This window comes from Oncorhynchus kisutch, unplaced genomic scaffold (genome assembly GCF_002021735.2).
Source record: "Oncorhynchus kisutch isolate 150728-3 unplaced genomic scaffold, Okis_V2 scaffold851, whole genome shotgun sequence".
Classification (NCBI taxonomy): domain Eukaryota; kingdom Metazoa; phylum Chordata; class Actinopteri; order Salmoniformes; family Salmonidae; genus Oncorhynchus; species Oncorhynchus kisutch.
Window position 1 is genome coordinate 1 of NW_022262796.1, and position 137,499 is coordinate 137,499.

At 49.1% G+C, this 137,499-nt stretch overlaps 2 protein-coding genes across 6 annotated transcripts; both read left to right on the plus strand.

Annotated features, from left to right (window-relative positions):
- The first annotated feature begins 5,318 nt into the window (after positions 1 to 5,318).
- On the plus strand, positions 5,319 to 24,266 carry LOC109884145 (nucleoporin SEH1). 3 transcript variants are annotated; one of them, XR_004207756.1, is made up of 10 exons: positions 5,320 to 5,543; positions 5,887 to 5,937; positions 6,103 to 6,249; positions 6,431 to 6,642; positions 8,594 to 8,692; positions 12,273 to 12,413; positions 12,649 to 12,803; positions 14,747 to 14,900; positions 16,759 to 16,914; positions 22,624 to 24,266. XR_004207756.1 is itself a non-coding variant. In XM_031816674.1 (9 exons), the coding sequence occupies exons 1-9, from the start codon at positions 5,433 to 5,435 to the stop codon at positions 22,844 to 22,846; spliced, it is 1,293 nt and encodes a 430-aa protein (XP_031672534.1). In that variant the 5' UTR covers positions 5,319 to 5,432; the 3' UTR covers positions 22,847 to 24,266. The 3 variants fall into 3 exon arrangements, 2 of the variants coding, with proteins under 2 accessions (XP_031672534.1, XP_031672535.1); XM_031816674.1 differs by lacking the exon at positions 16,759 to 16,914 and having other exon boundaries at positions 5,319 to 5,543; XM_031816675.1 differs by lacking the exons at positions 16,759 to 16,914; positions 22,624 to 24,266 and adding an exon at positions 16,701 to 16,746 and having other exon boundaries at positions 5,321 to 5,543.
- A 2,097-nt stretch (positions 24,267 to 26,363) lies between these two features.
- LOC109884147 (centrosomal protein of 192 kDa) lies at positions 26,364 to 109,602 on the plus strand. 3 transcript variants are annotated; one of them, XM_031816672.1, is made up of 47 exons: positions 26,383 to 26,404; positions 26,519 to 26,660; positions 27,110 to 27,329; positions 27,972 to 28,082; positions 28,928 to 29,082; positions 31,800 to 31,861; positions 35,402 to 35,543; positions 36,795 to 36,910; positions 39,624 to 39,713; positions 42,390 to 42,542; positions 42,789 to 42,930; positions 44,045 to 44,340; positions 44,625 to 44,774; positions 46,073 to 46,322; positions 47,504 to 47,647; positions 51,563 to 51,852; positions 52,121 to 52,262; positions 55,320 to 55,703; positions 55,839 to 56,879; positions 60,090 to 60,216; positions 60,331 to 60,505; positions 65,513 to 66,422; positions 66,591 to 66,739; positions 66,917 to 67,147; positions 67,608 to 67,733; positions 69,704 to 69,844; positions 69,944 to 70,007; positions 70,554 to 70,693; positions 70,874 to 70,966; positions 73,708 to 73,826; positions 75,713 to 75,913; positions 76,259 to 76,349; positions 77,719 to 77,898; positions 80,289 to 80,549; positions 80,683 to 80,804; positions 81,106 to 81,215; positions 83,213 to 83,378; positions 84,982 to 85,163; positions 85,327 to 85,453; positions 86,676 to 86,781; positions 86,963 to 87,182; positions 87,887 to 88,059; positions 100,802 to 100,921; positions 101,795 to 101,910; positions 104,080 to 104,206; positions 104,315 to 104,373; positions 106,799 to 109,602. In XM_031816672.1, exons 3-47 carry the CDS (start codon positions 27,163 to 27,165, stop codon positions 106,929 to 106,931), a joined length of 8,604 nt encoding a protein of 2,867 aa, XP_031672532.1. In that variant the 5' UTR covers positions 26,383 to 26,404; positions 26,519 to 26,660; positions 27,110 to 27,162; the 3' UTR covers positions 106,932 to 109,602. The 3 variants fall into 3 exon arrangements, with proteins under 3 accessions (XP_031672531.1, XP_031672533.1, XP_031672532.1); XM_031816671.1 differs by having other exon boundaries at positions 26,364 to 26,660; XM_031816673.1 differs by having other exon boundaries at positions 26,376 to 26,660; positions 42,399 to 42,542.
- Positions 109,603 to 137,499: the final 27,897 nt, after the last annotated feature.

The window sequence follows — 137,499 nt, forward strand, 5'->3', positions numbered from 1 at the left end:
GAAAACGGGACTGTGTGTTCCTTGTGGCCGAGTAGGTAGTTATATAGGTTGTTGTTAACTTGAGCTCCAGACATCCACTTCGCTGTAAATGTGCCCAGATTCCTAGATATGGCAACACATGCGCACATATTATTTCAGGAAGTGTTTGCGACTTCTCAGAAACAGGCGAGCCAGCTAATGTTGATGCACGTTTTCCGGAAGTCTGACTCTTCTCCTGTGAAGCTTAGTTTATCTTTCAGGATGAATACCAGTTTAACTAGTATTATCCATTCAATATACCGTTAAAATTACATAGTTTGGTGCTAGCTAGTATGATGGATAATGTGCATAATTGCTAGCTAGTAACCGGGCAGATAGCTAGCCAATTTAGTTAGCAACATAACTAACGTTAGCTAGGTTAGCAACCGAAAATGGATAAAAATAACACATTGAATGCCCAACTTACATTATAAAGGTTTTGCCACTGCCCAGACGAATCTATTTCCTCAAACTGTTGATCCATTTTGGTATTGATATTTCTGTCTTGTGAATATAGTCTGAATGTTATCGTTGTCAACGGTGAGTTAGCTGCTGGCTAGCCCCAACTGACAGCCATCTACCGCGGAGAGTCAGCCGACTGTGTGGGGGATCTACGTCATCTCCACCAGACCTCTTTGCATGACGGATGGTTCACCTCGTCTGGGGATTGCCCAAACTCTGGACCTGGGTGCACGTTTTGGTTGTTGCTCTCTAACGCTACATAGCTGATTCAAATCATCAAAGCGTAATTATGAGTTGGTTATTTTAATCAGCCCAAAACGTACACACAGGACAGAGTTTGGGAAACCACCAGATCCCTGAAGAGGAGAACTATCCGTCATGTTGGCATCGGTTCTGTGACACCATTGGAAGGGCGGCCCCTTGGGAGGACTGTGGGAGATTATTAAAATGGGGAGTGGGATTATCCAGTGTTGACGAGTGGAAGGATGTGGCATAGCAGCTGAGGAGAGAAGCAGAGATGATGGCCAAAGTGTTCTTCGTCAGGTGCATAGCTCTGTACATTTGTCAGAGAGGCGGAGTATCGTTGGAGTGCTGGATAGGAGGGAGGATGTAGATGATGTGTTGAATGCGCCATGACAGGGTGAAAAGGGCAATAGGTAAGGCTGGGTAACTTCACCTGAGAAAAGATGAGGTGTGCTATATTATGTTGGCCCATGTTAGTGATGAGGCTCTGGATAACGGTATTGGTGTTGTACACAGAGTGTAGGGGGGGGACTACAGGCAGTTGGAAAGAGGCAGTAGTGGTACCAATTTGGAAGCCAGGGAAGGACCCAACGAGGCCAACAAGCTATCAGCCAATAGCCTTTAACATCACATGTATGTAAGATTATGGAGCGTATGATAACGGAGAGGCTAACTTACTTCCTGGAGAGCAGTGGGCTAGTATCGGCTACATCAGAGTGGATTCAGGAAGGGGAGGGGAACAATGGACCCAGTGCTCTGCTTAGAAGCAGAGGTCAGGAAGGCTCAGGTGAACAAGAAGACTGTTGTAGCTGTATTTTTTTTGATGTGGAGAAGGCGTATGATGTGGAAGCAGGGTTTGTAATTTAGCTTGATATTACGGGGGTGTAGGAGGAAGAACATACATCTGGATAAAGGATTTCCTGTTTGGAAGGTCTATCCATGTGAGGCTGGGGAAGTCTCTCCGGCAGCTACCTGGTGGATAATGGTACACCACAGGGCAGCGTGATTAGTCCTCTGTTGTTCTCAGTCACGATCAACAGGATGTTCTGGGTCAGCGTTTGTAGAGCAGGAATATGGGGTGAAAGTCAGGAAACGTAGTACAGATCTGGCTGTATGTACGGAGGAGATGATGGCCATACTGTTGGCCTTGCAGTGGGTGGAGGATGGTATGCCAGAAAGAGTAGTTATTTGCTCTGATTCATGTGTGTTAAGGAGTTTCCAGTCGTTTATATCACGTATCAGACAAGACCTGCTTTATGAGTTGCTACAAACCCATGGCAGGAGTAAACAAATGGGTATACAGATCATATTTACATGGGTCCCAGCTCATGTAGGAGTGGAGGGGAACGAGGCAGTTGATGTACTGGCTAAACAAGCACTGAGTAGTGGGGATGTTGATGTACTGGCTAAACAAGCACTTAGTAGTGGGGATGTTGATGTACTGGCTAAACAAGCACTACGTAGTGGGGATGTTGATGTACTGGCTAAACAAGCACTACGTAGTGGGGAGGTTGATGTACTGGCTAAACAAGCACTACGTAGTGGGGAGGTTGATGTACTGGCTAAACAAGCACTACGTAGTGGGGATGTTGATGTACTGGCTAAACAAGCACTACGTAGTGGGGATGTTGATGTACTGGCTAAACAAGCACTACGTAGTGGGGGAGGTTGATGTACTGGCTAAACAAGCACTAAGTAGTGGGGGTGTTGATGTGGTAGTTTCAATGAGCAAAGTAGAGGCAAAACGCCCGATATGGACAGTGATGGTGCAGAGATGGCAGGAGCAGTGGAATAGAGATACTAAGGGCAGGAATTTATTTCAAGTACAGAGGAAAGTTGTGGAGGGGAGAAAGGCAGGTAGGGATAGAAGAGAGGAGGCTATATTTACAAGATTAAGGGTGGGACACAGCCAGTTGAATACGACCTTATATGTGAAATGAAAACATCCAACAGGAAAATGTGAGTATTGCCAGGAAACAGAGACAGTGGAATATGTATTGATACAGTGTGGACATTATTGGAGGGAAAGAGAGAGGATGAGATCAAGTATGAGGGGGGGGGGGGGGGTACAGGAAATTAGTTTAAAGAGTATATTGAGTTGAACATCATTAGATATAGTCTCAAATAGTTGTTTATTTGTTTTTAAGAGCAACGGGGCTGGCAGGTAGGATTTAGTTTCTCCCCGTCTCTGTCATACACTCCAGTACAATAGGTGGCGGTAATGCACCATAACATTGGATGCCAACAGCCGATAAACCCCACTGAAGAAGTTTGCTAAACCCTGAAATATGCATGCGCTCTCGCTCAGCCTGTGCACAAGAGAAAACTAAGTAAACTCAGCAAAAAAGGAACGTCCCTTTTTCAGGACTCTTTAAAATCCAAATAACTTCACAGATCTTCATTGTAAAGGGTTTAAACACTGTTTCCCATGCTAAACAATTAATGAACATGCACCTGTGGAACGGTCGTTAAGACACTAACAGCTTACAGACGGTAGGCAATTAAGGTCACAGTTATGAAAACTTAGGACACTAAAGACCACTAAAGACTCTCCTGACCCCTCCTGTCTCAGCCTCCAGTATTTATGCTGCAGTAGTTTATGTGTCGGGGGGCTGGGGTCAGTTTGTTATATCTGGAGTACTTCTCCTGTCCTATTCGGTGTCCTGTGTGAATCTAAGTGTGCGTTCTCTAATTCTCTCCTTCTCTCTTTCTTTCTCTCTCTCGGAGGACCTGAGCCCTAGGACCATGCCCCAGGACTACCTGACATGATGACTCCTTGCTGTCCCCAGTCCACCTGGCCATGCTGCTGTTCCAGTTTCAACTGACCTGAGCCCTAGGACCATGCCCCAGGACTACCTGACATGATGACTCCTTGCTGTCCCCAGTCCACCTGGCCATGCTGCTGCTCCAGTTTCAACTTCCACCTGACTGTGCTGCTGCTCCAGTTTCAACTGTTCTGCCTTATTATTATTCGACCATGCTGGTCATTTATGAACATTTGAACATCTTGGCCATGTTCTGTTATAATCTCCACCCGGCACAGCCAGAAGAGGACTGGCCACCCCACATAGCCTGGTTCCTCTCTAGGTTTCTTCCTAGGTATTGGCCTTTCTAGGGAGTTTTTCCTAGCCACCGTGCTTCTACACCTGCATTGCTTGCTGTTTGGGGTTTTAGGCTGGGTTTCTGTACAGCACTTTGAGATATCAGCTGATGTACGAAGGGCTATATAAATAAATTTGATTTGATTTAAAGAGACCTTTCTACTGACTCTGAAAAACACAAAAAGAAAGATGCCCAGGGTTCCTGCTCATCTGTGTGAACGTGCCTTGGGCATGCTGGAAGGAGGCATGAGGACTGCAGATGTGGCCAGGGCAATAAATTGCAATGTCTGTACTGTGAGACGCCTAAGACAGCGCTACAGGGAGACAGGACGGACAGCTCATCGTCCTCGCAATGGCAAACCATGTGTAACAACACCTGCACAGGATCCATACATCCGAACATCACACCTGCGGGACAGGTACAGGATGGAAACAACAACTGCCTGAGTTACATCAGGAACACATAATCCCTCCATCAGTGCTCAGACTGTCCGCAATAGGCTGAGAGAGGCTGGACTGTGGGCTTGTAGGCCTGTTGTAAGGCAGGTCCTCACCAGACATCACCGGCAACAACGTCACCTATGGGCACAAACCCACCGTCGCTGGACCAGACAGTACTGGCAAAAGTGCTCTTCATTGACGAGTCGCGGTATTGTCTCACCAGGGGTGATGGTCGGATTCACGTTTATCGTTGAAGGAATGTGCGTTACACCGAGGCCTGTACTCTGGAGCGGGATAGATTTGCAGGTGGAGGGTCCGTCATGGTCTGGGGCGGTGTGTCACAGCATCATCGGACTGAGCTTGTTGTCATTGCAGGCAATCTCAACGCTGTGCATGTGGTACCCTTCCTGCAGGCTTATCCTGACATGACCCTCCAGCATGACAATGCCACCAGCCGTACTGCTCGTTCTTTGCTTAGATTTCCTGCAATGTCAGTGTTCTGCCATGGACAGGGAAGAGCCCGGATCTCAATCCCAACACATCTGGGACCTGTTGGATCGGAGGGTGAGGGCTAGGGCCATTCCCCCCAGAATTGTCTGGGAACTTGCAGGTGCCTTGGTGGAAGAGTGGGGTAACATCTCACAACAAGCACGAGAAAATCTGGTGCAGTCCATGAGGAGGAGATGCACTGCAATACTTAATGCAGCTGGTGGCCACACCAGATACTGACTGTTACTTTTGATTTTGACCCCCCCCCCCCCCCTTTGTTCAGGGACACCTCATTCCATTTCTGTTAGTCACATGTCTGTGGAACTTGTTCAGTTTATGTCTCAGTTGTTGAATCTTGCTATGTTCATACAAATATTTACACATGTTAAGTTTGCTGAAAATAAACGTATTTTTTTGCTGAGTTTAGTTGTATTGATTAAGGTTTTAAATTAGTACTAAAGACTGGCACCCATAACCAGTAAAGTTTCTTTAAAGATTGTACATTAGCTTAGCGTAGTTACACTCTCTTGATTGAATCTAGCAAATACAAGGGTTTTTACGCCTCTTTGTGGTCACCATGTGAAGTGTGAACACTGGGAGCCGAGGCCACATGACAGCAGCATCCGTTCTGAGAAGGAGAGGCTCAGTGGGGGAAATAACTTAACTACTAAAATAAACATGTTTGTGGCTCGTAGCATTGCAGCAGATCACAAAGATCTAATCCACGATGTTTCCTACGATTTTCACGGCCGGAGAATGGCAACGTGTTCAAGTGACCAAAGTGTCAAGGTAAAAAAAAAAACGAGTGAGCTAAGCTAACTAGCTAGTAGCAGGCTAGCTTGCTTGCTAACTTTTTACCTTATTAATATTGAACTTAACAGCTAATTCAGTAACCAAATTAACTGCAGCTAACTAGTTTACTTGATTAATATTACCCACTTTTAGAGAAAAGTAATTCACTGATAATATTTGCAGTTTTAAAACAGTTAGCTAGCTAACGTTAACTAAGCTAACCAGCTAGTTTGCAAGCCATGCAGCTAGCTTGCTATGCTAGCTAGGATGTAAACAAAATGCCCAGACTGTAACCAGAGCTTGCTTTAGTGAACCATTGTCAATGTTCTGCATCCTTCAGGTTTGGGACAAGAGTGAAAGTGGGGATTGGCACTGCACTGCCAGCTGGAAGGCAAGTCGGTTTTATTTCTTACACGCCAAGATTTAAAAGTGTGTTTTTAAAGTATTCGCTTTGAATTGTAGCTAGCTCCTCTCCCTTTTTGAAAGGACTTTCTTTGCTTATTCAATCCTGAAATGGTGTGTAGAATGAAGGTTTGTTATTGACTGGTCTTTGCAGACACACAGCGGGTCAGTATGGAGGGTGACATGGGCCCACCCTGAGTTTGGACAGGTGCTGGCCTCATGCTCCTTTGACCGAACAGCCGCTGTGTGGGAGGAGATAGTTGGGGAGTCTAATGACAAACAGAGGGGGCAGAGCCACTGGGTAAGACTCCTGGACATTCCGCTACGAGCCTGGTCTCACATATATTTGTATTGTCCTGCCGATCTTGTACCAGGCTATTATCCAGCCACTGCTGTGAGGTGATTCTTTGACCCAAGTTATTGGGTGAAAGAGACATGTGCCTTGGTGTGCAGTATCGGCAAATTATTCTCATTCTGCCTAGATAAAGAGGACGACCCTGGTGGACAGCAGGACGTCGGTGACGGACGTGAAGTTTGCTCCTAAACACATGGGTCTGATGCTGACCACGTGCTCAGCAGACGGGGTGGTGAGGGTCTACGAGGCTCCAGACGTGATGAACCTCAGCCAGTGGTCCCTGCAGCATGAGATCTCCTGTAAACTCAGCTGCTCCTGTATCTCCTGGAACCCCTCCAGGTCAGCATCACTGAGTCCATACATTTAGGCCCAATTCACTCCAGGTGAAACCAGGTCAGCATCACTGAGTCCATACATTTAGGCCCAATCCACTCCAGGTGAAACCAGGGCAGCATCACTGAGTCCATACATTTAGGCCCAATCCACTCCAGGTGAAACCAGGTCAGCATCACTGAGTCCATACATTTAGGCCCAATTCACTCCAGGTGAAACCAGTCAGTCATTTTTAAGATGAAATCACTTTTATTTGTCAATTATTCACAATGTCCAATGAACTACAGTGTTGCTGATTGGACACAGTGTCCAATGAACTACAGTGTTAATTGGTGTTGCTGATTGGACACAGTGTCCAATGAACTACAGTGTTCATTGGTGTTGCTGATTGGACACAGTGTCCAATGAACTACAGTGTTCATTGGTGTTGCTGATTGGACACAGTGTCCAATGAACTAAAGTGTTGCTGATTGGACACAGTGTCCAATGAACTAAAGTGTTCATTAGTGTTGCTGATTGTACACAGTGTCCAATGAACTAAAGTGTTGCTGATTGGACACAGCACACACTGTAACACCCCTGTGTTACATTCTCTATAGCATTGGGTATTCAACTCTGACCCTACGAGGTCCAGAGCCTGCTGGTTTTCTGTTCTACCTGATAATGAATTGCATGTAGCTGGTGTCCCCGGTCTAAATTAGAACAATGATAAAATGCAGTGACGCTGGCTTCGAGGTCCAGAGTTGAGTTTGAGGGCTGTAGAGTTTCTCAAGATGTTACTGTTCCACTGCTGTGAAAATGCATTTGGATCTTTCCTTCAGCAGCAGATACTGGTGGGCTATTGTATTGATGCCTATTAACATGTTACCTAGTTGTCTAACTGTCTATTTATCAGCAGATACTGGTGGGCTATTGTATTGATGCCTATTAACATGTTACCTAGTTGTCTAACTGTCTATTTATCAGCAGCTGTAGATACTGATGGGCTATTGTATTGATGCCTATTAACATGTTACCTAGTTGTCTAACTGTCTATTTATCAGCAGCTGTAGATACTGATGGGCTATTGTATTGATGCCTATTAACATGTTACCTAGTTGTCTAACTGTCTATTTATCAGCAGATACTGGTGGGCTATTGTATTGATGCCTATTAACATGTTACCTAGTTGTCTAACTGTCTATTTATCAGCAGCTGTAGATACTGATGGGCTATTGTATTGATGCCTAGTTGTCTAACTGTCTATTTATCAGCAGCTGTAGATACTGATGGGCTATTGTATTGATGCCTATTAACATGTTACCTAGTTGTCTAACTGTCTATTTATCAGCAGCTGTAGATACTGGTGGGCTATTGTATTGATGCCTATTAACATGTTACCTAGTTGTCTAACTGTCTATTTATCAGCAGCTGTAGATACTGATGGGCTATTGTATTGATGCCTATTAACATGTTACCTTGTTGTCTAACTGTCTATTTATCAGCAGCTGTAGATACTGGTGGGCTATTGTATTGATGCCTATTAACATGTTACCTAGTTGTCTAACTGTCTATTTATCAGCAGCTGTAGATACTGATGGGCTATTGTATTGATACCTATTAACATGTTACCTAGTTGTCTAACTGTCTATTTATCAGCAGCTGTAGATACTGATGGGCTATTGTATTGATGCCTATTAACATGTTACCTAGTTGTCTAACTGTCTATTTATCAGCAGCTGTAGATACTGGTGGGCTATTGTATTGATGCCTATTAACATGTTACCTAGTTGTCTAACTGTCTATTTATCAGCAGCTGTAGATACTGATGGGCTATTGTATTGATGCCTATTAACATGTTACCTAGTTGTCTAACTGTCTATTTATCAGCAGCTGCAGATACTGATGGGCTATTGTATTGATGCCTATTAACATGTTACCTAGTTGTCTAACTGTCTATGTATCCTTGTCTCCTTAGTTCTCGCGCCCACCCTCCCATGATAGCAGTGGGAAGTGATGACAGCAACGTGATGTACGGTGGGAAGGTTCAGATCTACGAGTACAATGACAACACTAGGTCAGTCCTATTACATTATTAGTATAATGACAACACTAGGTCAGTCCTATTACATTATTAGTATAATGACAACACTAGGTCAGTCCTATTACATTATTAGTATAATGACAACACTAGGTCAGTCCTATTACATTATTAGTATAATGACAACACTAGGTCAGTCCTATTACATTATTAGTATAATGACAACACTAGGTCAGTCCTATTACATTATTAGTATAATGAAAACACTAGGTCAGTCCTATTACATTATTAGTATAATGACAACACTAGGTCAGTCCTATTACATTATTAGTATAATGAAAACACTAGGTCAGTCCTATTACATTATTAGTATAATGAAAACACTAGGTCAGTCCTATTACATTATTAGTATAATGAAAACACTAGGTCAGTCCTATTACATTATTAGTATAATGAAAACACTAGGTCAGTCCTATTACATTATTAGTATAATGAAAACACTAGGTCAGTCCTATTACATTAGTAGTATAATGAAAACACTAGGTCAGTCCTATTACATTATTAGTATAATGACAACACTAGGTCAGTCCTATTACATTATTAGTATAATGAAAACACTAGGTCAGTCCTATTACATTATTAGTATAATGACAACACTAGGTCAGTCCTATTACATTATTAGTATAATGAAAACACTAGGTCAGTCCTATTACATTATTAGTATAATGAAAACACTAGGTCAGTCCTATTACATTATTAGTATAATGACAACACTAGGTCAGTCCTATTACATTATTAGTATAATGACAACACTAGGTCAGTCCTATTACATTATTAGTATAATGACAACACTAGGTCAGTCCTATTACATTATTAGTATAATGACAACACTAGGTCAGTCCTATTACATTATTAGTATAATGACAACACTAGGTCAGTCCTATTACATTATTAGTATAATGACAACACTAGGTCAGTCCTATTACATTATTAGTATAATGAAAACACTAGGTCAGTCCTATTACATTATTAGTATAATGACAACACTAGGTCAGTCCTATTACATTATTAGTATAATGACAACACTAGGTCAGTCCTATTACATTATTAGTATAATGACAACACTAGGTCAGTCCTATTACATTATTAGTATAATGACAACACTAGGTCAGTCTTATTACCTGGCTATTACATTATTAGTATAATGACAACACTAGGTCAGTCCTATTACATTATTAGTATAATGACAAAACTAGGTCAGTCTTATTACCTGGCTATTACATTATTAGTATAATGACAACACTAGGTCAGTCTTATTACCTGGCTATTACATTATTAGTATAATGACAACACTAGGTCAGTCCTATTACATTATTAGTACAATGAAAACACTAGGTCAGTCTTATTACCTGGCTATTACATTATTAGTACAATGAAAACACTAGGTCAGTCTTATTACCTGGCTATTACATTATTAGTATAATGACAACACTAGGTCAGTCCTATTACATTATTAGTACAATGAAAACACTAGGTCAGTCTTATTACCTGGCTATTACATTATTAGTACAATGAAAACACTAGGTCAGTCCTATTACATTATTAGTATAATGAAAACACTAGGTCAGTCCTATTACATTATTAGTATAATGACAACACTAGGTCAGTCCTATTACATTATTAGTATAATGAAAACACTAGGTCAGTCCTATTACATTATTAGTATAATGACAACACTAGGTCAGTCCTATTACATTATTAGTATAATGAAAACACTAGGTCAGTCCTATTACATTATTAGTATAATGAAAACACTAGGTCAGTCCTATTACATTATTAGTATAATGAAAACACTAGGTCAGTCCTATTACATTATTAGTATAATGAAAACACTAGGTCAGTCCTATTACATTATTAGTATAATGAAAACACTAGGTCAGTCCTATTACATTAGTAGTATAATGAAAACACTAGGTCAGTCCTATTACATTATTAGTATAATGACAACACTAGGTCAGTCCTATTACATTATTAGTATAATGACAACACTAGGTCAGTCCTATTACATTATTAGTATAATGACAACACTAGGTCAGTCCTATTACATTATTAGTATAATGACAACACTAGGTCAGTCCTATTACATTATTAGTATAATGACAACACTAGGTCAGTCCTATTACATTATTAGTATAATGACAACACTAGGTCAGTCCTATTACATTATTAGTATAATGACAACACTAGGTCAGTCCTATTACATTATTAGTATAATGACAACACTAGGTCAGTCCTATTACATTATTAGTATAATGACAACACTAGGTCAGTCCTATTACATTATTAGTATAATGACAACACTAGGTCAGTCCTATTACATTATTAGTATAATGACAACACTAGGTCAGTCTTATTACCTGGCTATTACATTATTAGTATAATGACAACACTAGGTCAGTCTTATTACCTGGCTATTACATTATTAGTATAATGACAACACTAGGTCAGTCCTATTACATTATTAGTACAATGAAAACACTAGGTCAGTCCTATTACATTATTAGTACAATGAAAACACTAGGTCAGTCTTATTACCTGGCTATTACATTATTAGTATAATGACAACACTAGGTCAGTCCTATTACATTATTAGTACAATGAAAACACTAGGTCAGTCTTATTACCTGGCTATTACATTATTAGTACAATGAAAACACTAGGTCAGTCTTATTACCTGGCTATTACATTATTAGTATAATGACAACACTAGGTCAGTCCTATTACATTATTAGTACAATGAAAACACTAGGTCAGTCTTATTACCTGGCTATTACATTATTAGTACAATGAAAACACTAGGTCAGTCTTATTACCTGGCTATTACATTATTAGTATAATGACAACACTAGGTCAGTCCTATTACATTATTAGTACAATGAAAACACTAGGTCAGTCCTATTACATTATTAGTACAATGAAAACACTAGGTCAGTCCTATTACATTATTAGTACAATGAAAACACTAGGTCAGTCCTATTACATTATTAGTACAATGACAACACTAGGTCAGTCTTATTACCTGGCTATTACATTATTAGTACAATGACAACACTAGGTCAGTCTTATTACCTGGCTATTACATTATTAGTATAATGACAACACTAGGTCAGTCCTATTACATTATTAGTACAATGACAACACTAGGTCAGTCCTATTACATTATTAGTATAATGACAACACTAGGTCAGTCCTATTACATTATTAGTACAATGATTGACTCCTCTACTTTAAGAGGGATTATTCAAACCTGGTCTTTTAGTTCACGTTATCATGTTGTTAGAGACTCCTCTACTTTAAGAGGGGTTATTATTACCTTATTACCTTACATTATGACATACAGGTGGAGCAGATGGTTACATGAACCTGGTCTTTTAGTTCACGTTATCATGTTGTTAGAGACTCCTCTACTTTAAGAGGGGTTATTATTACCTTATTACCTTACATTATGACATACAGGTGGAGCAGATGGTTACATGAACCTGGTCTTTTAGTTCACGTTATCATGTTGTTAGAGACTCCTCTACTTTAAGAGGGGAATTCTCTTGTCTTTGATCAGGAAATATGCGAAAGCCGAGACATTGATGACGGTGACTGATGCGGTGCATGACATAGCCTTCTCCCCTAACCTGGGGCGGTCCTTCCACGTGCTCGCCATAGCAACCAAAGATGTTCGGATCTTTAAGTTGGTACCTTTGCGGTGAGTGTATGAATTGCGATTTAAATATTAAAAAATTTATATATATTTTTTTGTACACTTTTTACTAACGTTTTCTGACTTCTAGGAGTACATATTGAGTTTTCTAATAGATATTAGCTGGATATATATATTTCGACTTACTGTATTGTCTAAGTAGCAGATCACAGCCGTTCAGAGCCTGTACCGTGTCCATATATTATACTGACCTGTTCTGCATCTCTCTCTCGTCTGACAGTAAGGAGAGCAGCTCAACAGGCCCTACTAAATTTGAGGTTCAGATCGTGGCCCAGTTCGACAACCACAACTCCCAGGTGTGGAGAGTCTCCTGGAACATCACTAGCACCTTGCTGGCCTCCTCAGGAGACGACGGCTGTGTCCGACTCTGGAAAGGTGATCTATCTAGTATAGACTTGAGAAGGTGATCTGTCTAGTATAGACTGAAAAGGTGATCTGTCTAGTATAGACTGAAAAGGTGATCTGTCTAGTATAGACTGAAAAGGTGATCTGTCTAGTATAGACTGAAAAGGTGATCTGTCTAGTATAGACTGAAAAGGTGATCTGTCTAGTATAGACTGAAAAGGTGATCTTTCTAGTATAGACTGAAACACAGAGATCGTATTAACGATGCACTCTGGGATCTTAAAGATGTACTATGGAGAAATCGCTCCATTTCCTGGTTGCTGAAAAATTCTAATAGTTTGATTACTTTCTGTTTGTGACAAAAGCAACTATAATGTAATACTGGTACCATCTAAATCACTGTGAAATATTGTCCATAACCATATTGTATTTGTAGCTGTTTGAAGCTGGTGTACAAAAGTAAAAGACACAAAAAACACATTCAAGACCGAGTAGCATAGAACATAACAGATCTATAACTTATATTTCTATGTGTATTTGGTCAGGTCTCCCCCAAAAAGTTACATATCGCAGCTTAAAGCACAACAACATCGCACAGAATGGATGATGTGGTGCACAAAATGGATGACGTAGTGCACAAAATGGATGACGTATTGCACAAAAAAACAGAATGGATGACGTAGTGCACAAAACAACAGAATGGATGACGTAGTGTACCAAAAAACAGAATGGATGACTTGGTGCACAAAAAACAATGGATGACTTAGTGCACAAAACAACAGAATGGATGATGTAGTGCGCAAAAAACAGAATGGATGACGTAGTGCACAAAAAAACAGAATGGATGACGTAGTGCACAAAAAAACAGAATGGATGACGTAGTGTACCAAAATACAGAATGGATGACGTAGTGTACCAAAAAACAGAATGGATGACGTAGTGTACCAAAATACAGAATGGATGACGTAGTGTACCAAAAAACAGAATGGATGACGTAGTGTACCAAAAAACAGAATGGATGACGTAGTGTACCAAAATACAGAATGGATGACGTAGTGTACCAAAAAACAGAATGGATGACGTAGTGTACCAAAAAACAGAATGGATGACGTAGTGTACCAAAAAACAGAATGGATGACGTAGTGTACCAAAAAACAGAATGGATGACGTAGTGTACCAAAAAACAGAATGGATGACGTAGTGTACCAAAAAACAGAATGGATGACGTAGTGTACCAAAAACAGAATGGATGACGATGTGTACCAAAATACAGAATGGATGACGTAGTGTACCAAAATACAGAATGGATGACGTAGTGTACCAAAAAACAGAACGGATGACGTAGTGTACCAAAAAACAGAATGGATGACGTAGTGTACCAAAAAACAGAATGGATGACGTAGTGTACCAAAAAACAGAATGGATGACGTAGTGTACCAAAAAACAGAATGGATGACGTAGTGTACCAAAAAACAGAATGGATGACGTAGTGTACCAAAAAACAGAATGGATGACGATGTGTACCAAAATACAGAATGGATGACGTAGTGTACCAAAAACAGAACGGATGACGTAGTGTACCAAAAAACAGAATGGATGACGTAGTGTACCAAAAAACAGAATGGATGACGTAGTGTACCAAAATACAGAATGGATGACGTAGTGTACCAAAATACAGAATGGATGACGTAGTGCACAAAACAGGGATCTGTTTCAGCCTTTTAATGTTAAATGTTTGAGAGCATCTTTTAACTGACTGAACTAGTTTATTATGTCATACGCTGCAGCTTGACAATGACCACTAGTTGGCCAGGCAGCACCAACAGGTTTGGGACCGGGCTAAAAGTCTATCCAGTCATTTTAAAGCCAATGGTTTAGCTGAAGGGAAATAGAAGTGGCCGTCTACTCGTGAACTGTGTAAAGTTCCCCACACATTTACACTGTTTCATTGGTTCCCATCTTCTGGTCCCCAGCCAACTATATGGACAACTGGAAGTGTACAGGCATCCTGAAGGGAGACGGAAGTCCAGTCAACGGGTCGTCAGGACAACCCGGTGCCATGAATACCATGGTGGGGTCCACTGTCCAGACCTCCCAGAATGCACTGAACGGCTCTGCTGCAGGAAGGTAGGAGGCCGCGCCCTCTGTCGGCCAGCCAGAGCTGGCGACTGACTGCCTCACTGCTTTACTCTCTCTGGGCCTGACTGACACTGCAGCGCTGACCCCCCCCCCTCCCTGGGTCAACTGACACTGTGTGTTGCGCTCATGCAAAGAGCTTGGCTTGTGGCAAGGCCCAGCAGGCCAGACCCAGCACGTAGGCCTGCTCCCCGTGGCAGGTCTGTCTGCTCGTCATAAAAGGAGTGTTTGGGAGGGCTATTTGCTACAGTTTTTTAATGTTCGTACAACAGCAGACTGATGTTTTGGATTGTACAATAATTTTCGGTAATTGTTTATTGACACTTATGTTGATTGGAACATGAATGTTATTTTGAAGAATATACATTTTTAAAACATTTTAGATGAGTTATTAAAGATGTCTGTCGTCCTCACATAATGCCCTGGAAATGGGCATTATTCCAATACATACCAGGGCCAAACATACAAGCTCGCTAAATTGAATAATTGACTCTTTTGATGTAATCTTATAATAGCATGTGTAGAATGTTTAAAGGGCATATTGATAAATAATAAACGTTTATATTTTCAATATATCAAATAATTACCAAAAGGTGTCCATAATCTTTGCATGTTGTAGGAGCATCTGGAATATAATCTGATAATAATCACTATTAACCTGCTGGTAATCTGCAATTAATCTGAATGAAATAATGACTGACGAACATGCTAGTGCTTTAATAACACACACATGGCTGAGTTTATATTCATTATTCCACCCTAGTACTGTACATCAACATTCAGTTTATATTCATTATTCCACCCTAGTACTGTACATCAACATTCAGTTTATATTCATTATTCCACCCTAGTACTGTACATCAACATTCAGTTTATATTCATTATTCCACCCTAGTACTGTACATCAACATTCAGTTTATATTCAATATTCCACCCTAGTACTGTACATCAACATTCAGTTTATATTCATTATTCCACCCTAGTACTGTACATCAACATTCAGTTTATATTCAATATTCCACCCTAGTACTGTACATCAACATTCAGTTTATATTCATTATTCCACCCTAGTACTGTACATCAACATTCAGTTTATATTCAATATTCCACCCTAGTACTGTACATCAACATTCAGTTTATATTCATTATTCCACCCTAGTACTGTACATCAACATTCAGTTTATATTCAATATTCCACCCTAGTACTGTACATCAACATTCAGTTTATATTCATTATTCCACCCTAGTACTGTACATCAACATTCAGTTTATATTCATTATTCCACCCTAGTACTGTACATCAACATTCAGTTTCCAGACATTATACTCCTAGTACTGTACATCAACATTCAGTTTCCAGACATTATACTCTCTCTCCTAGTACTGTACATCAACATTCAGTTTCCAGACATTATACTCCTAGTACTGTACATCAACATTCAGTTTCCAGACATTATACTCCTAGTACTGTACATCAACATTCAGTTTCCAGACATTATACTCCTAGTACTGTACATCAACATTCAGTTTCCAGACATTATACTCCTAGTACTGTACATCAACATTCAGTTTCCAGACATTATACTCCTAGTACTGTACATCAACATTCAGTTTCCAGACATTATACTCCTAGTACTGTACATCAACATTCAGTTTCCAGACATTATACTCCTAGTACTATCTATCGTATGGTGATTTGTTGACGACTGTGTGTTTTGTACAATTTCATTCAATCTAATTAAAAAAAAATGAAATAGTTAGCTTGCGTATTATTGTCCCGTTTTCAATAAGGACTCATCCCTGTGTGGTCTATTGGACGTGATGGATGCTGCTTGTTGCATGCACACAGGAACGGCCAGAGGATCCCCTTTAGCCCTCGCCTGCGGAGCCTGACTGCCCTGAAGACACTCCACCAGCCTGCGTACTGTTAACCTAAAGCCCGCTGACCAGCGAGCACCCTGGTGACCATGCATGGACCAGGATGCTTCGGCAATACTTCTAATAGGTGTTGCTTTATTTTACATCAGATTGTATTTGTCACATGTGCCCGAATACTGCAGGTAAATGCTGATTTAAAAGCCCTGAACCAACAAAGCAGTTTTAAGAAAATATATTTTATTTTTTAAGTATGCGGTAAGAAAAACAAAGAGCAGCAGTATATAACAATACAGGTCTGTAGTTCTGCTGAATACCTTACCACACAGTCTCCTGTTAGTTCTGCTGAATACCTTACCACATAGTCTCCTGTTAGTTCTGCTGAATACCTTACCACATAGTCTCCTGTTAGTTCTGCTGAATACCTTACCACATAGTCTCCTGTTAGTTCTGCTGAATACCTTACCACATAGTCTCCTGTTAGTTCTGCTGAATACCTTACCACATAGTCTCCTGTTAGTTCTGCTGAATACAGTGTCTCCTGTTAGTTCTGCTGAATACAGTGTCTTCTGTTAGTTCTGCTGAATACCTTACCACATAGTCTCCTGTTAGTTCTGCTGAATACCTTACCACACAGTCTCCTGTTAGTTCTGCTGAATACAGTGTCTTCTGTTAGTTCTGCTGAATACCTTACCACATAGTCTCCTGTTAGTTCTGCTGAATACCTTACCACATAGTCTCCTGTTAGTTCTGCTGAATACCTTACCACATAGTCTCCTGTTAGTTCTGCTGAATACCTTACCACACACTCTCCTGTTAGTTCTGCTGAATACCTTACCACATAGTCTCCTGTTAGTTCTGCTGAATACCTTACCACATAGTCTCCTGTTAGTTCTGCTGAATACAGTGTCTCCTGTTAGTTCTGCTGAATACAGTGTCTTCTGTTAGTTCTGCTGAATACCTTACCACATAGTCTCCTGTTAGTTCTGCTGAATACCTTACCACACAGTCTCCTGTTAGTTCTGCTGAATACAGTGTCTTCTGTTAGTTCTGCTGAATACCTTACCACATAGTCTCCTGTTAGTTCTGCTGAATACCTTACCACATAGTCTCCTGTTAGTTCTGCTGAATACCTTACCACATAGTCTCCTGTTAGTTCTGCTGAATACCTTACCACATAGTCTCCTGTTAGTTCTGCTGAATACCTTACCACATAGTCTCCTGTTAGTTCTGCTGAATACAGTGTCTCCTGTTAGTTCTGCTGAATACAGTGTCTTCTGTTAGTTCTGCTGAATACCTTACCACATAGTCTCCTGTTAGTTCTGCTGAATACCTTACCACATAGTCTCCTGTTAGTTCTGCTGAATACCTTACCACATAGTCTCCTGTTAGTTCTGCTGAATACCTTACCACATAGTCTCCTGTTAGTTCTGCTGAATACCTTACCACATAGTCTCCTGTTAGTTCTGCTGAATACAGTGTCTCCTGTTAGTTCTGCTGAATACAGTGTCTTCTGTTAGTTCTGCTGAATACCTTACCACATAGTCTCCTGTTAGTTCTGCTGAATACCTTACCACACAGTCTCCTGTTAGTTCTGCTGAATACAGTGTCTTCTGTTAGTTCTGCTGAATACCTTACCACATAGTCTCCTGTTAGTTCTGCTGAATACCTTACCACATAGTCTCCTGTTAGTTCTGCTGAATACCTTACCACATAGTCTCCTGTTAGTTCTGCTGAATACCTTACCACACACTCTCCTGTTAGTTCTGCTGAATACCTTACCACATAGTCTCCTGTTAGTTCTGCTGAATACAGTGTCTTCTGTTAGTTCTGCTGAATACCTTACCACATAGTCTCCTGTTAGTTCTGCTGAATACCTTACCACATAGTCTCCTGTTAGTTCTGCTGAATACAGTGTCTTCTGTTAGTTCTGCTGAATACCTTACCACATAGTCTCCTGTTAGTTCTGCTGAATACCTTACCACATAGTCTCCTGTTAGTTCTGCTGAATACCTTACCACATAGTCTCCTGTTAGTTCTGCTGAATACCTTACCACACAGTCTCCTGTTAGTTCTGCTGAATACCTTACCACATAGTCTCCTGTTAGTTCTGCTGAATACCTTACCACATAGTCTCCTGTTAGTTCTGCTGAATACCTTACCACATAGTCTCCTGTTAGTTCTGCTGAATACAGTGTCTTCTGTTAGTTCTGCTGAATACCTTACCACACAGTCTCCTGTTAGTTCTGCTGAATACCTTACCACATAGTCTCCTGTTAGTTCTGCTGAATACCTTACCACATAGTCTCCTGTTTGTTCTGCTGAATACCTTACCACATAGTCTCCTGTTAGTTCTGCTGAATACCTTACCACATAGTCTCCTGTTAGTTCTGCTGAATACCTTACCACATAGTCTCCTGTTTGTTCTGCTGAATACCTTACCACACACTCTCCTGTTAGTTCTGCTGAATACCTTACCACACAGTCTCCTGTTAGTTCTGCTGAATACCTTACCACACCGTCTCCTGTTAGTTCTGCTGAATACAGTGTCTTCTGTTAGTTCTGCTGAATACCTTACCACATAGTCTCCTGTTAGTTCTGCTGAATACCTTACCACACAGTCTCCTGTTAGTTCTGCTGAATACAGTGTCTTCTGTTAGTTCTGCTGAATACCTTACCACATAGTCTCCTGTTAGTTCTGCTGAATACCTTACCACATAGTCTCCTGTTAGTTCTGCTGAATACCTTACCACATAGTTCTGCTGAATACCTTACCACACAGTCTCCTGTTAGTTCTGCTGAATACCTTACCACACAGTCTCCTGTTAGTTCTGCTGAATACCTTACCACATAGTCTCCTGTTAGTTCTGCTGAATACAGTGTCTTCTGTTAGTTCTGCTGAATACCTTACCACATAGTCTCCTGTTAGTTCTGCTGAATACAGTGTCTTCTGTTAGTTCTGCTGAATACCTTACCACATAGTCTCCTGTTAGTTCTGCTGAATACCTTACCACATAGTCTCCTGTTAGTTCTGCTGAATACCTTACCACATAGTCTCCTGTTAGTTCTGCTGAATACCTTACCACATAGTTCTGCTGAATACCTTACCACACAGTCTCCTGTTAGTTCTGCTGAATACCTTACCGCACAGTCTCCTGTTAGTTCTGCTGAATACCTTACCACATAGTCTCCTGTTAGTTCTGCTGAATACCTTACCACATAGTCTCCTGTTAGTTCTGCTGAATACAGTGTCTTCTGTTAGTTCTGCTGAATACAGTGTCTTCTGTTCTGTAGAACTGCTGAATAGCTTACCACATAGTTCTGCTGAATACCTTACCACATAGTTCTGCTGAATACCTTACCACACAGTCTCCTGTTAGTTCTGCTGAATACCTTACCACATAGTTCTGCTGAATACCTTACCACATAGTTCTGCTGAATACCTTACCACACAGTCTCCTGTTAGTTCTGCTGAATACCTTACCACACAGTCTCCTGTTAGTTCTGCTGAATACCTTACCACACAGTCTCCTGTTAGTTCTGCTGAATACCTTACCACACAGTCTCCTGTTAGTTCTGCTGAATACCTTACCACACAGTCTCCTGTTAGTTCTGCTGAATACCTTACCACACAGTCTCCTGTTAGTTCTGCTGAATACCTTACCACATAGTCTCCTGTTAGTTCTGCTGAATACCTTACCACACAGTCTCCTGTTAGTTCTGCTGAATACCTTACCACATAGTCTCCTGTTAGTTCTGCTGAATACCTTACCACACAGTCTCCTGTTAGTTCTGCTGAATACCTTACCACACACTCTCCTGTTAGTTCTGCTGAATACCTTACCACACAGTCTCCTGTTAGTTCTGCTGAATACCTTACCACATAGTCTCCTGTTAGTTCTGCTGAATACCTTACCACACAGTCTCCTGTTAGTTCTGCTGAATACCTTACCACATAGTCTCCTGTTAGTTCTGCTGAATACCTTACCACATAGTCTCCTGTTAGTTCTGCTGAATACCTTACCACACAGTATCCTGTTAGTTCTGCTGAATACCTTACCACATAGTCTCCTGTTAGTTCTGCTGAATACCTTACCACACACTCTCCTGTTAGTTCTGCTGAATACCTTACCACACACTCTCCTGTTAGTTCTGCTGAATACCTTACCACACAGTCTCCTGTTAGTTCTGCTGAATACCTTACCACACAGTCTCCTGTTAGTTCTGCTGAATACCTTACCACACAGTCTCCTGTTAGTTCTGCTGAATACCTTACCACATAGTCTCCTGTTAGTTCTGCTGAATACCTTACCACATAGTCTCCTGTTAGTTCTGCTGAATACCTTACCACACAGTCTCCTGTTAGTTCTGCTGAATACCTTACCACACAGTCTCCTGTTAGTTCTGCTGAATACCTTACCACACAGTCTCCTGTTAGTTCTGCTGAATACCTTACCACACAGTCTCCTGTTAGTTCTGCTGAATACCTTACCACACAGTCTCCTGTTAGTTCTGCTGAATACCTTACCACATAGTCTCCTGTTAGTTCTGCTGAATACCTTACCACACAGTCTCCTGTTAGTTCTGCTGAATACCTTACCACATAGTCTCCTGTTAGTTCTGCTGAATACCTTACCACATAGTCTCCTGTTAGTTCTGCTGAATACCTTACCACACACTCTCCTGTTAGTTCTGCTGAATACCTTACCACACAGTCTCCTGTTAGTTCTGCTGAATACCTTACCGCACAGTCTCCTGTTAGTTCTGCTGAATACCTTACCACATAGTCTCCTGTTAGTTCTGCTGAATACCTTACCACATAGTCTCCTGTTAGTTCTGCTGAATACCTTACCACATAGTCTTCTTCTGTGTTAATGTGTCTGTGTTCTGCTGAATACAATGTCTTCTGTTAGTTCTGCTGAATACAGTGTCTCCTGTTGTGTTAATGTGTCTGTGTTCTGCTGAATACAGTGTCTTCTGCACCTCCTCTTACCCTCCCCTTTATTCTGTTCTGTACAGCTGCCGTAGCCTGTTCACGTCTCCCCTTTATTCTGTTCTGTACAGCTGCCGTAGCCTGTTCACGTCCCCCTTTATTCTGTTCTGTACAGCTGCCGTAGCCTGTTCACGTCTCCCCTTTATTCTGTTCTGTACAGCTGCCGTAGCCTGTTCACGTCCCCCTTTATTCTGTTCTGTACAGCTGCCGTAGCCTGTTCACATCCCCCTTTATTCTGTTCTGTATAGCCTGTTCACGTCCCCCCTTTATTCTGTTCTGTACAGCTGCCGTAGCCTGTTCACGTCTCCCCTTTATTCTGTTCTGTACAGCTGCCGTAGCCTGTTCACGTCCCCCTTTATTCTGTTCTGTACAGCTGCCGTAGCCTGTTCACATCCCCCCTTTATTCTGTTCTGTATAGCCTGTTCACGTCCCCCTTTATTCTGTTCTGTACAGCTGCCGTAGCCTGTTCACGTCTCCCCTTTATTCTGTTCTGTACAGCTGCCGTAGCCTGTTCACGTCCCCCTTTATTCTGTTCTGTACAGCTGCCGTAGCCTGTTCACGTCTCCCCTTTATTCTGTTCTGTACAGCTGCCGTAGCCTGTTCACATCCCCCCTTTATTCTGTTCTGTACAGCTGCCGTAGCCTGTTCACGTCTCCCCTTTATTCTGTTCTGTACAGCTGCCGTAGCCTGTTCACGTCCCCCTTTATTCTGTTCTGTACAGCTGCCGTAGCCTGTTCACGTCCCCCCTTTTCCGATTTTAATTCACCTCTCATTTCTCTGTTTTTGTTTATTTCTTTGTATCCCATTGTTGTCTTGTTTCCTGTCTGTTCCTGTCTGTTGTTTCAGGTATTTCTTCCCCCCTCTGGATGCCCCCAGGGCAGGGTCCAGGTACGGCCACCTGCTGCCCCCCCCTTCTCTGATAGAGCACTCTGATGCCCAGTTCAGCCCCCACAGCCAGCTCCCCCAGTCCCCCATGGCCATCCATGGCCAGCCCCCCCAATCCCCTCTGTCCCTGCACAGACTGTACTCACACTCTAGAGCCCTCAACACCCTGCCTGAACACGACTGACCCTTTAGAGCCCTCAACACCCTGTCTGAACATGGCTGACCCTCTAGAGCCCTCAACACCCTGCCTGAACACGGCTGACCCTCTAGAGCCCTCAACACCCTGCCTGAACACGGCTGACCCTCTAGAGCCCTCAACACCCTGCCTGAACACGGCTGACCCTCTAGAGCCCTCAACACCCTGCCTGAACACAGCTGACTGGGAGGATACTCTTCTTCTTAGTGACTAATCAGAAGAAGACCTTCCCCTCTCCCAGAACAGTTTGGTTGGTGCATAAAACCAGTGAATCTTCATGAGCAAAAATGTAATGATTTCTTAGCCATTTTGTTTACGATAGTCCCTCCATATTTAAACAGCCCTAGTGCTGACTGACAGTCTGACAGTCTGCCTCCCTGGCAGTCGGCCCAGATGTAGTCTCCCAGAGTTGTGAGTGATGATTCTCTAGATATATTTGATCTTGTTTTTTATTTAATTAAAAACCAACATGCTGGTTTACTACGGTGCCTGCGGTTCAAACTCACATCACTGTGTTGGAATGTGTCTTTACAAGACCGTGGCTTTGTGGGTGTGGGTGTTATTTATGTGGGCGTAATTCATGCGGGTGCAATTCATGCGGGTGCAATTCATGCGGGTGTAATTCATGCGGGTGTAATTCATGCGGTTGTAATTCATGTGGGTGTAATTCCTGCGGGTGTAATTCATGTGGGGGTTATTCATGTGGGGGTTATTAATGTGGGCGTAATTCATGCGGGTGTAATTAATGTGGGCGTTATTAATGTGGGCGTTATTCCTGCGTGTGTTTAATTTCAAGCCTAATGTTGTTGCATTAATGAAATGGGGGCTAGTCGATGCATATGAGAGATTTTAAAGAATAAATGCGGGTGTAATTCATGCGGGTGTTATTCATGCGGGTGTTATTCATGTGAGTGTTATTCATGTGGGTGTTATTCATGTGGGTGTTATTCATGTGGGCGTTATTCATGTGGGCGTTATTCATGTGGGTGTTATTCATGTGGGCGTTATTCATGTGGGTGTTATTCATGTGGGTGTTATTCATGTGGGTGTTATTCATGTGGGTGTTATTCATGTGGGCGGTATTAATGTGGGTGTTATTCATGTGGGCGTTATTCATGTGGGTGTAATTATTGCGGGCGTAATTCACGTGGGCGTAATTCACGTGGGTGTAATTCATGCGGGTGTTATTAATGTGGGCGTAATTCCTGTGTGGGTGTAATTAATGTGGGTGTAATTCTTGCGTGTGTTATTCCTGCGTGTGTTTAATTTCAAGCCTAATGTTGTTGCATTAATGAAATGGGGGCTAGTCAATGCATATGAGAGATTTTAAAGAATAAATGCTCATTTAAATGTCAAAACTGACTATACCATCACCACAGTAACAATAAAACCCAACGCTGTTATACAATGTAGCTGTGTATCCCATGCACGTGTGCACTCACAATGTGTCATCCATGACTGACTACCATGGGAATCATCCTTTACACTCACAATGTGTCATCCATGACTGACTACCATGGGAATCATCCTTTACACTCACAATGTGCCATCCATGACTAACTACCATGGGAATCATCCTTTACACTCACAATGTGTCATCCATGACTGACTACCATGGGAATCATCCTTTACACTCACAATGTGCCATCCATGACTAACTACCATGGGAATCATCCTTTACACTCACAATGTGTCATCCATGACTGACTACCATGGGAATCATCCTTTACACTCACAATGTGTCATCCATGACTGACTACCATGGGAATCATCCTTTACACTCACAATGTGAATCATCCTTTACACTCACAATGTGTCATCCATGACTGACTACCATGTGAATCATCATCCTTTACACTCACAATGTGTCATCCATGACTGACTACCATGGGAATCATCCTTTACACTCACAATGTGCCATCCATGACTGACTACCATGTGAATCATCATCCTTTACACTCACAATGTGTCATCCATGACTGACTACCATGGGAATCATCCTTTACACTCACAATGTGCCATCCATGACTGACTACCATGGGAATCATCCTTTACACTCACAATGTGCCATCCATGACTGACTACCATGGGAATCATCCTTTACACTCACAATGTGCCATCCATGACTGACTACCATGGGAATCATCCTTTACACTCACAATGTGTCATCCATGACTAACTACCATGTGAATCATCCTTTACACTCACAATGTGAATCATCCTTTACACTCACAATGTGCCATCCATGACTGACTACCATGTGAATCATCATCCTTTACACTCACAATGTGTCATCCATGACTAACTATCATGTGAATCATCATCCTTTACACTCACAATGTGTCATCCATGACTGACTACCATGTGAATCATCATCCTTTACACTCACAATGTGTCATCCATGACTGACTACCATGTGAATCATCCTTTACACTCACAATGTGTCATCCATGACTGACTACCATGTGAATCATCATCCTTTACACTCACAATGTGTCATCCATGACTAACTATCATGTGAATCATCATCCTTTACACTCACAATGTGTCATCCATGACTGACTACCATGTGAATCATCATCCTTTACACTCACAATGTGTCATCCATGACTGACTACCATGTGAATCATCCTTTACACTCACAATGTGTCATCCATGACTGACTACCATGTGAATCAGCCTTTACAATAATACATAGTGATCCAGAGGCATCACATGGTCTGAGCCTGGATTCTGATCTGAAAGCCCTGGGCACTTTACATTCTAACACTGGGTTTCTCTCATGAAACTATCAGTCTGAGGGCCCTGGGCACTTTACATTCTAACACTGGGTTTCTCTCATGAAACTGTCAGTCTGAGGGCCCTGGGCACTTTACATTCTAACACTGGGTTTCTCTCATGAAACTGTCTTGTCCTTCTCATACTGTACACAAATCACAGCAAGTATCTCTGAAGTCTGTAGAAAGATGGGAGTCGGTCAGCATTAGTATGGTGTGTTGTATTGACTGTGCAGCTGTCAACTAGCCAAGTGATGGCTGCAGCTGCTGTGGGGAACATATGATACTCCTGCAAGTTCCTGACCACTCCTTAGACTTAGGATGGATGATATGGTATGGATCCTATTGAATCTGCAACAAGTGCTACACATTTTGAATATATATCATGTACATTTCATGAGCAAAAATAATATACAATTTAACTAGAAATGACAACAATTAGTTGATGAGAAGCACTTAAATCCAGTTATACTTTAAGAATATATATATATATATATATATATATATATATATATATATATATATATATATATATATATATATATATATATATATATATATGTGAATAGGCCTCTACAATTGAACTAATTATAGTTAAATGACAAGATAACAATCCAATGGTGATACATCCTTTCACACGGTCAAAGAGGTTAGTCCAATCAAAACGTCTCTTTCCTGTCTCCGTCCCGCCCATAGTGATGGTCGCTTAGCGCGGGCTTCCTGTGATTGGTCCAACCGAATACAGTGTTTCTCCGAGGCTCCTGCTACGGTTTGTTACCGACAAAATACGTTACACTTACAACTGGCTATGAAAATAGATAATTCTCTTAACTTTTTGTTAATTGTGTAGCGAAATAATCACCTAAACTTGTTGTTACTTTAGAAACAGTAAGGTTACGGTGTCTTGCGGCTCCGTCTCGTCGGTTTTCACTCCGGGAGAGAAGAAGCTTCTTCATTTGTTGTGAACATTGTAACGCTGTTTACTTTCGGTATTTTGGGGTTAAGTACTGGCCTTAAACTATTCAGTAAGTTAAAAGGTTTATTTGTGTCTACATCCACATTGTTTAAAGTGTTTGTAGTTAACTATAACTTGCCTTGACAAACTTTCCTCTGTGTCAACACAAGATATGTTTTGTCAGGCCACAACGACAAAAATGACTTGCTACATTGACTACATCTATCTACATTTGACTACAATGACTACATTTATCTGTCCATCTAATATTCATCTAGATGGGACAATGTGACAGTATCTTGTTTTACTTTGTGTTGTTGGTTAACTTGTTGCTTGAGTTTGGACCGGAGTGAATTGACTGGGTATTTCCGAGTCTTTGAACATCACGAGGAGGAATCTGCATGTCAGTGTTTGTTTTAATCACGACACACTTTCCACTATGAACTGCGGTGTTGCTCGTCTGACTGACATGTTTATCAGCAATTGTGATTAATATTTTTTTTCTTTCTCTCCACTCAGTTGATGGTCTGTAGTAGAACCTGAGGTAGCGGGCCTAACCGTAGCCCAACATAATGACCGAGAGTTTCAGCAACATCGAGGATGAGGCTTTCCCCAGTTTCCTGTCTAGCTCTGTGGGCAGCAGCCGTGCCACCCTGGGGAACATCACCCTGGCCTCCACCCTGGGGCTGCCCGTAGCTGCCTCCACCGTGGCTAAAATTAGAGCTGGGGCCGACAACAGGTGGGTCAGCAGCACCGCTTAACATCAACAGCAATGTTACTGGAACACAAGGCCCTGCAGAACTATAGGGGTTCTGGCTCAGTACCTGTCACTGGAACACAAGGCCCTGCAGAACTATAGGGGTTCTGGCTCAGGACCTGTCACTGGAACACAAGGCCCTGCAGAACTATAGGGGCTCTGGCTCAGGACCTGTCACTGGAACACAAGGCCCTGCAGAACTATAGGGGTTCTGGCTCAGGACCTGTCACTGGAACACAAGGCCCTGCGGAGCTATAGGGGTTCTGGCTCAGGACTTGTCACTGGAACACAAGGCCCTGCAGAACTATAGGGGTTCTGGCTCAGGACCTGTCACTGGAACACAAGGCCCTGCAGAACTATAGGGGTTCTGGCTCAGGACCTGTCACTGGAACACAAGGCCCTGCAGAACTATAGGGGTTCTGGCTCAGTACCTGTCACTGGAACACAAGGCCCTGCAGAACTATAGGGGTTCTGGCTCAGGACCTGTCACTGGAACACAAGGCCCTGCAGAACTATAGGGGTTCTGGCTCAGGACCTTCTAAAGCAGTGTTACCGTTATGTAGCTCTGATCAGTGTTCATAACGATCTGACTACTAAAAATGAATCTCACTCCTTTCTCTCCAGAGTAAATGCTGTCCAGGCGTCATATCTGGAGGACGGACGGCTCTCTCTGGCTAACTCTCAGTCCAACAACAAGGAACAGGGACAATTCGCCCTCAGCTTCAAAGATGAGCTGTGAGTATCAGGAGTTTTGTTTTAGCAGCTGTGGAAGTCATGTCATGCAGGGCTCTATGCTGACTTCCTTTCCAAGGAGCACATTGTTGTACTGCTTTACCTCACGGCGTACTGCCTTTCCCCAGTGCTTTACCACACGGTGTACTGCCGTCCCCCAGTGCTTTACCACACGGTGTACTGCCGTCCCCCAGTGCTTTACCACACGGTGTACTGCCGTCCCCCAGTGCTTTACCTCACGGTGTACTGCCGTCCCCCAGTGCTTTACCTCACGGTGTACTGCCGTCCCCCAGTGCTTTACCACACGGTGTACTGCCGTCCCCCAGTGCTTTACCACACGGCATACTGCTTTACCTCACGGCGTCCTGCATTACCTCACGGCGTCCTGCATTACCTCACGGCGTCCTGCATTACCTCACGGCGTCCTGCATTACCTCACGGCGTCCTACATTACCTCACGGCGTCCTACATTACCTCACGGCGTCCTGCATTACCACACGGTGTACTGCCGTCCCCCAGTGCTTTACCTCACGGCGTACTGCCGTCCCCCAGTGCTTTACCTCACGGCGTACTGCCGTCCACAGTGCTTTACCTCACGGCGTACTGCCGTCCCCCAGTGCTTTACCACACGGCGTACTGCCGTCCCCCAGTGCTTTACCACACGGCGTACTGCCGTCCCCCAGTGCTTTACCACACGGCGTACTGCCGTTCCCCAGTGCTTTACCTCACGGCGTACTGCCGTCCCCCAGTGCTTTAGCATGCGGTTTGGGATGTGAATATCCCCCATGTTTGCTTCAGTGAAAATATTGCTCACATGGATCCCCTCTCTGTCTCTCTCCACCTCTCAGAGATGATGCAGATGACTTCATAGCAGCCCACCGGTTCTCAGACATGCTGGTGAAGGTGAATCTGGACGAGACAGAGCCCAGGACTAGAGCCTCCTCCCTCGGCCCCAACACCCAGACTGGACCTCTCCCTGGAAGACACTCTGACCATGGAGACGGTAACACTGTGTGGCTCGGTTGGTAGAGCGTGGTGCATGCAATGCCAGGGTTGTGGGTTCGATTCCAGCGGCCACCCATAAATCAAATGGTATCCACACGTCACTAAGTGGTTTTGGATAAAAGAGTCTGATAAATAGCATTTATTAGTAGTAGTATTATTAGTGGTAGTGGTAGTATTAGTAGTAGTGGTGGTATTATTATTATTTATTATTATTATTATTAGTGGTAGTATTAGTAGTGGTAGTATTATTATTATTTGTGGTAGTATTAGTAGTGGTAGTATTATTAGTGGTAGTATTAGTAGTGGTAGTATTATTATTATTTGTGGTAGTATTAGTAGTGGTAGTATTATTATTATTTGTGGTAGTATTAGTAGTGGTAGTATTATTATTATTTGTGGTAGTATTAGTAGTGGTGGTTAGTAGTAGTAGTGGTGGTTAGTAGTAGTATTATTATTATTAGTGATATTATTATTATTTGTGGTAGTAGTAGTGATGGTTAGTATTAGTAGTGGTGGTTAGTAGTAGTAGTGGTGGTTAGTAGTAGTAGTAAGTATTATTATTAGTAGTGATATTAGTATTAGTAGTGGTATTATTATTATTATTATTAGTAGTAGTGGTAGTATTAGTAGTGGTAGTATTAGTAGTGGTAGTATTAGTAGTGGTAGTATTATTATTATTTGTGGTAGTATTAGTAGTGGTAGTATTATTATTATTTGTGGTAGTATTAGTAGTGGTGGTTAGTAGTAGTAGTAAGTATTATTATTAGTAGTGATATTAGTATTAGTTGTGGTAGTATTAGTAGTGGTAGTATTATTATTATTTGTGGTAGTATTAGTAGTGGTGGTTAGTATTAGTAGTGGTGGTTAGTATTAGTAGTGGTGGTTAGTAGTAGTAAGTATTATTATTAGTAGTGATATTAGTATTAGTAGTGGTATTATTATTATTATTAGTAGTAGTAGTGGTAGTATTAGTAGCGGTAGTATTAGTAGTGGTAGTATTATTATTATTTGTGGTAGTATTAGTAGTGGTGGTTAGTAGTAGTAGTAAGTATTATTATTAGTAGTGATATTAGTATTAGTAGTGGTATTATTATTATTATTAGTAGTAGTAGTGGTAGTATTATTATTTGTGGTAGTATTAGTAGTGGTAGTATTAGTAGCGGTAGTATTAGTAGTGGTAGTATTATTATTATTTGTGGTAGTATTAGTAGTGGTGGTTAGTAGTAGTAGCAAGTATTATTATTAGTATTAGTTGTGGTAGTATTATTCGCAGTGATGGTAGTGGTAGTATTATTACTAGTATTATTACTGGTAGTGGTATTTATTTATTTTTATTTTTTATTTAACCTTTATTTTACTAGGCAAGTCAGTTAAGAACAAATTCTTATTTTCAATGACGGCCTAGGAACAGTGGGTTAACTGCCTGTTCAGGGGCAGAACGACAGATTTGTACCTTGTCAGCTCGGGGGTTTGAACTTGCAACCTTCCCAATGCTCTAACCACTAGGCTTCCCTGCCACCCCATAGTGGTGGTGGTGGTAGTAGTATTATTAGTAGTGGTGGTGGTAGTAGTATTATTAGTAGTGGTGGTAGTAGTATTATAGTAGTGGTGGTAGTAGTATTATTAGTAGTGGTGGTAGTAGTATTATTAGTGGTGGTAGTAGTATTATTAGTAGTGGTAGTAGTAGTGGTGGTAGTAGTATTATTAGTAGTGGTGGTAGTATTATTATTAGTGGTGGTGGTAGTAGTAGTATTATTGGTGGTGGTGGTGGTAGTAGTATTATTAGTAGTAGTGGTGGTAGTATTATTATTAGTAGTGGTGGTAGTATTATTAGTAGTAGTGGTGGTAGTATTATTAGTAGTAGTGGTGGTAGTAGTATTAGTAGTAGTAGTAGTATTAGTAGTAGTAGTGGTGGTAGTAGTATTAGTAGTAGTAGTGGTGGTAGTAGTATTATTAGTAGTGGTGGTAGTAGTATTATTAGTGGTGGTGGTAGTAGTATTATTGGTGGTGGTAGTAGTATTATTAGTAGTAGTGGTGGTAGTATTATTATTAGTAGTGGTGGTAGTAGTATTAGTAGTAGTAGTGGTGGTAGTAGTATTAGTAGTAGTAGTGGTGGTAGTAGTATTATTAGTAGTAGTGGTGGTAGTAGTATTATTAGTAGTAGTGGTGGTAGTAGTATTATTATTATTAGTAGTGGTGGTAGTAGTATTATTAGTAGTGGTGGTAGTAGTATTATTAGTAGTGGTGGTAGTAGTATTAGTAGTAGTAGTGGTGGTAGTAGTATTATTAGTAGTAGTGGTGGTAGTAGTATTATTAGTAGTGGTGGTGGTAGTAGTATTATTGGTGGTGGTGGTAGTAGTATTATTAGTAGTATTATTAGTAGTTGTATTATTGAGAGGTAAATCTGATGTACCACGTGGTCTTGATTAACTCTGTCCTTCACTAGTTGATAGATCAGTGATGTCCATCAGGCTGGTCTCTGTCCTTCACTAGTTGGTAGAACAGTGATGTCCATCAGGCTGGTCTCTGTCCTTCACTAGTTGATAGATCAGTGATGTCCATCAGGCTGGTCTCTGTCCTTTACTAGTTGATAGATCATTATGTCCATCAGGCTGGTCTCTGTCCTTCACTAGTTGATATATCATTATGTCCATCAGGCTGGTGTGCTATGTTAGCTAACAAACCAACTAACTGAATTTCTCATCTCCCTATCAGATCTCTCTACGGGGCGGCTGGCCTTCACCAACCTGGTTAATAGGGACTTTATGGATCTAAAGGTATCACACTCTCTATGTTGTCTCATGTGCTTTTAGTGTGGTCTCCTTCCCCCTGCCCAGGCCTTTAGGGTCCAGTATGGGTGGTAGCCTCCCCCTGACCACCCCTTTAGGGTCCAGTATGGGTGGTAGCCTCCCCCTGACCATACCTTTAGGGTCCAGTATGGGTGTTAACCTCCCCTTTAGGGTCCAGTATGGGTGGTAGCCTCCCCCTGACCACACCTTTAGGGTCCAGTATGGGTGGTAGCCTCCCCTTTAGGGTCCAGTATGGGTGGTAGCCTCTCCCTGTCCAGACCTTTAGGGTCCAGTATGGGTGGTAGCCACCCCTTTAGGGTCCAGTATGGGTGGTAGCCATCCCTTTAGGGTCCAGTATGGGTGGTAGCCATCCCTTTAGGGTCCAGTATGGGTGGGAGCCACCCCATTAGGGTCCAGTATGGGTGGGTGCCTCCCCCTGTCCAGGCCTTTAGGGTCCAGTATGGGTGGTAGCCTCCCCCTGACCACACCTTTAGGGTCCAGTATGGGTGGTAGCCACCCCTTTAGGGTCCAGTATGGGTGGTAGCCTCTCCCTGTCCAGACCTTTAGGGTCCAGTATGGGTGGTAACCTCTCCCTGTCCAGACCTTTAGGGTCCAGTATGGGTGGTAGCCACCCCTTTGGGGTCCAGTATGGGTGGTAGCCTCCCCTTTAGGGTCCAGTATGGGTGGTAGCCTCTCCCTGTCCAGACCTTTAGGGTCCAGTATGGGTGGTAGCCTCCCCCTGTCCAGGCCTTTAGGGTCCCCTTTAGGGTCCAGTATGGGTGGTAGCCACCCCTTTAGGGTCCAGTATGGGTGGTAGCCACCCCTCTAGGGTCCAGTATGGGTTGTAGCCACCCCTCTAGGGTCCAGTATGGGTTGTAGCCACCCCTTTAGGGTCCAGTATGGGTGGTAGCCACCCCTTTAGGGTCCAGTATGGGTGGTAGCCACCCCTTTAGGGTCCAGTATGGGTGGTAGCCACCCCTTTAGGGTCCAGTATGGGTGGTAGCCACCCCTTTAGGGTCCAGTATGGGTGGTAGCCACCCCTTTAGGGTCCAGTATGGGTGGTAGCCACCCCTTTAGGGTCCAGTATGGGTGGTAGCCACCCCTTTAGGGTCCAGTATGGGTGGGAGCCTCCCCTTTAGGGTCCAGTATGGGTGGGAGCCTCCCCCTGTCCAGGCCTTTAGGGTCCAGTATGGGTGGGAGCCTCCCCCTGTCCAGGCCTTTAGGGTCCAGTATGGGTGGTAGCCACCCCTTAGGGTCCAGTATGGGTGGTAGCCACCCCTTTAGGGTCCAGTATGGGTGGTAGCCACCCCTTTAGGGTCCAGTATGGGTGGTAGCCACCCCTTTAGGGTCCAGTATGGGTGGTAGCCACCCCTTTAGGGTCCAGTATGGGTGGTAGCCACCCCTTTAGGGTCCAGTATGGGTGGGAGCCACCCCTTTAGGGTCCAGTATGGGTGGGAGCCTCCCCCTGTCCAGGCCTTTAGGGTCCAGTATGGGTGGTAGCCTCCTCTCCTTCCCCCTGTCCAGACCTTTAGGGTCCAGTATGGGTGGTAGCCACCCCTTTAGGGTCCAGTATGGGTGGTAGCCACCCCTTTAGGGTCCAGTATGGGTGGTAGCCACCCCTTTAGGGTCCAGTATGGGTGGGAGCCACCCTTTAGGGTCCAGTATGGGTGGGAGCCACCCCTTTAGGGTCCAGTATGGGTGGGAGCCACCCCTTTAGGGTCCAGTATGGGTGGGAGCCACCCCTTTAGGGTCCAGTATGGGTGGGAGCCACCCCTTTAGGGTCCAGTATGGGTGGGAGCCACCCCTTTAGGGTCCAGTATGGGTGGGAGCCACCCCTTTAGGGTCCAGAATGGGTGGGAGCCTCCCCCTGTCCAGGCCTTTAGGGTCCAGTATGGGTGGTAGCCTCCCCCTGTCCAGGCCTTTAGGGTCCAGTATGGGTGGTAGCCACCCCTTTAGGGTCCAGTATGGGTGGTAGCCTCCTCTCCTTCCCCCTGCCCAGACCTTTAGGGTCCAGTATGGGTGCTAGCCTCCCCTTTAGGGTCCAGTATGGGTGGTAGCCTCCCCTTTAGGGTCCAGTATGGGTGGTAGCCTCCCCTTTAGGGTCCAGTATGGGTGGTAGCCACCCCTTTAGGGTCCAGTATGGGTGGTAGCCACCCCTTTAGGGTCCAGTATGGGTGGTAGCCACCCCTTTAGGGTCCAGTATGGGTGGTAGCCACCCCTTTAGGGTCCAGTATGGGTGGGAGCCACCCCTTTAGGGTCCAGTATGGGTGGGAGCCACCCCTTTAGGGTCAAGTATGGGTGGGAGCCTCCCCTTTAGGGTCCAGTACGGGTGGGAGCCTCCCCCTGTCCAGGCCTTTAGGGTCCAGTATGGGTGGGAGCCTCCCCCTGTCCAGGCCTTTAGGGTCCAGTATGGGTGGTAGCCACCCCCTTAGGGTCCAGTATGGGTGGTAGCCACCCCTTTAGGGTCCAGTATGGGTGGTAGCCACCCCTTTAGGGTCCAGTATGGGTGGTAGCCACCCCTTTAGGGTCCAGTATGGGTGGTGGCCACCCCTTTAGGGTCCAGTATGGGTGGTGGCCACCCCTTTAGGGTCCAGTATGGGTGGGAGCCTCCCCCTGTCCAGGCCTTTAGGGTCCAGTATGGGTGGTAGCCTCCTCTCCTTCCCCCTGTCCAGACCTTTAGGGTCCAGTATGGGTGGTAGCCACCCCTTTAGGGTCCAGTATGGGTGGGAGCCACCCCTTTAGGGTCCAGTATGGGTGGGAGCCACCCCTTTAGGGTCCAGTATGGGTGGGAGCCACCCCTTTAGGGTCCAGTATGGGTGGGAGCCACCCCTTTAGGGTCCAGTATGGGTGGGAGCCACCCCTTTAGGGTCCAGTATGGGTGGGAGCCACCCCTTTAGGGTCCAGTATGGGTGGGAGCCACCCCTTTAGGGTCCAGTATGGGTGGGAGCCACCCCTTTAGGGTCCAGAATGGGTGGGAGCCTCCCCCTGTCCAGGCCTTTAGGGTCCAGTATGGGTGGTAGCCTCCAGCTGTCCAGGCCTTTAGGGTCCAGTATGGGTGCTAGCCTCCCCTTTAGGGTCCAGTATGGGTGGTAGCCTCCCCTTTAGGGTCCAGTATGGGTGGTAGCCTCCCCTTTAGGGTCCAGTATGGGTGGTAGCCACCCCTTTATGGTCCAGTATGGGTGGTAGCCTCCTCTCCTTCCACCTGTCCAGACCTTTAGGGTCCAGTATGGGTGCTAGCCTCCCCTTTAGGGTCCAGTATGGGTGCTAGCCTCCCCTTTAGGGTCCAGTATGGGTGCTAGCCTCCCCTTTAGGGTCCAGTATGGGTGCTAGCCTCCCCTTTAGGGTCCAGTATGGGTGCTAGCCACCCCTTTAGGGTCCAGTATGGTCGGTAGCCACCCCTTTAGGGTCCAGTATGGTCGGTAGCCACCCCTTTAGGGTCCAGTATCGGTGTCCCCTCCCATTGTCCAGACCTTTAGAGTCCAGTACATGATACCAGAATGTAGTTGTAATTCTGTCTCTGTGATCCAGGTCCGATCCCTCCCAGGCACCGTGGACGACCAGAGTCTGGCCAGTGATGGAGCCGACAGCGACCGCTTCAGTGGGAGTGTCTCCAGCTTCCTGGCCAATGAGAAGCTCATGTCTGTGGACAGCATGAACAGTGATGTCACAGGTGAGGCCCCACCCCTTTCATAGCACAGCATGAGGCTTATTCAGGAAGATGCAACGTTACTGACCATTCACATAGAACTGGATAGTGTAGAACAGACATTGGGGGGGCTTTGTTGTCAAAAGGAATAGGAAATTGGGCCAGCTCTATGCATTTCATTTCTATCTACAACGTGTCTGAACTCCTCTCTGGTGGGGGTTATAGCTGTGTGTTGTGTCTGAACACCTCTCTAGTGGGGGTTATAGCTGTGTGTTGTGTCTGAACTCCTCTCCTCTCTGGTGGGGGTTATAGCTGTGTGGTGTCTGAACTCCTCTCTGGTGGGGGTTATAGCTGTGTGTTGTGTCTGAACACCTCTCTAGTGGGGGTTATAGCTGTGTGTTGTGTCTGAACTCCTCTCCTCTCTGGTGGGGGATATAGCTGTGTGTTGTGTCTGAACTCCTCTCTGGTGGGGGTTATAGCTGTGTATTGTGTCTGAACTCCTCTCCTCTCTGGTGGGGGTTATAGCTGTGTGTTGTGTCTGAATTCCTCTCCTCTCTGGTGGGGGTTATAGCTGTGTGTTGTGTCTGAACTCCTCTCTGGTGGGGGTTATAGCTGTGTGTTGTGTCTGAATTCCTCTCCTCTCTGGTGGGGGTTATAGCTGTGTGTTGTGTCTGAACTCCTCTCTGGTGGGGGTTATAGCTGTGTGTTGTGTCTGAACACCTCTCTAGTGGGGGTTATAGCTGTGTGTTGTGTCTGAACACCTCTCCTCTATGGTGGGGGTTATAGCTGTGTGTTGTGTCTGAACACCTCTCCTCTCTGGTGGGGGTTATAGCTGTGTGTTGTGTCTGAACAGCTCTCTGGTGGGGGTTATAGCTGTGTATTGTCTGAACTCCTCTCCTCTCTGGTGGGGGTTATAGCTGTGTGTTGTGTCTGAACTCTTCTCCTCTCTGGTGGGGGTTATAGCTGTGTGTTGTGTCTGAACTCTTCTCCTCTCTGGTGGGGGTTATAGCTGTGTGTTGTGTCTGAACTCTTCTCCTCTCTGGTGGGGGTTATAGCTGTGTATTGTGTCTGAACAGCTCTCTGGTGGGGGTTATAGCTGTGTGTTGTGTCTGAACACCTCTCTGGTGGGGGTTATAGCTGTGTGTTGTGTCTGAACACCTCTCTGGTGGGGGTTATAGCTGTGTGTTGTGTCTGAACTCCTCTCCTCTCTGGTGGGGGTTATAGCTGTGTGTTGTGTTTGTTCTATTGATTATTGATCTTCTGTTTGATCCCCAGATGACGATGTCGATGTGAACGACCTGCAGGATGAAGATCTGGACCTGTACTTAAACCAGCTGGTGAACCCTGCCATGCAGAGAGGACGGGTGGAGGGACAGGAGATACCTGATGCTGTAAGGCAACCTCTCTCTCTTCCTGCTTTCTAATCCTCTCTCTCTTCCTGCTTTCTAATCCTCTCTCTCTTCCTGCTTTCTAATCCTCTCTCTCTTCCTGCTTTCTAATCCTCTCTCTCTTCCTGCTTTCTAATCCTCTCTCTCTTCTGCTTTCTAATCCTCTCTCTCTTCCTGCTTTCTAATCCTCTCTCTCTTCCTGCTTTCTAATCCTCTCTCTCTTCCTGCTTTCTAATCCTCTCTCTCTTCCTGCTTTCTAATCCTCTCTCTCTTCCTGCTTTCTAAACCTCTCTCTCTTCCTGCTTTCTAAACCTCTCTCTCTTCCTGCTTTCTAATCCTCTCTCTCTTCCTGCTTTCTAATCCTCTCTCTCTCTTCCTGCTTTCTAATCCGCTCTCTCTCTTCCTGCTTTCTAATCCTCTCCTCTCTCTCTTCCTGCTTTCTAATCCTCTCCTCTCTCTCTTCCTGCTTTCTAATCCTCTCCTCTCTCCTGCTTTCTAATCCTCTCCTCTCTCTCTTCCTGCTTTCTAATCCTCTCCTCTCTCTCTTCCTGCTTTCTAATCCTCTCCTCTCTCTCTTCCTGCTTTCTAATCCTCTCCTCTCTCTCTTCCTGCTTTCTAATCCTCTCCTCTCTCTCTTCCTGCTTTCTAATCCTCTCCTCTCTCTCTTCCTGCTTTCTAATCCTCTCCTCTCTCTCTTCCTGCTTTCTAATCCTCTCCTCTCTCTCTCTCTTCCTGCTTTCTAATCCTCTCCTCTCTCTCTCTCTTCCTGCTTTCTAATCCTCTCCTCTCTCTCTCTTCCTGCTTTCTAATCCTCTCCTCTCTCTCTCTCTTCCTGCTTTCTAATCCTCTCCTCTCTCTCTCTCTTCCTGCTTTCTAATCCTCTCCTCTCTCTCTCTCTTCCTGCTTTCTAATCCTCTCCTCTCTCTCTCTCTTCCTGCTTTCTAATCCTCTCCTCTCTCTCTCTCTTCCTGCTTTCTAATCCTCTCCTCTCTCTCTCTCTTCCTGCTTTCTAATCCTCTCCTCTCTCTCTCTCTTCCTGCTTTCTAATCCTCTCCTCTCTCTCTCTCTTCCTGCTTTCTAATCCTCTCCTCTCTCTCTCTCTTCCTGCTTTCTAATCCTCTCCTCTCTCTCTCTCTTCCTGCTTTCTAATCCTCTCCTCTCTCTCTCTCTTCCTGCTTTCTAATCCTCTCCTCTCTCTCTCTCTTCCTGCTTTCTAATCCTCTCCTCTCTCTCTCTCTTCCTGCTTTCTAATCCTCTCCTCTCTCTCTCTCTTCCTGCTTTCTAATCCTCTCCTCTCTCTCTCTCTTCCTGCTTTCTAATCCTCTCCTCTCTCTCTCTCTTCCTGCTTTCTAATCCTCTCCTCTCTCTCTCTCTTCCTGCTTTCTAATCCTCTCCTCTCTCTCTCTCTTCCTGCTTTCTAATCCTCTCCTCTCTCTCTCTCTTCCTGCTTTCTAATCCTCTCCTCTCTCTCTCTCTTCCTGCTTTCTAATCCTCTCCTCTCTCTCTCTCTTCCTGCTTTCTAATCCTCTCCTCTCTCTCTCTCTTCCTGCTTTCTAATCCTCTCCTCTCTCTCTCTCTTCCTGCTTTCTAATCCTCTCCTCTCTCTCTCTCTTCCTGCTTTCTAATCCTCTCCTCTCTCTCTCTCTTCCTGCTTTCTAATCCTCTCCTCTCTCTCTCTCTTCCTGCTTTCTAATCCTCTCCTCTCTCTCTCTCTTCCTGCTTTCTAATCCTCTCCTCTCTCTCTCTCTTCCTGCTTTCTAATCCTCTCCTCTCTCTCTCTCTTCCTGCTTTCTAATCCTCTCCTCTCTCTCTCTCTTCCTGCTTTCTAATCCTCTCCTCTCTCTCTCTCTTCCTGCTTTCTAATCCTCTCCTCTCTCTCTCTCTTCCTGCTTTCTAATCCTCTCCTCTCTCTCTCTCTTCCTGCTTTCTAATCCTCTCCTCTCTCTCTCTCTTCCTGCTTTCTAATCCTCTCCTCTCTCTCTCTCTTCCTGCTTTCTAATCCTCTCCTCTCTCTCTCTCTCCCTGCTTTCTAATCCTCTCCTCTTCTCTCTCTCCCTGCTTTCTAATCCTCTCCTCTCTCTCTCTCTCCCTGCTTTCTAATCCTCTCCTCTCTCTCTCTCTCCCTGCTTTCTAATCCTCTCCTCTCTCTCTCTCTTCCTGCTTTCTAATCCTCTCCTCTCTCTCTCTCTTCCTGCTTTCTAATCCTCTCCTCTCTCTCTCTCTTCCTGCTTTCTAATCCTCTCCTCTCTCTCTCTCTTCCTGCTTTCTAATCCTCTCCTCTCTCTCTCTCTTCCTGCTTTCTAATCCTCTCCTCTCTCTCTCTCTTCCTGCTTTCTAATCCTCTCCTCTCTCTCTCTCTTCCTGCTTTCTAATCCTCTCCCCTCTCTCTCTCTTCCTGCTTTCTAATCCTCTCCCCTCTCTCTCTCTTCCTGCTTTCTAATCCTCTCCTCTCCTCTCTCTTCCTGCTTTCTAATCCTCTCTCCTCTCCTCTCTCTTCCTGCTTTCTAATCCTCTCTCCTCTCCTCTCTCTTCCTGCTTTCTAATCCTCTCTCCTCTCCTCTCTCTTCCTGCTTTCTAATCCTCTCTCCTCTCCTCTCTCTTCCTGCTTTCTAATCCTCTCTCCTCTCCTCTCTCTTCCTGCTTTCTAATCGTCTCGTCACATCTATTATTTATATTTTATATCTGTTTCTTCATTAATAATAGTATTGATTTTCAGAACCAGCCAGCCAACCAAGACTATTCATCTCAGCCCGGTTCTACAGAACCACAGAAGAACAGATACCAGTTCCTGGATGACTATGATCAGGTGGATACAACTCCTCCATGACACTATTATTACTTTACAGTCGGGCAGGCAGGCAGGCCTCCATGACACTATTACTTTACAGACGGACAGGCAGGCAGTCGGGCAGGCCTCCATGACACTATTACTTTACAGACGGACGGGCAGGCCTCCATGACACTATTACTTTACAGTCGGGCAGGCGGACAGGCAGGCAGGCAGTCGGGCAGGCGGACAGGCAGGCAGTCGGGCAGGCCTCCATGACACTATTACTTTACAGACGGACGGGCAGGCGGACGGGCGGGCGGGCGGGCCTCCATGACACTATTACTTTACAGACGGACGGGCAGGCGGACAGGCAGGCGGGCAGGCCTCCATGACACTATTACTTTACAGACGGACGGGCAGGCGGACAGGCAGGCGGGCGGACAGGCAGGCAGTCGGGCAGGCCTCCATGACACTATTACTTTACAGACGGACGGGCGGGCGGGCGGGCAGTCGGACAGGCGGGCGGGCGGGCGTGCAGACTGTGTCTCCCATTTAACATCGACTAATCAGCCGGTTACAGACTTATTTTCAGCCGGTAACGGTTTCCACCTCATATTAACTGAGATCCTTTTTATAAAAGTTTCAATTCGCTTGTCCGTCAAGCCCTCTCCCGTTAGAATGAACAATTAGAATCTTCTAGAGATCTGTCGATAGGACAGGCGCCTGACGCATTGTGTCCCTCGTCCAGTTTGTGTGCGCCGTTGTCGGTTGCGGTCTCATTTCTTTCCACGTCATTTCCACATCTCATGTAATGTGGTAACGATGAGTTGGGACCTCTTAGCGTCATTATAGGTTTTATTGGCACATTTATTTTATTTTCACGAGTTTCTCACAGCCAGCCACGCGGAGTCACTCACTTTATCCTCACTGTCAGTCAGTCTAGTTTCCCGAATCGCATCGCTGACAGAGCCGTTCATTTGGCTTCTCTAAAGTAAAACAGGGTGGTGTACCACAGGGCAGCTCTCTAGGCCCTCTACTCTTGTAGCCTTATTCTGGTCCCTATAGGGAGAGCCTTATTCTGGTCCCTATAGGGAGAGCCTTATTCTGGTCCCTATAGGGAGAGCCTTATTCTGGTCCCTATAGGGAGAGCCTTATTCTCATGGCCATGCACTCATGGCTCTGTATAATACTGTATGTTTCCTTGAATTTGTTCTGGACCTGGGGGGACTGTGAAAAGACCCCTGGTGGCATGTCTGCTGGGGGGACTGTGAAAAGACACCTGGTGGCATGTCTGCTGGGGGGACTGTGACAAGACCCCTGGTGGCATGTCTGCTGGGGGGACTGTGAAAAGACCCCTGGTGGCATGTCTGCTGGGGGGTATGTGTGTTTGTCAGATCTGTGTGTAAGTTGACTATGCTAACAATTTGGAACAAGAAGTGAACCTCACTTTCCTCAACTCTTAGCCAAGAATACCAGTTTATTACTGGCCACCCATTCCAAAACAGATTGTAAGGGTTTTGTTTTGTTAAGGGTTTCAGTGACTTCATTAGCTGCATTTATCATCAGCATGCTATGTTTAATGCCAGTGGCAGGTCATTGGTAAAAATAGACAAGAGTAGAGGGCCTAGAGAGCAGCCCTGTGGTACACCACCCTGTTTTACTTTAGAGAAGCTTCCATTAAAGAATGCCATATTGTGGATTCAGAGCTGGGGTTGAACAGCGAAAACACGTTTCCCCCACCAACAGGTTAAGGTCAATATCAAAGAAGATCGATTAAATGTTAGTTTTAATGTTCTTAATCCTGATCATATTTTCAAAACAACTAACAATACACTGAATTCATGTTCAGTCATTTAAATTGTAAAGTCATGTCTTTCTGCACAATAGCATAAATGCTTCCAATCTGGGAGGTGAACTCGATGAAGTATTGAATAATTTAGTGTTTTGGAAAGAATCAAGGCAGTAGGATTTCTCAGATTCCACAAATTTCGACCACCTCTGGCTTGGGCGGGGGCCTGGTTGTGCCACATCTCTGGCTGGGCGGGGCCTGGTTGGCTCTGGCTGGGCGGGGCCTGGTTGGCTCTGGCTCGGGCAGGGGCCTGGTTGGCTCTGGCTCGGGCGGGGGCCTGGTTGGCTCCGTCTCTGGCTCGGGCGGGGGCCTGGTTGGCTCCGTCTCTGGCTGGGCGGGGCCTGGTTGTGCCACATCTCTGGCTGGGCGGGGCCTGGTTGGCTCGGGCGGGGGCCTGGTTGGCTCCGTCTCTGGCTCGGGCGGGGGCCTGGTTGGCTCCGTCTCTGGCTTGGGCGGGGCCTGGTTGGCTCCGTCTCTGGCTCGGGCGGGGCCTGGTTGGCTCCGTCTCTGGCTCGGGCGGGGCCTGGTTGGCTCTGGCTCGGGGGGGGGGGCCTGGTTGGCTCTGGCTCGGGCGGGGCCTGGTTGGCTCCGTCTCTGGCTTGGGTGGGGCCTGGTTGGCTCAGTCTCTGGCTCGGGCGGGGCCTGGTTGGCGACGTCTTCTATTTGGTTGGCCATTCCTATGTAGTGGAAAACACTGGTATATTGAAACCTTTTTTATGAAGACGAAGAGCAGCTCTGTCATACACTTGGATCTTGTTCACAACTAGTATTCTTTATTCATCTTCCTGTACAAACTAAACAGTATATTAGTATTGTATTTCAGCCTGGTTTCACTAAGATTGGATTGTTTGTCCTGTCCTGAGGGTTTCCAGATGCCTGACGTACGGCTGGCTGCTACAGGGATGGACTCGTGTCCCGGCAGTGATGAGGAGGACACTGAGGATGAACTGGAGGCAGCTAGGAGACACACTTCTACCAGACACAGACTCCTGCTGTCCAGCACCTCCCGACAGCTGGTATGATAATGTCCCTGTCTGTTTCTCTATCTCACTGCTTCTGGTTGACCTTGGTGGTTTTCAGCAGAAAACACAAAGCTGAACAAAGTTAACAAACAGAATGTACTAATGATTTTCAACCAAACCAGTATTTTGATAAGTTGATGTAGCATTTGGTTTTCAAAATGTTTTCCCCCAAATAGTCCTACTGAACACAGCCCTGTTTTAGCCTGTCAGACCAGAGGTCATTATGTTTGTCTGGGTTAGGTGGGGGAGAGCTACCGTCCCAGCTTCAGACCTGGGCTGGAGGGAGGCAGCTCTGACGAAGAAGTTTACTCTGGTCGTAACCCTCTACCTGGGTTAGAACACAGATACTCTGCAGAGGGCCAAGTCATCAACACTGTAACAGGTAACATAACACTGAACCAAAATATAAACGCAACAGGTAAAGTGTTGGTCCCGTGTTTCATGAGCTGAAATAAAAGATCCCAGAAATGTTCCATACACACAATAAGCTGATTTCTCTCTAATTCTGTGCACACATTTGTTGACATCCCTGTTAGTGAGCATCTCTCCTTTACCAAGATAATCCATCCACCCGACAGGTGTGGCATATCAACAAGCTGATTAAACAGCATGATCATTACGCAGGTGCACCTTGTGCTGGGGACAATAAAAGGCCACTCTAAAATGTGCAGTTTTCTCACCAAACACAATGCCACAGATCTCTCAAATTTTGAGGAAGGTTACAATTGGCATGCTGACTGCAGAAATCTACACGAGCTGTTGCCGGAAAATTGTAAGTTAATTTCTCTCTCATAAGCGGCATCTAATGCCATTTTAGAGAATTTGACTGTACGTCCAACTTGGCTCATAACCTCAAGACAGCGTGTATGGCGTTGTGTGGGTGAGCGGTTTGCTGATGTCAACGTTGTGAACAGTGCCCCATGGTGGGGTTATGGTATGGGCAGGCATAAGCTACGGACAACGAACACCAATTGCGTTTTAGCGATCCTGAGGTCCGTTGTCGTGCCATTCATCCTCCTCCATCACCTCCTGTTTCAGCATAATGTCACAAGGATCTGTACATAGTTCCTGGAAGCTGAAAATGTCCCAGTTATTCCATGGTGTGGATACTCACCAGACATGTCACCCATTGTTGTTTGTTTGGGATGCTCTGTATCGACGTGTACGACAGCGTGTTCCAGTTCCCGCCAAAATATCCACCGACTTCGCACAGCCGTTGAAGATGAATGGGACAATGTTCCACAGGCCACAATCAGCAGCCTGATCAGTCAGCAGCCTGATCAACTCTATGTGAAGGAGATGTCTCGCTGCATGAGGTGGTCCCGCCAGATACTGACTGGTTTCCTGGTCCACGCCCCTGCCTTTTTTATTTTTAAGGTGTCTGAACAACAGATTAGATTAGCGCCTAATTTATTTATTTAAATGGTCTGATTTCCTTATATGAACGTGCTGACCTCTGAGTGGATGTTGGTAACCAGTCATCTGTCTTTCGCCAGGAGGAGGAGGAGGAGATGGGAGCAGTGGGAGTGAGGAGGGAGGGAACGATGGCGTGTCCACTCTACCCTCCTCCTCCTCGGCCCAGACCACCTACGATGTGCTGCGGGGGCTGGGGATCCTGGGGGCCAGCGTGCCGGGAGAGAATGCCCAGGACCCTCACTCTCTACTGGGGCTGAGCCGGGGCAGCCTGATGGGGGACCGTGTGGGGCCGGTGGGGACTGGAGAGACCAGCGCTGGGCCCCAGAGGATGTCCCCTGTCAACTGGAGTATGGCCTTAGACAGACAGGAGGCGCTGGTGAGTCTTCTGTTGGCCCTTTTCCATTACAACACCAGTGTGGACTGAGACTGTGTACGTGGCAGGAGTTGTACCTAAGAGGCCAGGAGTTCCTCCAGGTCAGGTCAAGCTGTCAGGAAAAACTCCTGGCCGCCCACTACCCCGTGTTCTGTGCTATTTACCGGCAGTGATACGGTCACCGGCAGTGATGCGGTCACCGGCAGTGATATTGTTACATACAACAGACACTTGGATAATCTTGTCCCCTCCATTAATGTGTGTGTGGGGGGGGTTTGGTTCTGCAGGATGCCATGGACAGTACAGAGTCTACGGTGGCAGGGGAGGGTCAAGGTGTCTTGGATTCTATATACCTGAGGACTGGTGCTGGACACTGGAGACCCCAGGACATGACCTCTCACCTCCAGACCACACAGAGCAGCTTCCACCTCTCTCAGGTACACTGACAAACCAATATATCTAGGACATGCTGCCCCTCGGGGTTAACCAATACATTTAGGACATGCTGCCCCTCTGGGTTAACCAATACATTTAGGACATGCTACCCCTTGGGGTTAAAGGACATGCTGCCCCTCGGGGTTAACCAATACATTTAGGACATGCTGCCCCTCTGGGTTAACCAATACATTTAGGACATGCTACCCCTCGGGGTTAAAGGACATGCTGCCCCTCTGGGTTAGCCAATACATTTAGGACATGCTGCCCCTCTGGGTTAGCCAATACATTTAGGACATGCTGCCCCTCTGGGTTAACCAATACATTTAGGACATGCTGCCCCTCGGGGTTAAAGGACATGCTGCCCCTCGGGGTTAACCAATACATTTAGGACATGCTGCCCCTCGGGGTTAAAGGACATGCTGCCCCTCGGGGTTAAAGGACATGCTGCCCCTCGGGGTTAAAGGACATGCTGCCCCTCGGGGTTAAAGGACATGCTGCCCCTCGGGGTTAAAGGACATGCTGCCCCTCGGGGTTAAAGGACATGCTGCCCCTCGGGGTTAAAGGACATGCTGCCCCTCGGGGTTGAAGGTCATGCTGCCCCTCGAGGTTAAAGGACATGCTGCCCCTCGGGGTTAAAGGACATGCTGCCCCTCTGGGTTAACCAATACATTTAGGACATGCTGCCCCTCGGGGTTAACCAATACATTTAGGACATGCTGCCCCTCGGGGTTAACCAATACATTTAGGACATGCTGCCCCTCGGGGTTAAAGGACATGCTGCCCCTCGGGGTTAAAGGACATGCTGCCCCTCGGGGTTAACCAATACATTTAGGACATGCTGCCCCTCGGGGTTAACCAATACATTTAGGACATGCTGCCCCTCGGTTAAAGGACATGCTGCCCCTCGGGGTTAAAGGACATGCTGCCCCTCGGGGTTAAAGGACATGCTGCCCCTCTGGGTTAACCAATACATTTAGGACATGCTGCCCCTCGGGGTTAACCAATACATTTAGGACATGCTGCCCCTCTGGGTTAACCAATACATTTAGGACATGCTGCCCCTCGGGGTTAAAGGACATGCTGCCCCTCGGGGTTAAAGGACATGCTGCCCCTCGGGGTTAACCAATACATTTAGGACATGCTGCCCCTCGGGGGTAAAGGACATGCTGCCCCTCGGGGGTAAAGGACATGCTGCCCCTCGGGGTTAAACATTTCAAGAATCCCAACATCTCCTAGTTAAATTAAGGTAAAGGTACACAATTGTACGGTGTTAGTGAGTTTTCTCCTTCTGTACCAGGTGCTTCCTTCGCTTAGTGATGAGGAGGGGAGGGAGAGGCCTGCTGCCCTGGGGCCAAGAGGAGGTCCATGTGGGGACTCATCTGCACCTCCTGGTCCTCCTGGCCTGTCAGACACGAGTCAGGGTGAGAAGGATCTCCTCTACATCTCTCTGGAAGCGAAGTACCTCTCTCAGAGCTTCCAACAGGAGGACTCCTCTCACTCTGACAGCGACTGGAACCACTGTCCTGATAACCTGGACTTCCAACCGGGTAAGTCCCAAACGGCTCCCCATGTAGTGTCCCCGGTACTAACGGCTCCCCGTGTGGTGTCCCCGGTACTAACGGCTCCCCGTGTGGTGTCCCCGGTACTAACGGCTCCCCGTGTGGTGTCCCCGGTACTAACGGCTCCCCGTGTGGTGTCCCCGGTACTAACGGCTCCCCGTGTGGTGTCCCGGTGCTAACGGCTCCCCGTGTGGTGTCCCCCGGTGCTAACGGCTCCCCGTGTGGTGTCCCCCGGTGCTAACGGCTCCCCGCGTGGTGTCCCCCGGTGCTAACGGCTCCCCGCGTGGTGTCCCCCGGCGCTAACGGCTCCCCGCGTGGTGTCCCCCGGCGCTAACGGCTCCCCGCGTGGTGTCCCCCGGCGCTAACGGCTCCCCGCGTGGTGTCCCCCTGCGCTAACGGCTCCCCGCGCGGTGTCCCCCTGCGCTAACGGCTCCCCGCGCGGTGTCCCCCGGCGCTGACGGCTCCCCGCGCGGTGTCCCCCGGCGCTGACGGCTCCCCGCGCGGTGTCCCCCGGCGCTGACGGCTCCCCGCGCGGTGTCCCCCGGCGCTGACGGCTCCCCGCGCGGTGTCCCCCGGCGCTAACGGCTCCCCGCGCGGTGTCCCCCGGCGCTAACGGCTCCCCGCGCGGGGATTGCAAAATCAAGTGCTTCCAACCGAAAGACTCACCTTACATTGATACTTATAAACCTACATCTATACTGTCATTAACGTGGTTCTTCAATGATTATGCATCATTCTAGATCAGGATCCTTTCAGGGGTCATGATTAATATATAATGTAACAACTAGACCCAGGATCCTTACAGGGGTCATGTTTAATATCTAATTTAACTGATTAATGCTTAATATATGATGTAACAACTTACACTGCTATAAATTCATGGACAGAAAAGTAATGTTTTATGTGACTTGATTTTGGACCGATCTGTCAAGACACCAACCACGATACCGGGTGAAACAGGTTTTAAATCAACGGGTGAATTTGATTGAATATCGCTATGATCCAACCTCATCTTAATGACTTGAAAACAATTGTCTGATTTTATTGTTAATGACTGAACAGCCAAGTTGTCCAGCTGTAGTAAATCCTCACTGCTACCCTGGGTTATAGAACAGGGTCTCCATCAGGTCTGTGTGGTTCATTGTCCTCCCTGTGTTTCTGTGTTCCAGCCTCTCACAGTGTGGTCTACCAGAACGAGGAGGGGAAGTGGGTGACTGATCTGGCTTACTACTCGTCCTTTGAGAAGGAGGTGGATGGACACCAGCTGCCGGAGGTAGCAGACCAGTTCCAGGCTGAGGACTTCGTTCCAGGCAGTAAGTAGAGGGGCTATTGTCAAACTGTTCGTCTAGCTGTACAATAGGGATTTGTGTATTATTATTTTGGTTCTAACTAGGGGTTGGTGTTCGGCACCGTAACGTTGGTACCAAAGATCCATTATTACAACTGCTTGTTTGGATCCTGAATGCTGATTGAACGAACAGCGTTCCAAACCGTGCTCTATTGGCCGTTAAGTTCCATCTGAAAATGATCACCGTGCCTCGTCAGAATATCATGTTGCTGTGCCTCGTCAGAATATCATGTTGCTGTCCCGAATGATCACTGGGCCTCGTCAGAATATCATGTTGCTGTTTCCCGAATGATCACTGGGCCTCGTCAGAATATCATGTTGCTGTTTCCCGAATGATCACTGGGCCTCGTCAGAATATCATGTTGCTGTTTCCCGAATGATCACTGGGCCTCGTCAGAATATCATGTTGCTGTTTCCCGAATGATCACTGGGCCTCGTCAGAATATCATGTTGCTGTCCCGAATGATCACTGGGCCTCGTCAGAATATCATGTTGCTGTCTTGAATGATCACTGGGCCTCATCAGAATATCATGTTGCTGTCTTGAATGATCACTGTGCCTCGTCAGAATATCATGTTGCTGTGCCTCGTCAGAATATCATGTTGCTGTGCCTCGTCAGAATATCATGTTGCTGTGCCTCGTCAGAATATCATGTTGCTGTGCCTCGTCAGAATATCATGTTATCCCGAATGATCACTGTGCCTAATCAGAATATCATGCTGCTGTCCCAAATGATCACTGGGCCTCATCAGAATATCATGTTGCTGTCCCGAATGATCACTGTGCCTCATCAGAATATCATGTTGCTGTCCCGAATGATCACTGTGCCTCATCAGAATATAATGTTGCTGTCCCGAAAGATCACTGTGCCTCGTCAGAATATCATGTTGCTGTGCCTCGTCAGAATATCATGTTGCTGTTCCAAATGATCACTGTGCCTCATCAGAATATCATGTTGCTCTCCCAAAATCATCTCAACTTTCACATTATTTCCTGTCTTTCAGCCTAGCGTTTAGTTTGCTACAGCCGGGGTTTAATATCAGCCTAGTGTTTAGTTTGGTACAGCTGGGGGGTTAGTATCAGCCTAGTGTTTAGTTTGGTACAGCTGGGGGTTAGTATCAGCCTAGTGTTTAGTTTGGTACAGCTGGGGGTTAGTATCAGCCTAGCGTTTAGTTTGGTACAGCCGGGGGGTTAGTATCAGCCTAGCGTTTAGTTTGGTACAGCCGGGGGGTTAGTATCAGCCTAGCGTTTAGTTTGGGACAGTCGGGGGGTTAGTATCAGCCTAGTGCTTAGTTTGGGACAGCCGGGGGGTTAGTATCAGCCTAGCGCTTAGTTTGGGACAGCCGGGGGGTTAGTATCAGCCTAGCGTTTAGTTTGGGACAGCCGGGGGTTTAGTATCAGCCTAGCGTTTAGTTTGGGACAGCCGGGGGTTTAGTATCAGCCTAGCGTTTTAGTTTGGGACAGCCGGGGGTTAGTATCAGCCTAGCGCTTAGTTTGGGACAGCCGGGGGGTTAGTATCAGCCTAGCGCTTAGTTTGGGACAGCCGGGGGGTTAGTATCAGCCTAGCGTTTAGTTTGGTACAGCCGGGGGGTTAGTATCAGCCTAGCGCTTAGTTTGGTACAGCCGGGGGGTTAGTATCAGCCTAGCGTTTAATTTGGTACAGCTGGTGGGTCAGTATCAGCCTAGCGTTTGGTTTGGTACAGCCGGGGGGTTAGTATCAGCCTAGCGTTTGGTTTGGTACAGCCGGGGGGTTAGTATCAGCCTAGTGTTTGGTTTGGTACAGCCGGGGGGTTAGTATCAGCCAAGCTGTCTGCCTTTCTGACCTCGGAAACAATGTTTCGCTTTGGGATTTAGCTCTCTTTAGTACCAGACATGAACGGTGCTTAGAATAACTTTTTTTCCGAGTCAGGCGAAATCACGCGTCAATGTCATCATCACGGACTTATCCAAGTAAATGCCAATAGAAAACCAGCTCAAACGAATGCAGCTACTGTCCTGTCATTCCAGGTTCAATGTTTGACGTGACTGAGTCAGCTGAAAAATGTCTGGCTAGCAAGCGACCAGAACGTCATCCAGCCTGCGTAGAACGAATGAACAGTCCTTTTTCAGAGAAACTATGCTGAAATAATTAACGACTGAGTCGGGTCTGTAGCAACGTGACCCAAAACACTAACAACCAGATTTTCTCTTCCTGTGAAATAATCAAAATAACATTTCAATGTAAAGATGTAATCGTTGTGTAATATGTCGGTAACAGTCTTTATAAAGAGCGATGAGTCACCCGGGGCAGTGCTGTATGGTAAATACAGTCCCAGGTAAATGGGTTGACTGGCCGTACCCCAGGTAAATGGGTTGACTGGCCGAACCCCAGGTAAATGGGTTGACTGGCCGAACCCCAGGTAAATGGGTTGACTGGCCGAACCCCAGGTAAATGGGTTGACTGGCCCTGCGCTGTTGTGACGGGCCGAACCCCAGGTAAATGGGTTGACTGGCCCTGCGCTGTTGTGACGGGCCGAACCCCAGGTAAATGGGTTGACTGGCCCTGCGCTGTTGTGACGGGCCGAACCCCAGGTAAATGGGTTGACTGGCCCTGCGCTGTTGTGACTGGCCGAACCCCAGGTAAATGGGTTGACTGGCCCTGCGCTCTTGTGACGGGCCGAACCCCAGGTAAATGGGTTGACTGGCCCTGCGCTGTTGTGACGGGCCGAACCCCAGGTAAATGGGTTGACTGGCCCTGCGCTGTTGTGACGGGCCGAACCCCAGGTAAATGGGTTGACTGGCCCTGCGCTGTTGTGACGGGCCGAACCCCAGGTAAATGGGTTGACTGGCCCTGCGCTGTTGTGACGGGCCGAACCCCAGGTAAATGGGTTGACTGGCCCTGCGCTGTTGTGACGGGCCGAACCCCAGGTAAATGGGTTGACTGGCCCTGCGCTGTTGTGACGGGCCGAACCCCAGGTAAATGGGTTGACTGGCCCTGCGCTGTTGTGACGGGCCGAACCCCAGGTAAATGGGTTGACTGGCCCTGCGCTGTTGTGACGGGCCGAACCCCAGGTAAATGGGTTGACTGGCCCTGCGCTGTTGTGACGGGCCGAACCCCAGGTAAATGGGTTGACTGGCCCTGCGCTGTTGTGACGGGCCGAACCCCAGGTAAATGGGTTGACTGGCCCTGCGCTGTTGTGACGGGCCGAACCCCAGGTAAATGGGTTGACTGGCCCTGCGCTGTTGTGACGGGCCGAACCCCAGGTAAATGGGTTGACTGGCCCTGCGCTGTTGTGACGGGCCGAACCCCAGGTAAATGGGTTGACTGGCCCTGCGCTGTTGTGACGGGTCGAACCCCAGGTAAATGGGTTGACTGGCCCTGCGCTGTTGTGACGGGTCGAACCCCAGGTAAATGGGTTGACTGGCCCTACGCTCTTGTGACGGGCCGAACCCCATTTACCAGGGACTGTATTCACCGTACAGCACTGCCTCGCGTGCCTCATGGCTTCATTCAGTGTTGGGAAGAGTCCAGATCAGCAGTGTGCTGGAGTTGTCCTGTTTTGTGTTCCAGGTAACACCATAGACAGATCAGCAGTGTGCTGCAGTTGTCCTGTTTTGTGTTCCAGGTAACACCATAGACAGATCAGCAGTGTGCTGGAGTTGTCCTGTTTTGTGTTCCAGGTAACACCATAGACAGATCAGCAGTGTGCTGGAGTTGTCCTGTTTTGTGTTCCAGGTAACACCATAGACAGATCAGCAGTGTGCTGGAGTTGTCCTGTTTTGTGTTCCAGGTAACACCATAGACAGATCAGCAGTGTGCTGCAGTTGTCCTGTTTTGTGTTCCAGGTAACACCATAGACAGATCAGCAGTGTGCTGCAGTTGTCCTGTTTTGTGTTCCAGGTAACGCCATAGAGAAGATCATAGAAGACCAGAAGGAGTTTGAGAAGGAGAACCAGTTCATGCAAGAGGAGGTGATGGAGCCTGCCTCCACCAGTCCAGGTCTCCTATCTGACACGTCCTGGAGACTCCCAGCCAGCAGCCACATCCTGATGAGGGCCAGCCAGGTGTCCCAGGAGCTGGACAGAGGGAACCAGAGCTACCTCCGTCTGTCTCTAGGGACCTTCTTCCAGCAGCGCTCTGAGGCCCTGGGCTGTCTAGGGGACGACCGGGAGGACGATACAGTCAAACGGGTATGTTCAGTGTCCTATTGACGCCGCTCTGCAGGCCGCCGCTCTGCAGGCCACTGCTCTACTCTTTCACTATTCACGTAGTCTCTTAGGGTTGGTGTCCTTTTAGTTCAGGAATACGAGGCTTCGTCTCGGTCCGGGATAACCTACCTGCGGTGCATCGGGGACAGAAGGGAAGCCATGTTTGAGACTACCACTGAGGGTTTAAGCCTGTGATTTTTTTTTCCCAACACCCTTCTGACTTGACCAGTTTGTTGTATCTTCTCTCCAGCCGTCGTTTGGTTACGTCATCACCTCTCCAGAGAAGAGGGAACCGTTTCCTCTGATTCAACCATCAGACTTCCTCTCTCAGGACAGCTCGGTCCACAACGACACCCTCACACACACTGACCACGACCGCACCATGAACACGGGTACGTACCGTCTGGACGTCCAAGACACTTATTCCTGATTCCTTACTGTGAGGCCGGCCAGGCAGTAAGACACTTATTCCTGATTCCCACTGTGAGGCTGGCCAGGCGGTAAGACACTTATTCCTGATTCCCACTGCGAGGCCGGCCAGGCAGTAAGACACTTATTCCTGATTCCCACTGCGAGGCCGGCCAGGCAGTAAGACACTTATTCCTGATTCCCACTGCGAGAACGGCCAGGCAGTAAGACACTTATTCCTGATTCCCACTGCGAGGCCGGCCAGGCAGTAAGACACTTATTCCTGATTCCCACTGCGAGGCCGGCCAGGCAGTAAGACACTTATTCCTGATTCCCACTGTGAGGCCGGCCAGGCTGTAAGACACTTATTCCTGATTCCCACTGTGAGGCCGGCCAGGCAGTAAGACACTTATTCCTGATTCCCACTGTGAGGCCAGGCAGTAAGACACTTATTCCTGATTCCCACTGCGAGGCCGGCCAGGCAGTAAGACACTTATTCCTGATTCCCACTGCGAGGCCGGCCAGGCAGTAAGACACTTATTCCTGATTCCCACTGCGAGGCCGGCCAGGCAGTAAGACACTTATTCCTGATTCCCACTGCGAGGCCGGCCAGGCAGTAAGACACTTATTCCTGATTCCCACTGCGAGGCCGGCCAGGCAGTAAGACACTTATTCCTGATTCCCACTGCGAGGCCGGCCAGGCAGTAAGACACTTATTCCTGATTCCCACTGCGAGGCCGGCCAGGCAGTAAGACACTTATTCCTGATTCCCACTGCGAGGCCGGCCAGGCAGTAAGACACTTATTCCTGATTCCCACTGTGAGGCCAGGCAGTAAGACACGTATTCCTGATTCCCACTGCGAGGCCGGCCAGGCAGTAAGACACTTATTCCTGATTCCCACTGCGAGGCCGGCCAGGCAGTAAGACACTTATTCCTGATTCCCACTGCGAGGCCGGCCAGGCAGTAAGACACTTATTCCTGATTCCCACTGTGAGGCCGGCCATGCAGTAAGACACTTATTCCTGATTCCCACTGCGAGGCCGGCCAGGCAGTAAGACACTTATTCCTGATTCCCACTGCGAGGCCGGCCAGGCAGTAAGACACTTATTCCTGATTCCCACTGTGAGGCCAGGCAGTAAGACACTTATTCCTGATTCCCACTGTGAGGCCAGGCAGTAAGACACTTATTCCTGATTCCCACTGTGAGGCCAGGCAGTAAGACACTTATTCCTGATTCCCACTGCGAGGCCGGCCAGGCAGTAAGACACTTATTCCTGATTCCCACTGCGAGGCCGGCCAGGCAGTAAGACACTTATTCCTGATTCCCACTGTGAGGCCAGGCAGTAAGACACGTATTCCTGATTCCCACTGTGAGGCCGGCCAGGCAGTAAGACACTTATTCCTGATTCCCACTGTGAGGCCGGCCAGGCAGTAAGACACTTATTCCTGATTCCCACTGTGAGGCCAGGCAGTAAGACACTTATTCCTGATTCCCACTGTGAGGCCAGGCAGTAAGACACTTATTCCTGATTCCCACTGTGAGGCCAGGCAGTAAGACACTTATTCCTGATTCCCACTGTGAGGCCAGGCAGTAAGACACTTATTCCTGATTCCCACTGTGAGGCCGGCCAGGCAGTAAGACACTTATTCCTGATTCCCACTGTGAGGCTGGCCAGTGAGACACTTATTCCTGATTCCCACTGTGAAGCCAGGCAGTAAGACACTTATTCCTGATTCTCACTGTGAGGCCGGCCAGGCCAGGCAGTAAGACACTTATTCCTGATTCCCACTGTGAGGCCGGCCAGGCCAGGCAGTAAGACACTTATTCCTGATTCTCACTGAGGCAGGCCAGGCAGTAAGACACTTATTCCTGATTCTCACTGAGGCAGGCCAGGCAGTAATACACTTATTCCTGATTCTCACTGAGGCAGGCCAGGCAGTAAGACACTTATTCCTGATTCTCACTGAGGCAGGCCAGGCAGTAAGACACTTATTCCTGATTCTCACTGAGGCAGGCCAGGCAGTAAGACACTTATTCCTGATTCTCAATATGAGGCCGGCCAGGCCAGCCGGTAAGACACTTATTCCTGATTCCCACTGTGAGGCCGGCCAGGCCAACCGGTAAGACACTTATTCCTGGTTCCCACTGTTAGGCCGGCCAGGCCAACCGGTAAGACACTTATTCCTGATTCCCACAGTGACCCCGGCCTGGCCAGCCGATAAGACACTTATTCCTGATTCACACAGTGAGCCCGGCCAGGCCAGCCGGTAAGACACTTATTCCTGATTCCCACTGTGAGGCCGGCCAGGCCAACCGGTAAGACACTTATTCCTGGTTCCCACTGTGATGCCGGCCAGGCCAACCGGTAAGACACTTATTCCTGGTTCCCACTGTTAGGCCGGCCAGGCCAACCGGTAAGACACTTATTCCTGATTCCCACTGTGATGCCGGCCAGGCCAGGCGGTAAGACACTTATTCCTGATTCTCACTGAGGCAGGCCAGGCAGTAAGACACTTATTTCCGATTCCCACAGTGAGGCCGGCCAGGCCAGGCAGTATGACACTTATTCCTGATTCCCACTGTGAGGCCGGCCAGGCCAGGCAGTAAGACACTTATTCCTGGTTCCCACTGTGATGCCGGCCAGCCGGTAAGACACTTATTCCTGATTCCCACTGTGAGGCCGGCCAGGCCAGCCGGTAAGACACTTATTCCTGATTCCCACTGTTAGGCCGGCCAGGCCAGCCGGTAAGACACTTATTCCTGATTCCCACTGTGAGGCCAGCCAGTAAGACACTTATTCCTGATTCCCACTGCGAGGCCAGCCAGTAAGACACTTATTCCTGATTCCCACTGCGAGGCCAGGCAGTAAGACACTTATTCCTGATTCTCACTGTGAGGCCAGGCCAGTACATTCTGACTTGGTTTGGCATCATTTTTCTTACTTGATCACAGTCATCTTTATTCCTCATTTTAAAGTCATCAGTCATAATCAGAGTATCACGTATGGTGACTGATACTTCCAATGTGTTGTTTTTGTAGAGGACTTGGACAAGACTGTGGAGGCAGATTCAGACAGGGTGTCACCTACAGGAGATGACGAGCCAGAGCCTTGTGAATCAGCCTCTTCCCCCCTCCCTGAGGCCCTGCTCTCCCCCAGCCAGACCCTTCCCTCAGCCTCCCCCCTCCCTGAGGCCCTGCTCTCCCCCAGCCAGACCCTTCCCTCAGCCTCCCCCGGCAGCCTGGGCCCCAGCCCCGGCACAGACCAATCTAACCTCATGTTGTCTATCAGCACCATTGCCTCGGCCATCGCAGATGCCTCCATCTCCTCCGAGCCCTCCCAGCTGGCTGCCATGATCATGGAGCTGTCCAAGAGGAGTAGGGTACAGAGGCAACACCAGAAAGGTGTGCCGAGTCCACCGCCAGGTACCCCATGTTCATACTACATCTGATATGTTACTCTTTACTTGTGTGTGTCTGTTGTGTTTGTTGGAAGGTGATGTCAGCACCACTTCACCAGGTCATGAATAATGTAAAGGAGATTTTGATTCTGTTTCCCAGCCTCTGTCCTGGAAGAGCAAACACCCAGCCCTAACCAGGTTCAACTGGACCAGAGAATCCTGCTGGAGACTCTACAGAGGAGCCAGTGTGCCGGGGACCTACTGGAGACTCTACAGAGGAGCCAGTGTGCCGGGGACCTGAGTGCCTTCGACATTGAAAAGTACCTGAAGCAGACCGAGGTATCCACCAGCAGCGACAGCGACCAGTCAGGCTCCTCCCACTACACCTTTGACTTCCTCAGCTGGGCCGACAGCCTCAACTCCGCTCACTGGAAGTCCCAGGCTGCATCATTTGTTGTTACTGTGGAGAACGAGAGCTCGGGTTATCAACACCAGGCTACCGAATACCAGGCTAGCACCAAGGGAGATATCTCCTCTGGCGTAGAGGCTAAGGCAGGTTTGACACAAGGTTACCCTGCTGCTATGACCCGTCCAGTCTCTGCTGGGCTACATCCAGGTTCTGGTCAGAGTGGAGTAGGCCCAGCTAACAAGATGGAGGCGAGGAGGAGTTCCATCCCCCGTCCCAGGGCCAGTTCCATCCCTACAGCCTCTGCTAAACCAGGGAGGAGGTCTGTGGGCTCTGGTCAGTTCTCTTCAACCACCACCTCCACAGCCAAACCAGCTGCTAACAGGAAGGCTGTAGGGAATAACAGTGAGCCCCAGCCAGCTGGTGTACTGAGCAGGAACAACACAGAGAGTGATGGGCCTGAACTAGGAGCAGTCCGTCCAACACCCAACAACACCCCAGCCCAGAAGGTAGAGGACCCCTCCGCATCTCCTGCCCCAGGCCCTAAGACCTCCCCTGGTCTGAGGAAGGATCTGTCAGGGCCACTGTCCCTCAGAGACATCACATCCCCCTCCCAGATAACCAGGAGGAGCACAGTGAAGACCCACACTACAGGGAGCAGTACAACCCAGCAGGAGAAACCCAGTGGCCTGGAGAAGAGTGTTGGAGAAGCTCCTCCCAACGCTGTGGCCAAACATGTTGGTTTTACTTCCTCGTGTCACAGCCCCCAGCCTGCTGCTGCACACAGGACGTACGGTCAGTCTCTGGTCTAATCAACAACCTTATTCAGCTCTTCAACTCATTTAAGAGAGGAATAAACATGTTGGTTAAGCTTAGCTTAGTTTCGATCCCATTCTTTTCCTGGTCCTTCCGGCCGGATTGGGACATCTGGTTTTTCAATGTTGATTATAGTTTATTTGAGGTGATTTCCTGGTCTGGGGTTCTGCAGACAATGATAAAGGAGGATTTAGTTCATTGGCTAAGGAGTGTATTAATGTCCTGGTCAGGTGATGATCTCTGGTTAGATTGTATTAATGTCCTGGTCAGGTGGTGATAGTAATGTGTTGTATTAATGTCCTGGTCAGGTGTTGTTCTCTGGTTAGATTGTATTAGTGTCCTGGTCAGGTGATGTTCTCTGGTTAGATTGTATTAATGTCCTGGTCAGGTGATGTTCTTTGGTTAGATTGTATTAGTGTCCTGGTCAGGTGATGATAGTGATGTGTTGTATTAGTGTCCTGGTCAGGTGGTGATCTCTGGTTAGATTGTATTAATGTCCTGGTCAGGTGGTGATAGTAATGTGTTGTTCTCTGGTTAGATTGTATTAATGTCCTGGTCAGGTGATGTTCTCTGGTTAGATTGTATTAGTGTCCTGGTCAGGTGATGATAGTAATGTGTTGTATTAATGTCCTGGTCAGGTGTTGTTCTCTGGTTAGATTGTATTAATGTCCTGGTCAGGTGATGATAGTAATGTGTTGTATTAATGTCCTGGTCAGGTGGTGATAGTAATGTGTTGTTCTCTGGTTAGAGTGTATTAATGTCCTGGTCAGGTGATGATAGTAATGTGTTGTTCTCTGGTTAGATTGTATTAATGTCCTGGTCAGGTGATGATAGTAATGTGTTGTATTAGTGTCCTGGTCAGGTGATGATAGTAATGTGTTGTATTAGTGTCCTGGTCAGGTGATGTTGTCTGGTTAGATTGTATTAGTGTCCCGGTCAGGTGATGTTCTCTGGTTAGATTGTATTAGTGTCCTGGTCAGGTGATGATAGTAATGTGTTGTATTAGTGTCCTGGTCAGGTGATGTTGTCTGGTTAGATTGTATTAGTGTCCTGGTCAGGTGATGTTCTCTGGTTAGATTGTATTAGTGTCCTGGTCAGGTGGTGATCTCTGGTTAGATTGTATTAGTGTCCTGGTCAGGTGATGTTGTCTGGTTAGATTGTATTAGTGTCCTGGTCAGGTGATGTTGTCTGGTTAGATTGTATTAGTGTCCTGGTCAGGTGATGTTCTCTGGTTAGATTGTATTAATGTCCTGGTCAGGTGATGATAGTAATGTGTTGTATTAATGTCCTGGTCAGGTGTTGTTCTCTGGTTAGATTGTATTAATGTCCTGGTCAGGTGGTGATAGTAATGTGTTGTATTAGTGTCCTGGTCAGGTGATGTTCTCTGGTTAGATTGTATTAGTGTCCTGGTCAGGTGATGTTCTCTGGTTAGATTGTATTAGTGTCCTGGTCAGGTGATGTTGTCTGGTTAGATTGTATTAGTGTCCTGGTCAGGTGATGTTCTCTGGTTAGATTGTATTAGTGTCCTGGTCAGGTGGTGATAGTAATGTGTTGTATTAGTGTCCTGGTCAGGTGGTGATAGTAATGTGTTGTATTAGTGTCCTGGTCAGGTGGTGATAGTAATGTGTTGTATTAGTGTCCTGGTCAGGTGACGATAGTAATGTGTTGTTCTCTGGTTAGATTGTATTAATGTCCTGGTCAGGTGATGATAGTAATGTGTTGTATTAATGTCCTGGTCAGGTGTTCTCTGGTTAGATTGTATTAGTGTCCTGGTCAGGTGATGTTCTCTGGTTAGATTGTATTAGTGTCCTGGTCAGGTGGTGATAGTAATGTGTTGTATTAGTGTCCTGGTCAGGTGATGATAGTAATGTGTTGTATTAGTGTCCTGGTCAGGTGATGTTGTCTGGTTAGATTGTATTAGTGTCCTGGTCAGGTGATGTTCTCTGGTTAGATTGTATTAATATCCTGGTCAGGTGGTGATAGTAATATGTTGTATTAGTGTCCTGGTCAGGTGATGTTGTCTGGTTAGATTGTATTAGTGTCCTGGTCAGGTGATGTTCTCTGGTTAGATTGTATTAATGTCCTGGTCAGGTGATGTTGTCTGGTTAGATTGTATTAGTGTCCTGGTCAGGTGATGTTGTCTGGTTAGATTGTATTAGTGTCCTGGTCAGGTGATGTTCTCTGGTCAGATTGTATTAATGTCCTGGTCAGGTGTTGTTCTCTGGTTAGATTGTATTAATGTCCTGGTCAGGTGGTGATAGTAATGTGTTGTTCTCTGGTCAGATTGTATTAATGTCCTGGTCAGGTGATGATAGTAATGTGTTGTTCTCTGGTTAGATTGTATTAATGTCCTGGTCAGGTGATGATAGTAATGCGTTGTATTAATGTCCTGGTCAGGTGTTGTTCTCTGGTTAGATTGTATTAATGTCCTGGTCAGGTGATGATAGTAATGTGTTGTATTAATGTCCTGGTCAGGTGATGTTCTCTGGTTAGATTGTATTAGTGTCCTGGTCAGGTGATGTTCTCTGGTTAGATTGTATTAATGTCCTGGTCAGGTGATGTTCTCTGGTTAGATTGTATTAGTGTCCTGGTCAGGTGGTGATCTCTGGTTAGATTGTATTAATGTCCTGGTCAGGTGATGATAGTAATGTGTTGTATTAATGTCCTGGTCAGGTGATGATCTCTGGTTAGATTGTATTAATGTCCTGGTCAGGTGATGATAGTAATGTGTTGTATTAATGTCCTGGTCAGGTGTTGTTCTCTGGTTAGATTGTATTAATGTCCTGGTCAGGTGTTGTTCTCTGGTTAGATTGTATTAATGTCCTGGTCAGGTGTTGTTCTCTGGTTAGATTGTATTAATGTCCTGGTCAGGTGTTGTTCTCTGGTTAGATTGTATTAATGTCCTGGTCAGGTGATGTTCTCTGGTTAGATTGTATTAATGTCCTGGTCAGGTGATGATAGTAATGTGTTGTATTAATGTCCTGGTCAGGTGATGATAGTAATGTGTTGTTCTCTGGTTAGATTGTATTAATGTCCTGGTCAGGTGGTGATAGTAATGTGTTGTATTAGTGTCCTGGTCAGGTGATGATAGTAATGTGTTGTATTAATGTCCTGGTCAGGTGTTGTTCTCTGGTTAGATTGTATTAATGTCCTGGTCAGGTGATGATAGTAATGTGTTGTTCTCTGTAGATGTGTCTCCAGGTACTCCTGTGCATCATGCCGGAGGACCAGAGCAGAGCCAGTGCACTTTCAGACCCTCCACCTCTCCTCTCACCCACTCCTCCCCCTCACAGACCTCCTTCCCCAGCCAAGAAGGGTACACGGCTGCTTCAAATCAATAAATTATTAAATCAATCCGATGTGTCAGGTTGTTGCCCTCTACTGCGTAACTACTTCCTAAATCTTCTATTTCTCTCTGGTGCCCCAACAGGACTGTGTCGCCCCCCTCCCCCAGTGTAGGGGACAGGAGACGTCCCAGTGATCTCACTCCTCCCCAGTCTGAGTGGAGCTGTTCCAGTCCCAGCCTCAGCAGACTGACATACATCTCTCTGAATGACAGCACGGCTCTCAACACAACCGGCGTCCCAACTCCTGACAGACACAAGGTATAGTAGGCAGGGACTGGACCTCGTACGGGCTTCTCTTTCAAATACTCCTTTCCATGTCTCGGTGAGACTCCATCGGGCAGTTTACAAATGACCAAGAGATCAATCACACGTCGTCTGACCGAGGGCCGGAAGTGATCAGGACGGCTCCTGAAGCTCACCTCAGTATGACTTTAATTCCTGTCTTCCTGCTTAACAGTTCAGTTAAAACCGTGAGGTCAATGGAGTCCATAGTGTTCGGTACTTAGCGAAAGGAAAATGTGTTTTCTACTTCTGTCTCTGGTGGTAGCTAACGTGACACGGCTAGCCATCCCGACTTGGTTAACCCATGCCGTGAGGCTTAAGCTAACTTGGCTAGCCAGCTGGAACGCTACATCTGCCAACGCGCAGATCCCTTTGGCTAGCCAGCTGGAACGCTTCATCTGCCAACGCGCAGATCCCTTTGGCTAGCCTGCTGGACCGCTACATCTGCCAACGCGCAGATCCCTTTGGCTAGCCTGCTGGACCGCTACATCTGCCAACGTGCTGTTCCCTTTGGCTAGCCAGCTGGACCGCTACATCTGCCAACGCGCAGTTCCCTTTGGCTAGCCAGCTGGACCGCTACATCTGCCAACGCACAGTTCCCTTTGGCTAGCCAGCTGGACCGCTACATCTGCCAACGCGCAGATCCCTTTGGCTAGCCAGCTGGACCGCTACATCTGCCAACGTGCTGTTCCCTTTGGCTAGCCTGCTGGACCACTTCATCTGCCAACGTGCTGTTCCCTTTGGCTAGCCAGCTGGACCGCTACATCTGCCAACGCGCAGATCCCTTTGGCTAGCCAGCTGGACCGCTACATCTGCCAACGTGCAGTTCCCTTTGGCTAGCCTGCTGGACCGCTACATCTGCCAACGCGCAGATCCCTTTGGCTAGCCTGCTGGACCACTTCATCTGCCAACGTGCTGTTCCCTTTGGCTAGCCAGCTGGACCGCTACATCTGCCAACGCGCAGTTCCCTTTGGCTAGCCAGCTGGACCGCTACATCTGCCAACGCACAGTTCCCTTTGGCTAGCCAGCTGGACCGCTACATCTGCCAACGTGCAGTTCCCTTTGGCTAGCCAGCTGGACCGCTACATCTGCCAACGCGCAGTTCCCTTTGGCTAGCCAGCTGGACCGCTACATCTGCCAACGCGCAGTTCCCCTTTGGCTAGCCAGCTGGACCGCTACATCTGCCAACGCGCAGTTCCCCTTTGGCTAGCCAGCTGGACCGCTACATCTGCCAACGCGCAGTTCCCCTTTGGCTAGCCAGCTGGACCGCTACATCTGCCAACGCGCAGTTCCCCTTTGGCTAGCCAGCTGGACCGCTACATCTGCCAACGCGCAGTTCCCCTTTGGCTAGCCAGCTGGACCGCTACATCTGCCAACGCGCAGTTCCCCTTTGGCTAGCTTTCCATACCTGGAGAGGCAGAATCGCTACAGTTTCTTTTGTTGAATGACAGGGGAAAGCACACACTTTCTCTGAATAGCTTTGTGCTAGACAACTAGACGATTAGCCCACGATTAGACTAACGCTAGCTAGCTTATGGCTACAACTGGGGATAGTAATGTGGGGAGGCAGGGTAGCCTAGTGGTTAGAGTGTTGGACTAGTAACCGGAAGGCTGCAAGTTCAAACCCCCGAGCTGACAAGGTACAAATCTGTCGTACTGCCCCTGAACAGGCAGTTAACCTACTGTTCCTAGGCTGTCATTGAAAATAAGAATTTGTTCTAAACTTGTCTAGGCAAGTCCACGTTGCGAAGCTAGCCAGCTGGAAAGCAAGCTAGCCACTCCAACCACAGACTGTTATCCCTGCAAAGGGAACATCGAGAGGCACCTCTGTGCTCCTAAAACCCTGCCTGTCGTGCAGCGGCTCAATTCCATGCGCACCCTCACAGGTAAAATGGGAGTTCACTCAACCCCGAAGTGCCCTCCGTACCACAGCTCATCCCCCGACTCTCGTTCAAGTAGCCGAGGCAGGAGGACACATTTCCAGTCGCCACCAAGCACTGTCCCCAAACCACCGTGTGTTAACACTGCCCAACAACAAGTATCTGTTGCATCCAAGTGTCTTTGATCCCAGAAGGCGCTCTGGCTCCGCTAACAGACCAGTGTCTTGGAGGACTCAGTGAAAATACAACATGTCACATGTGAGGGAACAGGACTCATCCCTCATCCTCTACCCTGATACTCTCCTCTCTAGCCACAGTGAGGGAACAGGACTCATCCTCTACCCTGATACTCTCCTCTCTAGCCTCAGTGAGGGAACAGGACTCATCCCGCATCCTCTACCCTGATACTCTCCTCTCTAGCCACAGTGAGGGAATAGGACTCATCCTCTACCCTGATACTCTCCTGTCTAGCCACAGTGAGGGAACAGGACTCATCTTCTACCCTGATACTCTCCTCTCTAGCCTCAGTGAGGGAACAGGAGTCATCCCTCATCCTCTACACTGATACTCTCCTCTCTAGCCACAGTGAGGGAACAGGACTCATCCTCTACCCTGATACTCTCCTCTATCCACAGTGAGGGAACAGGACTCATCCCTCATCCTCTACCCTGATACTCTCCTCTCTAGCCACAGTGAGGGAACAGGACTCATCCCTCATCCTCTACCCTGATACTCTCCTCTCTAGCCTCAGTGAGGGAACCGTACTCATCCCTCATCCTCTACCCTCATCCTCTCCTCTCTAGCCACAGTGAGGGAGCAGGGCTCATTCATCTTCCTGATAGGCCCTGATTGGCCAATGCAAGCTGTGCTTCACGACCAGCCCTGGTAGATTCCGTCACACAAGGATCTTCTGAACCAAGTGAACGGGGAGATTCTTCACCATCACCCAGAAACCCTTGGTGTGGTCCGTGAGAGGTTGAATCTTAATGCGACTGGCCTGCCACTTGTCGTCATTGATACTATCCAGAGTGCCTGGGCCCTTTCTACACGCTCACTGTATGACAACAAGTGGTGTGTTTTTGGGTCACACCACTTCTCAAAAACAGAAATCTTACCCATGCTCTGTTGTCCGTGGCTCTATGCTTCCTCCACTGTTAACCTCTCTGGGATATGTGTGACGCTAGCGTCCCGCCTGGCCAAAAGCCGGTAAAAATGCAGAGCGCCAAATTCAAATAAATTACTATAAAAATCTAACCTTCATTAAATCACACATGTAAGAAACCAAATTAAAGCTACACTCGTTGTGAATCCAGCCAACATGTCAGATTTCAAAAAGGCTTTTCGGCGAAAGCAAACAATGCTATTATCTGAGGATAGCACCTCCGTAAACAAAGAGAAAAGCATATTTCACATCACAAATGGTCCTTTAGTTTGATTTAATTCCGTCGAAATATATTCCCAAAATGTCCGTTTATTTGGCGCGTTTGATGCAGAAAAACACCGGTTCCAACTTGCTCAACGTGACTTCAAAATATCTTAATTTACCTTTAAACTTTGCCAAAACATTTCAAACTACTTTGTAATACAACTTTAGGTATATATTTTTTTTACGTATATAATCGATAAAATTGAAGGCGGGAAAATCTGTGTTCAATACAGGAGGAAAACAAACTGTAGCTAGCTTTCTGGTCACGTGCCTCTAACAGTACACTACAAGTGACCCTCGTTCTTAACAGGGTTACGTCTTCATTACACAAAGGAAAAACCTCAACCAATTTCTAAAGACTTGACCGCCAGTGGAAGCGAAGCAGTCAGTCAAGCAGTGCATTTCAAACACAGATTCAACCACAAAGACAAGGGAGGTTTTTCAATGCCTTGTAAAGAAGGGTACCTGTTGGTAGATGGGTCACTATAAAAAAATCTGACATTGAATAACCCTTTGAGCATGGTGAAGTTATTAATTACACTTTGGATGGTGTATCAATACACCCAGTCACTAAAATGATACAGGCGTCCTTCCTAACTCAGTTGCCGGAGAGGAAGGAAACCCCTCAGTGATTTCAATGGTGACTTCAAAACAGTTAGTTTAATTGCTGTGATAGGAGAACTGAGGATGGATCAACATTGTAGTTAGTCCACAATACTAACCTAATTCACATAGTGAAAAGGTCTGTATAGAATACAAACATTCCAAAACATGCATCCTGTTTGCAACAAGGCACTAAAGTAAAACTGCAAAACACATGTGGCAAAGCAATTCACTTTTTGTCCTGAATACAAAGTGTTATGTTTGGTTCAAACACAACACAACACTGAGCACCACTCTTCATAATTATTAAGCATTGTGGTGACTGCGTCATGTTATGGGTATGCTTGTCATCGTTGGAGTTTTTTTTAGGATAAAAAAAAACTGAATGGAGCTAATCACAGGCAAAATCCTAGAGGAAACCCTGGCTCAGTCTGCTTTCCACCAGACACTGGGATTCACCTTTTAGCAGGACGATAACCTAAAACACAAGGCCAAATCTACCCTGGAGTTGCTTACCAAGAAGACCAGTGAATGTTTCTGAGTGGCCAAGTTTACACTTTTGACCTAATTCTGCTTAAAAATCTATGGCAAGACCTGAAAATGGTTGTCTGGCAATGATCAGCAACCCATTTGACAGAACATGAAGAAGAATGGGCCAATGTTGCACAATCCAGGTGTGGAACGCTCTTAGATTTACCCAGAAAGACTCACAGCAGTAATCACTGTCAACATGTATTGACTCAGGGGGTTCAATACTTGTCTAGGCAACATATATTAGTGATTAATTTTTACAGAAATGTTTTACAAATGTTCACATTTTTCTTCCGCTGACATTTCACAAAGTATTTTGTGGGAAAAGTCAAAGGGATGTGAGTATTTTCTGACGGCGCTGAATCTCTCATCAGAGAACCGAGGTGAAGTAACCTTGAGTTTTGGGTGCTTGTCTTGCTTGTTGTTGCACAATGTTAAGTTGAATGACGGTCATCTGCCTGGAAATACTCAGCTATGTCATGTCGTGGAGTTACCACATGAAGGAATAACCAACTGACTGTGATATCTCTCTCCCTTCCCCAGAGTCATGGCACCATGTCTCTGAGCACCACTATCATCAGGGCCAGTCCTACCCCGCCAGTAGAAGGGGCTGATACCCAGAGTCCTACAGGTCAGGAGCTACCTCCTCACCGCTCTACAGACGGCCTCTGTCCTCCTAGACAGTCCAAGAGCCCAGAGTCTCCTCACCACTCGAACGGTCCTCGTAGTGGCTCGGTAGACCTGCGGAGTGGTTCAGGTCTGGGCTTTACACGCAGCCAGAGTGAGTGTAACTATCACTGTGGGAACAATAGAGACTACAACCAGCAGAAACGCCACTCCGAACCCAACTCACACCTTCTCACCAAGTTGGATTCTGGCTACTCCAGCAACCTGAACATCCAGCAGCCCAGCGGTATGGGGGGCCAGGGGAACCAGCAGTGGTCTGGAGTCTCAGCCCAGGGGAGTGAGGTCTATCCTGGGGCCAGGACGGTCTTCGGCCTGCCTTCCTCCGAGGACCTGTGCTACATGCCCATCTCCAGCTTCAAGCCCCAGGGCTCTATGGTGGACCTGCCTCCAGGGGTCCCTAGCCTCCTGACGGGGCGCTCCCTCTTCAGTTCCCAGCTGGCACAGCAGAACCTGGGCTCGGATGGAGCTCTTCACCCTGGTCTCCCTCTGCCTGCTCCCTACCACCACATGACAGCGGCAGGGAACGGCCTGTATGGTCACGCTATGTCCTCACGGTTAGGACCCAACGTTGACCCCTCAGTCAGACACCTCCACAGCTCTGGGGGTCTGGGTGTCTCTGGGCCAGGTGGACCAGGAGGTCCCGGGGGTCTGTACCACTGCTCTAACCCCCACCTCAAACCCTTGGACCCAGGACTGATGGAGGGGAACCCCTACAACCAGCAGTGTGTAGCCTCGTGGTCTGACGGCAGCCTTCCTGAACCCACAGGTAAGTCTTCAATCTGTTCTGGAATGTTCTCTTGAATCACTCGAGATAAGAGGGTGTGTTGGAAGAGTTCAAAACGGTTCATCTCACTCTTGAGTGATTTTTAAATACATGTAATTTTGTAAGCTTTAAGATAATCCTGGACCCTTCTCTCCCTCTCCAATCCTCCAGCCCAGGTCGTGATCCCTGAGGAGCTGAGGTTCCCCCATGCCTGCTGTGTGGGCATCTCCTCTCAGACCTCACTGGGCATCTTCAATCCCTCCGAGCGCTGGCAGCAGGTCTCCATCACCGTCACCAGTCTGGCCATCAACGGAGAGAAGGTGTCATTTTGTTACATTTGTAAAGAGGACAATGATTTAGAGAGAATTGTATGGTCTGAAATAGTGTCAGCAAATGTGTAAATGTAAAAAATAAAAAAAATGCTAGAGAATATGTAACCACTCCGAAGAACTTGGAACTGCTGTCGAACCATAATGACCATTTCCTGTCCCACCCAGGTTGATTCATTCCCGTACCAGTGGCTGATAGTGAAGAACAAGACCATCATTGGCCCTAAGAGCACGGAGGAGCAGAAGGTGTTGTTCATCCCACCTCAGGCCGGGGTGTACCAAGCTGTCCTCAGTGTCTCCTCCTGGCCTGCCTCCGCTGAGGCCCAGGCTGTCGCCCGTGCCGAGGTGTTCGCCAAGAGGGTGGTCCTCGTCGCCATGGCAGAGAACCCTGCTCTGGAGGTAAGGGGTGTGTGGCTGATCAGTTGTTGGCTTGAGTCCCAAGATCGATCGTTAGTTAGCTTTGAGTCCATGTCAGGACGTGGGCATACTTCCTGTTTGGTTTGTTTTACTTCTTATATTTCAGTGTTTTGAACTAACAGTTGTGAAAAACCTCAAGGTTTCTGTTCTAGTTGGTTGATATCAGTTATTTTGTTTCTCCACTGTGTTCTGGGTGGTTTCTCCACTGTAACACACTGTGTTCTGGGTGGTTTCTCCACTGTAACACACTGTGTTCTGGGTGGTTTCTCCACTGTAACACACTGTGTTCTGGGTGGTTTCTCCACTGTAACACACTGCGTTCTGGGTGGTTTCTCCACTGTAACACACTGCGTTCTGGGTGGTTTCTCCACTGTAACACACTGCGTTCTGGGTGGTTTCTCCACTGTAACACACTGCGTTCTGGGTGGTTTCTCCTCTCCAGGTGGATGTGGGGAAGTGTGGCAGTCTGGACTTCGGAGACCTGGCAGGTGGCAGTGCCAAAGCTCTCCCTCTGAAGCTGCTGAACAGGACTCAGGCCACCGTACCCATTAGACTGGTTATCAGTGCTGTAAGACAATACAATGCACTACATTACCATACAATGCTATGCAGTACATTACGATGCAATACACTACAGTGCAGTACGATGCAATACACTACAGTGCAGTACGATGCAATACACTACAGTGCAGTACGATGCAATACACTACAGTGCAGTACGATGCAATACACTACAGTGCAGTACGATGCAATATACTACAGTGCAGTACGATGCAATACACTACAGTGCAGTACGATGCAATACACTACAGTGCAGTACGATGCAATACACTACAGTGCAGTACGATGCAATACACTACAGTGCAGTACGATGCAATACACTACGGTGCAGTACGATGCAATACACTACGGTGCAGTACGATGCAATACACTACGGTGCAGTACGATGCAATACACTACGGTGCAGTACGATGCAATACACTACGGTGCAGTACGATGCAATACACTACGGTGCAGTACGATGCTGTGCGGTGCAGTGCGGTGCAGTACGATGCTGTGCGATGCTGTGCGGTACGATGAGGTGCGGTACGATGCTGTGCGGTACGATGCTGTGCGGTACGATGCTGTGCGGTGCGATGCTGTGCGGTACGATGCTGTGCGGTGCGGTGCGGTACGATGCTGTGCGGTGCATTACGATGCTGTGCAGTGCAGTACGATGCGGTGCAGTACGATGCAGTGCGATGCTATGCAGTACAATAGAATGCAGTACAGCTTCGGGACAATAACTAATGTTGTGTGGGTCAGTACTCTTCTGTCTGGGTTGTGCAGAACTTTGTCCTGCTGCCCTCAATTTCAACAGCCATGGCCCTCGATGTCCCGTTGTGTGGCCAGCCGTAATGCTACCTAAAAAATTTACATTCCTTGCAGCCAAAGTGTCCGTTGTGCCCTTTGGATTAGTATAATAATTATAATTCCCTTCTCCCCGCTGCCAATCGCCGTGCTCCGAAGCACCCCACTCGCATGGCTCTGTCAGTTATCTCAATTCTTATTAGTCAATGTTCGTCATGTGATCAGGTCCTGCACTGCGCCCATCCCCGCCACAGGAGTCGCTAGTGTGCGATGGGACAACGACATCCCTGCTGGCCAAACCCCTTCCCTAACCCGGACGACGCTGTGCTGAGTGTTTGCCGCCCCAGCCGGCTGCGACTGCGATGCAGTGCCTTAGACCACTTGGCCACTCAGGAGGTCCTGATCAGGTCCTTCTGACAGTCATCTCAGCATCGCCATAGGCTACAAGTGAAGACTGACTCATCGAAGTAGGCTACAAGTGAAGACTGACTCATCGAAGTAGGCTACAAGTGAAGGCGGACTCATCGAAGTAGGCTACAAGTGAAGACTGACTCATCGAAGTAGGCTACAAGTGAAGACTGACTCATCGAAGTAGGCTACAAGTGAAGACTGACTCATCGAAGTAGGCTACAAGTGAAGGCGGACTCATCGAAGTAGGCTACAAGTGAAGACGGACTCATCGAAGTAGGCTACAAGTGAAGGCGGACTCATCGAAGTAGGCTACAAGTGAAGACGGACTCATCGGGGATGCAACTGCGCCCGTCCTTATGGAATCCAGAGGCACACATCAACTATTCATCAGCCAACTCCTGGCAGGAGGACGACAGGCCCCGGCCTTTCTCTCCTGGCAAAAGGACCAGTGCCTCCAGTATGACAGATTCAAGCCTTTAGCTATTAATAATGATCCTATTGGTCAAGCATTACTGTCATCTAGCCTGCTACATTGTCTGGCGCCTCCCTCCTGGCAGCATCGGTCAGGACATGAGACTGGAGGCTCAGTATGCCAGGCTGTCGCCTGAGGCTCAGTATGCCAGGCTGTCGCCTGAGGCTCAGTATGCCAGGCTGTCGGGCACCACTTAAATGCCAAATGGCCTTGCTCCTAAAATCCTGACATTCCAGGCCTGATCTTTCTGTTACTCAAAAACACTTCTTTGATAGATATCGTCTTTTGTGATGTCGTATTTCTAGAACGCCACGGCCTGGCGCTGCTTCACCTTCTCCAAGAGTCCCGTTGCCATGACAGCTGAGGGCTTGTTGCAGGCGGGAACTCCGACATCACTGGCCGCTCCGTCCGTCATGAACCACGTGATGCACGCCAGCTACGGAGAGGTGAGTAACCCTGGAGTGACCTAGTCTCAGTGACTTGTGACTTCAATAGCTGAGTAGTTTGAGGGATGTTTTGGAATGTTGTCTTGTGTTGTATTTCAGAATCCAGAAAGCTTCATGGTTTGGGTCCACTTCCACGCTCCACAGAAGTACCAGTCCTGTTCAGGTATGACCCCTGTCCTGGCTCCATGAATATTAATACACGAAGATGCCATTCAGCCACCAATCACAGCTGATGTTTGTCATGTCTAATGTCATACAGGTGGTCTAGGTCCAGCTGATGAGTACAGTGATGTCATTGTGTCATACAGGTGGTCTCGGTCCAGCTGATAAGTGCAGTGATGTCATACATGTGGTCTAGGTCCAGCTGAGGAGTTCAGTGATGTCATTGTGTCATACAGGTGGTCTCGGTCCAGCTGATAAGTGCAGTGATGTCATACAGGTGGTCTAGGTCCAGCTGAGGAGTTCAGTGATGTCATTGTGTCATACAGGTGGTCTCGGTCCAGCTGATAAGTGCAGTGATGTCATACAGGTGGTCTAGGTCCAGCTGAGGAGTTCAGTGATGTCATTGTGTCATACAGGTGGTCTCGGTCCAGCTGATAAGTGCAGTGATGTCATACAGGTGGTCTAGGTCCAGCTGAGGAGTTCAGTGATGTCATTGTGTCATACAGGTGATCTAGGTCCAGCTGATGAGTACAGTGATGTTATACAGGTGATCTAGGTCCAGCGGATGAGTACAGTGCGCGGGTGGACATCGAGGTGGACTGTCCAGGCCCCAGTCATGTGATCAGGAGCGTCCCTCTCAGAGCCAGGTCTGGAACAGCCAGAGTACACGCCCCTAAAGACCTGCAGGTAGGAACTGACCCGCAGCACTGCTGACATGAGACTAGTCTTTATATTCAGGGTTTAACTGGGAAACCAGTGTGTTGTATTGCCTTAATAACACATTCCGTATTAGAGTTAGGGTGGACCTTTTGTGTGATGTTGATATTTCTGTCATTCTTTCCTCATATCATTTTTTTGGGGGGGTAGAATGTTAACCTCTCGGCAGCGTTGGGTCAGTCCAGCACGCAGACTCTGCCTCTGAAGAACGCAGGCAACATTGATGTTCAGCTGAAACTTAAGGTATTCTGTCCCTTTTACTTCCCTGTTTGATCTGTGGTTTGGATAAGCCTGGGGGGTGTGGTTTGGATAAGCCTGGGGGGGTGTGGTTTGGATAAGCCTGGGGGGGTGTGGTTTGGATAAGCCTGGGGGGGTGTGTGGTTTGGATAAGCCTGGGGGGGTGTGGTTTGGATAAGCCTGGGGGGGGGTGTGGTTTGGATAAGCCTGGGGGGGGGTGTGGTTTGGATAAGCCTGGGGGGGTGTGGTTTGGATAAGCCTGGGGGGGTGTGGTTTGGATAAGCCTGGGGGGGGGGGTGTGGTTTGGATAAGCCTGGGGGGGGGTGTGGTTTGGATAAGCCTGGGGGGGGGTGTGGTTTGGATAAGCCTGGGGGGGGGGGTGTGGTTTGGATAAGCCTGGGGGGGGGGTGTGGTTTGGATAAGCCTGGGGGGGGTGTGTGGTTTGGATAAGCCTGGGGGGGGGGGGTGGTTTGGATAAGCCTGGGGGGGGTGTGGTTTGGATAAGCCTTGGGGGGGGTGTGGTTTGGATAAGCCTTGGGGGGGTGTGGTTTGGATAAGCCTGGGGGGGTGTGGTTTGGATAAGCCTGGGGGGTGTGGTTTGGATAAGCCTGGGGGGGGTGGTTTGGATAAGCCTGGGGGGGGGTGGTTTGGATAAGCCTGGGGGGGGTGGTTTGGATAAGCCTGGGGGGGGGGTGGTTTGGATAAGCCTGGGGGGGGGTGGTGTGGTTTGGATAAGCCTGGGGGGTTGTGGTGTGGTTTGGATAAGCCTGGGGGGGTGTGGTTTGGATAAGCCTGGGGGGGTGTGGTTTGGATAAGCCTGGGGGGTTGTGGTGTGGTTTGGATAAGCCTGGGGGGTGTGGTGTGGTTTGGATAAGCCTGGGGGGTGTGGTGTGGTTTGGATAAGCCTGGGGGGTGTGGTGTGGTTGGATAAGCCTGGGGGGGGTGTGGTTAGGATAAGCCTGGGGGGGTGTGGTTAGGATAAGCCTGGGGGGTGTGTGGTTAGGATAAGCCTGGGGGGTGTGTGTTAGGATAGCCTGGGGGGGGTGTGAGGGAGGGATAAGCCTGGGGGGGTGTGGTTAGGATAACAGCCTGGGGGGGTGTGTTAGGATAAGCCGGGGGGGGTGTGGTTTGGATAAGCCTGGGGGGGGGGTGGTGTTGGATAAGCCTGGGGGGGGGGGGGGGGGTTTGGATAAGCCTGGGGGGGGGTGTGGTTTGGATAAGCCTGGGGGGGTGTGGTTTGGATAAGCCTGGGGGGGTGTGGTTTGGATAAGCCTGGGGGGGGGGTGTTGGTTTGGATAAGCCTGGGGGGCGTGTGGTTTGGATAAGCCTGGGGGGGGGGTGTGGTTTGGATAAGCCTGGGGGGGGGGGTGTGGTTTGGATAAGCCTGGGGGTGGTGTTGTGGTTTGGATAAGGCCTGGGGGGGGTGTGTGGTTTGTGATAAGCCTGGGGGGGTGGGGTGGTTTGGATAGCCTGGGGGGGGTGTGTTTGGGATAAGCCTTGGGGGGGTGTGGTTTGGATAAGCCTTGGGGGGGGTGGTTTTGGATAAGCCTGGGGGGGTGTGGTTTGGATAAGCCTGGGGGGTGTGGTTTGGATAAGCCTGGGGGGGGTGGTTTGGATAAGCCTGGGGGGGGGTGGTTTGGATAAGCCTGGGGGGGGTGGTTTGGATAAGCCTGGGGGGTTGTGGTGTGGTTTGGATAAGCCTGGGGGGTTGTGGTGTGGTTTGGATAAGCCTGGGGGGGTGTGGTTTGGATAAGCCTGGGGGGGTGTGGTTTGGATAAGCCTGGGGGGTTGTGGTGTGGTTTGGATAAGCCTGGGGGGTGTGGTGTGGTTTGGATAAGCCTGGGGGGGTGTGGTGTGGTTTGGATAAGCCTGGGGGGGTGTGGTTAGGATAAGCCTGGGGGGGTGTGGTTAGGATAAGCCTGGGGGGTGTGTGGTTAGGATAAGCCTGGGGGGGGTGTGGTTAGGATAAGCCTGGGGGGGTGTGGTTAGGATAAGCCTGGGGGGGTGTGGTTAGGATAAGCCTGGGGGGGGTGTGGTTTGGATAAGCCTGGGGGGGGGTGGTTTGGATAAGCCTGGGGGGGGGGGGGGGGGGGTTTGGATAAGCCTGGGGGATGTGTGGTTTGGATAAGGCTGGGGGGGTGTGGTTTGGATAAGCCTGGGGGGTGTGTGGTTTGGATAAGCCTGGGGGGTGTGTGGTTTGGATAAGCCTGGGGGGGTGTGGTTTGGATAAGCCTGGGGGGGGGGGGGGTGGTTTGGATAAGCCTGGGGGGGGTGTGGTTTGGATAAGCCTGGGGGGTGTGTTGTGGTTTGGATAAGCCTGGGGGATGTGTTTGTTGATATGACCTCTTGGGTGGTGCTGACTGTTGGTCGATACGACCTCTTGGGTGGTGCTGACTGTTGGTCGATACGACCTCTTGGGTGGTGCTGACTGTTGGTCGATACGACCTCCTGGGTGGTGCTGACTGTTGGTCGATACGACCTCCTGTGTGGTGCTGACTGTTGGTCGATACGACCTCCTGGGTGGTGCTGGCTGTTGCTATGACCTCCTGTGTGGTGATGACTGTTGCTATGACCTCCTGTGTGGTGCTGGCTGTTGCTATGACCTCCTGGGTGGTGCTGGCTGTTGCTATGACCTCCTGGGTGGTGCTGGCTGTTGCTATGACCTCCTGTGTGGTGCTGGCTGTTGCTATGACCTCCTGTGTGGTGCTGGCTGTTGCTATGACCTCCTGTGTGGTGCTTGTCTACAGAACAGCGGTGGTGATGGCTGTTTCTCTGTGAGTCCTGTTGACCTGTGTCTGCGTGCCGGGGAGGAGCAAGGCATTGTGGTCTCGTTCACCTCTCAGGGCGGCAGGAAGAACCGAGAGAGGTACTTTATATTATTTATTCATTTATTACACACTTCAGAGTTCTGACCGTCTAGCCTTGTAGAAAGCCTTGTACATTACTCAGTGCTCTGACCGTCTAGCCTTGTAGAAAGCCTTGTACATTACTCAGTGTTCTGACCGTCTAGCCTTGTAGAAAGCCTTGTACATTACTCAGTGTTCTGAGCATCTAGCCTTGTAGAAAGCCTTGTACATTACTCAGTGTTCTGACCATCTAGCCTTGTAGAAAGCCTTGTACATTACTCAGTGTTCTGACCGTCTAGCCTTGTAGAAAGCCTTGTACATTACTCAGTGTTCTGACCGTCTAGCCTTGTAGAAAGCCTTGTACATTACTCAGTGTTCTGAGCATCTAGCCTTGTAGAAAGCCTTGTACATTACTCAGTGTTCTGACCGTCTAGCCTTGTAGAAAGCCTTGTACATTACTCAATGCTCTGACCATCTAGCCTTGTAGAAAGCCTTGTACATTACTCAGTGTTCTGACCGTCTAGCCTTGTAGAAAGCCTTGTACATTACTCAGTGTTCTGACCGTCTAGCCTTGTAGAAAGCCTTGTACATTACTCAGTGTTCTGACCATCTAGCCTTGTAGAAAGCCTTGTACATTACTCAGAGTTCTGACCATCTAGCCTTGTAGAAAGCCTTGTACATTACTCAGTGCTCTGACCATCTAGCCTTGTAGAAAGCCTTGTACATTACTCAGTGTTCTGACCGTCTAGCCTTGTAGAAAGCCTTGTACATTACTCAGTGTTCTGACCATCTAGCCTTGTAGAAAGCCTTGTACATTACTCAATGTTCTGACCGTCTAGCCTTGTAGAAAGCCTTGTACATTACTCAGTGTTCTGACCGTCTAGCCTTGTAGAAAGCCTTGTACATTACTCAGTGTTCTGAGCATCTAGCCTTGTAGAAAGCCTTGTACATTACTCAATGCTCTGACCGTCTAGCCTTGTAGAAAGCCTTGTACATTACTCAGTGTTCTGACCATCTAGCCTTGTGGAAAGACTTCTACATTACTCAATGCTCTGACCGTCTAGCCTTGTAGAAAGCCTTCTACATTACTCAATGCTCTGACCGTCTAGCCTTGTAGAAAGCCTTGTACATTACTCAGTGTTCTGACCATCTAGCCTTGTAGAAAGCCTTCTACATTACTCAATGCTCTGACCGTCTAGCCTTGTAGAAAGCCTTCTACATTACTCAATGCTCTGACCGTCTAGCCTTGTAGAAAGCCTTCTACATTACTCAATGCTCTGACCATCTAGCCTTGTAGAAAGCCTTCTACATTACTCAATGCTCTGACCGTCTAGCCTTGTAGAAAGCCTTGTACATTACTCAGTGTTCTGACCATCTAGCCTTGTAGAAAGCCTTCTACATTACTCAATGCTCTGACCATCTAGCCTTGTAGAAAGCCTTGTACATTACTCAGTGTTCTGAGCATCTAGCCTTGTAGAAAGCCTTCTACATTACTCAATGCTCTGACCATCTAGCCTTGTAGAAAGCCTTGTACATTACTCAGTGTTCTGAGAATCTAGCCTTGTAGAAAGCCTTGTACATTACTCAGTGTTCTGACCATCTAGCCTTGTAGAAAGCCTTCTACATTACTCAGTTCTGAACATCTAGCCTTGTAGAAAGCCTTCTACATTACTCAATGCTCTGACCGTCTAGCCTTGTAGAAAGCCTTCTACATTACTCAGTTCTGAACATCTAGCCTTGTAGAAAGCCTTCTACATTACTCAGATTACACTCTGAAGTACAATTCTATCTGTTACTCTAGGATCCTTGTCCCGGTAGCTCAGACTTCTCCCTGGTTGGTTGTTGTGTGTCCTTGTGTTTTCATGATACTTCCTGTTCTGATGTTTCTCTGTGCTTGACCCTCCAGTGTTCTGACCATCCTGGTGCTGCCGTCTGGTCCTCAGTATGAGGTGGTTCTGAAGGGGCAGGTGGTACCAGAGGAGGGGGTGAACCCTGCTGCCCCTGGTCCTGTCTCTGCCCTGGGCATGCTGCCCCACAGTGAGGTGCCCCCCATCCTCTCCAACAAGCAGTTTGTGGCCTGGGGAGGGGTCACGCTGGGCAGGGCTGTGTAAGGAACATTTTACTAGACTCTTCCATGTTAGTCATAATGATTCATCCATACATAGTTGCTCCCGAGTGGCGCAGCGGTCTAAGGCACTGCATCTCACTGCAAGAAGCGTCACTACAGTCCCTGGTTCGATTCCAGGCTGTATCATACCCGGCCGGGATTGGGAGTCCCATAGGGCGGCGCACAATTGGCCCAGCGTTGTCCGGGTTTGGCCATCGTTGTAAATAATCATTTGTTCTTAACTGTCTTGCCTAGTTAAATAAAGGTTCAATATATTTTGGTGGTGTTGTGGTGGAGGTGTGGTGGTGGTGTTGGAGCTCTGAATGTGGTCTTCTACCTGTACAGACAACAGAAGCTGGTTCTTCGTAATAACTCCCCCAACACAACACATCACCTGCGTCTGCTGATCCGAGGACAAGACCACAGCTGTTTCCAGGTAAGAACCAAACCTCCTTGACTTGTCCAGCTCCATGTGGCCTTCAGCTACTCTACAGATATCAATCACAACAGCTCTGTGTCAGACTGCTCCTTAACCCTCTCCAGCTACTGTTCAGATATCAATCACAACAGCTCTGTGTCAGACTGCTCCTTAACCCTCTCCAGCTACTCTACAGATATCAATCACAACAGCTCTGTGTCAGACTGCTCCTTAACCCTCTCCAGCTACTCTACAGATATCAATCACAACAGCTCTGTGTCAGACTGCTCCTTAACCCTCTCCAGCTACTCTACAGATATCAATCACAACAGCTCTGTGTCAGACTGCTCCTTAACCCTCTCCAGCTACTCTACAGATATCAATCACAACAGCTCTGTGTCAGACTGCTTGCCTGGAGACTTGGCTGTGGACTCCTGTGGTGTTTGAAGCCATTAGTGAACAGTCATGTCTCTCTCTCTCTCCATTTGTCTCTCTCTCTCCATTTGTCTCGCTCTCTCCATTTGTCTCGCTCTCTCCATTTGTCTCGCTCTCTCCATTTGTCTCGCTCTCTCCATTTGTCTCTCGCTCTCTCCATTTGTCTCTCGCTCTCTCCATTTGTCTGTCTCTCGCTCTCTCCATTTGTCTCTCTCTCGCTCTCTCCATTTGTCTCTCTCTCGCTCTCTCCATTTGTCTCTCTCTCGCTCTCTCCATTTGTCTCTCTCTCGCTCTCTCCATTTGTCTCTCTCTCTCTCTCTCCATTTGTCTCTCTCTCTCTCTCTCCATTTGTCTCTCTCTCTCTCTCTCCATTTGTCTCTCTCTCTCTCTCTCCATTTGTCTCTCTCTCTCTCTCTCTCCATTTGTCTCTCTCTCTCTCTCTCTCTCCATTTGTCTCTCTCTCTCTCCATTTGTCTCTCTCTCTCTCTCTCCATTTGTCTCTCTCTCTCTCTCTCCATTTGTCTCTCTCTCTCTCTCTCCATTTGTCTCTCTCTCTCTCTCTCTCTCTCTCTCCATTTGTCTCTCTCTCTCTCTCTCCATTTGTCTCTCTCTCTCTCTCTCTCTCTCTCTCCATTTGTCTCTCTCTCTCTCTCTCTCTCTCTCTCTCCATTTGTCTCTCTCTCTCTCTCTCTCATTTGTCTCTCTCTCTCTCCATTTGTCTCTCTCTCTCTCTCTCTCTCTCCATTTGTCTCTCTCTCTCTCTCTCTCTCTCTCCATTTGTCTCTCTCTCTCTCTCTCTCTCTCCATTTGTCTCTCTCTCTCTCTCTCCATTTGTCTCTCTCTCTCTCTCTCCATTTGTCTCTCTCTCTCTCTCTCTCTCTCTCTCCATTTGTCTCTCTCTCTCCATTTGTGTGTCTCGTGTCTATCTATTAATGTAATATATCTCTCCCAGCTCCAGAGTAGTTTTGGACAGGAGGAGAGGTTGACCCGACACAGAGAGCTGTCAATCCGGCCCAGGGAGGATGTTGTTGTCCACCTGCTGTTTGCCCCAACCCGGGTGGCCTGCACCCTGTCCAAGCTGGAGATCAAACAGTCTGGAGTACGGCCCTCACAGCCTGGCATCAAGTTCACTGTGAGACCCTCTCTACCATAACTATCCTGGTTTACTGTGAGGCCCTCACAGCCTGGCATCAAGTTCACTGTGAGACCCTCTCTACCATAACTATCCTGGTTTACTGTGAGGCCCTCTCTACCCTAACTATCCTGGTTTACTGTGAGGCCCTCTCTACCCTAACTATCCTGGTTTACTGTGAGGCCCTCTCTACCCTAACCATCCTGGTTTACTGTGAGGCCCTCTCTACCCTAACCATCCTGGTCCCTCTCTACCCTAACCATCCTGGGCCCTCTCTACCCTAACCATCCTGGGCCCTCTCTACCCTAACCATCCTGGTTTACTGTCTGGCCCACTCTACCCTAACCATCCTATAGACCAAATTTTCTTCATCCTGGGCCGTAGTTGTTGCCTTAGCACTACACTCCTGATTCCACGAATTAAAGGCTTGATGATGACTTGGTTATTTGAGTCCGGTGTGTAGTGCAAGGCCAACAACAGAAATGTGAAAATCTATGGGTTCCAAGGATCTAGCTACTAATTGTGGTGGTTTCTGATCTTAAAGGGACATTACACTTTTTAAAGTTTGTCTCTTTTCAGACTTCACAATGAGTCTGTGATGACGTATGGGTTGTGAGTCCGTGGCGACGTATGGGTTGTGAGTCCGTGGCGACGTATGGGTTATGAGTCCGTGGCGAGGTATGGCTGGGTTGTGAGTCCGTGGCGACGTATGGGTGGGTTATGAGTCCGTGGCGACGTATGGGTGGGTTGTGAGTCTGGTGGTGACGTATGGGTGGGTTGTGAGTCTGTGGCGACGTATGGGTGGGTTGTGAGTCTGTGGCGACGTATGGGTGGGTTGTGAGTCTGTGGCGACGTATGGGTGGGTTATGAGTCTGTGATGACGTATGGCTGGGTTGTGAGTCTGTGGCGACGTATGGGTGGGTTGTGAGTCTGGTGACGTATGGGTGGGTTATGAGTCTGTGATGACGTATGGCTGGGTTGTGAGTCTGTGGCGACGTATGGCTGGGTTGTGAGTCTGTGGCGACGTATGGCTGGGTTGTGAGTCTGTGGCGACGTATGGCTGGGTTGTGAGTCTGTGGCGACGTATGGCTGGGTTGTGAGTCTGTGGCGACGTATGGGTGGGTTGTGAGTCTGTGGCGACGTATGGGTGGGTTGTGAGTCTGTGGCGACGTATGGGTGGGTTGTGAGTCTGTGGCGACGTATGGGTGGGTTGTGAGTCTGTGGCGACGTATGGGTGGGTTGTGAGTCTGTGGGGACGTATGGGTGGGTTGTGAGTCTGTGGCGACGTATGGGTGGGTTGTGAGTCTGTGGCGACGTATGGGTGGGTTGTGAGTCTGTGGCGACGTATGGGTGGGTTGTGAGTCTGTGGCGACGTATGGGTGGGTTGTGAGTCTGTGGCGACGTATGGGTGGGTTGTGAGTCTGTGGCGACGTATGGGTGGGTTGTGAGTCTGTGGCGACGTATGGGTGGGTTGTGAGTCTGTGGCGACGTATGGGTGGGTTGTGAGTCTGTGGCGACGTATGGGTGGGTTGTGAGTCTGTGGCGACGTATGGGTGGGTTGTGAGTCTGTGGCGACGTATGGTGGGTTGTGAGTCTGTGGCGACGTATGGGTGGGTTGTGAGTCTGTGGCGACGTATGGGTGGGTTGTGAGTCTGTGGCGACGTATGGGTGGGTTGTGAGTCTGGTGGCGACGTATGGGTGGGTTGTGAGTCTGGTGGCGACGTATGGGTGGGTTGTGAGTCTGGTGGCGACGTATGGGTGGGTTGTGAGTCTGTGGCGACGTATGGGTGGGTTGTGAGTCTGTGGCGACGTATGGCTGGGTTGTGAGTCTGTGGCGACGTATGGCTGGGTTGTGAGTCTGTGGTGACGTATGGCTGGGTTGTGAGTCTGTGGTCATGTATGGGTGGGTTGTGAGTCTGTGGCGACGTATGGGTGGGTTGTGAGTCTGTGGCGACGTATGGGTGGGTTGTGAGTCTGTGGCGACGTATGGGTGGGTTGTGAGTCTGTGGTGACGTATGGGTGGGTTGTGAGTCTGTGGTGACGTATGGGTGGGTTGTGAGTCTGTGGCGACGTATGGGTGGGTTGTGAGTCTGTGGCGACGTATGGGTGGGTTGTGAGTCTGTGGCGACGTATGGGTGGGTTGTGAGTCTGTGGCGACGTATGGGTGGGTTGTGAGTCTGGTGGCGACGTATGGGTGGGTTGTGAGTCTGGTGGCGACGTATGGGTTGTGAGTCTGTGGCGACGTATGGGTGGGTTGTGAGTCTGTGGCGACGTATGGGTGGGTTGTATATGAGTCTGACGTATGGCTTATGCAGCTCTGGCTATATGCCTCACATCTTAATAAATAGAGATATTACAAACAGCCCTCTGTCTCTCTCTCGCCCCCCCAGATCCCCCTATCAGGCTATGGAGGGACCAGCAACATTATTCTGGAAGACCACAGGAAGCGTTCAGATGGCTACGTGGCTATGCTAATGGGGGTGGCAGCAGGCCAGGTCTCCAAGCTGTGTGTCTGTGTGAGAAACACTGGGTGCAGGGCTGCCTTCATTAAGGCTGTTCCCTACTCTGACCTACACACACGCTCTGTCATGGACTCCTCGGACATCAGCCTCTCTCCGTCTCAGTTCGTCCTGAAGGAGAGGACACAGGAGGTAGGTCACATGATTTGTTGTGGTCAGAAAGGAGGTTCTGGTTTGATCTGGACTACCTGACTGGAGAAATGGAGAGATGTTTCTATCATTAATAGTTGGTGTGAACTGGACTACCTGACTTCTCTTTCTCCAGGTGATCACGGTTCTGATGAAGGTGACCCAGAGAGAGCAGACTCTGTGTCAGTCAGCTAATGCCGTCCTGGCCACAGTCTGTCTCTTCTGTGGAGACGAGGTCTCACGACAACAGTTCAGGAGGTGAGGACCTGTCCCTCTGTTTATTACATGGGCTGTCATTAACCTGACTTTTAAACAGCCATCTTGTGTGGCAATAGCATTAAAGAGGCTTTGAGGAGGTTGTTCCGGGCTGTCATTAACCTGACTTTTAAACAGCCATCTTGTGAAGCAATAGCATTAAAGAGGCTTTTTGAGGAGGTTGTTCCAGGCTGACAGACAGAACCGTTGGAACCACTACTGTCTGTTTCTGTTCTCCAGGCCCTCTAGTTTGATTTACAACACTGTAAGGAGACTGATTTCACCTCCATCTCCTGTCCCCCAGGTTGCTGCTGTCGAAGCCTGATGCAGGCAGGAAGATTCTGTCAGAGAACAGTCTGCTGAAAGGACTCAACTTCAACGAGAGGTTCCTGGGGGAGGAGCAGGTCCTGGAGGGTAAGGGTCATGGGGCTTTCTACAACAGAGGTGGGATTATGTTTCTTTGATGGGAGAGGAGCTGGGAGCTTGCGGTGTCTGATACTTGCGGGATTTGTTAGTGACATTTTGCGGTCTGGCGAGCTACTCGTAGGTGGTCTGTGAGTTACTGGTAGATCAACCTGTTGGAGACCCCTGTTCTATACTCTAGGGTACCAGTGAGGAGTTCCTACTCTGGACAACTTGTTGTTCATAATTATCTGCAAAAACTTGTTTGTTATGGAAATGTTTATATATATATACACACACACACACACACACACACACACACACACACACACACACACACACACACACACACACACACACACACACACACACACACACACACACACACAGTTGAAGTCGGAAGTTTACATACTTAGATTAGCGTCAGTAACTCATTTTTCAACCACTCCACAAATTTCTTGTTAACAAACTATAGTTTTGGCAAGTCAGTTAGGACATCTACTTTGCATGACACAAGTGATTTTTCCTACAGTTGTTTACAGACAGATTATTTCACTTATAATTCACTGTATCAGAATTCTAGTGGGTCAGAAGTTTCCATACACTAAGATTACTGTGCCTTTAAACAGCTTGGAAAATTCCAGAAAATGATGTCATGGCTTTAGAAGCTTCTGATAGGCTAATTAACATAATTTGAGTCAATTGGAGGTGCACCTGTGGATGTATTTCAAGGCCTACCTTCAAACTCTCTGCCTCTTTGCTTGACATCATGGGAAAATCACAAGAAATCAGCGAAGACCAGAATTTTTTTGGGGACCAACACAAGTCTGGTTCATCCTTGGGAGCAATTTCCAAAAGCCTGAAGGTACCACGATCATCTGTACAAACAATAGTAGAGATTAACGTACTTTGGTGCGAAAAGTGCAGATCGATCTCAGAACAGCAGCAAAGGACCTTGTGAAGATGCTGGAGGAAACAGGTACAAAAGTATTTATATCCACAGTCAAACGAGTCCTATATCGACATAACCTGAAAGGACGCTCAGCAAGGAAGAAGCCACTGCTCCAAAACCACCATAAAAGAGTCAGACTACGGTTTGCAACTGCACATGGGGACAAAGATCATACTTTTTGGATAAATGTCCTCTGGTCTGATGAAACAAAAATAGAACTGTTTGGCCATAATGACCATCGATATGTTTTTGGAAAAAGTGGTGGGCTTGCAAGCCGAAGAACATCATCCCAACCGTGAAGCACGGGGGTGGCAGCATCATGTTGTTTGGGTGCTTTTCTGCAGGAGGGACTGGTGCACTTTACAAAATAGATGGCATCATGAGAATTAAAATGTGTATTTATTGAAGCAACAGCTCAAGACATCAGTCAAGTTAAAGCTTGGTCACAAATGGGTCTTCCAAATGGACAATGACCTCAAGCATACTTCCAAAGTTGTGGCAAACTGGCTTAAGGACAACAAAGTCGAGGTATTGGAGTGGCCATCACAAAGCCATGACCTCAATCTGAAAGAATATTTGTTGGCAGAACTGAAAAAAGCGCGTGCGAGCAAGGAGACCTACAAACCTGACTCAGTTACACCAGCTCTGCCAGGAGGAATGGGCAAAAAATCACCCAACTTATTGTGGGAAGCTACCCGAAACATTTGACCCAAGTCGAACAGTTTAAAGGCAATGCTACCACATACTAATTGAGTGTATGTAAACTTCTGACCCACTGGGAATGTGATGAAATAAATAAAAGCTGAAATAAATCATTCTCTCTACTATTATTCTGACATTTCACATTCTTAAAATAAAGTGGTGATCCTAACTGACCTAAGACAGGGAATGTTTTGCTAGGTTTAAATGTCAGGAATTATGGAGAAACTGAGTTTAAATGTATTTGGCTAAGGTGTATGTAAACTTCTGACATCAACTATATGTGTGTGTGTATATATGTATGTGTTGACTTGACTCACTATGTTTAGCTCATGCTTTCCCATGCTGTTGTCTCCAGCCTACGACCTGCCCCAGAGCCCCAACCAGGCCCAGTTGTTCTATGGGAACCTGAGTAAGGTGGTGTTGTCAGTGCTGGGCAGCACAGAGACCTTGGACTCTGGAAGGACTGACCTCCATGTCCAGCCCCCCCTAGCTGTCACCAGGAGAGGCTCGGAGGCTGACAGGTACTGGGACTGAATGTCATACCTTTAGGAAAGAACGTAATCATACGAATGTTTTCATCTAACACCTCATTTGGTTTCTAGAGTGTTTCTCTCTGCTTAGAACATACAGGCTGTTAATGGTTATATAATGTTGTAGTGGTGGTGTTATACTACCATTATGGTGTTAATGGTTATATAATGTTGTAGTAGTGGTGTTAATGGTTATATAATGTTGTAGTGGTGTTAATGGTTATATAATGTTGTAGTAGTGGTGTTAATGGTTATATAATGTAGTGGGGGTGTTATACTAACATTATGGTGTTAATGGTTATATAATGTTGTAGTGGTGTTAATGGTTATGTAATGTTGTAGTAGTGGTGTTAATGGTTATGTAATGTTGTAGTAGTGGTGTTAATGGTTATATAATGTTGTAGTAGTGGTGTTAATGGTTATATAATGTTGTAGTAGTGGTGTTAATGGTTATGTAATGTTGTAGTGGTGTTAATGGTTATATAATGTAGTAGGGGTGTTAATGGTTATATGTTGTAGTAGGGGTGTTAATGGTTATATAATGTTGTAGTGGTGGTGTTAATGGTTATATAATGTTGTAGTGGTGGTGTTAATGGTTATGTAATGGTGTGTTAATGGTTATATAATGTTGTAGTGGTGGTGTTAATGGTTATGTAATGGTGTGTTAATGGTTATATAATGTTGTAGTGGTGGTGTTAATGGTTATATAATGTTGTAGTGGTGGTGTTAATGGTTATATAATGTTGTGGTGTTAATGGTTATATAATGTTGTAGTGGGGGTGTTATACTAACATTATGGTGGTAATGGTTATATAACGTTGTTGTCTTATCATGTTGTAGTGGTGGTGTTAATGGTTATATAATGTTGTAGTGGTGGTGTTAATGGTTATATAATGTTGTAGTGGTGGTGTTAATGGTTATATAATGTTGTAGTGGTGGTGTTAATGGTTATATAATGTTGTAGTGGTGGTGTTAATGGTTATATAATGTTGTAGTGGTGGTGTTAATGGTCATATAATGTTGTAGTAGTGGTGTTAATGGTTATATAATGTTGTAGTAGTGGTGTTAATGGTTATATAATGTTGTAGTGGTGTTAATGGTTATATAATGTTGTAGTAGTGGTGTTAATGGTTATATAATGTTGTAGTAGTGGTGTTAATGGTTATATAATGTTGTAGTAGTGGTGTTAATGGTTATGTAATGTTGTAGTAGTGGTGTTAATGGTTATATAATGTAGTAGTGGTGGTGTTAATGGTTATATAATGTAGTAGTGGTGGTGTTAATGGTTATATAATGTTGTAGTAGTGGTGTTAATGGTTATATAATGTTGTAGTAGTGGTGTTAATGGTTATATAATGTTGTAGTAGTGGTGTTAATGGTTATGTAATGTTGTGGTGGTGTTAATGGTTATATAATGTTGTAGTAGTGGTGTTAATGGTTATATAATGTAGTAGTGGTGGTGTTAATGGTTATATAATGTTGTAGTAGTGGTGTTAATGGTTATATAATGTAGTAGTGGTGGTGTTAATGGTTATATAATGTAGTAGTGGTGGTGTTAATGGTTATGTAACGTTGTTGTCTTATCATGTTGTAGTGGTTTTGGGAACTCAGACCGTCACATCAGCAACGTGTCTCTGGATGTACTGCCTGTGAAGGGTCCTCAAGGCCCCGCGTTACCCAGGACAGAGGCCTCTGGGACGGGGACAGAACCAGGGGACCACAGGGACTCCTGGAGCCTCCAGCCTGAACAGCTGGTCCTCACCTCTCCCACTATCAGTCAGTATTATCATCTCACTGTTTGAGACTAACTCTGTGCTCTTTGCAGCCTGAGAAAGGTCTCTCAGGACAGAACATTTTCTGTTCATAAAATGAGTTTTGTAAAGTTTATAATAGAATATAATTAAACCCTTTCCTTTGGTTTATAATGTGTGTTGTCCAGACGGAGCCTCCAACACCAGACATGTCCTGATCCAGAACCACTCATCATCCAGAGAGCTGAGCTTTGAGTTGTCCTGGCCAGCCCACTGTCTCACTGTTACCCCTCAACATGGAGTTATAGAACCACAGTATGTATACACACACACACACACACACACACACACACACACACACACACACACACACACACACACACACACACACACACACAGCTTTGAGTTGTCCTGGCCAGCCCACTGTCTCACTGTTACCCCTCAACATGGAGTTATAGAACCACAGTATGTACACACACACACACACACACACACACACACACACACACACACACACACACAGCTTTGAGTTGTCCTGGCCAGCCCACTGTCTCACTGTTACCCCTCAACATGGAGTCATAGAACCACAGTATGTACACACACACACACACACACACACACACACACACACACACACACACACACACACACACACACACACACACACACACACACACACAGCTTTGAGTTGTCCTGGCCAGCCCACTGTCTCACTGTTACCCCTCAACATGGAGTCATAGAACCACAGTATGTACACACACACACACAGCTTTGTGTTGTCCTGACCGTTACACCTCAACATGGCCTTCTAGATAGAACCGCAGTTGGACCCCTCGGACGGTAACCGGTACACCTCAACATGGCCTTCTAGATAGAACCGCAGTAGAACCCCTCGGACGGTAACCGGTACACCTCAACATGGCCTTCTAGATAGAACCGCAGTAGGACCCCTCGGACGGTAACCGGTACGCCTCAACATGGCCTTCTAGATAGAACCGCAGTAGGAGGCCTCGGACGGTAACCGGTACACCTCAACATGGCCTCCTTTCACCATAGTTAGTTAGTTTTACCAGGTGACTATTACTACGGGTGTTTTACCAGGTGACTGTATTACTAGGGGTGTTTTACCAGGTGACTATAGTACTAGGGGTGTTTTACCAGGTGACTATAGTACTAGGGGTGTTTTACCAGGTGACTATAGTACTAGGGGTGTTTTACCAGGTGACTATAGTACTAGGGGTGTTTTACCAGGTGACTATAGTACTAGGGGTGTTTTACCAGGTGACTATAGTACTAGGGGTGTTTTACCAGGTGACTATAGTACTAGGGGTGTTTTACCAGGTGACTATAGTACTAGGGGTGTTTTACCAGGTGACTATAGTACTAGGGGTGTTTTACCAGGTGACTATAGTACTAGGGGTGTTTTACCAGGTGACTGTAGTACTAGGGGTGGTTTACCAGGTGACTGTAGTACTAGGGGTGGTTTACCAGGTGACTGTAGTACTAGGGGTGTTTCACCATAGTTTTTTGTTCCCAGGTGCCACCTCCAGATCCTCATCAGTCCTAATCCGTCCCTAGCAACCAGGACATCCATGTTTCCATGGAGTGGCCAAATCTATGTCCAGTGTGACAATCAACAGAAGGTAGTGATGATGTTGTGGGCCCCTCAATGTCTTGATGTGGTGCCCCCCCCCCTCAATGTCTTGATGTGGTGCCTCCCCCCCCCCCCCCCTCAATGTCTTGATGTGGTGTCCCCCCCCCCTCAATGTCTTGATGTGGTGGCCCCCCCTTCATGATGTTATTTTCTCTCCTCCTGCTGTCCAGTTCATCAAAGTCCAGATCCGTCAGGACCTAGCTCTGGATGTATCAACGGCCCCAGCAGACCGGAGCCTAGCCCCCCTTCCTCCTCAGACTGCTAGCCCCATGCCCACCGCCATGCTGCCCCCTGCAGGCCAACCCCCCCTGACCAGGACAGCTCCAGCCACGGTAGAGATCAGTAACCGTACCATCGTGTTTCCTGCCACGCCCTCAGGAGAAACCTCAGGTAGGAGACACTCTGACTCCCAGCGTTACTCAGCATTGGGACATATCTATAATCTCAGCATTGGGACATATCTATAATCTCAGCATTGGGACATATCTATAATCTCAGCATTGGGACATATCTATAATCTCAGCATTGGGACATATCTATAATCTCAGCATTGGGACATATCTATAATCTCAGCATTGGGACATATCTATAATCTCAGCATTGGGACATATCTATAATCTCAGCATTGGGACATGTCTATAATCTCAGCGTTGGGACACATCTATAATCGCAGCGTTGGGACACATCTATAATCGCAGCGTTGGGACACATCTATAATCGCAGCGTTGGGACACATCTATAATCGCAGCGTTGGGACACATCTATAATCGCAGCGTTGGGACACATCTATAATCTCAGCGTTGGGACACATCTATAATCTCAGCGTTGGGACACATCTATAATCGCAGCGTTGGGACACATCTATAATCGCAGCGTTGGGACACATCTATAATCGCAGCGTTGGGACACATCTATAATCGCAGCGTTGGGACACATCTATAATCTCAGCGTTGGGACACATCTATAATCTCTGGAGTTGGCAGTTGCCAGTCAATAGCCCTATTTTCCCTCTAGATAATACCAAAATGCCGTGTATGTTCTTGAATGTTCCTGTTTCCAGTGTTTTGATCTAAAGCCGTCTCTTCCTTCGTCAGAGTCGTCTGTGGAGGTGGAGAACAGAGGAGAGCAGGTGAGGTGGTACCTGTCTTCCTTCGCCCCTCCTTATGTAAAGGGGGTGGACAGCAGTGGGGATGTGTACCGGGCCACCTACACAGCCTTCAGATGTCCCAGAGTCTCTGGAACCCTGGGAGCATACCACAAGATGCAGGTGATTACTCCATCTCTACCCCTACCTATGACTTTATTAGGGTTACTGACCACCCAGCTTTACCCAGTCACACCCCTGGTCCCCAGAACATATCTTTATTAGGGTTACTGACCACCCAGCTTTACCCAGTCACACCCCTGGTCCCCAGAACATATCTTTATTAGGGTTACTGACCACCCAGCTTTACCCAGTCACACCCCTGGTCCCAGAACATATCTTTATTAGGGTTACTGACCACCCAGCTTTACCCAGTCACACCCCTGGTCCCAGAACATATCTTTATTAGGGGGGGTTACTGACCACCCAGCTTTACCCAGTCACACCCCTGGTCCCAGAACATATCTTTATTAGGGTTACTGACCACCCAGCTTTACCCAGTCACACCCCTGGTCCCCAGAACATATCTTTATTAGGGGGGGTTACTGACCACCCATCTTTACCCAGTCACACCCCTGGTCCCAGAACATGTCTTTATTAGGGTTACTGACCACCCAGCTTTACCCAGTCACACCCCTGGTCCCAGAACATATCTTTATTAGGGTTACTGACCACCCAGCTTTACCCAGTCACACCCCTGGTCCCCAGAACATATCTTTATTAGGGTTACTGACCACCCAGCTTTACCCAGTCACACCCCTGGTCCCCAGAACATATCTTTATTAGGGTTACTGACCACCCATCTTTACCCAGTCACACCCCTGGTCCCAGAACATGTCTTTATTAGGGGGGTTACTGACCACCCAGCTTTACCCAGTCACACCCCTGGTCCCCAGAACATATCTTTATTAGGGTTACTGACCACCCAGCTTTACCCAGTCACACCCCTGGTCCCCAGAACATATCTTTATTAGGGTTACTGACCACCCAGCTTTACCCAGTCACACCCCTGGTCCCAGAACATATCTTTATTAGGGTTACTGACCACCCAGCTTTACCCAGTCACACCCCTGGTCCCCAGAACATATCTTTATTAGGGTTACTGACCACCCAGCTTTACCCAGTCACACCCCTGGTCCCCAGAACATATCTTTATTAGGGTTACTGACCACCCAGCTTTACCCAGTCACACCCCTGGTCCCCAGAACATATCTTTATTAGGGTTACTGACCACCCAGCTTTACCCAGTCACACCCCTGGTCCCCAGAACATATCTTTATTAGGGTTACTGACCACCCAGCTTTACCCAGTCACACCCCTGGTCCCCAGAACATATCTTTATTAGGGTTACTGACCACCCAGCTTTACCCAGTCACACCCCTGGTCCCCAGAACATATCTTTATTAGGGTTACTGACCACCCAGCTTTACCCAGTCACACCCCTGGTCCCCAGAACATGTCTTTATTAGGGGGGGTTACTGACCACCCAGCTTTACCCAGTCACACCCCTGGTCCCAGAACATGTCTTTATTAGGGGGGTTACTGACCACCCAGCTTTACCCAGTCACACCCCTGGTCCCCAGAACATATCTTTATTAGGGTTACTGACCACCCAGCTTTACCCAGTCACACCCCTGGTCCCAGAACATGTCTTTATTAGGGGGGTTACTGACCACCCAGCTTTACCCAGTCACACCCCTGGTCCCAGAACATATCTTTATTAGGGTTACTGACCACCCAGCTTTACCCAGTCACACCCCTGGTCCCAGAACATATCTTTATTAGGGTTACTGACCACCCAGCTTTACCCAGTCACACCCCTGGTCCCAGAACATATCTTTATTAGGGTTACTGACCACCCAGCTTTACCCAGTCACACCCCTGGTCCCCAGAACATATCTTTATTAGGGGGGTTACTGACCACCCAGCTTTACCCAGTCACACCCCTGGTCCCAGAACATATCTTTATTAGGGTTACTGACCACCCAGCTTTACCCAGTCACACCCCTGGTCCCAGAACATATCTTTATTAGGGGGGGTTACTGACCACCCAGCTTTACCCAGTCACACCCCTGGTCCCCAGAACATATCTTTATTAGGGGGGGTTACTGACCACCCAGCTTTACCCAGTCACACCCCTGGTCCCCAGAACATATCTTTATTAGGGGGGGTTACTGACCACCCAGCTTTACCCAGTCACACCCCTGGTCCCCAGAACATGTCTTTATTAGGGTTACTGACCACCCAGCTTTACCCAGTCACACCCCTGGTCCCAGAACATATCTTTATTAGGGGGGGTTACTGACCACCCAGCTTTACCCAGTCACACCCCTGGTCCCAGAACATATCTTTATTAGGGGGGGTTACTGACCACCCAGCTTTACCCAGTCACACCCCTGGTCCCAGAACATGTCTTTATTAGGGTTACTGACCACCCAGCTTTACCCAGTCACACCCCTGGTCCCCAGAACATGTCTTTATTAGGGGGGTTACTGACCACCCAGCTTTACCCAGTCACACCCCTGGTCCCAGAACATATCTTTATTAGGGGGGTTACTGACCACCCAGCTTTACCCAGTCACACCCCTGGTCCCAGAACATGTCTTTATTAGGGGGGTTACTGACCACCCAGCTTTACCCAGTCACACCCCTGGTCCCCAGAACATATCTTTATTAGGGTGGTTACTGACCACCCAGCTTTACCCAGTCACACCCCTGGTCCCCAGAACATATCTTTATTAGGGGGGTTACTGACCACCCAGCTTTACCCAGTCACACCCCTGGTCCCCAGAACATATCTTTATTAGGGGGGGTTACTGACCACCCAGCTTTACCCAGTCACACCCCTGGTCCCCAGAACATATCTTTATTAGGGGGGGTTACTGACCACCCAGCTTTACCCAGTCACACCCCTGGTCCCCAGAACATATCTTTATTAGGGTTACTGACCACCCAGCTTTACCCAGTCACACCCCTGGTCCCCAGAACATATCTTTATTAGGGGGGTTACTGACCACCCAGCTTTACCCAGTCACACCCCTGGTCCCCAGAACATATCTTTATTAGGGTTACTGACCACCCAGCTTTACCCAGTCACACCCCTGGTCCCAGAACATATCTTTATTAGGGGGGTTACTGACCACCCAGCTTTACCCAGTCACACCCCTGGTCCCCAGAACATGTCTTTATTAGGGGGGGTTACTGACCACCCAGCTTTACCCAGTCACACCCCTGGTCCCCAGAACATATCTTTATTAGGGTTACTGACCACCCAGCTTTACCCAGTCACACCCCTGGTCCCCAGAACATATCTTTATTAGGGGGGTTACTGACCACCCAGCTTTACCCAGTCACACCCCTGGTCCCCAGAACATATCTTTATTAGGGGGGTTACTGACCACCCAGCTTTACCCAGTCACACCCCTGGTCCCAGAACATATCTTTATTAGGGTTACTGACCACCCAGCTTTACCCAGTCACACCCCTGGTCCCCAGAACATATCTTTATTAGGGTTACTGACCACCCAGCTTTACCCAGTCACACCCCTGGTCCCAGAACATATCTTTATTAGGGTTACTGACCACCCAGCTTTACCCAGTCACACCCCTGGTCCCCAGAACATATCTTTATTAGGGGGGTTACTGACCACCCAGCTTTACCCAGTCACACCCCTGGTCCCCAGAACATATCTTTATTAGGGTTACTGACCACCCAGCTTTACCCAGTCACACCCCTGGTCCCCAGAACATATCTTTATTAGGGTTACTGACCACCCAGCTTTACCCAGTCACACCCCTGGTCCCCAGAACATATCTTTATTAGGGGGGTTACTGACCACCCAGGTTTTCCACAGTCACACCCCTGGTCCCCAGAACATATCTTTATTAGGGTTACTGACCACCCAGCTTTACCCAGTCACACCCCTGGTCCCCAGAACATATCTTTATTAGGGGGGGTTACTGACCACCCAGCTTTACCCAGTCACACCCCTGGTCCCAGAACATATCTTTATTAGGGTTACTGACCACCCAGCTTTACCCAGTCACACCCCTGGTCCCCAGAACATATCTTTATTAGGGTTACTGACCACCCAGCTTTACCCAGTCACACCCCTGGTCCCCAGAACATATCTTTATTAGGGGGGTTACTGACCACCCAGCTTTACCCAGTCACACCCCTGGTCCCCAGAACATATCTTTATTAGGGGGGTTACTGACCACCCAGCTTTACCCAGTCACACCCCTGGTCCCAGAACATATCTTTATTAGGGTTACTGACCACCCAGCTTTACCCAGTCACACCCCTGGTCCCAGAACATATCTTTATTAGGGGGGTTACTGACCACCCAGCTTTACCCAGTCACACCCCTGGTCCCCAGAACATATCTTTATTAGGGTTACTGACCACCCAGCTTTACCCAGTCAAACCCCTGGTCCCCAGAACATATCTTTATTAGGGGGGTTACTGACCACCCAGCTTTACCCAGTCACACCCCTGGTCCCCAGAACATATCTTTATTAGGGTTACTGACCACCCAGCTTTACCCAGTCACACCCCTGGTCCCCAGAACATATCTTTATTAGGGTTACTGACCACCCAGCTTTACCCAGTCACACCCCTGGTCCCAGAACATATCTTTATTAGGGTTACTGACCACCCAGCTTTACCCAGTCACACCCCTGGTCCCAGAACATATCTTTATTAGGGTTACTGACCACCCAGCTTTACCCAGTCACACCCCTGGTCCCCAGAACATATCTTTATTAGGGTTACTGACCACCCAGCTTTACCCAGTCACACCCCTGGTCCCAGAACATATCTTTATTAGGGTTACTGACCACCCAGCTTTACCCAGTCACACCCCTGGTCCCAGAACATATCTTTATTAGGGGGGTTACTGACCACCCAGCTTTACCCAGTCACACCCCTGGTCCCCAGAACATATCTTTATTAGGGGGGTTACTGACCACCCAGCTTTACCCAGTCACACCCCTGGTCCCCAGAACATATCTTTATTAGGGGGGGTTACTGACCACCCAGCTTTACCCAGTCACACCCCTGGTCCCCAGAACATATCTTTATTAGGGGGGTTACTGACCACCCAGCTTTACCCAGTCACACCCCTGGTCCCCAGAACATGTCTTTATTAGGGGGGTTACTGACCACCCAGCTTTACCCAGTCACACCCCTGGTCCCCAGAACATATCTTTATTAGGGTTACTGACCACCCAGCTTTACCCAGTCACACCCCTGGTCCCAGAACATATCTTTATTAGGGTTACTGACCACCCAGCTTTACCCAGTCACACCCCTGGTCCCCAGAACATATCTTTATTAGGGGGGTTACTGACCACCCAGCTTTACCCAGTCACACCCCTGGTCCCCAGAACATGTCTTTATTAGGGTTACTGACCACCCAGCTTTACCCAGTCACACCCCTGGTCCCAGAACATATCTTTATTAGGGGGGGTTACTGACCACCCAGCTTTACCCAGTCACACCCCTGGTCCCAGAACATGTCTTTATTAGGGTTACTGACCACCCAGCTTTACCCAGTCACACCCCTGGTCCCCAGAACATATCTTTATTAGGGGGGTTACTGACCACCCAGCTTTACCCAGTCACACCCCTGGTCCCAGAACATATCTTTATTAGGGGGGGTTACTGACCACCCAGCTTTACCCAGTCACACCCCTGGTCCCAGAACATGTCTTTATTAGGGTTACTGACCACCCAGCTTTACCCAGTCACACCCCTGGTCCCCAGAACATATCTTTATTAGGGTTACTGACCACCCAGCTTTACCCAGTCACACCCCTGGTCCCCAGAACATATCTTTATTAGGGGGGTTACTGACCACCCAGCTTTACCCAGTCACACCCCTGGTCCCCAGAACATATCTTTATTAGGGTTACTGACCACCCAGCTTTACCCAGTCACACCCCTGGTCCCAGAACATATCTTTATTAGGGGGGTTACTGACCACCCAGCTTTACCCAGTCACACCCCTGGTCCCCAGAACATATCTTTATTAGGGTTACTGACCACCCAGCTTTACCCAGTCACACCCCTGGTCCCAGAACATATCTTTATTAGGGGGGGTTACTGACCACCCAGCTTTACCCAGTCACACCCCTGGTCCCCAGAACATGTCTTTATTAGGGGGGTTACTGACCACCCAGCTTTACCCAGTCACACCCCTGGTCCCCAGAACATGTCTTTATTAGGGGGGGTTACTGACCACCCAGCTTTACCCAGTCACACCCCTGGTCCCCAGAACATGTCTTTATTAGGGGGGTTACTGACCACCCAGCTTTACCCAGTCACACCCCTGGTCCCCAGAACATATCTTTATTAGGGGGGTTACTGACCACCCAGCTTTACCCAGTCACACCCCTGGTCCCCAGAACATATCTTTATTAGGGTTACTGACCACCCAGCTTTACCCAGTCACACCCCTGGTCCCCAGAACATATCTTTATTAGGGTTACTGACCACCCAGCTTTACCCAGTCACACCCCTGGTCCCCAGAACATATCTTTATTAGGGGGGTTACTGACCACCCAGCTTTACCCAGTCACACCCCTGGTCCCCAGAACATGTCTTTATTAGGGGGGTTACTGACCACCCAGCTTTACCCAGTCACACCCCTGGTCCCCAGAACATATCTTTATTAGGGGGGGTTACTGACCACCCAGCTTTACCCAGTCACACCCCTGGTCCCAGAACATATCTTTATTAGGGGGGGTTACTGACCACCCAGCTTTACCCAGTCACACCCCTGGTCCCCAGAACATGTCTTTATTAGGGGGGGTTACTGACCACCCAGCTTTACCCAGTCACACCCCTGGTCCCAGAACATGTCTTTATTAGGGGGGTTACTGACCACCCAGCTTTACCCAGTCACACCCCTGGTCCCCAGAACATATCTTTATTAGGGTTACTGACCACCCAGCTTTACCCAGTCACACCCCTGGTCCCAGAACATATCTTTATTAGGGTTACTGACCACCCAGCTTTACCCAGTCACACCCCTGGTCCCAGAACATGTCTTTATTAGGGGGGTTACTGACCACCCAGCTTTACCCAGTCACACCCCTGGTCCCAGAACATATCTTTATTAGGGGGGTTACTGACCACCCAGCTTTACCCAGTCACACCCCATGTCCCAGAACATATCTTTATTAGGGGGGTTACTGACCACCCAGCTTTACCCAGTCACACCCCTGGTCCCCAGAACATATCTTTATTAGGGGGGTTACTGACCACCCAGCTTTACCCAGTCACACCCCTGGTCCCCAGAACATATCTTTATTAGGGGGGGTTACTGACCACCCAGCTTTACCCAGTCACACCCCTGGTCCCCAGAACATATCTTTATTAGGGGGGGTTACTGACCACCCAGCTTTACCCAGTCACACCCCTGGTCCCAGAACATATCTTTATTAGGGTTACTGACCACCCAGCTTTACCCAGTCACACCCCTGGTCCCAGAACATATCTTTATTAGGGGGGGTTACTGACCACCCAGCTTTACCCAGTCACACCCCTGGTCCCCAGAACATATCTTTATTAGGGGGGGTTACTGACCACCCAGCTTTACCCAGTCACACCCCTGGTCCCCAGAACATATCTTTATTAGGGGGGTTACTGACCACCCAGCTTTACCCAGTCACACCCCTGGTCCCAGAACATATCTTTATTAGGGTTACTGACCACCCAGCTTTACCCAGTCACACCCCTGGTCCCCAGAACATATCTTTATTAGGGGGGGTTACTGACCACCCAGCTTTACCCAGTCAAACCCCTGGTCCCAGAACATATCTTTATTAGGGGGGGTTACTGACCACCCAGCTTTACCCAGTCACACCCCTGGTCCCAGAACATATCTTTATTAGGGGGGTTACTGACCACCCAGCTTTACCCAGTCACACCCCTGGTCCCCAGAACATATCTTTATTAGGGGGGTTACTGACCACCCAGCTTTACCCAGTCACACCCCTGGTCCCCAGAACATATCTTTATTAGGGTTACTGACCACCCAGCTTTACCCAGTCACACCCCTGGTCCCCAGAACATATCTTTATTAGGGTTACTGACCACCCAGCTTTACCCAGTCACACCCCTGGTCCCCAGAACATGTCTTTATTAGGGGGGTTACTGACCACCCAGCTTTACCCAGTCACACCCCTGGTCCCCAGAACATATCTTTATTAGGGTGGTTACTGACCACCCAGCTTTACCCAGTCACACCCCTGGTCCCAGAACATATCTTTATTAGGGGGGTTACTGACCACCCAGCTTTACCCAGTCACACCCCTGGTCCCAGAACATGTCTTTATTAGGGTTACTGACCACCCAGCTTTACCCAGTCACACCCCTGGTCCCCAGAACATATCTTTATTAGGGGGGTTACTGACCACCCAGCTTTACCCAGTCACACCCCTGGTCCCAGAACATATCTTTATTAGGGTTACTGACCACCCAGCTTTACCCAGTCACACCCCTGGTCCCCAGAACATATCTTTATTAGGGTTACTGACCACCCAGCTTTACCCAGTCACACCCCTGGTCCCAGAACATATCTTTATTAGGGTTACTGACCACCCAGCTTTACCCAGTCACACCCCTGGTCCCAGAACATATCTTTATTAGGGTTACTGACCACCCAGCTTTACCCAGTCACACCCCTGGTCCCAGAACATATCTTTATTAGGGTTACTGACCACCCAGCTTTACCCAGTCACACCCCTGGTCCCCAGAACATATCTTTATTAGGGTTACTGACCACCCAGCTTTACCCAGTCACACCCCTGGTCCCAGAACATATCTTTATTAGGGGGGTTACTGACCACCCAGCTTTACCCAGTCACACCCCTGGTCCCCAGAACATATCTTTATTAGGGTTACTGACCACCCAGCTTTACCCAGTCACACCCCTGGTCCCAGAACATGTCTTTATTAGGGGGGGTTACTGACCACCCAGCTTTACCCAGTCACACCCCTGGTCCCCAGAACATATCTTTATTAGGGGGGTTACTGACCACCCAGCTTTACCCAGTCACACCCCTGGTCCCCAGAACATATCTTTATTAGGGTTACTGACCACCCAGCTTTACCCAGTCACACCCCTGGTCCCAGAACATATCTTTATTAGGGTTACTGACCACCCAGCTTTACCCAGTCACACCCCTGGTCCCCAGAACATGTCTTTATTAGGGTTACTGACCACCCAGCTTTACCCAGTCACACCCCTGGTCCCCAGAACATATCTTTATTAGGGGGGTTACTGACCACCCAGCTTTACCCAGTCACACCCCTGGTCCCCAGAACATATCTTTATTAGGGGGGGTTACTGACCACCCAGCTTTACCCAGTCACACCCCTGGTCCCCAGAACATATCTTTATTAGGGGGGTTACTGACCACCCAGCTTTACCCAGTCACACCCCTGGTCCCCAGAACATGTCTTTATTAGGGGGGGTTACTGACCACCCAGCTTTACCCAGTCACACCCCTGGTCCCAGAACATATCTTTATTAGGGGGGTTACTGACCACCCAGCTTTACCCAGTCACACCCCTGGTCCCCAGAACATATCTTTATTAGGGGGGGTTACTGACCACCCAGCTTTACCCAGTCACACCCCTGGTCCCCAGAACATATCTTTATTAGGGGGGTTACTGACCACCCAGCTTTACCCAGTCACACCCCTGGTCCCAGAACATATCTTTATTAGGGGGGGTTACTGACCACCCAGCTTTACCCAGTCACACCCCTGGTCCCCAGAACATATCTTTATTAGGGGGGGTTACTGACCACCCAGCTTTACCCAGTCACACCCCTGGTCCCAGAACATGTCTTTATTAGGGTTACTGACCACCCAGCTTTACCCAGTCACACCCCTGGTCCCCAGAACATATCTTTATTAGGGGGGTTACTGACCACCCAGCTTTACCCAGTCACACCCCTGGTCCCCAGAACATATCTTTATTAGGGTTACTGACCACCCAGCTTTACCCAGTCACACCCCTGGTCCCCAGAACATATCTTTATTAGGGGGGGTTACTGACCACCCAGCTTTACCCAGTCACACCCCTGGTCCCCAGAACATATCTTTATTAGGGGGGGTTACTGACCACCCAGCTTTACCCAGTCACACCCCTGGTCCCCAGAACATATCTTTATTAGGGTTACTGACCACCCAGCTTTACCCAGTCACACCCCTGGTCCCAGAACATATCTTTATTAGGGTTACTGACCACCCAGCTTTACCCAGTCACACCCCTGGTCCCAGAACATATCTTTATTAGGGTTACTGACCACCCAGCTTTACCCAGTCACACCCCTGGTCCCCAGAACATGTCTTTATTAGGGGGGGGTTACTGACCACCCAGCTTTACCCAGTCACACCCCTGGTCCCAGAACATATCTTTATTAGGGGGGTTACTGACCACCCAGCTTTACCCAGTCACACCCCTGGTCCCCAGAACATATCTTTATTAGGGTTACTGACCACCCAGCTTTACCCAGTCACACCCCTGGTCCCAGAACATATCTTTATTAGGGGGGGTTACTGACCACCCAGCTTTACCCAGTCACACCCCTGGTCCCCAGAACATATCTTTATTAGGGTTACTGACCACCCAGCTTTACCCAGTCACACCCCTGGTCCCCAGAACATATCTTTATTAGGGGGGGTTACTGACCACCCAGCTTTACCCAGTCACACCCCTGGTCCCCAGAACATATCTTTATTAGGGTTACTGACCACCCAGCTTTACCCAGTCACACCCCTGGTCCCAGAACATGTCTTTATTAGGGTTACTGACCACCCAGCTTTACCCAGTCACACCCCTGGTCCCCAGAACATATCTTTATTAGGGTTACTGACCACCCAGCTTTACCCAGTCACACCCCTGGTCCCCAGAACATATCTTTATTAGGGTTACTGACCACCCAGCTTTACCCAGTCACACCCCTGGTCCCCAGAACATATCTTTATTAGGGTTACTGACCACCCAGCTTTACCCAGTCACACCCCTGGTCCCCAGAACATATCTTTATTAGGGTTACTGACCACCCAGCTTTACCCAGTCACACCCCTGGTCCCCAGAACATATCTTTATTAGGGTTACTGACCACCCAGCTTTACCCAGTCACACCCCTGGTCCCCAGAACATATCTTTATTAGGGGGGTTACTGACCACCCAGCTTTACCCAGTCACACCCCTGGTCCCCAGAACATATCTTTATTAGGGTTACTGACCACCCAGCTTTACCCAGTCACACCCCTGGTCCCCAGAACATGTCTTTATTAGGGTTACTGACCACCCAGCTTTACCCAGTCACACCCCTGGTCCCCAGAACATATCTTTATTAGGGGGGTTACTGACCACCCAGCTTTACCCAGTCACACCCCTGGTCCCCAGAACATGTCTTTATTAGGGTTACTGACCACCCAGCTTTACCCAGTCACACCCCTGGTCCCCAGAACATATCTTTATTAGGGGGGGTTACTGACCACCCAGCTTTACCCAGTCACACCCCTGGTCCCAGAACATATCTTTATTAGGGTTACTGACCACCCAGCTTTACCCAGTCACACCCCTGGTCCCAGAACATATCTTTATTAGGGTTACTGACCACCCAGCTTTACCCAGTCACACCCCTGGTCCCCAGAACATGTCTTTATTAGGGGGGTTACTGACCACCCAGCTTTACCCAGTCACACCCCTGGTCCCAGAACATATCTTTATTAGGGGGGTTACTGACCACCCAGCTTTACCCAGTCACACCCCTGGTCCCAGAACATATCTTTATTAGGGTTACTGACCACCCAGCTTTACCCAGTCACACCCCTGGTCCCCAGAACATATCTTTATTAGGGTTACTGACCACCCAGCTTTACCCAGTCACACCCCTGGTCCCAGAACATATCTTTATTAGGGTTACTGACCACCCAGCTTTACCCAGTCACACCCCTGGTCCCAGAACATATCTTTATTAGGGTTACTGACCACCCAGCTTTACCCAGTCACACCCCTGGTCCCCAGAACATATCTTTATTAGGGTTACTGACCACCCAGCTTTACCCAGTCACACCCCTGGTCCCCAGAACATATCTTTATTAGGGTTACTGACCACCCAGCTTTACCCAGTCAAACCCCTGGTCCCCAGAACATATCTTTATTAGGGGGGGTTACTGACCACCCAGCTTTACCCAGTCACACCCCTGGTCCCAGAACATATCTTTATTAGGGTTACTGACCACCCAGCTTTACCCAGTCACACCCCTGGTCCCCAGAACATATCTTTATTAGGGTGGTTACTGACCACCCAGCTTTACCCAGTCAAACCCCTGGTCCCAGAACATATCTTTATTAGGGGGGTTACTGACCACCCAGCTTTACCCAGTCACACCCCTGGTCCCAGAACATATCTTTATTAGGGTTACTGACCACCCAGCTTTACCCAGTCACACCCCTGGTCCCAGAACATATCTTTATTAGGGTTACTGACCACCCAGCTTTACCCAGTCACACCCCTGGTCCCAGAACATATCTTTATTAGGGTTACTGACCACCCAGCTTTACCCAGTCACACCCCTGGTCCCCAGAACATGTCTTTATTAGGGGGGGTTACTGACCACCCAGCTTTACCCAGTCACACCCCTGGTCCCCAGAACATGTCTTTATTAGGGGGGTTACTGACCACCCAGCTTTACCCAGTCACACCCCTTGTCCCCAGAACAATGTGTCTTTGGTCAATAGGATGTCCTGTTGGGCTTTGACCATGATGGTGTTGTTGATGTCTCCTCTCTTCCTGTTGATCTCCTCCCGTTGGTGTCTCCTCCTCTCCTCCAGGTGCCCATCACCTTCCTGCCCAGGGACCGAGGGGACTATGCTCAGTTCTGGGACCTGGAGTGTCACCCAGTGGCTGAGCCTCAACACAAGACCAGGATACGCTTCCAGCTCTGTGGCACTGTGGGTAGACTGATATAGGACATCATTATACTGCCAGGAGACTGTTATAGGACATCATTATACTGCCAGGAGACTGATATAGGACATCATTATACTGCCAGGAGACTATAGAGGTAGACTGATATAGGACATCATTATACTGCCAGGAGACTGATATAGGACATCATTATACTGCCAGGAGACTGTAGAGGTAGACTGTTACAGGACATCACTATACTGCCAGGAGCCTGTTATAGGACATCATTATACTACCAGGAGACTGTTATAGGACGTTATACTGCCAGGAGACTGTTATAGGACATCGTTATACTGCCAGGAGACTGTTATAGGACATCATTATACTGCCAGGAGACTGATATAGGACATCGTTAAACTGCCAGGAGACTGATATAGGACATCGTTAAACTGCCAGGAGACTGATATAGGACATCGTTAAACTGCCAGGAGACTGTTACAGGACATCGTTATACTGCCAGGAGACTGTTACAGGACATCACTATACTGCCAGGAGACTGATATAGGACATCGTTATACTGCCAGGAGACTGATATAGGACATCACTATACTGCCAGGAGACTGATATAGGACATGATTATACTGCCAGGAGACTGATATAGGACATCGTTAAACTGCCAGGAGACTGTTACAGGACATCGTTATGCTGCCAGGAGACTGATATAGGACATCGTTATACTGCCAGGAGACTGTTACAGGACATCATTCTACTGCCAGGAGACTGTTATAGGACATCATTATACTGTCCCCTAATGAACGGCCCTTCTGCTTTGGCGTGGCGGTGGGGTGGGGGGTGGTGGTGGCGTGGGGGGTGACGGTGGTGTGGAGGGTGGCCATGATGATGATGGTGTGTTTCAGGGTGTGAAGGTTGGTCCAGCGGTGGCTCCTCAGGAAGCAGACTGTTCTCTGGTGAAGACTGAAGCCTTTAAGACCAGGAGAAGACCTGACCCGGTTGCTGATGGGGGCATGACTGGGTAAGGACTGGCAGTCAGGTCTCACTAGTGATGACTGGGTAAGTACTGGCAGTCAGGTCTCACTAGTGATGACTAGGTAAGGACTGGCAGTCGGGTCTCACTAGTGATGACTGGGTAAGGACTGGCAGTCAGGTCTCACTAGTGATGACTGGGTAAGGACTGGCAGTCAGGTCTCACTAGTGATGACTGGGTAAGGACTGGCAGTCAGGTCTCACTAGTGATGACTGGGTAAGGACTGGCAGTCAGGTCTCACTAGTGATGACTAGGTAAGGACTGGCAGTCAGGTCTCACTAGTGATGACTGGGTAAGGACTGGCAGTCAGGTCTCACTAGTGATGACTGGGTAAGGACTGGCAGTCAGGTCTCACTAGTGATGACTGGGTAAGGACTGGCAGTCAGGTCTCACTAGTGATGACTGGGTAAGGACTGGCAGTCAGGTCTCACTAGTGATGACTAGAAAAACAAGGTCAACCCTCCACAGTCCAGAGCACAGTGGAGGATGAATCACAAAACAGGGAGCACTAGTTAGCCAGCTAGTTAACCAGCTATTTAGTCAGTCAGCTGGCTATCTGGTTAACATTCAGATATAGCTCTTGATTTGTTCTGAAGGATAAGTGGTCAGGATGCTCAGAGCCCCATGGAGGAGGAAGGTTCAGATAGATGGTCAGGAAGCTCAGAGCCCCATGGAGGAGGAAGGTTCAGATAGATGGTCAGGAAGCTCAGAGCCCCATGGAGGAGGAAGGTTCAGGAAGCTCAGAGCCCCATGGAGGAGGAAGGTTCAGATAGATGGTCAGGAAGCTCAGAGCCCCATGGAGGAGGAAGGTTCAGGAAGCTCAGAGCCCCATGGAGGAGGAAGGTTCAGGAAGCTCAGAGCCCCATGGAGGAGGAAGGTTCAGGTAGATGATCAGGAAGCTCAGAGCCCCATGGAGGAGGAAGGTTCAGGTAGATGGTCAGGAAGCTCAGAACCCCATGGAGGAGGAAGGTTCAGGTCGATGGTCAGGAAGCTCAGAGCCCCATGGAGGAGGAAGGTTCAGGTAGATGGTCAGGAAGCTCAGAGCCCCATGGAGGAGGAAGGTTCAGGTAGATGGTCAGGAAGCTCAGAGCCCCATGGAGGAGGAAGGTTCAGGTAGCTCAGAGCCCCATGGAGGAGGAAGGTTCAGGTAGATGGTCAGGAAGCTCAGAGCCCCATGGAGGAGGAAGGTTCAGATAGATGGTCAGGAAGCTCAGAGCCCCATGGAGGAGGAAGGTTCAGGAAGCTCAGAGCCCCATGGAGGAGGAAGGTTCAGGAAGCTCAGAGCCCCATGGAGGAGGAAGGTTCAGGTAGATGGTCAGGAAGCTCAGAGCCCCATGGAGGAGGAAGGTTCAGGTAGATGGTCAGGAAGCTCAGAGCCCCATGGAGGAGGAAGGTTCAGGTAGATGGTCAGGAAGCTCAGAACCCCATGGAGGAGGAAGGTTCAGGTCGATGGTCAGGAAGCTCAGAGCCCCATGGAGGAGGAAGGTTCAGGTAGATGGTCAGGAAGCTCAGAGCCCCATGGAGGAGGAAGGTTCAGGTAGCTCAGAGCCCCATGGAGGAGGAAGGTTCAGGTAGATGGTCAGGAAGCTCAGAGCCCCATGGAGGAGGAAGGTTCAGGTAGATGGTCAGGAAGCTCAGAGCCCCATGGAGGAGGAAGGTTCAGGTAGATGGTCAGGAAGCTCAGAACCCCATGGAGGAGGAAGGTTCAGGTCGATGGTCAGGAAGCTCAGAGCCCCATGGAGGATGAAGGTTCAGGTAGATGGTCAGGAAGCTCAGAGCCCCATGGAGGAGGAAGGTTCAGGTAGCTGAGCCCCATGGAGGAGGAAGGTTCAGGTAGATGGTCAGGAAGCTCAGAGCCCCATGGAGGAGGAAGGTTCAGATAGATGGTCAGGAAGCTCAGAGCCCCATGGAGGAGGAAGGTTCAGGAAGCTCAGAGCCCCATGGAGGAGGAAGGTTCAGGAAGCTCAGAGCCCCATGGAGGAGGAAGGTTCAGGTAGATGGTCAGGAAGCTCAGAGCCCCATGGAGGAGGAAGGTTCAGGTAGCTCAGAGCCCCATGGAGGAGGAAGGTTCAGGTAGATGGTCAGGAAGCTCAGAGCCCCATGGAGGAGGAAGGTTCAGGTCGATGTTAAATGTGTGGATGATGTTGTGTGTTCCAGTCAGGAGGATGCTCTGTGTAGGGGGGTATACGCCCCCCAGGACCACTACTCATTCCCCCCTACCAGGGTGGGGGAGACCAGCACACTGAAGGTCAACATGAGAAACAACTCCTTGGAAACGCATGCGGTGAGCAACACACACACAGAATAATTGCATGAACTGTGATTGATGTGATAACTACCCAGAATGCTTTGCATTGCATGGATTTGATGTTGAGCTTGTCTGATGTTGCAGCTGATGTTCCTAACCCCTAAAGAGCCCTTCCACATCAAGCATTCCAAATATTCCCTAAGGTGAGTCCACGCCGCTTGGTGACTGTCATTCCTCTTCGGTAATCAGTGTCCTGGTTAGCCTGGCCACAGAGCTAGACCATGACCATAGAAGTTGACCAAGACGGCACAACCAGGTCTGGGACCAGGCTATGATGTACTGAAAGGCTGTGATTGGTGCTGTGTGTGTAACCTGAGTGTGACTTCCGGCTCCTAATGCTGTGGTAACTCAGAGGGGTCGGTCTGAGAGCGTCTGGACAGCAGGCCACTCACTGTGTTGGTCAGGCTCTGGGCGTGAGAGTGTCTGGACAGCAGGCCACTCACTGTGTTGGTCAGGCTCTGGGCATGAGTGTCTGGACAGCAGGTCACTGTGTTGGTCAGGCTCTGGGCCTGAGAGCGTCTGGACAGCCTCTGGGCCTGAGAGCGTCTGGACAGCCGGTCACTGTTTTGGCCAGGCTCTGGGCCTGAGAGCGTCTGGACAGCAGGTCACTGTGTTGGCCAGGCTCTGGGCCTGAGAGCGTCTGGACAGCAGGTCACTGTGTTGGCCAGGCTCTGGGCCTGAGAGTGTCTGGACAGCAGGTCACTGTGTTGGTCAGGCTCTGGACAGCAGGTCACTGTGTTGGTCAGGCTCTGGGCCTGAGAGCGTCTGGACAGCAGGTCACTGTGTTATCTACTGAAGTGTAGGTGTGGTGGTGCTGGAGTAGGTGCTGTGTGGCGAATGGCACCTTGCTGCATGTCCTGACTCCTCCCATGGTGCATAGCGTTGTCATTCACACGTCATCGCCATGTGGAATTAACGTTTGTTACTACATTTTTATCACAGTATTTTCTTCTTCAATGTGAGATTTGGTGCACCTGTCAGGTGACACTGTTCTATTCTAACAACAATCACAGCTCAAAGTCTGCATCAGTCCGTGTTGTCTGCCTCTCAGTCCGTGTTGTCTGCCTCTCAGTCCGTGTTGTCTGCCTCTCAGTCCGTGTTGTCTGCCTCTCAGTCCGTGTTGTCTGCCTCTCAGTCCGTGTTGTCTGCCTCTCAGTCCGTGTTGTCTGCCTCTCAGTCCGTGTTGTCTGCCTCTCAGTCCGTGTTGTCTGCCTCTCAGTCCGTGTTGTCTGCCTCTCAGTCCGTGTTGTCTGCCTCTCAGTCCGTGTTGTCTGCCTCTCAGTCCGTGTTGTCTGCCTCTCAGTCCGTGTTGTCTGCCTCTCAGTCCGTGTTGTCTGCCTCTCAGTCCGTGTTGTCTGCCTCTCAGTCCGTGTTGTCTGCCTCTCAGTCCGTGTTGTCTGCCTCTCAGTCCGTGTTGTCTGCCTCTCAGTCCGTGTTGTCTGCCTCTCAGTCCGTGTTGTCTGCCTCTCAGTCCGTGTTGTCTGCCTCTCAGTCCGTGTTGTCTGCCTCTCAGTCCGTGTTGTCTGCCTCTCAGTCCGTGTTGTCTGCCTCTCAGTCCGTGTTGTCTGCCTCTCAGTCCGTGTTGTCTGCCTCTCAGTCCGTGTTGTCTGCCTCTCAGTCCGTGTTGTCTGCCTCTCAGTCCGTGTTGTCTGCCTCTCAGTCCGTGTTGTCTGCCTCTCAGTCCGTGTTGTCTGCCTCTCAGTCCGTGTTGTCTGCCTCTCAGTCCGTGTTGTCTGCCTCTCAGTCCGTGTTGTCTGCCTCTCAGTCCGTGTTGTCTGCCTCTCAGTCCGTGTTGTCTGCCTCTCAGTCCGTGTTGTCTGCCTCTCAGTCCGTGTTGTCTGCCTCTCAGTCCGTGTTGTCTGCCTCTCAGTCCGTGTTGTCTGCCTCTCAGTCCGTGTTGTCTGCCTCTCAGTCCGTGTTGTCTGCCTCTCAGTCCGTGTTGTCTGCCTCTCAGTCCGTGTTGTCTGCCTCTCAGTCCGTGTTGTCTGCCTCTCAGTCCGTGTTGTCTGCCTCTCAGTCCGTGTTGTCTGCCTCTCAGTCCGTGTTGTCTGCCTCTCAGTCCGTGTTGTCTGCCTCTCAGTCCGTGTTGTCTGCCTCTCAGTCCGTGTTGTCTGCCTCTCAGTCCGTGTTGTGTCTGCCTCTCAGTCCGTGTTGTGTCTGCCTCTCAGTCCGTGTTGTGTCTGCCTCTCAGTCCGTAGTGTCGTCGTCTGCCTCTCAGTCCGTAGTGTCGTCGTCTGCCTCTCTAGTCCGTAGTGTCGTCGTCTGCCTCTCTGGTCCGTAGTGTCGTCGTCTGCCTCTCTGGTCCGTAGTGTCGTCGTCTGCCTCTCTGGTCCGTAGTGTCGTCGTCTGCCTCTCTGGTCCGTAGTGTCGTCGTCTGCCTCTCTGGTCCGTAGTGTCGTCGTCTGCCTCTCTGGTCCGTAGTGTCGTCGTCTGCCTCTCTGGTCCGTAGTGTCGTCGTCTGCCTCTCTGGTCCGTAGTGTCGTCGTCTGCCTCTCTGTGCGTGCTCCTGCGAACCCCTACATACTTAGTCCATGTTTTGATTTCTTCCCGTTTCTCCCTGCCCTCCAGATCCCAACGCTACATCCACCTGCCAGTCCAGTTCAAGCCGGTTGTAACTGGCAACCACTCCAGCCTGCTGTTGGTTCAGACGGATACCAGTGGAAACATCGCTATCCAGCTGACTGGTGAGGCCCTGCCCTGACTGGCCAAGAGGACTGCTGGTCTGGGTCAGTGAGGACTGCTGGTCTGGGTCAGTGAGGACTGCTGGTCTGGGTCAGTGAGGACTGCTGGTCTGGGTCAGTGAGGACTGCTGGTCTGGGTCAGTGAGGACTGCTGGTCTGGGTCAGTGAGGACTGCTGCTCTGGGTCAGTGAGGACTGCTGCTCTGGGTCAGTGAGGACTGCTGGGTCACTGCATCTGTAGTGTGGCCCGTACTGGAGCACTGCTGAAGGTCATATGGAAGAATGAACTATGAAGCCTTTGTCCAATATGGCACCCTAATCCCTAGCTAGTGCACTGCTTCAGGCCCGGCAACGTCTCATTGGTTCCACTCCTGGCAACGTCCCAACATCTCATTGGTTCCACTCCTGGCAACGTCCCAACGTCTCATTGGTTCCACTCCTGACAACGTCTCATTGGTTCCACTCCTGACAACGTCTCATTGGTTCCACTCCTGGCAACGTCTCATTGGTTCCACTCCTGGCAACGTCTCATTGGTTCCACTCCTGGCAACGTCTCATTGGTTCCACTCCTGGCAACGTCTCATTGGTTCCACTCCTGGCAACGTCTCATTGGTTCCACTCCTGGCAACGTCTCATTGGTTCCACTCCTGGCTACGTCTCATTGGTTCCACTCCTGGCAACGTCCCAATGTCTCATTCATATATCCTATCCTCTGGGGGTCTGAATGGAGCAGACTACAGCTCTATAGCCTATCCTCTGGGGGTCTGCATAGAGCTAGCAGACTACAGCTCTATAGCCTATCCTCTGGGGGTCTGCATAGAGCTAGCAGACTACAGCTCTATAGCCTATCCTCTGGGGGTCTGCATAGAGCTAGCAGACTACAGCTCTATCTTATCCTCTGGGGGTCTAAATGGAGCAGACTACAGCTCTATAACCTATCCTCTGGGGGTCTGCATAGAGCTAGCAGACTACAGCTCTATAGCCTTTCCTCTGGGGGTCTGCATAGAGCTAGCAGACTACAGCTCTATAACCTATCCTCTGGGGGTCTGCATAGAGCTAGCAGATTACAGCTCTATAGCCTATCCTCTGGGGGTCTGCATAGAGCTAGCAGACTACAGCTCTATAACCTATCCTCTGGGGGTCTGCATAGAGCTAGCAGACTACAGCTCTATAACCTATCCTCTGGGGGTCTGCATAGAGCTAGCAGATTACCGCTCTATAACCTATCCTCTGGGGGTCTGCATGGAGCTAGCAGACTACAGCTCTATAGCCTATCCTCTGGGGGTCTGCATAGAGCAGACTACAGCTCTATAGCCTATCCTCTGGGGGTCTGCATAGAGCTAGCAGACTACAGCTCTATAACCTATCCTCTGGGGGTCTGCATAGAGCTAGCAGACTACAGCTCTATAACCTATCCTCTGGGGGTCTGCATAGAGCTAGCAGATTACAGCTCTATAACCTATCCTCTGGGGGTCTGCATGGAGCTAGCAGACTACAGCTCTATAGCCTATCCTCTGGGGGTCTGCATGGAGCTAGCAGACTACAGCTCTATAGCCTATCCTCTGGGGGTCTGCATAGAGCTAGCAGACTACAGCTCTATAGCCTATCCTCTGGGGGTCTGCATAGAGCTAGCAGACTACAGCTCTATAACCTATCCTCTGGGGGTCTGCATAGAGCAGACTACAGCTCTATAGTCTATCCTCTGGGGGTCTGCATAGAGCAGACTACAGCTCTATATCCTATCCTCTGGGGGTCTGCATAGAGCTAGCAGACTACAGCTCTATAGTCTATCCTCTGGGGGTCTGCATAGAGCTAGCAGACTACAGCTCTATAGCCTATCCTCTGGGGGTCTGCATAGAGCTAGCAGACTACAGCTCTATAACCTATCCTCTGGGGGTCTGCATAGAGCAGACTACAGCTCTATAGTCTATCCTCTGGGGGTCTGCATAGAGCAGACTACAGCTCTATATCCTATCCTCTGGGGGTCTGCATAGAGCTAGCAGACTACAGCTCTATAGTCTATCCTCTGGGGGTCTGCATAGAGCTAGCAGACTACAGCTCTATAGCCTATCCTCTGGGGGTCTGCATAGAGCTAGCAGACTACAGCTCTATATCCTATCCTCTGGGGGTCTGTGTAGAGCAGACTACAGCTCTATAGCCTATCCTCTGGGGGTCTGCGTAGAGCTAGCAGACTACAGCTCTATAACACATCCTCTGGGGTCTGCATAAAGCAGACTACAGCTCTATACCCTATCCTCAGGGGGTCTGCATAGAGCAGACTACAGCTCTATATATCCTATCCTCTGGGGGTCTGCGTAGAGCTAGCAGACTACAGCTCTATAACACATCCTCTGGGGGTCTGCATAAAGCAGACTACAGCTCTATATATCCTATCCTCTGGGGGTCTGCGTAGAGCTAGCAGACTAGAAACATTTGACTGAATTTGATGCCCAGTACAACTTGAAGAGAGTTGGCATGGCTGATGTCATGTGACAGGGTTTACATGGGGTTTTGGTCAGTGGACCTACTGATGAACTTTTCAGAGTAACCTTTTCCACCATCAACTCAATCATTGTTCCCTACTTTGGTTTTCTATTAGAAATGGCACACGCTTTAAAAAAAGCACATGGGTTATATTTTATGTTGTTGTGATTTTAAATTAACTTGATAAAATAAAGATGTCAAACATTTTGCTCGCTTTTTATGTTTTTGCAATGTAGATGTTAAATAACAGAGATGCCTATTTCTATTTAAATGTATTCTGAGACTTTGTGTTTTAGCTAAAACTTCAAACAAAATGCAGAGACTCCTACATGTCCGTCAGTTAGCAGACTCTTATCCAGAGCCACTTACAGGACCAAGTGCTTCTGATTGGTCCCTTTCAGGACCAAGTGCTTCTGATTGGTCCCTTACAGGACCAAGTGCTTCTGATTGGTCCCTTACAGGACCAAGTGCTTCTGATTGGTCCCTTACAGGACCAAGTGCTTCTGATTGGTCCCTTACAGGACCAAGTGCTTCTGATTGGTCCCTTACAGGACCAAGTGCTTCTGATTGGTCCCTTACAGGACCAAGTGCTTCTGATTGGTCCCTTACAGGACCAAGTGCTTCTGATTGGTCCCTTACAGGACCAAGTGCTTCTGATTGGTCCCTTACAGGACCAAGTGCTTCTGATTGGTCCCTTACAGGACCAAGTGCTTCTGATTGGTCCCTTACAGGACCAAGTGCTTCTGATTGGTCCCTTACAGGACCAAGTGCTTCTGATTGGTCCCTACATGTCTGGCAGTTAGCAGACTCTTATCCAGAGCCACTTACAGGACCAAGTGCTTCTGATTGGTCCCTTACAGGACCAAGTGCTTCTGATTGGTCCCTACATGTCCGGCAGTTAGCAGACTCTTATCCAGAGCCACTTACAGGACCAAGTGCTTCTGATTGGTCCCTACATGTCCGGCAGTTAGCAGACTCTTATCCAGAGCCCCTTACAGGACCAAGTGCTTCTGATTGGTCCCTTACAGGACCAAGTGCTTCTGATTGGTCCCTACATGTCCGTCAGTTAGCAGACTCTTATCCAGAGCCACTTACAGGACCAAGTGCTTCTGATTGGTCACTTACAGGACCAAGTGCTTCTGATTGGTCACTTACAGGACCAAGTGCTTCTGATTGGTCCCTTACAGGACCAAGTGCTTCTGATTGGTCCCTTTCAGACTATTTCTGTGAACTCATTGTGGTTCGCTTGTTTTTTTGGTGCAGTCTGAACACTCCGAAGGAACTCCGACCCCTCGAACCCCCAAAGTGAACCCAACTGAGACCATCTCAAGAGGGGGTCTGAGTTTGGTTTGCTTGAATTCCGCGTTCAGGTTCCCTTTTTACGACAATGTGAACACAAAGCTCCCCAGGTTCCCCCACCACACACTACTGCAGCACACTAAACTGTGGCCGCGACCCCTCACGGGAGACCAACGGCCGCGATAGAGAGATATGCAGATAAAAATGTGTTGATATTGATTAGCGGTTGTCAAGGATGTACAGAAATTAAAAAATGTGGGGAGTTTTTGGTTCAGATTATGTTTGTAATTTGTGATCTAAAGGTAGAGAGAGCTTCGTAAACTGTTTATTCCATTGTGGGGTTTGAATATTGTGAGAAGACATATTTGGTGAGAATCACACCACGGAGGTACGGCATCAGCCCCAGATCTGATTTAAAGGGCCAGTAGCCCACATTGGGTGGACAATTTACAAATATACAGTTATTCTTCTGCTATTTATTCTGTTAATACTATTTACATGTTAATAGTATCTTCTGATTAGTGATTGCTTTTTATTTAAAAGAGGAGACAATCTATTAGCTTCCAAAATGTAAGTAGGTATTATAAACTCAGCAAAAAACGTCCTCTCACTGTCAACTGCATTTATTTTCAGCAAACTTAACATGTGTAAATATTTGTATGAACATAAGATTCAACAACTGAGACATAAACTGAACAAGTTCCACAGACATGTGACTAACAGAAATGTATTAATGTGTCCCTGAACAAAGGGGGGGGGGGGTCAAAATCAAAAGTAACAGTCAGTATCTGGTGTGGCCACCAGCTGCATTAAGTACTGCAGTGCATCTCCTCCTCATGGACTGCAACAGATTTGCCTGGTCTTGCTGTGAGATGTTACCCTACTCTTCCACCAAGGCACCTGCAAGTTCCCGGACATTTCTGGTGGGAATGGCCCTAGCCCTCGCCCTCCGATCCAACAGGTCCCAGCCGTGCTCAATGGGATTGAGATCCGGGCTCTTCGCTGGCCATGGCAGAACACTGACATTCCTGTCTTGCAGGAAATCATACACTGAATGAGCAGTATGGCTGGTGGCATTGTCATGCTGGAGGGTCATGTCAGGATGAGCCTGCAGGCAGGGGACCACATGAGGGAGGAGGTTTGTTTTGTTTTTATCCCAGAGTACACTTTAAAAAGGACGATGTGATTAAACCCACATACACTCACTTCACTCGAGGCTGTATCACAACTGACTGTGATTGGGAGTCCCATAGGGCGGCACACAATTGGCCCAGCGTCATCCAGGTTTAGGCCGTCATTGTAAATAAGAATTTGTTCGTAACTGACTTGCCTAGTTTAGTAAAAGAAAAAGAAAAAGGAAATAAATAACTTGGCTGGCTGGTGCACAGGTCAAATACACAGCTGGAATGCCGGTTTGAGTTTTAAATGTCCTTATAATTCCACAGATTTACTCAGAAAACCAGGTGTTTTAATCAGTGTATTTCAAACTTACTTAGATTTTGCCATTAGGCTGATTTTAAGATATGCATGCCTATTGCATCATCTGCCTCCTGCCATAATCAGTTCAGGATCTAATTATTAGGGATGTACGATATATCGGTCAAGGTATCTGGAGATATTAGCTAAAAATGGCAACATCGGTATCGGCTGATGTCTAGCAATTGAAAGAAATGGGTTTTGATTCTTTTTTACTTGTATTGGGGACGTAAATGGCAACAAAATAATAACTTTTTGGTCTGTGTGTGTAACCTTTATTTAACTAGGCAACTACCCCGGCCAAACTTGGACGACGCTGGGCCAATTGTACGCCGCCCTATGGGACTCCCAATCACGGCCCGATGTGACACAGCCTGGATTCGAACCAGGGACTGTAGTGATGCCTCTTGCACTGAGATGCCGTGCCGTAGACTGCTGCGTCCGTGTTAACTATTTAACTGTGCTAGAATGCTTAAGGCCGCAGAAATGTTAAATAACGGTTTGCAGTATAGTTTATTTGGGGGGGCAAGCTAAATATTGGATATGGTATCAGACAAAAATGTCATACCGGTCCATCACTACTAATTATTACTGCGCATGTAAACGTACTCAAAGCAGCTACCGCTACTTCTCAGCAGGGGGCGCTACAGCTCCAGTTGTTCATCTTGGTGTGTTGTGTTCCTCTGATGAAGAGCAGCGTACAGTTGCCGTGCACGAGCGTACTTATTTGGCTACATTTACAGGTAACACTAATGGCTGTATTTTACTGTAAAATGTGTAGTTTACGTTGCTTTGGGGATAGGTAGCTACCGTTTTTACTGTTAGGGTTTAATAGTTGCCCCTTTTTAATGATGTACTGTAGCTAGCCAGCAAGCTAGATGGGGGTGGTCTCACCACTGTTGGAAAGTTGGAAAGTGCGTCTCCAAGGATACTAGTGCACTAGATCTGATCAGCGCACTAGCGGCTGCGGAGGCTGCAGGGTCAATTAGGAGACGCCTTTTCTCTTCCTCGCTATCGGTTGGCCAGATTTAATCGACGTTTGTAAATATGTTTATAATGTATCCTGCTACTAGCCCGATGTGGTTGATATGTAGCCGGTGCTATACTGCACCGCTGTAACTGCGTTGTGTGTGGTTGATTGAGACTATAGACGTGGACTTTGGAGATCAGGTAGTTTTAATCAAGCAGAACTCCACTCTCTGCATCCACAAGGAAATAAAACATTTGTAGAGCCACATATGTTCTGAGAATCGTCGCCTCTTTCTCTCTCAGTGCATCAAAATAATTTTGCGAATACAAAAATTAATACATGAACCTGGTGAAATTCACATAGTACTTTAACAACTGTTCCAGATACACCGGATAGCCTTTGTGGGATTGTGTTGAACTACTGTAGCAGCCCATTGGCCAGTATGGAGGGTGATAACATACAGCCAGCGAGCTCAGCGATCTCGTGCAAATAGCAACGCTCCATTGAATATAATATTTCTCTGTTATCCAGCCAGCTGTCTAGCTCATAATTCACATTATCCATGTCTGTAGGTTCAGTTTAAAAATATAAATTCAATTTCTATGAAACCTAAATATTTATTATTATTGATTGACCTTGTGAGTTGAGTACCTCTGTCATGTGACGTCTTACACTGGATGATGCGCGAAGTGTCTGATTCAACCATGAAGTTGTCGCGCTGTGTCCATCACCTCCCTTCACACATGAGGCCCACAGCTATTAAATAGGGTCCTGTTGTGTTGTGGGAATGTTCCTTTCTTTATGGACCCACAACAGCCAGGAGCCCTGTCATTGGTACATCATTCAGATTGGTACATTTGGTTCAATAGACTCAAACAATCATCCCGTCAGTCTTCTCTCTGACTATTGCTGTGAACAGTACAGTTAATCACCAGTCTGCTCCTGTAGTCTAGTCAGCTGGACGGCTGCTGATATTTAATGCAACAGCCAGACCTACTGCCATGCCAGGCGGCACCGTGAGCAGCGCCAAGCCCTCTACGGGGAGAGGACAGGCAGTGTCCCAAATGGAACCCGGAACCCTCTTCCCAATATAGTGCACTACTTTAGACCAGGACCCACCCTATTCCCTATATAGTGCACTACTTTAGACCTGTGCCCATAGGGCTGGTTCCATGTGGTATCAGACAGAGAACTCTGTCCAACACTGTTCAGGCAGTGCTCCTAGCCTTTGGCTGTCGTGATCATCTCAGACTGCTTCTCCCTGGCCCCGCTCTGTATCTAGCTGGGGCCACAACCAGCCCCCACTCTGTAGCTAGCTGTGGGCCACGACCAGCCCCCGCTCTGTAGCTAACTGGGGGCCACGACCAGCCCCCGGTCTGTAGCTAGCTGGGGGCCACGACCAGCCCCCGCTCTGTAGCTAGCTGGGGGCCACGACCAGCCCCCGCTCTGTAGCTAGCTGGGGGCCACGACCAGCCCCCGGTCTGTAGCTAGCTGGGGGCCACGACCAGCCCCCGCTCTGTAGCTAGCTGGGGGCAGCGACCAGCCCCCTCTCTGGAGCTAGCTGGGGGCAGCGACCAGCCCCCTCTCTGGAGCTAGCTGGGGGCAGCGACCAGCCCCCTCTCTGGAGCTAGCTGGGGGCAGCGACCAGCCCCCTCTCTGTAGCTAGCTGGGGGCAGCGACCAGCCCCCTCTCTGTAGCTAGCTGGGGGCAGCGACCAGCCCCCGCTCTGTAGCTAACTGGGACTACGACCAGCCCCCGGTCTGTAGCTAACTGGGGCCACGACCAGCCCCCGGTCTGTAGCTAGCTGGGGGCCATGACCAGCCCCCGGTCTGTAGCTAGCTGGGGGCCACGACCAGCCCCCGGTCTGTAGCTAGCTGGGGGCCACGACCAGCCCCCGGTCTGTAGCTAGCTGGGGGCCACGACCAGCCCCCGGTCTGTAGCTAGCTGGGGGCCACGACCAGCCCCCGGTCTGTAGCTAGCTGGGGGCCACGACCAGCCCCCGGTCTGTAGCTAGCTGGGGGCCACGACCAGCCCCCGGTCTGTAGCTAGCTGGGGGCCACGACCAGCCCCCTCTCTGTAGCTAGCTGGGGGCAGCGACCAGCCCACGGTCTGTAGCTAGCTGGGGGCCACGACCAGCCCCCTCTCTGTAGCTAGCTGGGGGCAGCGACCAGCCCCCGCTCTGTAGCTAGCTGGGGGTAGCGACCAGCCCCCGCTCTGTAGCTAGCTGGGGGTAGCGACCAGCCCCCGCTCTGTAGCTAGCTGGGGGCCACGACCAGCCCCCGGTCTGTAGCTAGCTGGGGGCCACGACCAGCCCCCGCTCTGTAGCTAGCTGGGGGCAGCGACCAGCCCCCTCTCTGGAGCTAGCTGGGGGCAGCGACCAGCCCCCTCTCTGGAGCTAGCTGGGGGCAGCGACCAGCCCCCTCTCTGGAGCTAGCTGGGGGCAGCGACCAGCCCCCTCTCTGGAGCTAGCTGGGGGCAGCGACCAGCCCCCTCTCTGTAGCTAGCTGGGGGCAGCGACCAGCCCCCGCTCTGTAGCTAACTGGGACTACGACCAGCCCCCGGTCTGTAGCTAACTGGGGCCACGACCAGCCCCCGGTCTGTAGCTAGCTGGGGGCCACGACCAGCCCCCGGTCTGTAGCTAGCTGGGGGCCACGACCAGCCCCCGGTCTGTAGCTAGCTGGGGGCCACGACCAGCCCCCGGTCTGTAGCTAGCTGGGGGCCACGACCAGCCCCCTCTCTGTAGCTAGCTGGGGTCAGCGACCAGCCCCCGGTCTGTAGCTAGCTGGGGGCAGCGACCAGCCCCCTCTCTGTAGCTAGCTGGGGGCAGCGACCAGCCCCCTCTCTGTAGCTAGCTGGGGGCAGCGACCAGCCCCCGCTCTGTAGCTAGCTGGGGGCAGCGACCAGCCCCCGCTCTGTAGCTAGCTGGGGGCAACGACCAGCCCCCGCTCTGTAGCTAGCTGGGGGCCGCGACCAGCCCCCGCTCTGTAGCTAGCTGGGGCCTAGCCTTTGGCTGTCGTGATCATCTCAGACTGCTTCTTCCTGGCCCCGCTCTGTATCTAGCTGGGGCCACAACCTGACCCAGCTCTGTAGCTAGCTGGGGGCAGCGACCAGCCCCCGGTCTGTAGCTAGCTGGGGGCCACGACCAGCCCCCGCTCTGTAGCTAGCTGGGGGCAGCGACCAGCCCCCTCTCTGTAGCTAGCTGGGGGCAGCGACCAGCCCCCTCTCTGTAGCTAGCTGGGGGCAGCGACCAGCCCCCTCTCTGTAGCTAGCTGGGGGCAGCGACCAGCCCCCTCTCTGTAGCTAGCTGGGGGCAGCAACCAGCCCCCGCTCTGTAGCTAACTGGGACTACGACCAGCCCCCGGTCTGTAGCTAACTGGGGCCACGACCAGCTCCCGGTCTGTAGCTAGCTGGGGGCCACGACCAGCCCCCGGTCTGTAGCTAGCTGGGGGCCACGACCAGCCCCCGGTCTGTAGCTAGCTGGGGGCCACGACCAGCCCCCGGTCTGTAGCTAGCTGGGGGCCACGACCAGCCCCCGGTCTGTAGCTAGCTGGGGGCCACGACCAGCCCCCGGTCTGTAGCTAGCTGGGGGCCACGACCAGCCCCCTCTCTGTAGCTAGCTGGGGGCAGCGACCAGCCCCCGCTCTGTAGCTAGCTGGGGGCAGCGACCAGCCCCCGCTCTGTAGCTAGCTGGGGGCAGCGACCAGCCCCCGCTCTGTAGCTAGCTGGGGGCCGCGACCAGCCCCCGCTCTGTAGCTAGCTGGGGCCTAGCCTTTGGCTGTCGTGATCATCTCAGACTGCTTCTTCCTGGCCCCGCTCTGTATCTAGCTGGGGCCACAACCTGACCCAGCTCTGTATCTAGCTGGGGCCACGACCAGCCCCCGCTCTGTAGCTAGCTGTGGGCCACGACCAGCCCCCGCTCTGTAGCTAGCTGGGGCCACGGACAGCCCCCGCTCTGTAGCTAGCTGGGGCCACGGACAGCCCCCGGTCTGTAGCTAGCTGGGGGCCACGACCAGCCCCCGCTCTGTAGCTAGCTGGGGGCAGCGACCAGCCCCCCGCTCTGTAGCTAGCTGGGGGCAGCGACCAGCCCCCCGCTCTGTAGCTAGCTGGGGGCAGCGACCAGCCCCCGCTCTGTAGCTAGCTGGGGGCAGCGACCAGCCCCCGCTCTGTAGCTAGCTGGGGGCAGCGACCAGCCCCCGCTCTGTAGCTAGCTGGGGGCAGCGACCAGCCCCCGCTCTGTAGCTAGCTGGGGGCAGCGACCAGCCCCCGCTCTGTAGCTAGCTGGGGGCAGCGACCAGCCCCCGCTCTGTAGCTAGCTGAGGCCATGATCAGCCCACTACCCCACAGCCCAGTCTACCAGGCTACCCCTCAACCCAGTTCCCCTGTTTGTAAGCAGCTCCACATTCATTACCATTTTGAGTGCTGTTTTGTTCTCTCTGCTCTGGCAGATGAAATGTAGTGTGAACATTCTCTCCTCTGCCTGGCTGTTAGTTAGATCACCCACCCCCCCAGTACCAGGACTCTACTTGTCTGACTGGGCTGTTACATCATTCCCCCCCCCCTCCCCCGTACCGGGACTCAGCTTGTACTGAACACAACAGTCAGCCATCTTCATCTGCATGAGACTTCCTTGTCTATCACAAGCCTTGTGTTATAGCTGGTTACATCACCTGGCCACATCACCCTGGCCACATCACCCTGGCCACATCACCCTGGCCACATCACCCTGGCCACGTCACCCTGGCCACATCACCCTGGCCACACCAACCACATCACCCGGACCACATCACCCTGACTACACCAACCACATCACCCAGACCACACCAACCTGACCACATCATCCTGACCACACCAACCTGACCACATCACCCTGACCACACCAACCACATCACCCTGACCACACCAACCACATCACCCTGACTACACCAACCTGACCACACCAACCTGACCACATCATCCTGACCACACCATCCTGACCACATCACCCTGACCACATCACCCTGACCACATCACCCTGACCACACCAACCACATCACCTTGACCACATCACCCTGACCACATCACCCTGATCACACCAACCACACCAACCACATCACCCTGACCACATCACCCTGGCCACACCAACCTGACCACACCAACCTGACCACACCAACCATGACCACATGTCACATCAACCTGACCACATCAACCTGACCACATGTCACATCAACCTGACCACATCAACCTGACCACATTAACCTGACCACATTAACCTGACCACATCAACCTGACCACACCAACCCTGACCACATCAACCTGACCACCCTTTATCAACCTGACCACATCACCCTGACCACCCTTTATCAACATGACCACATCACCCTGACCACCCTTTATCACCCTGACTACATCACCCTGACCACATCACCCTGACCACATCACCCTGACCACACCAACCTGACCACATCACCCTGACCACACCAACCACATCACCCTGACCACATCACCCTGACCACATCACCCTGGCCACACCAACCTGACCACACCAACCTGACCACACCAACCATGACCACATGTCACATCAACCTGACCACATCAACCATGACCACATGTCACATCAACCTGACCACATCAACCTGACCACATGTCACATCAACCTGACCACATCAACCTGACCACATCAACCTGACCACACCAACCCTGACCACATCAACCTGACCACCCTTTATCAACCTGACCACATCACCCTGACCACCCTTTATCAACATGACCACATCACCCTGACCACCCTTTATCAACCTGACCACATCACCCTGACCACATCACCCTGACTACATCACCCTGACCACATCACCCTGACCACATCACCCTGACCACATCACCCTGACCACATCACCCTGACCACATCACCCTGACCACATCACCCTGACCACATCACCCTGACCACACCAACCTGACCACACCAACCATGACCACATGTCACATCAACCTGACCACATCAACCTGACCACATGTCACATCAACCTGACCACATCAACCTGACCACATTAACCTGACCACACCAACCCTGACCACATCAACCTGACCACCCTTTATCAACCTGACCACATCACCCTGACCACCCTTTATCAACACGACCACATCACCCTGACCACCCTTTATCAACCTGACCACATCACCCTGACTACATCACCCTGACTACATCACCCTGACTACATCACCCTGACCACATCACCCTGACCACATCACCCTGGCCACATCACCCTGACCACATCACCCTGACCACACCAACCTTGACCACATGTCACATCAACCTGACAACATCAACCTGACAACATTAACCTGACAACATTAACCTGACCACATCACCCTGACCACATCACCCTGACCACATCACCCTGACCACATCAACCTGACCACATCAACCTGACCACATCAACCTGACCACATCAACCTGACCACATCAACCTGACCACATCAACCTGACCACATCACCCTGACTACACCAACCTGACCACAACAACCTGACCACATGTCACATCAACCCTGACCACATGTCACATCAACCTGACCACATCAACCCTGACCACATTAACCTTGACCACATGTCACATCAACCTGTCCACATTAATCTGACCACATTAACCTGACCACATTACCCTGACCACATCAACCTGACCACATCAACCTGACCTCATCACCCTGACCACATCAACCTGACCTCATCACCCTGACCACATTAAACCTGACCACATTAACCTGACCACATTACCCTGACCACATCAACTTGACCACATGTCACATGTGGGGCGGCAAGGTAGCCTTGTGGTTAGAGCGTTGGACTAGTAACCGGAAGGTTGCAAGTTCAAACCCCAGAGCTGACAAGGTACAAATCTGTCGTTCTGCCCCTGAACAGGCAGTTAACCCACTGTTCCTAGACCAGTTAACCCACTGTTCCTAGACCAGTTAACCCACTGTTCCTAGACCAGTTAACCCACTGTTCCAAGGCCGTCATTGAAAATAAGAATTTGTTCTTAACTGACTTGCCTGGTAAAATAAAAATAAAAACATCAACCTGACCACATGTCAAATCAACCTGACCACATGTCAAATCAACCTGACCACATGTCAAATCACCCTGACCACATGTCAAATCAACCTGACCACATGTCAAATCAACCTGACCACATGTCAAATCACCCTGACCACATGTCAAATCACCCTGACCACATGTCAAATCACCCTGACCACATGTCACATCAACCTGACCACATCAACCTGACCACATCAACCTGACCACATGTCAAATCACACTGACCACATGTCACATCAACCTGACCACATCAACCTGACCACATGTCACATCAACCTGACCACATCAACCTGACCACATGTCACATGAACCTGACCACATGTCAAATCACCCTGACCACATGTCACATCAACCTGACCACATGTCACATCAACCTGACCACATGTCACATCAACCTGACCACATCAACCTGACCACATGTCAAATCACCCTGACCACATGTCAAATCAACCTGACCACATCAACCTGACCACATGTCACATCAACCTGACCACATCAACCTGACCACATGTCAAATCACCCTGACCACATGTCAAATCACCCTGACCACATGTCACATCAACCTGACCACATGTCACATCAACCTGACCACATGTCAAATCAACCTGACCACATCAACCTGACCACATCAACCTGACCACATGTCAAATCAACCTGACCACATGTCACATCACCCTGACCACATGTCACATCACCCTGACCACATGTCACATCACCCTGACCACATGTCACATCACCCTGACCACATGTCACATCAACCTGACCACATGTCACATCAACCTGACCACATGTCACATCAACCTGACCACATGTCACATCAACCTGACCACATGTCACATCAACCTGACCACATGTCAAATCAACCTGACCACATCAACCTGACCACATGTCAAATCAACCTGACCACATGTCACATCACCCTGACCACATGTCACATCACCCTGACCACATGTCACATCACCCTGACCACATGTCACATCAACCTGACCACATGTCACATCAACCTGACCACATGTCACATCAACCTGACCACATGTCACATCAACCTGACCACATGTCAAATCAACCTGACCACATGTCACATCAACCTGACCACATGTCACATCAACCTGACCACATGTCACATCACCCCTGACCACATGTCACATCACCCTGACCACATGTCACATCAACCTGACCACATCAACCTGACCACATGTCACATCAACCTGACCACATGTCAAATCATCCTGACCACATCAACCTGACCACATCAGACATCAACCTGACCACATCAACCTGACTAATGTCACATCAACCTGACCACATCAACCTGACCACATGTCCCATCAACCTGACCACATCAACCTGACCACATGTCCCATCAACCTGACCACATCAACCTGACCACATGTCACATGAACCTGACCACATGTCACATCAACCTGACCACATCAACCTGACCACATCAACCTGACCACATGTCAAATCACCCTGACCACATGTCACATCAACCTGACCACATGTCAAATCAACCTGACCACATCAACCTGACCACATCAACCTGACCACATGTCAAATCAACCTGACCACATGTCACATCACCCTGACCACATGTCACATCAACCTGACCACATGTCACATCAACCTGACCACATGTCACATCAACCTGACCACATCAACCTGACCACATGTCACATCAACCTGACCACATGTCAAATCACCCTGACCACATGTCACATCACCCTGACCACATGTCACATCAACCTGACCACATGTCACATCAACCTGACCACATGTCAAATCAACCTGACCACATGTCACATCAACCTGACCACATGTCACATCACCCTGACCACATGTCAAATCAACCTGACCACATGTCACATCAACCTGACCACATCAACCTGACCACATGTCACATCAACCTGACCACATCAACCTGACCACATGTCACATCAACCTGACCACATCAACCTGACCACATGTCAAATCACCCTGACCACATGTCACATCAACCTGACCACATCAACCTGACCACATGTCAAATCATCCTGACCACATCAACCTGACCACATCAGACATCAACCTGACCACATCAACCTGACCACATCATCCTGACTAATGTCACATCAACCTGACCACATTAACCTGACCACATCAACCTGACCACATCAGACATCAACATGACCACATCAACCTGACCACATCAGACATCAACCTGACCACATCACTCTGACCACATGTAGCATCAACCTGACCACATTTCACATCACCCTGACCACATGTAGCATCAACCTGACCACATTTAACATCACCCTGACCACATCAACCTGACCACATTTCACATCACCCTGACCACATGTCACATCACCCTGACCACATGTCACATCACCCTGACCACATGTCACATCACCCTGACCACATGTCACATCACCCTGACCACATGTCACATCAACCTGACCACATGTCACATCAACCTGACCACATCACCCTGACCACATCACCCTGACCACATCACCCTGACTACATCATCCTGACCACATCACCCTGACCACATCACCCTGACCACATCATCCTGACCACATCACCCTGACTACATCACCCTGACTACATCACCCTGACTACATCACCCTGACTACATCACCCTGACTACATCACCCTGACTACATCACCCTGACTACATCACCCTGACTACATCACCCTGACTACATCACCCTGACTACATCACCCTGACTACATCACCCTGACTACATCACCCTGACTACATCACCCTGACTACATCACCCTGACTACATCACCCTGACCACATCAGACATCAACCTGACCACATCAGACATCAACCTGACCACATCAGACATCAACCTGACCACATCAACCTGACTACATCAACCTGACTACATCAACCTGACTACATCAACCTGACTACATCAACCTGTCTACATCAACCTGACCACATCAACCTGACCACATCAACCTGACCACATCAACCTGACCACATCACCCTGACCACATCACCCTGACCACATCAGACATCAACCTGACCACATCAACCTGACCACATCAACCTGACTACATCAACCTGACCACATCAACCTGACCACATCAACCTGACCACATCAACCTGACCACATCAACCTGACCACATCAACCTGACCACATCAACCTGACCACATCAACCTGACCACATCAACCTGACCACATCAACCTGACCACATCAACCTGACTACATCAACCTGACCACATCAACCTGACCACATGTCACATCAACCTGACCGCATTAACCTCACCACATGTCACATCAACCTGACCACATGTCACATCATCCTGACCACATCATCCTGACCACATCAACCTGACCACATGTCACATCATCCTGACCACATCATCCTGACCACATCAACCTGACCACATGTCACATTAACCTGACCACATCACCCTGTCCACATCACCCTGTCCACATCATCCTGACCACTTCATCCTGACCACATCAACCTGACAACATGTCACATATGGATTTGCAGTAGAATACACATCACACTTCAAATCAAATTCATTTAAATAGCCCTTCTTACATCAGCTGATATCTCAAAGTGCTGTACAGAAACCCAGCCTAAAACACTAAACAGCAAGCAATGCAGGTGTAAAAGCACGGTGGCCTGGAAAAACTCCCTAGAAAGGCAGGAACCTAGGAAGAAACCTAGAGAGGAACCAGGCTATGAGAGGTGGCCAGTCCTCTTCTGGCTGTGCCGGGTGGAGATTATAAACCTAGAGAGGAACCCGGTTATGAGGGGTGGAGATTATAAACCTAGAGAGGAACCAGGTTATGAGGGGTGGCCAGTCCTCTTCTGGCTATGCCAGGTGGAGATTATAACAGAACATGGCCAAAAATGTTCAAATGTTCATTAATGACCAACAGGGTCAGATAATAATAATCACAGTAGTTGTCAAGGGTGCAACAAGTCAGCACCTTAGGAGTAAATGTCAGTTGGCTTTTCATAGCCGATCATTAGGAGTATCTCTACCGCTCCTGCTGTCTCTAGAGAGTTGAAAACAGCAGGTCTGGGACGGGTAGCACGTCCGCTGAACAGGTCAAGGTTCCATTGCCGCAGGCAGAACAGTTGAAACTGGAGCAGCAGCACGGCCAGGTGGACTGGGTACAGCAAGGAGTCATCATGCCAGGTAGTCCTGAGGCATGGTTCTAGGGCTCAGGTCCTCTGAGATAATTAGAGAGAACATACTTAAATTCACACAGGATAAGACAGGAGAAGTACTCCAGATATAACAAACTGACCCTAGCCCCCCTACACATAAACTACTGCAGCATAAATACTGGAGGCTGAGACAGGAGGGGTCAGGAGACACTGTGTGTAGATTTGACCCTGAGACCACCCTGGTGCTGAACTTTCCCCTTTAGATTTGATCCTGAAGCAAGGCTCCTTGAACCACCCTGGTGCTGAACTTTCCCCTTTAGATTTGATCCTGAAGCAAGGCTCCTTGAACCACCCTGGTGCTGAACTTTCCCCTTTAGATTTGATCCTGAAGCAAGGCTCCTTGAACCACCCTGGTGCTGAACTTTCCCCTTTAGATTTGATCCTGAAGCAAGGCTCCTTGAACCACCCTGGTGCTGAACTTTCCCCTTTAGATTTGATCCTGAAGCAAGGCTCCTTGAACCACCCTGGTGCTGAACTTTCCCCTTTAGATTTGATCCTGAAGCAAGGCTCCTTGAACCACCCTGGTGCTGAACTTTCCCCTTTAGATTTGATCCTGAAGCAAGGCTCCTTGAACCACCCTGGTGCTGAACTTTCCCCTTTAGATTTGATCCTGAAGCAAGGCTCCTTGAACCACCCTGGTGCTGAACTTTCCCCTTTAGATTTGATCCTGAAGCAAGGCTCCTTGAACCACCCTGGTGCTGAACTTTCCCCTTTAGATTTGATCCTGAAGCAAGGCTCCTTGAACCACCCTGGTGCTGAACTTTCCCCTTTAGATTTGATCCTGAAGCAAGGCTCCTTGAACCACCCTGGTGCTGAACTTTCCCCTTTAGATTTGATCCTGACCAGCAGGCTTGGATAGGGAGAGATTGTATTTATTTACATTTCTGCACTTTTGCACACCAATATCTCTACCTGTACATGACCATCTGATCATTTATCACTCCAGTGTTAATCTGCAAAATTGTATTCATTCGCCTACCTCCTCATTTACATTTTTTTTATTTTACCTTTATTTTACCAGGCAAGTCAGTTAAGAACAGATTCTTATTTACAATGGCGGCCTAGGAACAGTGGGTTAACTGCCTGTTTAGGGGAAGAACGACAGATTTGTACCTTGTCAGCTCGGGGATTCGAACTTGCAACCTTTCGGTTACTAGACCAACGCTCTAACCACTAGGCTACCCTGCCGCCTCTACGCTCTAACCACTAGGCTACCCTGCCGCCCCTCTCCTTTTGCACACAATGTATATTGACTCCCCCTTTTTTTTCTACTGTGTTATTGACTTGTTAATTGTTTACTCCATGTGTAACTCTGTGTTGTCTGTTCACACTGCTATGCTTTATCTTGGCCAGGTCGCAGTTGCAAATGAGAACTTGTTCTCAACTAGCCTACCTGGTTAAAATAAAAAATAAAAAATAAATTGAACATGTCCGTTTAACTCTCCAGCCAGCTCTGAGGACGAGGCTTGGGATGCCGTCTGGACCCCAGCTGGTCTGCTTATGCTCTGAGGACGCGGCTTGGGATGCCGTCTGGACCCCAGCTGGTCTGCTCATGCTCTGAGGACGCGGCTTGGGATGCCGTCTGGACCCCAGCTGGTCTGCTCATGCTCTGAGGACGAGGCTTGGGATGCCGCCTGGACCCCAGCTGGTCTGCTCAGGCTCTGAGGACGCGGCTTGGGATGCCGTCTGGACCCCAGCTGGTCTGCTCAGGCTCTGAGGACGCGGCTTGGGATGCCGTCTGGACCCCAGCTGGTCTGCTCATGCTCTGAGGACGAGGCTTGGGATGCCGTCTGGACCCCAGCTGGTCTGCTCATGCTCTGAGGACACGGCTTGGGATGCCGTCTGGACCCCAGCTGGTCTGCTCATGCTCTGAGGACGCGGCTTGGGATGCCGTCTGGACCCCAGCTGGTCTGCTCATGCTCTGAGGACGCCGCTTGGGATGCCGTCTGGACCCCAGCTGGTCTGCTCATGCTCTGAGGACGCGGCTTGGGATGCCGTCTGGACCCCAGCTGGTCTGCTCATGCTCTGAGGACGAGGCTTGGGATGCCGTCTGGACCCCAGCTGGTCTGCTCAGGCTCTGAGGACGAGGCTTGGGATGCCGTCTGGACCCCAGCTGGTCTGCTCAGGCTCTGAGGACGCGGCTTGGGATGCCGTCTGGACCCCAGCTGGTCTGCTCAGGCTCTGAGGACGCGGCTTGGGATGCCGTCTGAACCCCAGCTGGTCTGCTCAGGCTCTGAGGACACGGCTTGGGATGCCGTCTGAACCCCAGCTGGTCTGCTCAGGCTCTGAGGACGAGGCTTGGGATGCCGTCTGGACCCCAGCTGGTCTGCTCAGGCTCTGAGGACGCGGCTTGGGATGCCGTCTGGACCCCAGCTGGGAATTTTGTATTTTTTTATTGAAGCCGACTTTGTTTGTTTCACACCTGAAATGAGACAAGTGAACAAATTTCTTCCTGTCTGCCAAGCCGCCACATCACCTCATCTCTCCTGGTTTTGTAAAAACATCATACCCTCAGGCCCGACAGATGCTGGCTAGCAGAGTCTTGCCCTCTGCCAATTAGCACTGTGGCACGTCCCAGGGCGCGAGCCGAGAGGCTGTGGGTCTCTGCTAGAGGGGAGAGGCTGTGGGTCTCTGCTAGAGGGGAGAGGCTGTGCGTCTCTGCTAGAGGGGAGAGGCTGTGGGTCTCTGCTAGAGGGGAGAGGCTGTGCGTCTCTGCTAGAGGGGAGAGGCTGTGCGTCTCTGCTAGAGGGGAGAGGCTGTGCGTCTCTGCTAGAGGGGAGAGGCTGTGCGTCTCTGCTAGAGGGGAGAGGCTGTGCGTCTCTGCTAGAGGGGAGAGGCTGTGCGTCTCTGCTAGAGGGGAGAGGCTGTGCGTCTCTGCTAGAGGGGAGAGGCTGTGCATCTCTGTCAGAGGGGAGAGGCCCTCCAGTCAGACAGGGATAATACAGGACCTTGTCTCAGCCTGGTCAATGACCTGCCATGTGACATGTTGCCAACAAGTGACTGTATTGTGGTGTGTGGGCACCCACAGAGACGAGCTCCAGCGCATGTCTGTCTGTAGTTCTGTCTTCGTTCTGTCTTCGTTCTGTTGTGTGGTACCATTAGCCTGGATCACCCTTCAACTATATAAGCAAGGCAACAGGAAACATGTCGTCACCCACGTATGATGCAGCGCCCTTCTGGGCCAATCTGTGTCAATTTATAAATACCTGATGTATGTAGCAGGCCAACGTCACCGAAGCTGGCTGGCAGCAGGAGAAGGTCGCCGAAGCTGGCTGGCAGCAGGAGAAGGTCGCCGAGGCTGGCTGGCAGCAGGAGAAGGTCGCCGAGGCTGGCTGGCAGCAGGAGAAGGTCGGCAAGGCTGGCTGGCAGCAGGAGAAGGTCGGCAAGGCTGGCTGGCAGCAGGAGAAGGTCGTCGAGGCTGGCTGGCAGCAGGAGAAGGTCGCCGAAGCTGGCTGGCAGCAGGAGAAGGTCGCCGAGGCTGGCTGGCAGCAGGAGAAGGTCGCCGAGGCTGGCTGGCAGCAGGAGAAGGTCGCCGAGGCTGGCTGGCAGCAGGAGAAGGTCGCCGAGGCTGGCTGGCAGCAGGAGAAGGTCGCCGAGGCTGGCTGGCAGCAGGAGAAGGTCGCCGAGGCTGGCTGGCAGCAGGAGAAGGTTGCTGAGGCTGGCTGGCAGCCTGGCATGCTCCAGAAGTGCCCCACAGCACCACCAGGACAGAAAGGAAGTACCATCTAGGAGCCAGGTAGACCCACCTGGGCTGGGCTCAGATCAGAGTAGCTACATGAGGAGGAGGTGGGTCCATCTGAAAGGTCGTCTATGTGTCTCTCTGTGGTGGTTCACCTAGAGGTCTGGGGCTGTCAGGCTGTCTTCTGCTCCTCAGCACAGGGACAGATGGAGTCTCTGCTCAGACAACCAGCCTTGTACTGGGCTCTAATCCTGAGGTCTGGCGAGGCCCAAAACGCTGGCCCTGCTAAGTTACATCTCTCTCCCAGAAGACTAATGTAAGTTGAGGGTGGATTCTCTGGGGTTTGGAACTGTGTGGGAGAACATGATGTGTCGTCCATGATTCAGGGCCTTGGGCTGGGCAGGTAAAGCTCCTCGCTCCTCTCTGCTCTCTGACCTGTCGTGTGGTCTGAAGCCAGTCCTGGCTGCCCTGTGCTGGTTATGCGGAGTCAGAGCAGTACACTGTTCCACTCTGCAGCTGGCCTGTGCTGGTTATGTGGAGTCAGAGCAGGACACTGTTTCACTCTGCAGCTGGCCCTGTGCTGGTTATGCAGAGTCAGAGCAGGACACTGTTCCACTCTGCAGCTGGCCCTGTGCTGGTTATGCAGAGTCAGAGCAGGACACTGTTCCACTCTGCAGCTGGCCCTGTGCTGGTTATGCAGAGTCAGAGCAGGACACTGTTCCACTCTGCAGCTGGCCCTGTGCTGGTTATGCAGAGTCAGAGCAGGACACTGTTCCACTCTGCAGCTGGCCCTGTGCTGGTTATGCGGAGTCAGAGCAGGACACTGTTCCACTCTGCAGCTGGCCTGTGCTGGTTATGCGGAGTCAGAGCAGGACACTGTTCCACTCTGCAGCTGGCCCTGTGCTGGTTATGCAGAGTCAGAGCAGGACACTGTTCCACTCTGCAGCTGGCCCTGTGCTGGTTATGCAGAGTCAGAGCAGGACACTGTTCCACTCTGCAGCTGGCCCTGTGCTGGTTATGCGGAGTCAGAGCAGGACACTGTTCCACTCTGCAGCTGGGAATGTGGAGTCAGAGCAGGACACTGTTCCACTCTGCAGCTGGCCCTGTGCTGGTTATGTGGAGTCAGAGCAGGACACTGTTCCACTCTGCAGCTGGCCCTGTGCTGGTTATGTGGAGTCAGAGTAGGACACTGTTCCACTCTGCAGCTGGCCCTGTGCTGGTTATGTGGAGTCAGAGCAGGACACTGTTCCACTCTGCAGCTGGCCCTGTGCTGGTTATGTGGAGTCAGAGCAGGACACTGTTCCACTCTGCAGCTGGCCCTGTTCTGGTTATGCGGAGTCAGAGCGGGACACTGTTCCACTCTGCAGCTGGCCCTGTGCTGGTTATGTGGAGTCAGAGCAGGACACTGTTCCACTCTGCAGCTGGCCCTGTGCTGATTATGCGGAGTCAGAGCAGGACACTGTTCCACTCTGCAGCTGGCCCTGTGCTGGTTATGTGGAGTCAGAGCAGGACACTGTTCCACTCTGCAGCTGGGAATGTGGAGTCAGAGCAGGACACTGTTCCACTCTGCAGCTGGCCCTGTGCTGGTTATGTGGAGTCAGAGCAGGACACTGTTCCACTCTGCAGCTGGCCCTGTGCTGGTTATGTGGAGTCAGAGCAGGACACTGTTCCACTCTGCAGCTGGCTCTGTTCTGGTTATGCGGAGTCAGAGCGGGACACTGTTCCACTCTGCAGCTGGCCCTGTGCTGGTTATGTGGAGTCAGAGCAGGACACTGTTCCACTCTGCAGCTGGCCCTGTGCTGATTATGCGGAGTCAGAGCAGGACACTGTTCCACTCTGCATCTGGCCCTGTGCTGGTTATGCGGAGTCAGAGCGGGACACTGTTCCACTCTGCAGCTGGCCCTGTGCTGGTTATGCGGAGTCAGAGCAGGACACTGTTCCACTCTGCAGCTGGCCCTGTGCTGGTTATGCGGAGTCAGAGCAGGACACTGTTCCACTCTGCAGCTGGCCCTGTGCTGGTTATGTGGAGTCAGAGCAGGACACTGTTTCACTCTGCAGCTGCAGTGAGTCCTGTCTCAGGCTGGTGAGGTGTCCCCCACTCTCAGGAGCTGTATTAGACAGGCAACGATGGTTACTCTGCCGCTCTGCTCATTGATTGGTTGGAAGGTGAGCTCAGACATCCAGTCTCACACTCCACCATCGCCATGGGAGACGCTAGGCAGAAATGAACAAACAGCCGTGGGGTGGGTGAGAGGCGGGGGCTGTGAAACTCTCCACTTCAATGTGAGTCTCCGGTGGAAGGTCTGTCTCCCTCCTCAAATTGAACAATGATGCAGTCTGTCTACAGTCACATCCTGCCAGTCTGAGAACCATTCAGTGTGTCTGTCTACAGTCACATCCTGCCTGTCTACAGTCACATCCTGCCTGTCTACAGTTACATCCTGCCTGTCTACAGTCACATCCTGCCTGTCTACAGTCACATCCTGCCTGTCTGAGAACCATTCAGTGTGTCTGTCTACAGTCACATCCTGTCTGTCTACAGTCACATCCTGCCTGTCTACAGTCACATCCTGCCTGTCTACAGTCACATCCTGCCTGTCCACAGTCACATCATGCCAGTCTATCATTCAGTGTGTCTGTCTACAATCACATCCTGCCTGTATACAGTCACATCCTGCCATCCTGCTCCCACCCATCCAGGACATTTTAGTTTGACATTTTTGTCATTTTGAATTCAATCAATCATTTATAAAGTCCTTTTTACATCAGCCAATGTCACAAACTGCTATACAGAATCCCAGCCTAAAACCCCAAACAGCAAGCAATGCAGGTGTAGAAGCACGGTGGCTAGGAAAAACTCCCTAGAAAGGCCAATACCTAGGAAGAAACCTAGAGAGGAACCAGGCTATGAAGGGTGGCCAGTCCTCTTCTGGCTGTGCCGGGTGGAGATTATAACAGAACATGGCCAAGAATGGAACTCAGGCTGTAATACAATAAAATATGGAGGGATATGACTCTGTATGTCCACAACAACGCTGAAACCACATTAGGAGCCTGTCTGAGTACCATTCAGTGGGTCGGTCACATTAGGAGATGATGTAGCCTGTCTGAGTACCATTCAGTGGGTCGGCCACATTAGGAGATGATGGAGCCTGTCTGAGTACCATTCAGTGGGTCGGTCACATTAGGAGCCTGTCTGAGTACCATTCAGTGGGTCGGTCACATTAGGAGATGAGGTAGCCTGTCTGAGTACCATTCAGTGGGTCGGTCACATTAGGAGATGATGTAGCCTGTCTGAGTACCATTCAGAGGGTCGGTCACATTAGGAGCCTGTCTGAGTACCATTCAGTGGGTCGGTCACATTAGGAGCCTGTCTGAGTACCATTCAGTGGGTCGGTCACATTAGGAGATGAGGTAGCCTGTCTGAGTACCATTCAGTGGGTCGGTCACATTAGTAGATGATGGAGCCTGTCTGAGTACCATTCAGAGGGTCGGTCACATTAGGAGCCTGTCTGAGTACCATTCAGTGGGTCGGTCACATTAGTAGATGATGGAGCCTGTCTGAGTACCATTCAGTGGGTCGGTCACATTAGGAGATGATGGAGCCTGTCTGAGTTCCATTCAGTGGGTCGGTCACATTAGGAGATGATGGAGCCTGTCTGAGTTCCATTCAGTGGGTCGGTCACATTAGGAGATGATGGAGCCTGTCTGAGTACCATTCAGTGGGTCGGTCACATTAGGAGATGATGGAGCCTGTCTGAGTACCATTCAGTGGGTCGGTCACATTAGGAGATGATGGAGCCTGTCTGAGTACCATTCAGTGGGTCGGTCACATTAGGAGATGAGGTAGCCTGAGTACCATTCAGTGGGTCGGTCACATTAGGAGATGATGGAGCCTGTCTGAGTACCATTCAGTGGGTCGGTCACATTAGGAGATGATGGAGCCTGTCTGAGTTCCATTCAGTGGGTCGGTCACATTAGGAGATGATGGAGCCTGTCTGAGTTCCATTCAGTGGGTCGGTCACATTAGGAGATGATGGAGCCTGTCTGAGTTCCATTCAGTGGGTCGGTCACATTAGGAGCCTGTCTGAGTTCCATTCAGTGGGTCGGTCACATTAGGAGCCTGTCTGAGTACCATTCAGCGGGTCGTCACATTAGTAGATGATGGAGCCTGTCTGAGTTCCATTCAGTGGGTCGGTCACATTAGGAGATGATGGAGCCTGTCTGAGTTCCATTCAGTGGGTCGGTCACATTAGGAGATGATGGAGCCTGTCTGAGTTCCATTCAGTGGGTCGGTCACATTAGGAGATGATATATTTCCTTCAGATTACACAGATCCAAAAAGCAACTCCCATATCTACTGGGTGAAATACCACAGTGTGACATCACAGAGAGATCAGTTGGAATACCATAGTGTGACATCACAGAGAGATCAGGTGGAATACCACAGTGTGACATCACAGAGAGATCAGGTGAAATACCACAGTGTGACATCACAGAGAGATCAGGTGGAATACCACAGTGTGACATCACAGAGAGATCAGGTGGAATACCACAGTGTGACATCACAGAGAGATCAGGTGGAATACCACAGTGTGACATCACAGAGAGATCAGTTGGAATACCATAGTGTGACATCACAGAGAGAGCAGGTGGAATACCACAGTGTGACATCACAGAGAGATCAGGTGGAATACCACAGTGTGACATCACAGAGAGATCAGGTGGAATACCACAGTGTGACATCACAGAGAGATCAGGTGGAATACCACAGTGTGACATCACAGCAGCAAGATGTGTGACCTGTTGCCACAAGAAAAGGGCAACCAGTGAAGAACAAACACCATTGTAAATACAACCCATATTTATGTTGATTTATTTTCCCTTTTGTACTTGAACTATTTGCACATCGTTATAACACTGTATAAAGACATAATATGACATTTGTGATGTCTTTATTCTTTTGGAACTTCTGTGAGTGTAATGTTTACTGGTCATTTTGATGGTTTATTTCACTTTTGTTTATTATCTATTTCACTTGCTCTGGCGATGTTAACATATGTTTCCCCATGACAATAAAGGCCTTTAAATTAAATTGAGAGAGAGAGAGGACTGAATACTGGACTACTGCAACACACTGCTGCATGGATATGAGATATATATATAAATATATTAGTATTTGGAAAAAAATACTTGAATCAGTCATAGAGCCCATTGCCCTTTATGGTTGTGAGGTCTGGGGTTCGCTCACCAACCAAGAATTCCCAAAATGGAACAAACACCAAATTGAGACTCTGCATGCAGAATTCTGCAAAAAATATACCCTCTGTGTACAACGTAGAACACCAAATAATGCATGCAGAGCAGAATTAGGCTGATACCCGCTAATTATAAATATCCAGAAAAGAGCTGTTAAATTCTACAACCACCTAAAAGGAAGTGATTCACAAACCTTCCATAACAAAGCCATCACCTACAGAGAGATGAACCTGGAGAAGAGTCCCCTAAGCAAGCTGGTCCTGGGGCTCTGGTCACAAACACACCGCACAGAGCCCCAGGACAGCAGCACAATTAGACCCAATCAAATCATGAGAAAACAAAAAGATAATTACTTGACACATTGGAAAGAATTAACAAAAAAACGGAGCAAACTAGAATGCTATTTGGCCCTAAACAGAGAGTACACAGCGGCAGAATACCTGACCACTGTGACTGACCCTAAACAGAGAGTACACAGCGGCAGAATACCTGACCACTGTGACTGACCCTAAACAGAGAGTACACAGCGGCAGAATACCTGACCACTGTGACTGACCCTAAACAGAGAGTACACAGCGGCAGAATACCTGACCACTGTGACTGACCCTAAACAGAGAGTACACAGCGGCAGAATACCTGACCACTGTGACTGACCCTAAACAGAGAGTACACAGCGGCAGAATACCTGACCACTGTGACTGACCCTAAGCAGAGAGTACACAGCGGCAGAATAAATGACCACTGTGACTGGCCCTAAACAGCGAGTACACAGTGGCAGAATACCTGACCACTGTGACTGACCCTAAACAGAGAGTACACAGTGGCAGAATACCTGACCACTGTGATTGACCCTAAGCAGAGAGTACACAGTGGCAGAATACCTGACCACTGTGACTGGCCCTAAACAGAGAGTACACAGTGGCAGAATACCTGACCACTGTGATTGACCCTAAGCAGAGAGTACACAGTGGCAGAATACCTGACCACTGTGACTGACCCTAAACAGAGAATACACAGCGGCAGAATACCTGACCACTGTGACTGACCCTAAACAGAGAGTACACAGTGGCAGAATACCTGACCACTGTGACTGACCCTAAACAGAGAGTACACAGTGGCAGAATACCTGACCACTGTGACTGACCCTAAACAGAGAGTACACAGTGGCAGAATACCTGACCACTGTGACTCACCCTAAACAGAGAGTACACAGTGGCAGAATACCTGACCACTGTGACTGACCCTAAACAGAGAGTACACAGTGGCAGAATACCTGACCACTGTGACTGATCCTAAACAGAGAGACACAGTGGCAGAATACCTGACCACTGTGACTGACCCTAAACAGAGAGTACACAGCGGCAGAATACCTGACCACTGTGACTGACCCTAAACAGAGAGTACACAGTAGCAGAATACCTGACCACTGTGACTGACCCTAAACAGAGAGTACACAGCGGCAAGAATACCTGACCACTGTGACTGACCCTAAACAGAGAGTACACAGTGGCAGAATACCTGACCACTGTGACTGACCCTAAACAGAGAGTACACAGTGGCAGAATACCTGACCACTGTGACTGACCCTAAACAGAGAGTACACAGCGGCAGAATACCTGACCACTGTGACTGACCCTAAACAGAGAGTACACAGCGGCAGAATACCTGACCACTGTGACTGACCCTAAGCAGAGAGTACACAGTTACAGAATACCTGACCACTGTGACTGACCCAAACTTAAGGAAAGCTTTTACTATGTCCAGACTCAGTGAGCATAGCCTGCATTGCTTGCTGTTTGGGGTTTTAGGCTGGGTTTCTGTACAGCACTTTGAGATATCAGCTGATGTACGAAGGGCTATATAAATACATTTGATTTGATTTGATTTGCTATTGAGAAAGGCCATCGTAGGCAGACATGGCTCTCAAGAGAAGACAGGCTATGTGCTCACTGCCCACAAAATGAGGTGGAAACTGAGCTGCACTTCCTAACCTGCACAATGTAGGGAGAGAGACATATTTTCCTCAGATTACACAGACCCACTGATAATTCAAAATTCAAAAACGAACTACATTTTGATAAACTCCCATATCTACTGGGTGAAATACCACAGTGTGCATCACAGCTGGGTGTAGCTGGTGGTAGGGGGGTGTAGCTGGTGGTAGGGGGGTGTAGCTGGTGGTAAGGGGGTGTAGCTGGTGGTAGGGGGGTGTAGCTGGGTGGTAGGGGGGTGTAGCTGGGTGGTAGGGGGGTGTAGCTGGGTGGTAGGGGGGGTGTAGCTGGGTGGTAGGGGGGGTGTAGCTGGTGGTAGGGGGGGTGTAGCTGGGTGGTAGGGGGGTGTAGCTGGGTGGTAGGGGGGTGTAGCTGGGTGGTAGGGGGGTGTAGCTGGGTGGTAGGGGGGTGGTAGGGGGTGTAGCTGGGTGGTAGGGGGTGTAGCTGGTGGTAGGGGGGGTGTAGCTGGTGGTAGGGGGGGTGTAGCTGGGTGGTAGGGGGGGTGTAGCTGGGTGGGTAGGGGGGGTGTAGCTGGGTGGTAGGGGGGTGTAGCTGGGTGGTAGGGGGGTGTAGCTGGGTGGTAGAGGGGTGTAGCTGGGTGGTAGAGGGGTGTAGCTTGGTAGGGGGGGGTGGGGGGTAGGGGGGTGTAGGGGGGTGTAGCTGGGTGGTAGGGGGGTGTAGCTGGGTGGTAGGGGGTGGTAGGGGGGTGTAGCTGGGTGGTAGGGGAGGTAGAGGGTGGTAGGGGGTGTAGCTGGGTGGTAGGGGGGAGGTAGAGGGGTGGTAGGGGAGTGTAGCTGGGTGGTAGAGGGGTGTAGCTGGGTGGTAGGGGGGTGTAGCTGGATGGTAGGGTGGTGGTAGGGGGTGTAGCTGGGTGGTAGAGGGGTATAGCTGGGTGGTAGAGGGGTGTAGCTGGGTGGTAGGGGGGTGTAGCTGGGTGGTAGGGGGGAGGTAGAGGGGTGGTAGGGGAGTGTAGCTGGGTGGTAGAGGGTGTAGCTGGGTGGTAGGGGGGTGTAGCTGGATGGTAGGGTGGTGGTAGGGGGTGTAGCTGGGTGGTAAGGGGTATAGCTGGGTGGTAGAGGGGTGTAGCTGGGTGGTAGGGGGGTGTAGCTGGGTGGTAGGGGGTGTAGATGGGTGGTAGGGGGGTGGTAGAGGGGTGTAGCTGGGTGGTAGAGGGGTGTAGCTGGGTGGTAGGGTGGTGGTAGGGGGTGTAGCTGGGTGGTAGAGAGGTGTAGCTGGGTGGTAGGGGGGTGGTAGCTGGGTGGTAGGGGGGTGTAGCTGGGTGGTAGGGGGGTGTAGCTGGGTGGTAGGGTAGTAGGGGGGTGTGGTAGAGGGGTGGTAGGGGGTGTAGCTGGGTGGTAGAGGGGTGGTAGGGGTGGTAGGGGGTGTAGCTGGGTGGTAGCTGGTGGTAGGGGGGTGTAGCTGGTGGTAGGGGGGTGTAGCTGGGTGGTAGGGGGTGTAGCTGGTGGTAGGGGGGTGTAGCTGGTGGTAGGGGGGTGTAGCTGGGTGGTAGGGGGGTGTAGCTGGTGGTAGGGGTGTAGCTGGGTGGTAGGGGGTGTAGCTGGTGGTAGGGGGGTGTAGGGGGGTGGTAGAGGGGTGTAGCTGGGTGGTAGGGGGTGGTAGAGGGGTGTAGCTGGGTGGTAGAGGGGTGTAGCTGGGTGGTAGGGGGGTGTAGCTGGGTGGTAGGGTGGTGGTAGGGGGTGTAGCTGGGTGGTAGGGGGGTGGTAGGGTGGTGGTAGGGGGTGTAGCTGGGTGGTAGGGGGGTGGTAGGGGGTGGTAGAGGGGTGTGCTGGGTGGTAGGGGGTGTAGCTGGGTGGTAGGGGGGTGTAGCTGGGTGGTTAGAGGGGTGTAGCTGGGTGGTAGGGGGGTGTATCTGGTGGTGGGGGGTGTATCTGGGTGGAGGGGGGTGTAGCTGGGTGTTAGGGGGTGTAGTTGGGTGGTAGGGTGGTGGTAGGGTGTAGCTGGGTGGTAGGGGGGGTAGGGGGGTGTAGCTGGGTGGTAGGGGGGTGGTAGGGGGGTATAGCTGGTGGTAGGGGGGTGTAGCTGGGTGGTAGGGTGGTAGGGGGTGTAGCTGGGTGGTAGGGGTTTGTAGTAGCTGCACTTTTAGCACTTTCATTCCTGCGTCTGCCTCCTCCTCCCCTCTCCTTCCCCTCTCCTTCCCCTCTCCTTCCC

Coding starts and splice junctions, on each gene's coding strand:
- LOC109884145 (XM_031816674.1), top strand. CDS start 5,433: ATGTTTGTGGCTCGTAGCATTGCAGCAGATCACAAAGATCTAATCCAC. Junction 5,544..5,886: donor CAAGTGACCAAAGTGTCAAG/GTAAAAAAAAAA, acceptor TGCATCCTTCAG/GTTTGGGACAAGAGTGAAAG. Junction 5,938..6,102: donor ACTGCACTGCCAGCTGGAAG/GCAAGTCGGTTT, acceptor TGGTCTTTGCAG/ACACACAGCGGGTCAGTATG.
- LOC109884147 (XM_031816671.1), top strand. CDS start 27,163: ATGACCGAGAGTTTCAGCAACATCGAGGATGAGGCTTTCCCCAGTTTC. Junction 73,827..75,712: donor GGCAGGAAGAACCGAGAGAG/GTACTTTATATT, acceptor TTGACCCTCCAG/TGTTCTGACCATCCTGGTGC. Junction 77,899..80,288: donor AGCCTGGCATCAAGTTCACT/GTGAGACCCTCT, acceptor TCGCCCCCCCAG/ATCCCCCTATCAGGCTATGG.